Source organism: Saccoglossus kowalevskii, chromosome 19 (genome assembly GCF_978046115.1).
Source record: "Saccoglossus kowalevskii chromosome 19, keSacKowa6.1, whole genome shotgun sequence".
In the NCBI taxonomy this organism is placed as follows: Eukaryota; Metazoa; Hemichordata; class Enteropneusta; family Harrimaniidae; genus Saccoglossus; species Saccoglossus kowalevskii.
Genome location: NC_140659.1, coordinates 19,317,769 through 19,454,786, shown reverse-complemented (window position 1 = coordinate 19,454,786; position 137,018 = coordinate 19,317,769). Strand labels below are relative to the sequence as shown.

At 36.2% G+C, this 137,018-nt stretch overlaps 5 protein-coding genes across 8 annotated transcripts; 3 read left to right on the top strand and 2 right to left on the bottom strand.

Moving 5' to 3' along the window:
• Positions 1 to 6,093: 6,093 nt before the first annotated feature.
• Positions 6,094 to 45,007, top strand: LOC102808193 (Golgi-associated plant pathogenesis-related protein 1-like). Its single transcript, XM_006821989.3, has 4 exons — positions 6,094 to 6,435; positions 39,519 to 39,746; positions 40,499 to 40,582; positions 42,452 to 45,007. The coding sequence occupies exons 1-4, from the start codon at positions 6,402 to 6,404 to the stop codon at positions 42,619 to 42,621; spliced, it is 516 nt and encodes a 171-aa protein (XP_006822052.1). The 5' UTR covers positions 6,094 to 6,401; the 3' UTR covers positions 42,622 to 45,007.
• A 5,114-nt stretch (positions 45,008 to 50,121) lies between these two features.
• On the top strand, positions 50,122 to 67,530 carry LOC102808541 (cytochrome c oxidase assembly protein COX18, mitochondrial-like). Its single transcript, XM_078013008.2, has 6 exons — positions 50,122 to 50,378; positions 51,932 to 52,390; positions 53,733 to 53,883; positions 54,505 to 54,632; positions 56,167 to 56,274; positions 66,456 to 67,530. The coding sequence occupies exons 1-6, from the start codon at positions 50,292 to 50,294 to the stop codon at positions 66,633 to 66,635; spliced, it is 1,113 nt and encodes a 370-aa protein (XP_077869134.1). The 5' UTR covers positions 50,122 to 50,291; the 3' UTR covers positions 66,636 to 67,530.
• Positions 67,531 to 68,618: 1,088 nt separating this feature from the next.
• LOC100377693 (microsomal triglyceride transfer protein large subunit-like) lies at positions 68,619 to 92,177 on the bottom strand. The gene is made up of 16 exons (XM_085493912.1): positions 91,867 to 92,177; positions 85,723 to 85,907; positions 84,960 to 85,181; positions 84,492 to 84,757; positions 83,519 to 83,672; positions 82,632 to 82,792; positions 82,164 to 82,332; positions 81,577 to 81,684; positions 80,066 to 80,284; positions 79,031 to 79,245; positions 78,831 to 78,931; positions 77,695 to 77,816; positions 77,228 to 77,452; positions 75,780 to 75,904; positions 74,590 to 74,760; positions 68,619 to 70,477 (listed from the first exon to the last, which is right to left on the bottom strand). Exons 1-16 carry the CDS (start codon positions 91,907 to 91,909, stop codon positions 70,324 to 70,326), a joined length of 2,640 nt encoding a protein of 879 aa, XP_085350038.1. The 5' UTR covers positions 91,910 to 92,177; the 3' UTR covers positions 68,619 to 70,323.
• A 186-nt stretch (positions 92,178 to 92,363) lies between these two features.
• Positions 92,364 to 105,657, top strand: LOC100377539 (tRNA methyltransferase 10 homolog A-like). Of its 4 annotated transcripts, none has more exons than XM_078013009.2 (7): positions 92,409 to 92,531; positions 97,053 to 97,233; positions 97,933 to 98,095; positions 99,943 to 100,089; positions 100,677 to 100,823; positions 102,875 to 102,980; positions 104,554 to 105,657. In XM_078013009.2, the coding sequence occupies exons 1-7, from the start codon at positions 92,495 to 92,497 to the stop codon at positions 104,844 to 104,846; spliced, it is 1,074 nt and encodes a 357-aa protein (XP_077869135.1). In that variant the 5' UTR covers positions 92,409 to 92,494; the 3' UTR covers positions 104,847 to 105,657. The 4 variants fall into 4 exon arrangements, 3 of the variants coding, with proteins under 3 accessions (XP_077869135.1, XP_085350025.1, XP_085350026.1); XM_085493899.1 differs by having other exon boundaries at positions 92,411 to 92,589; positions 97,008 to 97,233; XM_085493900.1 differs by having other exon boundaries at positions 92,413 to 92,589.
• Positions 105,658 to 105,959: 302 nt separating this feature from the next.
• LOC100377392 (uncharacterized) lies at positions 105,960 to 135,040 on the bottom strand. The gene is made up of 8 exons (XM_085493898.1): positions 134,936 to 135,040; positions 134,414 to 134,499; positions 125,629 to 125,867; positions 117,810 to 118,061; positions 111,566 to 111,810; positions 111,163 to 111,244; positions 110,428 to 110,706; positions 105,960 to 109,777 (listed from the first exon to the last, which is right to left on the bottom strand). The coding sequence occupies exons 3-8, from the start codon at positions 125,855 to 125,857 to the stop codon at positions 109,536 to 109,538; spliced, it is 1,329 nt and encodes a 442-aa protein (XP_085350024.1). The 5' UTR covers positions 125,858 to 125,867; positions 134,414 to 134,499; positions 134,936 to 135,040; the 3' UTR covers positions 105,960 to 109,535.
• Between the last annotated feature and the right edge of the window lie 1,978 nt (positions 135,041 to 137,018).

Genomic DNA, 137,018 nt, shown 5'->3' with positions numbered 1-137,018 from the left:
ACCGATGCCAGCTGACTGTGCTTCTGAGCATGCGTAGTAGATTCAAATAACAGACGTTTTGTAGGTGTGTTTTGAAGGAGAAAAGTTTCTCGGCCTTTCACTTGAAACGTATGCCTACCATGCATCTTTATTCCTGACATGTTCTTTGAATATCACACAGACAATAATTATTATTATTATCATGCAGTATCGCGATACCTAAGCCTTGCAATTAAAATTAAAATCGAAAATCGCGGTTGAGAGGTGGTTTCATTCAAGGCATATACTATATGTAGCAGTTGCTAAACTGAACATTTATGGGAAAAGTATAGTCCCGAATAAGAAAAATGCGAAATGAGAAGTAGGTTTCCCGTTCCAGATAATTTGGGTAGGAAACACCATGCCCAACTACTAGTGCTTCTGCCAGCTATGGTGAATTCACCGTGTCTCTATTGTTGGCCGTGCTGTGCCTTATTTGTCATCTGGACAAACCAAACACCGAGACAATGAATCGTGTGGTACAATGCAACGTGCTTGGACTTGGAACTTCCTTGACCTCGTTATGATTCTTACGTTATCGCGTTCGTCGTTACTGTGCAGTGTAAATTTATCTTAACAATCTACAAGTGGCAGTATTTACTTGTATTTACCTACGTTGTTTGGGCATTAACCATGGTTATTTGATTTTAATTATTAATGTAATTATTTCTTTAATCATTTATGGTCAATAATTACGATTTGCATAGACATAACCGAAGTTGTCGGTGAATTAGTAAGCAGGTTTGCTAAGTTTTTACCCCAATACTTCGGAGACGACTTTCTGTATAAAACATCAACACTCATGTCTAGAACTGAACGAGTATTATTATGTACATCGTCCGCCAGCACGTTGTTATTCCGTTCGAACATTCCTCCCTCCACAACACAGTGCGGCAATTCTATTCATAACCGTGTATGTCACGTGGTTACGCGATAGAAAGTTTACTGACCAATAGAAAGCTATTGTTACAATGACTGCCAAAAAGCGCTTGGGGCTTTGCATTTCTGCTGTCTTCATCTTCGGCTTCATTTCTGTCGATATATGTTGCAGTGACACCATGAGCTCTTCTACTCTTCTATAATAATTACCCCAGACCATTCGTCCCGGTGTTATCGCTATCGCCACACGAGACTCCAGCTTGTCTCCTATACAATTTGACTGCGCACATCCAGAAAGAAGATGTAGCTGTGATTGGTGGAATACTAATGAGTTGAGTGTCAATCAAACGCCCACGCTATCTTTAGTAAACAAAGTCACGTGACACGCGCCATTTTAGTTTTGGCAGGCGATTTCAAGGCAGCACGCTTAACTCTTTCGTTCACAGGTTGGGATATATTAGAATGACTGACAATTTCACGCCACTGTTTTACATTATTGGCGGATTTTTCTGCGCTATCAATCTTTCTCTTACAAACTAGACATAGATGAGACGACAGAGTCGCTCCTTTCACAACGTCGCACTGGATCAAATTGGAAAGACGATTTCCATAAGTTATCCCTCCTGCTTTTCCTGGCTTGAATAAATTCACACACGACTTTAACTGTCCACAAACTCGAAGACTACACGAACACAGTCTACAATAGTCGTCCGCAACAATATGTATGTATTTCTTCGGTGTACTGATGCACGAATGCACCGTGACACGGTGTTTCTCGGGTGTCGCCATCGCTGAGAATGCCGCCGGCGCAATTTTTCACCCAACTCGCGATTCTGTTTTGCAACATTTTATCAATATTCCCTTTGACAAAATCGCCGACAAAAGCACCGCTTTGCTGATCTTTTGTTCTATAATTTTTAATGCAAACACCGACCCTAGTAGTAATTAGTAACGTCGCCTAGTACATATGAACGGTCGTCATTGCAAATCGAACATCCTTTTGAAATTTGGACGTCGGGCAGGCGATTTCAAGGCACCGCACTTAAATATTAGCAACATATTTTTCTGAGCGGTTGTTTATTCTCTTTCAAACGAGACATAAATGTGACGACATAGTCGATCCCTTATCCACCGCTAAGAATGCCGCAATGTTTCGTTCGTTTTGCAACATGCCACAAATCGTCGAAAAAAACACCACTTCGACGGAAGCTTGCGTAATAAGGGGGTTAAAACAAGAAAACAAATGCCATGTTTAATACATATCGACCTGTTTTACTTGCGAAAGATAACGGAACATGAACTCGTTTCGTGCGACTTCGGAACCCGAAGGAACACACCAACAACGTTGAATTTACCCGCTATCTTCCAAATATGGTATATTAATTTATTCAGTTGTTTATTTAGAGTGACGTCCGCGGTCGAATGCGATTGGCTATCGATGTCAGTGCAAAGGTCATATGAATATTAAAATTAAGTGGGCGGAAGGAAAATTGTATAGGAGACAAGCTGGAGTCTCGTGTGGCGATAGCGATAACACCGGGACGAATGGTCTGGGGTATATAATAATCAACAGTGGCGACAATACTATTACCACGCTCGGTGGTCGCAAATCTTGTAAAGCAGAATTTGATAACATAATGATTTACTATTTCCAGCGCGACTAAAAACAAACACATCAGACTCGGAACTAGGTAGCTTGAATGGATTTGGTCCAAATATTGTATTGCCTCACCATCCAAGCCAACACAGCTTCCACTGTGCGAGCGAATCCGGGAATATAGTTGAGGAATTGAAAATCGAAACTTATTTTCATGCATTGTCTATATTGTAATCATAATGTGTAGTGTATTGTGACCGACACATGCATGCACGGTAAGGTGAATTCGCAAAAGTTATATAGTGTTCTTCCTTACCTATATGTCACACACTAGGTTCTGACTACTCTGATAACATGCGATGACCGACGGGGAAGACGTTGACAGAATGATGACAGTCAAAACGTTGTCAATGAATACTCGAGTTCGTCGTTGTCCTGCCACAAGTACTAAGAAACTAGCCTGGAATACAGCTATTGAGAATTCCCTTTAGACACGTAGACAGTACAGAATTCTATGTCATCACTCTTTGGCTGTCGGTAAACTTCAGCACATTGCAATGGGAACTCGCATGCGCAGTAATAAGTACCAGTGTGCTCCCCGTGGTGTCAGCTGTATACGAATTATATTATTTATTAAAGTAAAGCATGGTATGGATTTGTTCAATCAAAGACAGTAGAAAGAGATCTTTTCTATTGGGTTCAATTGTCCGTAGACTCCCTGTATTGAGTTTGAAGCATAATAATGACATTCCAGAGGTATACATTATAATGTATAATGGAGACTCGGAGTTTAAATATGTGCATTTCTATTTAGTAATCTTTATTTCAAATTATTACAACTATTATTATTTTTGAATTGTGTGACCCTAACAGCTTAACACAGTACCCGTGATAAGTAGGCACTATTGAGATAATATATATATATATTGTATATTGTTACTATTATAATATTTTTGCGAGTATTAATCTAATACATGGTAGATTAATAAGGTTACTGGTGTATTATCCACAGATCTTAATAGGTTATTAATAAGGTTGATGTGATTTGAGCTGAATCGAGCCGGCATGCAAGATAGTTAGGCATGCTGGATTGATACATAGTTTGTGGGCATGTATCGGGTTGTTGAAGATTTGATATCATAGTTTAAGTGAATTATTTGTACGAAAAACGTTGCTATAATAATTAGCTTCGCTGGCTGCTACTAGCGCATTCAGTCAGGTCAAAGTATTTAAAGTACCTGTCAGCTATTGTGCAGTTATTGATTGTTAAACCGGGAGGGAATTGAGTCCCAAGCGAAGATAACAACACACACTAAAAACGCAAAGGCTCATGGGTAGACACTTGTTTGTAAACAATGACACGCTATGGCCATCTGACGCATGCGCAGGTGACCACTCCACGCTTTAAAAGCAGAGCATCGATTGTTTTAGTTGCTGATTGTCGAGTTAAGACTTTCTTTTCGCATTGTATTATTATTATGATACTGTTTAACCATTGTCATCACCTTGTCTGTATGTGTGTGTGTGTGTGTGTTTTCCTTCACCCTGTGGTGTGTTATTTTTCGCTGTACACTGACTAATCCGCACCGCGGACCCTGCCCAAAGGATTTAAATTGTGACACCGGCTCTCGTTGGCAAACTTGAACAGGCCCGGTGAGAGAAGTGCTACATAGACAAAGGCTAGACAAATTTATTTGTGGGGCGATGTACAACCATATAGTGTAGTGTCTTCCAGCTGTTGTTTTATTTACATATTTAGTACTGGCAGGCACGAGTACATTATTCGTGAACGCGATGTTCCAACAGAAATAAACATATTCAAGACCACTTCTAAGCAAAGGTCAACAAACTATTGTATTCTTCTATTGTTTATCTGCAGTCATTGAACGACACTTTCATGGTATCACAATGGAACTATAAACCCCATGGTATCACAATGGAACTATAAACCCCATGGTATCACAATGGAACTATAAACCCCATTGTATCACAATGGAACTATAAACCCCATGGTATCACAATGATTTACTCGTTATCTTGGAATTCAAATGAGTCTAAATACTGAGATTTCTGTTAAATTGATGCAATATTGCAATACGTATGTTCCCATGCTCCTGCGATTCGGTGCATGTCACGGTGGGATGTTATTAGTAACACTTTGAACTTAGCTGCGGAATCTAGAGTAAAATTCAAGTTAAAATAATAAATTGAATTGTTTTTGCAAAACTGGCCTGATTTAGTAATATTCAGTGTTCAAAAAACTAGTATAACTGAATCTCGTTTATTATTAAAGCAGATTTGAACCTTAATAATTTCAATAAGGTGCAAATTACGTACTTGGTTATTTCTAAGGGGTACATTTAAAATGGAAATGTGCAACATGCACAGTCGTAAATATGTTTTTTTTTTATTCACCCCGTGTCAATGGACCTCATGGCATTTTAGAATTATAGAAAGTGATATATATATACTTATTCAAAAACTAAATTCAGTGCCATTAGAAAAGTATGGTTCGTGTGTTTACAAGTCTGTGATTAATCGTTGCACTTGGCCAAGTGCTTGTTAAATTATAATGGATATCAGTTGAACAGCTCAGGTTTAAATGTCACAAAATTAACATGATTTAACATGAAAATTTGAAAAATAGCTGCAAGATAAAACATTAATCTACCATGGAAACTATTTTACTAAACCGATTACATCAATGATTAGATTAAAACACAAAAAATATTTCTTTTTCCATGCAGCAAAAAATTGGCTTCACATAGAAATCTCGCTATGAAGTTATCTAAAAGGCCTCAAAAACTAGAGACTGTTATGTGAGGGCTTCCGTCTTACGAAGAGGGTTTATAACGTGCAGCTTTAGGAAGGTGTTATGCGACACGTGTGTATGTATCATAGTTAACTGGCATGGCATACGTGTGATTTTTTTTCATTTGTGTGACAAGATACTTTTTCACAGCAAATGTCAAAAAAACACACAATGATGCAAATATTTCAAAAATATATGGCAAATATATACCACGAGAGTACTAATAACTCGATATTAACTATCACTTGAACGATTGTAAAGTAAAATGTAATTCAAATGGTCAACATAACATCCAACGTTGGTGGCACTAACACAAAACACGGGCATTAGTATTAACGGGCGTCGTTGATCATCTCAGAACCGCATCTGTACATGGAAGAATATATGACAAAATTAAAGCGGGACAGTCATCACTTGCGCACGCGCGGGAATTGAGTCCCAAGCGATGATAACACACGCTAAGAACGCAAAGGCTCATGGGTAGACGCTTGTTTGTAAACAATGACACGCCACCTGACGCATGCGTAGGTGACGACTTCCCCGCTTTAAACTTGAAACGACATGATTTTAAAACTGATCATCAATACTGGCGTGTATTTATTTGCCAGTCCTATTTTATCGTGGTTTGTTGCTGTCTACAGTTAATGTCTTGACGCTACTTGAATTATTTGACGTCTAGCTGTGCTGCCACCAACGTACATTTTACAATTCATGCAGCTAACATAAAGACAAGATTGTAACAGTATCCCGACAGAGAGGGGGTATCCCATTCGTAATCACACGCATCATTTGTTTTTTCACCGAGCAGCCTGTCTTCGAATGACATCTATTTGGCCTTTGAATTCCAAAACATCGCGCGTTACATTTACCATATCACTGCATACACGAGCACTATCATTGGCGCTTAGCACAGAGAACCTCTACGTACAACGCGACTACACGATAATATATCAAGTCATTTTGATCTGCCTGGTCGTCGCTTTACTCTGTCAACTGTGGATACTACTAAGCTGAAGACCGTCTTATAAGATAAAAAGGTGGCTGCGCACTTCCGATTAGTCGACTAATTGACCTAACTGAACCTCGACATTGACCATGGGACACAAATCGAGTAAACACGTTGACGAAGGTATGTTGTTTTTTATATGCCATTTAATTTAAACATAGACGATATGCCTGAGTTCGATTACGTACGCAAGCCACACTGCTTGTGATTGTCTATTTGATTACAAACGACAGTCCTATACGATCACTGGGATAATCCGTCGCTCACTTCTGATACTTCCCCCGTATTCACGGACAAGTCAATTACATATTGTACTGCCATCGGGGACGTAACCGATTGCATTTCACGACGATCACAAAACCATTTAGGAAATACCTCTTTACGGTAGCACCAACATTATTTTGTGCGATCAAATGTGTTTGTTTTCACCCGTTTCCGACATATGACGTATCTTAGTGAGACAATGAATGGATTTATAAAATAGCATACCTATATATAGCCACAAGCTATTCGTTTGTGTTTGTGTGTATGCAGGGGGGGGGGGTATTAGAACACGTGGGCTGTATATATATGATAAACGAGGTACAGATTGTTTCACGCTCGCTGATACGAGCACGGGATATTCATGGGTCACCATTGCGAACATAGTTGTCAGTGTTTTGCATCAGAGAATCAGAGTACAGAGAATTGAAAACATTTAAGGCATTTTATGCGATGGATTTGTTATTCTGAACAAACTCACGCGTTATAATGCGTGCAAATATTTTACACAGTACATTACACTACACTACACTACACTACACTACGCTACACTACACTACACTACACTACACTACACTACACTACACTACACTACACTACACTACACTACACTACACGGCATACGACACTACACTACACTACACTACACGGCATACGACACATTACAGCACAACACAAATCAACGCATAATAATACATCACAGTAGCGCAGCAAAACACAACACAGCAACTGCACTGCGCAGCGCGATACAAAGCAACACAACCCACCCCAAAACAACACACCGCACCACACCACAACACAGCACAACACAACAAAAACACACAATGAAACGCTACACGACACAACATTACATAATGCAAATACAACAGTCCACGCAAATCAACAAGTGAACGTCTAAATTCGTCCATTACTCGTCTGAGCACATAATAAGCACGTGTTCCAATCATAGCATATTTGCTAGACTTTCGGGTGTGTCTCACGTATTTCATTTCAGGCTAGCAGTCCCCGATAATGTCACTTGTCATGTATCAATTTAACGACACAGCATATAACCACTTACGATATAATAATAACGACGGCGGTGCATAAACATTGCACGCACGTGGCGCGGTAATGATGGCTGTGTAATTGGTTTCCTCCACACGTCAAGATGATTAACAACGCTATCAAAACTAACTAGTGTACGTCATAGTTTTATCGCCACATCGATGTATTTACCTCGTGGCTGTGGATCAGCTTTAATACCCTTCATTTACGTGTGTGCGTACCTGGTGCTGACACTTACGTACATTACAAAGCGCAACAGTCGTTGTACAGCGCGTGTTCAAATTTGACGTAAATAAATAATTTGACACGCGTTGTATATTTCGCTATGAGTCCAATTTGGAACACGACGCGCTGTTCAGATTGATTGAATACCATTATGTGTTCCGATCAAATAATAACAATATTAATTCAAATATATTTAAGGCGAGTACGCCGATGTTGCACAGTATGCATATACGGAATGAAATGTGAAATATCGAGTGACATACATAAATTCGCAGTGCCTATACGACGTATAGGTATGTTCGGTGATGTTCTGCAACTGACATGTTATTTCTAAAAATGGATCATTATAATGTCTGTTGGGGGGGGGGTGATACTGAATAAGTATTTGGGACTCGGTCACTAAACTTGCTCCCCGCGCTAGGTTCGAAATATTTAACCGGGGTTTCACAGGGGGTACTGCCGCAGTGGACACTTCGCGGGCTGACAGAAGCACGATCACAGCGATAATACTAAACTCGAACACTTTATTATCGCAGAATTCCTGAAGGAACGGGACACTAACATAATGTAACACAATGTCCAGTAGCACGTACAAAACTATGTAGATTTACAATGCAAAGTTCCACGACAAAACTTATAACAGACAGCTCACAGTTAAACAACAACACAACTAGAGAATTCTACTGTTTTTTGGATAGAGGGGTCTTCTATTGAGAGTAAAAGCCCGCGACGAGTCCTGATTGGTCAAACGGCGATCACTCTCGCATCATGAATAAATGGAACAGTAAATCGAAATAATCGATATACTATGTAAAGATACAATAAATGATAACGATAGAAATGATATAATAATGATTGCAAATATTCTCGATGTATTATCGATAATCTCAACGACAATATCATCGAATCTATCAAAGTCTAAAATTTGAAAACAAACATAATTTCGACGACGGCATGCTAAGTTAACGCTGTCACTCGTTTACTCGTATGTCAAATAGTGAAAGGTTAGTTTGGGCTCCGTTAAATTTTACTCCCTATACGTCCCAACGCGTCGTTGCTGTAGTTTGTTTTTGTGTTGTTTCCATCAATAAAAAGTACTGGAAATTATTGCCTAACTCAACCATGATGTGCGTAAATAAAATGGGATAGCGTCGAGTCACAATAGTGTATTCATGATAATATAATTCACGAAAACCGCGGTTTCCAAAATATTTGTTCTATATTTTATTAGCCAGCGATTTATTTGAAACTATGTACGACATGAAAAGCACAACTTGGATAAATAGAGAACTGACAGCTGCAAAGCGTATCAGGAACTTAAACAGCGTTCAGAAAGAAAACGCATTCTTCGATTCTGAGCCACCTATGTTAGTTTTGTCTATAAATAAATCCACTGGGCCGTATCGTTGTTCACAGTGGGATACTGTAATAGGATTTTTGTTATGTGAACAATTATTGTATCGTGTTACCACGCAGTACAATCGACTATTTGCAAGTGACCGTGTTACGTGGTATGTTTGTCCGGGTACATCACAACACCGCCATTTTGTTCCGCCTCGTTCGTGGCCTGTTACTTAAAGAGTTTCCCGGATGTTTATTGATACCTCCTGTAATTGGCAGCGAAATGTTTGATATGAAACGTCGAGCATTAATCGGCAGTAATGGGCAGTAATCGCCACAACGGCGTGCTAACAATATGTATTCCATACTTATAACAACATATACGCACGTGATTCATATGTATTAACTGTACCTGAACATAGTATAAGGGGTTGATTCTCGTGTTATTAAACGTTACGTAAGGTACTCGGGATCATCACGTTCACAAACCTTTCAACCAAACAAAGACACACACAGATGGAATCGTTTCAACCTCGTCCCAGCTTCCTCGTGGAGACTGACTTTATTCCTTTTTCAAATCCTAATCTACTACACGAAAATCTAAGATCTTGAGGCGTGGCCTCCACACATTCCACTCACGTAGCCAATATATACTTTATTAATTGTTCACTATATTGAAAGACTACTCAAATGTAAAACACCGTCAGAATAAACTCGTGGGGTGTCAGGGTTATCATGTGCGGTAAAACAGTCCGTTGGCAAAGTTTCCGTTCAGTACTTTGGATATAGGCCCAAATGATAACACATTATTAGCGAGTGTGAATGATCTCGCCCAGCCTTTCATCAAGTCATAATCAGTGAGTTTAGTCGCAATTGCCAAAATATGAACCGATATCTAAACACATAAAAAAACATAATCACGACAATTGCAAGAAAAAGACAACATTCTGCAAACAAATACAGAAAGACTACAAAACATTGCAGGTGAAACTACTAAATGAACTAGATCCAGAGAGTGTTCCACAAAAACCTTCTGCAACTCCATCAACAAGATGACGGAATAGAAAGAAAATTCACAAGATAACACGTTTCCAACATAACAACAAAATAACATCATGAGTTTTAATCAACGAATTAGGAACAATCGAAAGCACCGAGTTAGAAAACGAAATTACTAGAGCCATAAGTAAACCAAAGAACAAAAGGTCTTGTTGACCAGGCGGATTCCCAGCAGAAATACTAAAAGGGCAGCTTATTGGTGTCATTCAAAGACACCCTACAAGATGAACACTAACCAGATAGTTGGAATGTTAGTTTACTAAGACGAATTCATAAACAAGGAGACCACTACAATACAAGTAACTATAGAGGCATATCAGTTAGCAATACAATAAGGAAACTTTTCAACTCCATATTAAACAACAGACTGATGCAGCATCTAGAAGACAACACGATTATCCATCCACATCAAGAGATTTCCGTAAGAAACACAGAACAAGAGATCACATTCTTACACTCAACTATGATTACAAAATACCAGTCTCACGAGTAAAATATTACTGTTGTTTTGTTGATCTGAGATAATACATAGAATACTTACAGGTCTTTTATATAAACTGTAACAAAACAACGTGAATGAAAATGTGTACATCAAAGATAAGAAATGTATCAAAACAATAAAATTATTCTAATATTAGGAAATCAAACAACATCTGCATTTGAACGACAAAAACAGGTAAATCAAGGATGTCGAGTTCTACCTTCTTCAACATTCACTTTTTGTTTTAATAAATTACACTGATCCACCAATACCAAATAACAAAGAAATGCCGAGTCTGATTCATGATTCATATGCCAGGAAATAGGGTGTTAAAGTAAGTATTGAGAAGAAAAAATCCATAACATTTTTCAAAAATGGATACTACACAGAAAAACTAAACATCAAATATGGTGGTGATACCATAGAGAAAACAACAAGTTGCAGATACCCTAGAGTTACAATCAAGAGTAACGAGAGAACCCGAGAAACAATAATTTCATATCATTAAAAAAGATCTTCGAATCAACATATCCAATCCTATCTTACATAGCACAGGAAAGTTATAGGGTGAATGTACTAGTAAAAACTGGGACAGCACACATACTGAAAAAAATAACCTTTGTTTCTGTAGATAATTACTGAATGTACAAGTAAGTAATACTACCAGAAACATTGGTGTACGAATGGACACCCGACGTCTTCCACTACTATGTCTTATATCATTTGAAACATACTCCTATTACATACTACAAATATAATGCTTTAAAAGAAATGACAAATAACAAACTTGAATATGTTTGATCATTGGCTTACATGGCTGTGTAATGATTCAGCAATGTTACAAATGAGTGTACCATAAAGCATTGTCAAAATGGAACACAGATAAGTAATCAAAAATAAAAATATTTAAACACACCATCCAACAAGAAACCTAACTTAAGCACTTGAATGACAGACAGGTGGTAAGCAATAAAAGTAATTTAGACTTAGTCGCCATAAATTACACATTGAAACTGGGCGACACATTATACCCAAAACTGTAATCAGTGAAAAAAATGCCGTTCATGCACCTTATACATAGATGAATTATACATAGACGACCATATTAGCCTATATCTAATGTAAAATATCAGCGGGATAACAACCGATTATTGTACTTCGATATGTCTCAGTTTATTTATTATGGTATCATATTTGCACCCGAAAATACAGTGGAATCTGCGAGACTGTGAAACCCTACTGTCTAATAGTATATTGACAGTCTGTATGGTTATTTGGGCAGGTCTACATTTATGCATGAAGCAACAGATCAGCTACTGCCAGGTATACTCGTTGTTACATTACAGCAACATCAATTCAAGCGGGAGGGTCGTCACCTGCGCACGCGCGAGAATTGAGTCCCAAGCGACGATAACAACACACGCTAAAAACGCAAAGGCTCATGGGTAACGCTTGTTTGTAAACAATGACACGCTATGGCCACCTGACGCATGCGCAGGTGACGACACCCCCGCTTTAACATTTATCAAATCTGAAAATAAAAAAACAATTGTGCAAGATCAGCGTTTATATGCATTAATTTGATTAACTGTACAGGGGATTTGAACCCACGTTGCACACAGTTAGCCTTCTGAAAGGGTAGTTGATATGGCCATGTTATTAGTTTGTTCTTTCCCAGTAAAATATCTTTGTTTACGGTCTTACAGCCGGGTTGAGCAAAAACAATGGCTCGGACGTAACTTTTTTTTTTAATTTTTTTGAAATTCCGGAAAGCGTAGTCCACACGTTTTGTACATGCAATGACGTGGGACCTTGGTCACTTCTCCTGCAGACTTTGCGTATCAGTCGCAATATACACCAAACATACACACCATGCTGTGTCTTTTATTGGATGTCGAATGATATACTATGTACATTGCACTAGTCAATTTCACTTCTGGCGAATGTCTTATTAGTCTCTTAGTCAGTCCTCAAGAAGTATACTCGTAATACCTATCTTGTGTTGCATTTTTTTACCTGGCGAGTGAGTGATCGACGTTACAACACAAGCAATTGCTAATCATGAAACAAGCGAGGCAATTCGCCTGGCAATAAAAAAATCGTGTTTTCGTATATTTAAATAGCGCAGATGAATTGACGCCGGGCGGAAGCGTCTGTGCTTTAGTCAACAGTTTCGCTTTCACTGGCAGTCATTATTGATTGCGGTTTAATTCTGTGCGTCCCGGGGGAGTATAATCTAATTATATATTCATCTTTTTTCAACATATATCGTCTACACATGACCTGCCCTGTCAGCCTTCGACTTATCACTAAATCATTTTATATCGGCTGATGGAATCGATCATCTTGCGGATTTAATTACACTTATGTTATATATTATCTATGGCTGTGCTATTAGTGTTGTGTACACTGTGAGCAGAATTAACTTGCAAGGCGTAGCATAGTTGACTCATACTCAAGCCAGATGAGGACGAGACGTGCTGTGAGTACCTCGACCTTCACAATAGTCTGTTGACCCGACTACCGCCCACACTAGTTTGAAAACGCGATGTGTTTAAACTTGAAATCGATAATAGCAATGAACGTCACCGTCAAATTTGTCATGCTCATGCGCATATAAGGACCTTGTCAGAGGTCATTAACTTTTGACCAGGCAGTGACGCAGACCGGTGTAAATTTCATATTTTGCCTATGAGCTTATTAGTTACACGTGATCAGTTACAGCGCTTAATAAATGTGCAATGATAAACTATCGTCTGCTATTAAACTGAGTATGACGAAGGATACTTATTGTTCTCATTGAAGAGATGTGCGTTTTGAAATAGCAAGCTGTTAATAACACAACCTACGAGTTTAAGCGTACATTGCGATAATTAATTAATTTATTTATTTATTTATTTATTTATTTATTTATTTATTTATTTATTTATTTATTTATTTATTTATTTATTTATTTATTTATTTATTTAATAATTTATTAAATAATTTATTTAATAATTTATTTATTTGCTTATTCATTCATAACTTTTGAATAATGTGAACAACTTATGATTAATTCCTATGATCTGAGCATAATACTGTACGAAACCCAAGAACCCAAGAGAACTGCGTGGTAGTGATTTGAGTTGATTCCAGCTGTTTATAAAATAATATTGACACAACCATACATAATCCAGGTGAAAGCTAAGTTTTGTTTTGGTCTATAAGATAATATATTAGTATGTTTGCCTAGTATCTAAATCGAAGATAATACTTGACAATTTGTTTGTATACAATTGGAAGTCATGATACAAACTGCATTGATATCACATAATATATTAAGAATCGTGCATTGCAATTATGAAATATGATGGTCACTATCATTATGACAGTTTTACTCTGTGGATCGTATTATATGGATTTCTATATATTGGTACGCAGCCAACGAAAATATCACATATAAGAACGATCCGATGTATATAACACAACGTAAGTATACAGTGTACATACACACTAAGATATACACACGATATACCATGTGTGACCCAGAAAAACATTGCCACTAATGCGAATGACCTGCAAAAACATTTTGTTAATTCCAGCCAACTGGTAAACAAAAATTACAAACATGTGACTAGTGATCAGTGCTTTGCTCAACTTAGGATCGCGGTACCGGAGATTCCTTCGCCGTGGTGTACTGTTTACATACCGAATGTCATATTTTTTGCTAATTAGCCAGTGTAACAAAAGATCTGGCACATACATTTTGTTAATCAATGATTACAAAAAAAACAATTGTAATTACCAATCCTCATATTTGGGTGGACCTCTATCAGTTTTGTTTGTTTCATGACCTTCCATTACATTAATAGCTTTAACATTTGTGAATATTGTTATAGTTGTTAATATATAATATTATCGACATTTTCTTGAAAAATGTTTGACTAATTGCTTTGATATTCATAGTGAATCAATTTTGTTAGGTCCGTTGTCGACTTTGTCGAGCTGTCGGCGTCCATCGTTTTTCGGCGTCCGTCGGAATCCGTCGTCCGTCGGCATTCATCGTCGTCCGTGTCCATTTTTAGCTCCGCTGTCGACTTTGTCGAGCGGAGCTTATCATATGTGTGATTGTCCGTCGTCGTCCGTCGTCCGTCGTCGTCGTCCGTCGTCCGTGTCAATGTTTTACTTTTTCGACTTCTTCTTGAAAACTACAAGCCTGAATGCTTTGATACTTGGTGTATATGTACCTTGGGTAGACCTCTCTTAGATTTGTTCATTTCATGTTGATATCTTCAATTTTCTAATTTTGGTGAATATTTTTGTCATTTTTGGTAAAAAGTGATATTTTCGACTCCTTGTTGAAAACCGCAAGTCCAATTGCTTTGATACTACATATATAGGTACTACATGTGGACCTCTCTCAGATTTGTTCATTTTGTAATGATATCTTTAATTCTCTAATTTTGGTGAATATTTTTGTCATTTTTGGTAAAAAATGATATTTTCGACTTCTTGTTAAAAACCGCAAGTTCGATTGCTTTGATATTACATATATAGGTACTACATGTGGACTTCTCTCAGATTTGTTCATTTTGTGATGATATCTTCAATTCTCTAATTTTGGTGAATATTTTTGTAATTTTTGGTAAAAAGTGATATTTTCGACTTCTTGTTAAAAACCAATAGTTCAATTGCTTTGATATTACATATATAGATACTACATGTAGATCTTTCTCAGATTTGTTCATTTTGTGATGATATCTTCAGTTCTCTAATTTTGGTGAATATTTTTGTCATTTTTGGTAAAAAGTGATATTTTCGACTTCTTGTTGAAAACTGTAAGTCCGATTGCTTTGATATTACATATATAAGTACTACATGTGGACCTCTCTCAGATTTGTTCATTTTGTGATGATATCTTCAATTCTCTAATTAATTTATTTTGGTGAATATTTTTGTTATTTTTGGTAAAAAGTGATATTTTCGACTTCTTGTTAAAAACTGTAAGTCCGATTGCTTTGACACTATTCATATTGTTCATTTTCTAATGATGTCTTCAGTTCTTTAATTGAAATGTGCATTGCTAACAGCGGAGCTATCTCAGCCGATAGGCTGCTTGTTTATATTTTCGACTTCTTGAAAACTACAATTCTTATTGCTTTGATACTTGGTGTATATGTACCTTGGGCAGACCTCTCCCAGATTTGTTCATTTCATGATGATATCTTCAATTTTCTAATTTTGATGAATGTTTTTGTAATTTTTGGTGAAAAGTGATATTTTCGACTTCTTGTTAAAAACCGCAAGTGCAATTGCTTTGATACTACATATATAGGTACTACATTTCGACCTCTCAGATTTGTTTATTTCGTGATGATATCTTCATTTCTGTAATTTTTGGTAAAAAGTGATTTTTCCGACTTGTGTTAAAAAACGCAAGTCTGATTACTTTGATACTATACATATAAGTACCTCAGGTAGACCTCTCTCAGATTTGTTCATTTTCTAATAATATCTTCAGTTTTTTCAATTGAAACGTGCATTGCTAACAGCGGAGCTATCCCAGACGAGAGGCTGCTTGTTTCATTTAGAGATGATTTTTCATTTTGTGAAAAGAATTATATTCTCGACTTTCTCTTGAAAACAACCAGTCTCTTTGCTATGATGATTGATATGATTGTACCGTAGAAGGACCAATATCAGATATGTCCATTTGGTGATAATACCTTCAGGTTTTAAAAAATATTTTTGTTAAAACATGATATTAAGTTATTTTGAAACCTACCAATAATACCTGATATCCAGTCAATAAAGTTAAGTATGAAAATCAACAAATTGGAGAGCGAGACTGTCTTGTCTAGTATTTCTTTTATTTATTTTTTCATTTTCTTTTCTATTACGCATGCTCTGAAAGTGTATCTTCTAATTTAGGTCAAGTTTTATTGTTAGTATTTATAGTACGTATGCTTTAAAAGTTGAAATGCATGTATTAAACCGATCGTCCGGCTGTCGGGTTTTTCAGTAAGATATTCTTATGTCGTCATTCAGCACTTACATTGTATCTTTTAATCTGTTCATTTCATGATCGCGGGTTTTCTATAACACTGTCATTTTTTTTCATTTCTGCGAGCTACAATGTTTATTTCATTATTTTTTATTACAGTTTTTTCTTCGCCTTAGAAACGGATGTGGTTTTCGAACATGCATTCATGCGTGTCTGTTTCACACTATTTATTTATAACTATTATCGCATCTTCGTTAATGGGAATATTTAAACATATTACCAGGGGGGTATTAGCATTTCACCTCAGAGCTATTCTCTTGATGCATAAATAAACGATGTTCAACATAGTCCTAAATGACAAAATTTGCATATACCTTGCATCATTAATATCGTCGCATCGAGTCCTGGGAAACAAGAACAACTAAGGGATAAATGCAATAACTTACAATATTATAAATGCCATAATATGACGCATCGCTAATTTTTAATAAATATTCAATATAAAGAGTTCTTTGAATAACGTATGATTGATTATGACAGTTTCATCGGTAATTTAGAAATATTTTTAATACTTTGATAAAAAAATGGGTAACTAACTAAATTTTCAAGAAAACGTACTTTGCGTTGATTATGTTAATATACATAATATGGGTTGGGATGTATAATACGACACTGAAAATATAACAAACAGTGTGGACGGTTTTTGATAATAAAACACAAATTTTCAAAACTAAATTTTAAAAATATTTTAGATATGTTCTTGCCATAGGGAACAAAGGTAAACAACAGACAACCAAACAACATGTTATTTTAACTCTATTTTCCCTGAACGTAGTATGGTGACCCCATATTTTGTTTTGTTTTTTTTCCTCGTAACATGAAATAAAGGAATAACATTATTTTCACTTTCCTGTAGCGTTCCACCTACCAAAAATGACAATCAACAAATAACTGCACAATACATAAATATAAAAACCGTATACATCAAACGATAATTTGCCTTGATTTTGATCGGTGCTTCAGAAGCGTGTAGGCGATGAACTGCACGTGTTTACTTGAATTGAGTTCCAGTCAAAATCTCTCATTTTTGTTTTATATTACGCGCCAAGATTATGGAGAAATTACTAATGGCATAAGTCACACATTTTGTCGAATGAGGTACCTTCGCTATACAGTATAACTGTCAGTGCTGATGTGAACGAGAAGCATGTCGGGAAGAAAAAGTGTTCGCGTCATCATCATGCGTATCTGTGAAATTTGAAAGAGCAACTAATATTGTTCAAGCTCGTATTTTTATAGATTTTACTTTTTATTCTTTTCGTCTATTTTTCGAGTTTAAATAATATGGGCTCACTGGACCCTCCATCCCTTGTCTATTTCTTACACTAGATACCAGCCGATAACCCCCCCCCCCTCTCCGCTCATCGGTACTGTGTACAGTTGATTATAGTTCCTGGGCTCCCTGTGGCCAGCCATGCCAGATACTATTTGTGGATCTATTGTTTTCTGCCTGGAAATTTTGCAGTACTGTATCCAATTCCAGCTCATACTTGATTTTACGATGTCTGCTGCAAAAGACCGCGCGAAGTGAGAGAATTATGATGTCATGCGTAAGGACCGTATTACGGCGTCGCAAAATTTTCATTGCCGTATTTCATTTTACGACTCACAGCACAACATGATGAATGCACCACATAACAAGACGAATGGACACTATAACACAGTGTACGCACAAGACAATATGACAAACGCACCACCCAACAAGACCAAAGGACATCACAAGAAGGTGAAATCACAGCATAAAATGGCGGATAGTATGCATTTTTACGATATGATTTAGACTTACATACAGTCTCTTGTTTATTTTGTTGATGTTTATATATCCTATATATAAAGTATGTTTTTGAAATTCAGTCCCTCACCCCTTGGCTATTATCGCCGATTTTTCGTCGCCGAAGTGTTTTACATCGTCAATTTTGCATCCCAAACGTCTGTAATAAATAACCTATTTAACCGCTTTACTGAATTAATGATATTATCAAAAAATCATCGAAGATTTTGCGAAAATCAGTCGATTTTGGACGCATTTTCGCTTGGAAACGCAAGGGCGATAAGACTCATTTTCAAGGACGCAGGTTGTTTGGATCGGACTGTTTCTTTTGTTTCGAGTTCGTTGTAAATCAAGAAACATAACAACGTTGTTTTAGTGAATATTTGCTGTTTCAATACAAGATTTTGATATGCCAATTTTAACATTTCCTACTGGAGCGTCCCCATTATAAATGGTTCTCTACTCTTCAAAAAATGACAATGGTACTAGCCCAGAATAGACTTCCTGTTCAACGCGTCTTCGATTGTAGCGTTTTAGGATAGTGGGATAGATGGAAATACAAGTTACATCACTCATGAAGATTGATGATTCGATTGCTGGCCGGGATAGATGTATTTAGAGTTCATTTCTATGCAATATGTCTACATTTGCGATTCTCAATTTCGATGTGTAAAATCATATCGCTGCTATGGACGCCGACGGCTGATGTTTTTGTTCTGCGGCTTTCTTGGCATGGACGCCGTCCCTCAACACGGTGGCATGGGCAATTGATTTTTGGATTTCTTTTCTTTTAATATTCTGACTATGCCCAGTCTAGTTTGGACAAAAAAGCGTCAGGATCGTTGTTTGCGATTAAGAAAAGTATTTCGCAATTTGACGGTATTGATGTAAATATTGCATTTAAAATCTTTGATGGTAAAATCCTACCAATTTTAATGTACGCTAGCGAAGTCTGGGGCTTTCACAATGGCAATCAAGTTGAAATTATACAAAACAAATTCTGTCGATTTATATTGAAAGTCTATCATAATGCACCAAATTTGGCTATAAGGGGGTAGTTAGGTAGGTTTACTATTAAAACGTTTAGACTTATTAGGATTCGCATTTTATCATTACCCCGACACAGACTGGTATATTTATGTTACATGTTTCAGTACCATGAAGCAGAAAGGGGTAAAAGTGTTGGGCCCTGAATTTAAAAATGTTACTTCTTTCTTATGGCCTGGGTGAGACATGGTACAACCAAGGGGTGGGGAACTCTGAATACTTTGTTAAGCTCTTCAAACAGCGATGCTTGGACATTGATATTCAAAATTGGGAAAGTGGACTCGACAGGGAAGCATTGTGTCGCCTAAGAATTTCTGCCCATTGTCTACGTATTGAAACTGATAGAAAATTCTATAATACACGCACAGAAAGAGTTTGTATTTTATGTAATACCAATTGTGTAGAGGACGAGTACCATTTTTGCATTATCTGTCCGTTTTACCAAGAGTTGAGATCTAAATACATCCCAAGTTATTATTATATACTTCCCTCACCCGAAAAATTTATATCACTATTACAATTACAAAATGCAGTAATCTTGCGTAACATTTCTAAATTTATTTTTCTCGCCACAAAAAACGTAATACAATTATTTTGGTCTGACAGTTCATGTTCTTTTCATATTTTCTTGTTCTTTTTCAGTCACTGTAAAATGACATTGTCCTCAGTAACATGTTATGTAATTACAATGAGTATACCTTGAGGCCGGAGGCCTACAGTATTATGAATAAATTATATAAAAAAAATATTCTGACGTTTACTTGGTTGTAATTTTTTATATACTAGTCAGACACTGACAACAAGTAAGTAAACAGGTCGAGATATAGTTTACATTACAATCTCATGCTTCCGAACAATCTGATATTTATGCTGGAAAACAAAGTATACAAGTCCTGTCTACGGTATACTGCAAAGTGGAAATTATATATATATATTTAGCCATTGTTGATTTTTGTACACAATTCCAAGAACACAAAACAAAACAACTGACAACAATCGACAAAACAAAAAACAAACAAAAACTGCCGAGTACACTACACAGTCACTGTAGTCACACCAGTAGGAAAAAGATACTGTGGAACTCATGGCAAATGTAAATACAGAATAAATGTCAGTGAATGCAATATTTATATGTAAAAAAATGCAGTTTGTAGCCTCTATGAACAAGTTCACAGTTGTTGTGAGCTGAACTTTAAATATCATTAGGATTTCCACATGAGGTTACACAGATCGAAAAAATGCAATATTAAGACAAGGAAAATGCTTTTGTCAAGACTATATACTAAATTCCCTTATTTTGGGGTATTTTTGTGAGTGTACATGTATGCATTAAAACTTTAAACGTAATCATACTACAAATGTAAAGTAAACAAAATTATCGAGTGATTTTGGATTTGGTGGGAAAGTAGCCGAAATGCTGTGACATTGTCTAATTGGTGGTGGGAATTGCCAAGCCAGTTTATAAAATAGTGAACAGTGAAATATTTTCATAAATATTACTGACCGCGAAAGACGCCCACCGCAAAGTGTCTTGTTTACTAAAATAAAATATAGAGTTCATGCAGAGAAAAAACAAAATAAAAACACAAGATAACGATCAGATATATTCTCATTATTTTACACTCATTTCAGGCTAACAACAAGTCGTTTGTGGGTTTTTTAAAGAATATTTAGAAACTCAACATAGCGGTTGGAATCCATCCGACAAACGACAGAAACTTTGAATGTGACATCGCATTGATTTGAGAGCCCTCCGATCAGTTTCCTACATAGGGTGTATCGAATCTATACAGCTGCATTTATAAATGTTTATAAAAATTTACAGTGACAGCAACCACAGGTAACCCCAAATTAAATGTGTTTATAATTAATACGATTTTATCGAGTGCGGTGTTGTAAATGTCAATTTCGTAATTGATAGATGCACTACATAACATGATAAATGCACTACACAACATGGTAAATGGACTACATAACACGACAAATGCACTACATAACATGGTAAATGCACCACATAACATGATAAATGCACTACACAACAAGGTAAATGCACTACATAACACGACAAATGCACTACATAACATGGTAAATGTACTACATAACGTGGTAAATGCACTACATAACGTGGTAAATGCACTACATAACATGGTAAATACACTACATAACATGGTAAATGCACTACATAACATGGTAAATGCACTACACAACATGGTAAATGCACTACATAACATGATAAATGAACTACATAACATGGTAAATGCACTACATAACATGGTAAATGCACTACATAACACGGCAAATGCACTACATAACATGGTAAATGCACTACATAATATGGTAAATGCATTACATAACAAGGTAAATGCACTACATAACATGGTAAATGCACTACATAACATGATAAATGCACTACACAACAAGGTAAATGCACTACATAACATGGTAAATGCGCTACATAACATGATAAATGCACTACACAACATGGTAAATGCACTACATAACATGATAAATGAACTACATAACATGGTAAATGCACTAAATAACATGGTAAATGCACTACATAACACGGCAAATGCACTAAATAACATGGTAAATGCACTACATAATATGGTAAATGCACTACATAACAAGGTAAATGCACTACATAACATGGTAAATGCACTACATAACATGATAAATGCACTACACAACAAGGTAAATGCACTACATAACATGGTAAATGCGCTACATAACATGATAAATGCACTACATAACATGGTAAATGCACCACATAACATGGTAAATGCACTACATAACATGATAAATGCACTACATAATATGATAAATGCATTACATAACATGGTAAATGCGCTACATAACATGGTAAATGCACTACATAACAGGTAAATGCACTACACAACATAGTAAATGCACTACATAACATGATAAATGCACTACATAACATGATAAATGCACCACACAACAAGGTAAATGCACTACATAACATGATAAATGCACTACACAACATGGTAAATGCACTACATAACATGATAAATGAACTACATAACATGGTAAATGCACTACATAACATGGTAAATGCACTACATAACACGGCAAATGCACTACATAACATAGTAAATGCACTACATAACATGATAAATGCACTACATAACATGATAAATGCACCACACAAAAAGGTAAATGCACTACATAACATGATAAATGCACTACACAACATGGTAAATGCACTACATAACATGATAAATGAACTACATAACATGGTAAATGCACTACATAACATGGTAAATGCACTACATAACACGGCAAATGCACTACATAACATGGTAAATGCACTACATAATATGGTAAATGCACTACATAACAAGGTAAATGCACTACATAACATGGTAAATGCACTACATAACATGATAAATGCACTACACAACAAAGTAAATGCACTACATAACATGGTAAATGCGCTACATAACATGATAAATGCACTACATAACATGGTAAATGCACTACATAACATGGTAAATGCACTACACAACATGGTAAATGCACTACATAACATGATAAATGCACTACACAACATGGTAAATGCACTACACAACATGGTAAATGCACTACATAACACGGTAAATGCACTACTCAACATCGTAAATGCACTACATAACAGGTAAATGCACTACACAACATAGTAAATGCACTACATAACATGATAAATGCACTACATAACATGATAAATGCACTACACAACAAGGTAAATGCACTACATAACATGATAAATGCACTACATAACATGGTAAATGCACTACATAACATGATAAATGCACTACACAACAACGTAAATGCACTACACAACATCGTAAATGCACTACATAACATGATAAATGCACTACATAACATGGTAAATGCGCTACATAACATGATAAATGCACTACACAACATGGTACATGCACTACACAACATCGTAAATGCACCACATAACATGATAAATGCACCACATAACATGGTAAATGCACCACATAATATGATAAATGCACCACATAACATGGTAAATGCACTACATAATATGATATTGTACGACTTAAGATAGCTGTGGCTTTCCATAATATACAGATATAAATCTTCCTAAGCAGTGGCATAACGTATCCGGTCATGTGGCGATGCAGTTTGCATCTTAATAAATCTTTATAACTCTCACATGTACATAAAATTATAGATTTCCGAAAACCAAGATCCACTTAGAACAAACGTCTGTACCAAGAATTATTAAACGTAACATTTTTTTATTTGTAAACGATGCATTGACAAGTTCCTTGTGATCTAATGAGAAACTTTCAAAGAAATAATGACTACATGCCGTTACACCTGAAGCGTAATCGTTCATGGTACCTTTATTGTGAGATATGCCACATTTGTCTTTGGTTATTTGGTATCACATGCAAAGTGTGAGATTACAATGTGACTAATTGCCGAATGTAACTTGAACCGTAGTATGTAGTCGTGATCAACAGTTCGTGTGCAATCACAGTCACTCTCCTAACAGAGTGACTGTGGTGCAAGGATTGCAATTCCCGTAGTCGAGACACTCTGCTCAAATACATGCAAACAATTGAAACCAGACACTATAACCAGAGTCATTAATGTGCCTAGTTTATGTGCAATAGAAACTGCATTGCTGTGGTATGTTATCTCGAAATAAGTTTTTTTTTCAGTACTGTCCCTTCGCCTGTGGGATAATAATTGTGGACATATGCAGAATCGTTATCGTTTTAAGTAGTTGCCCCCAAATAAATCAAACGACATGCGTCTGTGCTTGCACGTAACCAGTGTATATTGTGCTAACCTCAGCAACACGTCAATGAAACAAACACGACATGTGATAATGTTTTGTTTCAATCCACTGGATGTCAGGTATACGACAACGGTCATGATAACAACTACGAGGTGCGTTGTTTCTCACTCGCACATGACTTACACTTCACTGGAAATACGAGTAGATGAAACTAAAGGGCACATATGAAATGAAAAAAAGGTTGCTGTATTGAGACTGAATATCATCACCATTCAAGTAGATATGAACTGCTCTCATCTGGTTGCAATAGTCTGGTTGTATACCCCAATCACTGAAAACATTACGATGATTGCTGTCGTGCAATAGACCCCTGCCATTTTACGCACCACATTCATTATATCTGACACCACTTAACATTATAGGACAATTTACCTCACATACAATCATTATCCTGTTTCAGAACGTTGATCGCCATTTCAATATAAATTTGAGTGTCTGCCACTCTGGTAATCATTTATGTAACGAAAGCAAACGAGTGTGCGCCATATTGATCTTTTAACGCAATACTGTCAGTTTAGTCATTCATGTAAGTAGAAATAGTAATGCAATCAGTTCCAACCAAAATAGGATTAACGCTAGAAATAGATCTTGCAATTACACAACTACATATAAAAATAGATCTTGCAATCACACGACTACATAAATCGATGTACATTCATTTGGATGGGATTTACACCGTTGTTATTTTGTAGGTACACGTCAATAAAATGTATTTTCTTTTCTTAATAGTCAATCAGAATGTATTTCGATTGTAGATTGCGAGTTTTAGTTGACGGGCCTCCAGTTTATGTCTGCGAAGCTTCATATTTTAATTGAATTCTAAGAATTGTCCCTAACATATTCACATGGTCAAAAATATTCCGAAGTCAATAAATCAAAACTTAAAATAATACTAAACACTCGAAAAACGCCAATATCAATGACAGCTACAGATTTTATCGAGAACTGGTGACATTTCTTGTACGCAAGGCACAACGAATTTACTGTAATCAAAGAGAAGTAGAAATGCGAACTTGAAAACAATAAACGGAATTGTGAAATACGTCACACAGATCAAATATCCCAAAACATTGTGTTATATCATTGATTGCAGCAAATAAATAAAATTGGATTTGGAGAGTGGCTTCTGAGTGACCGCATAATTTACAGATTCGGGTTCCAATTATTTAACTCATAATACTTAAACCTTTCGCACAGCCATTTCCAAGTTAAAATGAATAAGGTGATTAATGTTGCAAATTCAATAAATTAACCGTTAATTGTCACAAAATTATTTATTATGAAAAATTCGGGGAGAATTCGGATATTAATAGTGATTTGAAATTCGACAATAATTCTTTAAAAGGTTTGAATTTGTCACATACCTCGGGAATTTCATAATTAAAAATTCTATCTAAAACATTGTGAATCGAAATCACATCATTATGTACCAAATGCATATGATGCTAGAAATACATACGAGTCAATCCTGAATCATATTTTTATCTTGCGGAAAAAACGTTGTCTGATAAAAAAAATCTGCTATATTGAACATTAAACACATTCTTTAAAAATCTGAATACTCACTTACAATGTATAGATGGTCATGCGCAATTCGAATCACTGACGTCACAAAAAAATTTCAAAATTAGTATAATCATGATCAGAACGACCTACCCTTTATGAATAATGTAAATTTTAGACAAAACTCTTTATTGATATTTGACTTAAAACATGACAATTTAGCGAGGAGAGAATTTTATTCCTATTTCACACTCATATATAACACAAGTTCAGTTCTTAAATTAAAATCTATGTTCATCTAAATATAAACATAATATAATATATAAATCTTTTTACATATACAACAGTTAGTCGTAAACAAAAGACGACAACATTGATTATCTGAAGTATAACTTGAGGTGGGAATTACGAAACACACAAACAATACAATTTACAGAGCCCAGTCCAATTAATATCGTAACAAGTCAAAATGATATGTATATATAAAACTAAAATTGAACAAAACAGTGTTGCTTATTGTCAACCTTTCTGAACATGTTTGCATCTGGTAATGTTATCAAGCACACTAAGCTCGGCATGTAGCATTACTTTGATCATTTGCATTGGCTAAATGTTGTACATAACTACCTTTTGGCTCGTCTACTAACCTTTGATACCGTGTTTTGTACTCAACAATACCCTTTTACTGGAAAAGTACTGTTTTTCAGAACGATATTATTTTCACATGGTGCAAGTAGAGAGTACAACTTAAGCCTAACTATTTAAAAACCAGATCGATGAGCTGTGGGGACGCATGGTCACTCTAACTAAACACGTGATTTATTGTTGAATGCAACGTGTAATTCACTGTGATATGTACATGAATCAAGAGCGTTTTTACCGGTCATTGGTTAATTAAGTGACGTAACGCACGAACGGTATGAAATAACAAAACCCGCAATGTGGCCGCAGAAAAACCACCTAAAATTTGCAATATTACTTCGTTAAAGTATGACAACTGAGACGCTACCGGAGGTGTGTGGCCTGTTTGGATAAACGTTTACTAGAACCTCGATCACTAACAGGCTGACATCGTGGCAGTTCTTTAACTAGCAGATGGACAATTCATAAATTGCGTGAGTAAAAACTACAAGCTTACTGGTATGAAAGCAATGGAGTTTGAAATGGGCTTGATTCGGAAATGAGCTCGCACTTGTATCGATTAGAAAACGCTGTAATTGTAATTTATTCGAAAAGGGAAATACAAGCAGAGTGACATGTATTCTACTTAGTAACAGTAATTACACCTAGCAAAAACGAGTCCAAGTAGCGTATAATTCTAAGATTAAGTTAGAATATACCAAAAAGAAGTCAATCCATAAATTGTTAGTAAGCATGTGTACGGACAAATCTAAAACTGAAATCGTTAAATTGTTAAGCCCATCTCAAAAGGATTTGTAATAAAAATAACATTCTTCATCGAAAGAAAACTACTAAGTGTCCGGGATTTTTCTTTAATGTAATGAGTGAAGTCCGCCATGTAAGTGCCATCATACATATATAACGTGTACTATATATAATTAAAGCAGCAATCACTTCAGTCACAAATACTTATTTCTCCATTTGCGTTCTATCATCGCAACCGAAAAATAAATAGGATATATTGAAATTGCAGTTCTATTCAAATATGTAGGTCGTGATTGAAGAATGTCTTTGGTGCTCCAATTATGCTCAATAAATCGTCTCAGTTAACGACTGACTAACAACGAGCACTGACGCAGGTGCCAATAATGGCGTTGCTATTGCGAGTATATATCGGTTGAACCACCGTGGATTATAAACCATGTCGAGACAGAGACATAAATTGTCTGATTCCCGTGTAATGCATTCTGAATCCGGAGCGCATCATGAATATGAACGTTGGGAAAGCAAAAATAGTCGTTCTCAGTCTGTGCTGACGAAAGTAAAAAAAAGAAACAGTATATACATGTAGTTAGTCGGTGATCGTTTATTATAGGCGGGTTACGATGGATGAATGAAGCGAGGGGCGTCGAATATATCGCGTGTAGATAGATAATCTCGATATCGTATCATGTTGAGAAAAAAGAATTGGACGATAAAGGTGATTACCGTGTTGATATTGTGTTTGATACTTACTGTGCCAACGGAGTTCATGACGCACATGCTCAGTTTATTATGTCGCACCTTGCATTCAAACAAACAACGAACATGCCTTAACCCCCCCCCCTCCGAATGAGTGCAATTATTGCCGAGTTCCTTTTCTTAATAGTATACGTGACTAGTTTTACTAACTTCATTTACTTCTGAATATACTTCAGTGTACGTTCTGAACTGAATATGCCTTTTCGATTAAAATTCAATGGTTTAGCATGTTTTATTCTGAGCCTTTGGAGGGTATATGAATAAATGGTACTTTGTTCTTTAAAGCGGGGTAGTCGTCTTCACCTGTGCATGACTCAGATGTCCATAGCGTGTCATTGTTTACAAACAAGCGTCTACCCATGAGCCTTTGCGTTTTTAGCGTGTGTTGTTATCGTCGCCTGGGACTCAATTCCCGAGCGTGCGCAGGTAACGACTCTCCCGTTTAACATGCATAGCTCATCGCCACTAAATAAATAGCTACTTTAGCCGTCAAATCCCTCATATTAGATGTCTTTATCCATTATTGAGCCATCCTTCAGGTAATACGTACAATAAGTACACCACATCAGACAGATATAAGAAAAAAACATCTTATTTTGGGGTAAATAACCCCATAATCTATTCATCTGTGTAATTTATAATTTAATCACGATTTTTAGAAGACGAATGTCACCAGCAGCATTCTATCTTGATAGAAATGTGATGCTATCCCGAAGTGAGATGCATTAACAATTTAGTCAAATGTATTTTCCGACTTGTATATGTCCTTCACCTACTTTAAAGCGGGAGGGTCGCCACCTGCGCACGCGCGAGAATTGAGTCCCAAGCGACGATAACAACACACGCTAAAACGCAAAGACTCACGGGTAGACGCTTGTTTGTAAACAATGACACGCTATGGCCATCTGACGCATGCGCAGGTGACGACTCCCCCGCTTTAACACCGGGCGTACGTATAACAAGTACATAGCCAATTTGGTCAGCAAACTACCTCATCCTATGTCTTCGGACTGCTCCAGAGAGCAATTCGCCATATTGAACATACGCAGTCTCATAACACTCAAATAATAGTGTCATGTCATTCAACTAACACTATCTAACTCCTCTCCCCGCACATGGAATATAGCGGAACAGCTGCATGAGATAAATTATGTGGTGATATATTACATTGCTAATTAGCTGTAGTTGTGTCATGTTAGTGTGAAATGTCTGGAATGTTTAGCGGTTTCCAGATCTAATTACCTTTCGTTTAATGTCAATACATCTTGTCAATAATGCATATTGCTGATCGTGACAATAGCTAAAAATTTTAAGTATATACTCCATCAAATTAATTTTATTCTACTTAGTACTAGTCACACCTGTGGGTGTTATGAGATTCGGTGCATGCACACACGTTATACTACGAGGATCGATTGCATGCATATGTAATATGTTTCACTCGGCTGGTAATCATGTATGACGGACCAATTAGATAGGAAATCTGTGTGATCTCACTTCATCAATTTCCGTGGCAATTTAAATGTAAGGGCAAGGCCAGTGTTCAACAATAGCAATGTTTCAAAAGTTTTACTGTGTTCGATTATATAATTAGAACATGTTCCATCAAAGACAATTGAGTCGAAGCGCATATACAAGGCGGGATTTGATACGTCAACAAACAAGCTTATCTCTGATTGGGCGTACTGTTAGGTGTTAGGGTTGGGTAGCCAATCAGACACAAGCTTATAAGTAGCTTGGAACTTACTCAACAAAGATAGAGATGTGGGAATGGCACCTGCTGATTCACTAGTAAATCTGTATTAACATGACATACCCCCAATAATGAGGCCAACAACTAGCATCGATCAAATAGGTGTCCATGCAATACGTACGCATATGCACGTCGTCACGCACTCACACTCATGGACCATCAGTCAACTTCAACCTTTGAACTCGGTCACGTGCGATCAACTCCTGAGTGAGGTAAGTTTATTGAGAAGCATTGAGGACAAATAAATCCAGCTCGAGAATTGAAGAAGTAAAGTGACAACACGCATACATAGCTAGGCAAGCACATATTCTAATGGTTCATGGTTTTGTTTTTCTAGATTCCCAGCTACGGGAGTCACGGTGTGGTTGTACAATATCATTGACGCAAGCTAACGACGGGTCATACTGTTTTGTACAGCTTTGATGTTTGGCTACAATAATTAACACACATATTCAGGCTACATTCTTTCAACCAGGGTATTAACCTACATTCCGTAGACGGCTTCAAATCGTTGTACAAGGACAGTCCTCAATTCGAGCAGAGCTGCGGTCACCATTTGCTGAACCGAAATCCAAAATGTTTTTCCCTCTTATTGATATATGTATCGGTGTTTTATTCCTGCCATAACAACGTAACTAGTGATAAAATTTCTGCGAGAAAAAAAGGTGTACATATATCATATCTCCATCTATTCGAAAGTTATGACTGTATGTTTACTCGTCCATATAATGGTTTAATCCATCATCGCCAGACTTGTATAATTCAGTTACTGACACTTTCATCGACTAGCTCGTTGCATGATAATATTTTTTTTTTTCAAATTATAATGTTCAAGTTAAACAAGCCAGTAAAGTATCACGTTTCTTATTTCCGTGTTCGGTTGACATTAATGATGCGTCATGTCAGGACGTACAGAAATGTATAGAATTCGAGTAATTTTCCGGCTAGTATGTCCTATTTTATTATTTATGTACGGTGACATCCAGACTGTGGGCATGCATATAAAACGACATGCAAGTCAATGATATGTTATTATTGTCATGAGTTGCAGTGTCTTCGCAAGTGGCGTAGTAAGAATTATCCTTCAAATACCCATTCAAATAACACATACCACCAACATATGTTCTATAAACTATGTGTATTTTAGCATCAGTGCTGATTCGCTCTATTTATTAAAGGGCGTAGTCGTCTTGCCACGCATGCGCGAAATATATGGGTCTCATATAACATATAAACAAAGATGGCGACTTTGACTGTTTCGCAGATCAACGAGTACAAACTGAGACGTTACCAAGCATTAATCAGGTATTTTTTTAGGTGATTGGAAGGTATCGAAAGAGTCACCTGCGGTAATTAGTGCAGGTCGCGCCGAGGTCAAACCTCATACTTGTGATTTCCATTAGAAAAGCGCATTGGATTATGGGAAAAACAATGTTTATCAACACAAATGTCGCACATGTGCAGCGCGACGACCACCACCCTTTAATGTGCATGTGGTGAACTAACGAACTCAACATTGAAATGAAAAGAAAATATGTTGAAATTGTACACTCTGTTTTGGATGTGGTGACAGAGGCCGCCCACTAATGTGTGCGTTCCTCATTGCAGCCAACACCTCGAGCGCGTGGTACAAAACACTAGTAGTGCCACGATGCGGCTACAGCTATCTTACAGTTGTGTAAGTTTATTGTAGCGTCAGCGGGGTACAGCTGCGGTGAGCTATCAAGAGTGTTTGTCAATGCGACGTTTATATTGATCAGCGATTGATATTACTAGGGACTATCTATGCATATATCTGGGCGGTGAGTAATCGCTGCATATGTCGGGGTCATTGGAGGTCGTATAAATAACAAAACGCATTAGGCTGAGTAGACACGCTCGTTTGTAATATTTGTATTTGATTGCAAGGCGATATCATTATCTCCGCAGTCGTGTGAATTCCCTTTTATTTGAATCGTATTGTATTTCGTGACAAACTTCAAGACTGTACTAGAGATATCTTAGCACGTTATACTTTACTTGTTTGCCTTACTTCTTACCCACGTTCATGTATTGTTTGATACATCGAACAATTGACAGAATAATTGCAGTTCCCGTTTGAGATATATTGTTCATTTCATACTTGTATTTTAATAACCATTAGGTGTAGGTATTGTAACAGTTGGTGAGCATTTGCCTAATCGTGAATTTTGCGAAACTGTAATCATTAAACATTAAAGAAATGTCACCTTATATTGTCATTGTATGTATCCGCACCTGTAGTCAGTGAATTTCCATACACTTCACGTGAGACGAGACCGCTAATCAATTTCCGGTTGCTCGTTAACTATTGTTGAGTTCCGGTAAATTCAACAAGAGACTATTTGTGAATTTATTTGGGATGATTGTGTCTGATATGACCGATATATGTAAGGTTTATATGCTGTCATACCATGGAGGTAGCATCTCATTTCTACCTCCATGGTCATACATAGTGCTGTATTTCTACCGTAATTCGTATTGACCATAGTTTGCCGATGAATAACTGTGTTACACGTGACTAGAAAAAAATTGCCACAATTCACGATAGGGGTATAAAAATAATCGAATAAAGACCCATATTCTAATGAGTATTTTGTGTCTGAAAACCTGCAGACGAAAAAATGCTTTGAGACTTTTTAAGTTGAGAAAAATGTTTAACCGCACATTGCTTACGCATGACCACGTAAACACAATCGCAAGGAAATACTGTACAGAAAGACAGTGACGTCAAAAGGCCCAAATAAGCACAGGCTACAATTGTTTTGATGGCAGGATTGACATATGACGTCAGATGACTGAGCAAAGGCTTCACATTTTCATAGATGGATTCGCATTACAATTTTACCGCAGAAGCAAAGGCGATAACATAGCTGCTAAAGCGCCTCCTGCTGTCATCAACGTCAGTAAATGTGCGAGTAAATCGAATGATCCGCTGCATTTCCTACGGGGCAACAACCCTTGCTAAACAACAGACAATATATATGTTTACGCTGCAGAAAGTAACCTCGACAGCAATACAAAAATCGAGTCGTACTTACGAGACGGGTATGAAAGTTTAATACACCAAGCTTAAAGTTAATACCATTTTTCTCATGGAGTCTAAATCAAGATGCGTCATTAAAATATACGACAGTTAGAATTGCGAGATATTTGAAATTAATATTTTATTTTTTATTATATCATAGAACTTATTTTGTTATAATTCATATTTTGTCATCCGAAAAATTTAGATTTATTACATCTGTCCCATTAAATCGTGCCCTCCAGTGGCAAAGCAATTTTATGACGTAAATGGGCAACACATAGGCCGTTCAACGCCTTCATATCGTTTTGATCTGCGGTCACCCTTCAATAAGATTATGTTTATGAGTGATTTTAATATATGCTAGATGATGATTAGCTACACAGCTAGACGCAGAGGGCGCTGCCTTCACCAATATGGGCCACGTTGACTAGAGGGCGCAATTTACAGGAATGGTGCTTTCGAAATATCAGTATTGTAACTTGTTATCGATATCTTTGAATCTCGCGATTTATGTAAATATATAGCTAACAGTTTTAAAAAAACGACGAAATGTTGCTATGTGACTATCACGCAGTAATCCCGTGAGCGTATATTTGGGTTGATTCAATGGTTCAATATGGCCGGCTATTGTCAAGAACTCGCTCATGAATTGTTGTCGTGAAACACGTGTGACGTCATCGTCCTTGTAACGAATCAGCCAATGACAATGAATATTCAGACAGAAAATATTCTGCAAGAACGAGCAGGTTGTCTAGTTATATCATTTGGCAAGTCAAAGATAATGTGAGTAATGGACTAAAATGATATTTGAAATAGGAAAACATTCGTCTATGGAAAGATGAATTGAAACAGTTGAACTGGGTTATAATAGTGTATATGAATTCTGATTTGATTTTATTACGAAGCAATATCAACAATTTGTTTTAAATACAACCCTAAACAAAAGATATTATTCTACTGACATTGTATATTTTCGGATTTGTGTTTATTGTGTACAACCCACGAAAACGGCAAGCAGAGTCATTACTAGTTCAGCACCTGGCGGGATCTAATATTTAGACATTGAACTATACCCAACCACTGTGGTTTACCTTTAAATGGCGGTGATCGTCGCGCCGCGCATGCGTGAGATGTGGATTTCATATAAACAAAGATGAAGACTTTGACTGTTGCGACGAGTACACAATGAGATGTTACCAAGCTTTAATTATGTAATTTTTTAGGCGATTGGTATCGAAAAAGTCTAGGTCAAACCTCATACTTGTGATTTTCATTAGAAGAGCGCATTGGATGTAGAAAAATCAATGTTTATCAACACAAATGTCGCACATGCGAGGCGCAACGACCACCGCCCTTTAACCTAACGAGCGTGGTGTTGGGGATAACTAATTGATCTGGCCTGGATAACCTAACCACGGTTTTAGTAACCGTGACCTAACCAAGAAGTTTACTTAATTTTAGGGCAGTCAGGTATAATCGGTGATGCGATGATTGTCTTGTTATTTATATATTCCGTAGAACGTGCAAATTTGCCGTACCAGCTGCAAACAGTTCTTTTCATTCAGCATAATTGGTGAAATTTAACATCAACGATGACTTTAGTCGACACTGCAAGGAAATGAATCGGCAGAGTAGTCGCGTTTGAAGAAAAAAAATGTACGGTTCAACAACTATGTCACTGTACCTTCACTTTACATCACATGCACGTCTCAGTGTGTCGCCGAATCCCCCGAAGTGATCACACATTTTCTAATAAGCGTCAGTAAGTTAAACAACTCACCAATCCATTGTGAAAACTGTCTCAAATCACGTCACGCCGACAATGAGGTTTTAAAGTAGCGAGTTACGTTCAATCAAACCACTCGGATATATATATGATGGACAAAAGTTAATATAACACGAACATGTGCTCATTTCTTGTGAATGTGTTCACCGTGTATTGTCTGATTTTGACAACACGTCCACGTCATTTAAGTCTTGTTAGTTGGTAAGCCACGAAGCAGACAAATGTTTCAGTTCAGACACGAGTGAATGATTCAGACGCGACTAATAATCAGAATATTTTAAAATTACTATGACTGGCAATTATTCATCAGAAGTAATACCATAATGCCTGCTGGGAATTATATGACTGATCGAGTAGAACTGCGTATGATTAAGTAAATATAATGTAATCATATTGTTATTAAGTTGGTTAATACAGTATATGTTTCACTATTATGTACTGCAATAATCTCGTTTGCAGTGGGGGCTTGCATTGGGTATACGAATACATTGAATTCTGGGAAAAAAGTACAAAATAATGACAGGGAAGTATATTGTAACGGAGAGCGCGTCTGCTTACGGTTGCGGGGCGCATTTGCCATGTATACGATCTATAAAACACAACTGTCGAAATTAGAAATGTATAACTGAGCAATATATTAGATCTACCGTCGATTAACAAAGCTTAGACAAGAACGTATATGTTGTAATATTATCACTTCAAGGCTGGGCAAGTCAGACACTGAAATCCTGCGTGCTAGTCTCACTTGCCAGGCTCAAATCGTCTTACCAAGCAGCTTAGTGTGAATAATTGTACATCGGGTAAATTACAGTACTAGTCACAGTCAGCTGGCGCATACGTAATAATAAAATAAATACGATATTTACTATATGGGGGCCGCCATCTTGAATGCGGCATAAAACTAAATAAGAGACAAGTTGCGAAACGCGTTTTTCAGATTCCTAAAAATCTGGACAAAAATACCAATCTTTCACAAAAATGCGATCTGTTGGGGATATATAAAGCCAACCGATAACAAAATTCGGCCGAATTCGGCGTTTTTGTGTGGAAAAATCCCTTGCATACGAACACCTAATTACACGAATAATATAGAACACTTTCATGGGGTATTTTAAACCGAAATTGTCATCTGACTGTAAGGCCGTCGCTGATTGGCTGCTGAGCTAGAATGACAGTTTTTGGTTATTTATTTTATTATCACGTATGCGCCAGCTGACTGTGGTACTAGTATGTTGTACAGTACACTACACTATGGAAATCCATGACTGCCTTAATATCATGTAGTATATTATGTGCACCACTTAATTCTATGTACGATGTGTATATAATATTATGTTAAGTGTGTATACCTTTATATTATGTAAACATTAGCTATATACAATGTGAACATACCTTTATACGATGTGAACATACCTTTACACTACGTGAACATACCTTTATACGACGTGAACATACCTTTATACGATGTGAACATACCTTTATATGATGTGAACATACCTTTATACGATGTGAACATACCTTCATACGATGTGAACATACCTTTATACGATGAGAACATACCTTTATACGATGTGAGCATACCTTTATACGATGTGAACATACTGGGAGCTGGGATTAGACCGTCGTGAGACAGGTTAGTTTTACCGTACTGATGAGAAAATTCACCCGGCCCGGACACGGCGAGGATTGACAGATTTAGAGCATGTGAACATACCTTTATATGATGTGAACATACCTTTATACGACGTGGACATACCTTTATACGATGAGATCATACATTTATACGACGTGAACATACCTTTATATTATGTGAACATACCTTTATACGATGTGAACATACCTTTATACGATGTGAACATACCTTTATACGACGTGAACATACCTTTATACGATGAGAACATACCTTTATACGATGTGAGCATACTTTTATACGATGTGAACATACCTTTATACGACGTGAACATACCTTTATACGATGAGAACATACCTTTATACGATGTGAACATACCTTTATACGATGTTAACATACCTATATACGATGTGAACATACTTTTATACGATGTGAACATACCTTTATATAATGTGAACATACCTTTATACGATGTGAACATACCTTTATACGATGTGAACATACCTTTATACGACGTGAACATACCTTTATACGATGAGAACATACCTTTATACGATGTGAGCATACTTTTATACGATGTGAACATACCTTTATACGATGTGAACATACCTTTATACGACGTGAACATACCTTTATACGATGAGAACATACCTTTATACGACGTGAACATACCTTTATACGATGTGAACATACCTTTATACGATGTGAACATACCTTTATACGACGTGAACATACCTTTATACGATGTGAACATACCTTTATATGATGTGAACATACCTTTATACGACGAGAACATACCTTTATACGATGTGAACATACCGTTATACGATGTCAACATACCCTTATACGATGTAAACATACCTTTATACGATGTGGACATACCTTTATACGATGAGAACATACCTTTATAGTATGTGAACATACCTTTATACGATGTGAATATACCTTTATACTATGTGAATATACCTTTATGCGATGTGAACATACTTGTATACGATGAGAACATACATGTACTTTTATATAATGTGAACATACCTTTATACGATGTGAATATACCTTTAAACGATGAGAACATACCTTTATATTATGTTAACATACCTTTATACGATGAGAACATACCTTTATATAATATTAACATACTTTTATACGATGTTAATATACTTTTATACGACGTGAACATACCTTTATATGATGTGAGCATACCTTTATACGATGTGAACATACCTTTATACGACGTGAACATACCTTCATACGACGTGAATATACCTTTATACGATGAGAACATACCTTTATATAATATGAACATACTTTTATACGATGTGAATATACCTTTATACGACGTGAACATACCTTTATACGATGTGAACATACCTTTATACGACGTGAACATACTGTTATACGATGTTAACATACCTATATATAATGTGAATATACCTTTATACGATGTGAGCATACCTTTATACGATGTGAGCATACCTTTATACGATGTGAGCATACCTTTATATGATGTGAACATACCTTTATACGATGTGAGCATACCTTTATACGACGAGAACATACCTTTATACGATGTGAACATACCTTTATACGATGTGAACATACCTATATATAATGTGAATATACATTTATACGATGAGAACATACCCTTATACGATGTTAACATACCTTTATACGATGTTAACATACCGTTATACGATGTTATCGAGTTACTGTCATCGATGTGACAGCGATAAACAAAACCATCAACCGTTAAAGCGCGGTGGTCGTCGCGCAGCGCGTGTTCGAATTTCATGTAAATAAACAATGTATTTTACACGCGTTGTATACGTCGCTATGAGTCCCATATCGAACAGGACGCGGTGCGACGAGCACTGCCCTTTAAGGATTATTTATTCGCGCCAGTAGCGTCAGCACGGAGGAGGATAAGAGGGGTCACCCTTCGGAAAAAAATCAAGCTGAAACCCTTTGTGTCAGCAAAATTCGCCCCAGACCCCATACAGAGTCGCGCCTTCGGCGCAAGGTTGGTGAGCAGATCTCGCCACTCGTGCAAAACTTCGTGTCGCCGCCTCTGCACGCTGATAATGAAACATTGACTTGAGCTGAGCTGAGGCTTTTGTTAAATAATTATCTTGGAAACCGTCATGGTTGGAAATATTGCATATTTGTTTTTGTTTGTTTTTTGTCTTTGTGAGATTTGTTAGAGCTGGTTCCTTTATTTAATATCGGGGAACCAATACACAGTGGAAATGTAATGGAAACAACATTATGCATTTCTCTTTAGTAATTGCAATTTATTTACCCATACATTCTCATCTAACATAATGATGTAACCCTAGGTATATGCCAAATGCCGTGTGACCGCATTTCAGGTTTCTTCTGATACCAAACTTCGACTATTCAATGTCGTACAAATTTACACTTATATTAAGTAAACGACTGTAACGGGTGCATGTAGGCCTTTATTTGTTTTACCAGGACGGACGATGGATGTTTGTTTGTTTTAATGATCTCCAAGTATACCTGCCAATAATTCACAACTTTACTTCACTGTCCGTCTCCCATTGCATGGTGGACAGTGTGGAGAATGTCGTGATATACTAGTAGAGTGATTGTGGTGATATGAACTGTTAAAATGATCACGAGCTTCGGAAGTACTGGACGTACGAAAAAAAACTTGAATAAAATGTTATAAGATGGCGTTTAGTACCAACATAATCCATGACAAAAGGCAACTGAAAAAGTTAATAAACAACGTAAAAAATCTTCTGTTCCGGTGTGCGTTTGTTCCTTGAACAAAAACAAGAAACCTTGACAGAATAAAAGCAACGCCGTTCAAAGATAGCGCCGTGGTCGCAGTCAGCTGATAGATAAGTGATAATAAAATAAATGCGATTATATATTACCGATATTTATTATATGGTGCAGCCATCTTGAAAACAAAAAACTATGAAAAACATTTAGGTTACAGCCGTTTGCATCACAGAGTCTATTTGTCTCTTGAGGGCGCGACGTATAGCGGAAAGTGCGTTACGCGCACGCGTGGGAATTGAGTCCTAAGCGATGATAACAACACACGCCAAAACGCAAATGCTCATGTGTAGACGCTTGTTTGTAAACAATGACACGCTATGGTCATCTGACGCATGCGCAGGCGACGACTCCCCCGCTTTAACAAGTTGTCTGTTGCGTGGTAGTTCTTCTCGTATTTCATTTGTTTTATTTTATTTACAGTCACAGACCCAGTGGAAAAATTTCGAAGGGATGCCTTGAAAACACAAAACGCCTACAGAGAACTCCATGGAGCGCCGCCACTGAGATTTTCTAACAAACTTGATGAGCATGCGCAGGAATGGGCGAATCATATCGCAGAAATGGGGATGGCAAAACAGAGGAAGGAGATCCCCTACGGAGAAAATGTAGCATGGATGTGGAGCGAAAGCGGACAAGACGAATTTACAGGTATTAGTAAACCAACGCCATTTTAAGATGTTAATATTAAAGGGCGGTGGTCGTCGCGCCACGCATGCGCGAGATATGAGACTCATATGAACAAAGATGGCGACTTTGGCTGTTGCGAAGACTAAAGAGTAGAAACTAAGACGTTACCAAGCTTTAACTAGATAATTTCGTTGGTGAATGGAGGGTATCGAAGGAGTTACCAGTGGTGATTATTTCACGTTGCGCCCAGGTCAAAATTCGTGTTCGTAATTTCTATTAAAAAATCGCATTGGATTGTTTGTAGTGTTTACCCACACTAATCTAGATAAGTATGGGTGTCTTTGGGTGGGGAATATACAATTAAATTGGGATGCGCCGGAGGTTAGGGGCTGGGTTAGAGTTAGAGTTAGGACTAGGGGTTGGGTGCAGAGAAACTCTTTCCGTCGACTTCCTCAAAGTTCATATCGTATTACGTACGATCTTGTATCTCGACTAATCATTCACCCATGTCCTATTGATCTTTCATCACGTGATTTTGTAAATGGTAAAAATAGCACTGCATTATAATGTGTTAAACTCGGCTCAGTCTGATTCTTGTTAAAGCCGTGATCATGTGTCTTATATATTTTCTGATTGGTTAAATTAAAATTCATTGTATTTAATGCCCGAGAGTACGCACTCTTTGCACCATTTAAATATATATTACCTTTCATCATTTGGTTCGGAAACTATATTTGACTGACAGTAGTTTATAATCTTATTTCATTCTGTAGGCAAAGCTGCCGTGGATAAGTTTTACAGCGACGTCACAAAATATGATTTCCAGAAAGGAGCAAGTATAGACGGTCAAAGTGCAAGTAAGTAAGGAACGCACGAGGTCTCGTACTCGCTAGCTGTCTCGCGAGGCCTGCTGACACTTTTTAGGGTTGTCTCGAGATGGATGATGCGTACGTGTTGTAGCAAAGTTCAGTTATTTTCGTACAAAATTCGTATTGATTCGTTTCGAATCCGAGAAGAAAACACTGGGGGAATTTAGTCGGATGTACTGTAAAATGCAGTGCTCTTGCGAGTGGTGTGTCACGTAGACGCAATGTATTGTGGGATAATATTTATATACGGCAACAAATGTCTGAACATCTTTTCGACTAAATTGAAGGCTTAACACTGATTTGTATCAAGGTGCGAGCGTGTTTCCACTATTGTGCTCAGTTTGATCCAGAAAAAAATTCAGGATACTTACCCGTCTGGGTTGAAAATATTGGTTAAACGACTTATTATGATCCGGCTGACCGGGAATCTGAGGCGATGTCTTGTTTAACGATGTGCATACTGTTAGTGCTCGTCTTGATGGAGATAAAATTGGTGAATTTATGTGTTTGTACGAGCATAATAGCATCAAACGTTTTTTATAAACATCTTTTAGTATGCCGTATTGATGTGTCAATTGTCAACTTCGTTCCCAACTCCACATATTAACGATGATTTAGAAGCTGGTCGTATTGGTATATTTGGGAACTTTTTACTAAATATGCAATCATCGACGGACGTGTTTGTGGTATGTAAGGCGGATGGTGAAACTTACAAATTCGTGTACAAATCACATGTGTACATTGTGTCCAGTCCAACGACTTAATGATAGTTGACGAAAATCAACAAATCAATTAACAATTCCACTAATCATGTATGTCGATGATTTACTAAATCTACAAGGTAAATATTACAGACTGAATAATATACTAGTATGTAAGCAGTGTGTAATGTATTTGTTTAGATAAGATTATTTCGTAACATTTTAGGATATACGAGTAGTGTTATAATGCAACAACAAAAATAAAATCGGTAGCACATTATAATCCTTTGTGTTACTGTTGTCTCCCTTTACGGGAAAGTCATTTCATATAAAATCTGTAATTAAAAGGAAGGCGTCATTTTAAACAAATCATTTCAATTACTTTGATCAATCATATGTGTGCCATGGTTGTGAAATCCCAAAGGATATGAAAAACATAATTAAATTGTAATTATTTTTACTTGGCAATGTGAAACAAACTTGTTGGAGAATATGAGAGAGTGATTTTACGTATTGTGTACTACAAGCTCGGCATTATCAATTGGCCAAAACGTCTCGCTGTTATTCAAATTTGGGTCCCGTGTAGCTGGACGTCGGACAGAGTCAGCAACTCATGTAGTCTATATATATACTGTTAATATAAAATTGTCTGAGAACCAGAAATATTTCATGCACTCTCGGCGCAACAAAGGCATTCCGTTCTTCTCTATAAATATTTTCAAATTTCAATGGCAGTTGTCAATGAATCAAACCATCCAATCGATGAGCACAATGAGCAACGACGCCATTTGAAAAAGTTATGTTATTCAATCAGCCAATAGAAACTCTTCGTTAAAGTTTGAATTGTGAATATTCATTAAAAAAGTATTCACATTCTTCTATATAAATGTGATTTCTACTGACAACATTTGTAAAAACAAATTCACTATCGTATAATAGAAGTTCAGTTTCATATTGTCCCACAAATACAACAGAGAGATAGAATAATAGATAATCACCAATCAGGTGCAGTTCTCGATATTTTGTAACGAGAGCGAGAGTACGAATGTAAAAACACAATACTAGTATGCAAATTTTGGGCAACAGCGACCAGACTGTATACAATTTCGTAATATCCACCTTTCATCAGTGCACATGTACTTTTTTTGACTTTCAGAAAATTTTACACAGCTTGTGTGGAAGAGTTCAACTGAAGTTGGAATCGGTTACGCAATCAACCCCAAGGATCCCAAAGATATGTACGCTGTGTTCAATTACTATCCTGCGGGGAACATCCCAGGAGACTTCAAAGCCAATGTCAAACAACCAAGGCAGAAGAAGAAATGATGCGTGCCTTAAGGAACACAATGTACATTCTAATGTTGTTACGTATTTGCATACTACTCTCATGTCTTCCTTGAACGTGCCATGTCTCGTTAAACTGTTAACGGAAAGTCGTCGTTACCTGTCGTAAATATTGAACAATAATGTGAGTCATCCTGGAGCGAAGGAAATAGAATTGCAACACGGGCTTAATGATATATATTTATATACAACGGTCACATGACTACAAATTTAGGGGGATTCTTGCTAAATTACCAACCGACTTAATTGTTATATATATGAAAATAATATTAGAGTTCATTTAATCGGGGCAATCGAGGCGAATTGGACGATTGATGTTCACAAATAATATACTTCTTTACAGATGGTGTTCTGTACTTTCGGATCGTTATTTTGATCTTTTTTTCGAGTCTTGTTGTATGTTATTCTTTGAGTCAGTGTAATGTTTGAAATGGTTATCCAGCACGGAAAATTGTAAAAACAAATGTTCGCAGCGAATGAATTGTCTGAATGTATTTTGCATTCATGTTTCAGTCGCGCGTCTACCTAACAAAAATATATATTCTGAAAACTATGTCATTATTGTGTTAATGAATGTGTTTATAACATAACCGTGAAACAAATCTTACGTAACCTAAACTTTGACCCAGCACCCAATGTACATGTACGACGAATCCTAGAAGATGTCAATACTACTATAAAGACTTTCCGTTTTGTGAAATTCGACATTGTTTTGAAAATAGGGGCCTGAAAACAACTAATTTTAACAAGAACATTCGAAAATATATTAAGAATAATTCATAACGAAATGTATCCCATAAGCACGCCAATAATAATATTTATAATATATCGATTACACAAGAATATTGCAGAAACAAAAATATTTCGCTATATTCTCTCTATATTTTTGTATTTTAATTGTCTTGAATTATGACTGAAAAAGCTGAATGAAACTACAAACTATGTAGTGTGTTCAACAACTTATGTATGAACAATAAATTTAATAGAATGATTTTACTTCGTAAAAAGTTTTTTTTTGGATTTTTCCACATAAAGACGAACGAATTTCATAATGTCGACAACGGAAAGTCTTTATAATCGTAGTGTCATGTGTACATGGCGTATGTGTTCTTATTCAGTGTGATAAGCGCGCCATGTGTTCATAAGTTGACAGTTATCGTCTCATTTTAACAATATATGTGGAGTAATTTGTAAGCTGGTATCGCTGAGTCGACGTGTAATAGATCTGACAACCTGTCAGTGGCGGATTCAGCAAAATGTATTGGGGGGGCAAGCTTCGCTTAAGATATACGGAGCGAAAATCGCAGAGAAGCTATGCGTAATCCAGATTATATGAATCGTCATGCGTTTGGGGGAGGTATGCCCCCCCCTCCCCTCCCCCCCCCCCTCTCTGGATCCGCCACTGCAACCTGTACAACGATGTAGATAATAATGTATGTTCACTATATGTTTGACTTTTCATTTATCCCGGGGCTCACCTTTGATTTCTCCGACATTATGTTTTAGCTGACTATTGATTTATTGTTTTGTTTGTTTTTTGTAAATAATTTATATTATTTATTTTATTCTTATTAGTTCTTTAAGTTGATTTTTTACTCTGAAAATTTAAAAACTAGCGATGTTTTCACATGACTTTACGTCATGAGTGATTGATTCAATTCGGACAAAAAATTAGTAAACAAAAATATAGTAATGATGATATAGTTGTGTTGGTTTTGGCGTTCTTATCATCGAGTGTGAAGAACTTTTCAGTCAATAAACACATTTGGAATTCAAAACAAATCACTCAACAATCGGTACAACGTTACGAGGATTGGGTTAAAACTTTTTTGTTCAGTTTCGCGCATTTGGGATACTTTCTAAGTTTACGTCAATTCTACTTTGAAGAAATCGATCTAACTGCGACCAACCATTGCTGGGCGCATGATGAGTGGTCATCGTACTCCCGGTTCGCTCAGAAATTAAAGCGCGGTGGTCGTCGCGCAGCGCGTGTTCGAATTTCATGTAAATAAACAATGTATTTTACACGCGTTGTATACGTCGCTATGAGTCCCATGTTGAACAGGACGCGGCACGACGACTATCGCGCTTTAATAGTTAATAGCCGCTATTCATAACATTTTTCTAAGAAGTATCTACATAGTGTGTTCAGTCAAGTAATATATTGATTATCGCGTTAGAGTACTATGTATGTTTCCGAGTTTAATAGTTTGTTTTAATGACAAAAAATAGTTCAGTATGCAGTCACTATGGACACGTGCACAGACGTCACACGGTGGGATTGTGTACATAAAACGAGAAAATGAAATGTAGAAGCGACGTCATGTTCACAAATAAAAGTACAACCAATACAATGATTGATACACTATTGATCGTAGTTGACTATGCATTTTTTTCTGGTGAACGCTCATTTTTAAAGCAGCTGTATTTTGGGCATTGTTATGAAGGCCGAAATCGAACTAACTCCCGACGTATAAATCATGAATAAATACTGGACTACGAGGTATAATACAATTGCATATGACATTTAATACAGCAATACGAAATTGATACACAGAATTGTTACATCAAAATACAAGTTTTACAATACAGAATGGGTGTATATCATCAACAACATAACGTACTACTGCAAAATGCATATATTGAATATGATAAATTAACTGGAAGGCTACACGCAAAATGCTGGAGCGTAACAAATTTTATAATATATTACGATTATGATATATACGATTCAACCGTTAATGTACTAAATACTCATCTGAAAAGTCAATAGTCCCAAATTACCAAGGCCCCAGATACAATTATGAATAGTCGACACGAGAAGAATACGGTATAACACTATTTCGTCCAAGGCAACACGTGGCGTTTCACTGTAAGAGTACGCGGATATGCGTGACGAAGACAAACTCCTTATAACGACACAATTGCGATACACAGCGGTTAATCCTAAGCACACAATAATCCCGACAGTGACGACACAGTAATTAATCCAAATATGGCAATCTCGCAAGCAGTAGTTGCAACACTCATCCCCGTATACCCTCAGGCAGTATGTTGCATTCCGTAACAGTCCCATATCTGCAACCGTAATATACTCGCGTAATTATTCAAACCCGGTTTCCATTAAATTGTTGTAGACAGACGTAGTAAAATCTAACGAACCACCATTTATGCAAACTCGGCATACACAATATTCACATACCGAAAATTCAGTTAGATTAGCAACGTACCTCAATACACGTGTTCACGTGGACGACATTATAGTAATCACTTGTTGCACTTGCACGCGGTAATCACAACAAAGGCAATTACATTACCTCAGTTATAAAACTCTCACCAGAACCTATGCAATACCCTTGTCAGGAGTCAGTCTCGTCGACCCGTCGAGTACTTGGTTGACTGGCTTGCTATTTCACCAACTTGCCTGTAGTCAGCCTCGTCGACCAGTCGAATGCACACCTCTCGTTTACCCTTCCAACCTGCCACACTTCTCAAACATAACAATTGCATAACAGTTTGTTCATGAAATTCGTTTCTCAAATTGTCAATATTTGCATTGTATGCAACCTCGATCACAAACATAGAAAAACAATTATATAGATTCAGTTTTATCCTGACAAAAAATATGCCTATCATCTAAGTGTTTGTGTATATATCATGCAGATTGCAGTATTGTCATAGCAACCCAAGTTAATAATGTTATGACAGTTATACTATAAGTACCCATCTTATAACCACATATAATTATTTTCATCACATGTAATCGAGATAAGAGCTTTTTGCGAAAAAAAATTAACAATGGCTTATCGACATTTTCGTTGAATATGTGTGTCTGTATGATGGCGCCCTCAGGCGTGTGATATAGGTATGTTCAATTGATCCCATTCAAGCATCGTCAAATACATGTACTGTCCAATACTGTCAAATGCGGCACTGTACGTTTTTCGACACATCCCAGTGTCTAGCTTTTCATCACGTGTAATTCACCATAACTTGCGAGTTAGTATAGGATAAATCTGAATTCGTAATTTCCAGCTTGCTATTAAGAACAGACAATATATTTTGACAATGCTAAAAAACGAATGATATACAGAAAGGTCGCTAGTGTCGTTATATCTTTGGTGTGGTCGTTTTTTTAATCTTAACGAACATGTGAATGTTGTGACTGATATTTCAAGGCTGATTTTTGAAATATATTTTGAGTATGTCACGGGAAAAATAAATTTCATTTCAAATGTTAAAGGGACTCATAGCGACGTATACAACGCGTGTAAAACACATTGTTTATTTACGTGAAATTCGAACACGCGCTGCGCGACGACCACCGCGCTTTAATGTTATAATCCTCGCGAAACGGTACACTTTTCAACTTCCATGTACGAGAACGATATGTTGATTAATAAAATTGGTATGAGAAGAGGCAGCTATGATGTGACCCCATTCCTAAGTGTAATGACCACAGATAATATGTACCATCGTGATATTATAATCTCCCCAGAGTACTGTAGCGTGTGAATGTACCGGTATATACTGCATTAGTCAATGCCTGTGAAATCAATGATGTATTAATCGAGCACGTGTGACCGCGTGAGTAGACTTCCAGATATTCCCCCCAGAGTGGACGGGAAATAAAAGTGTTTTTCGTATGACAACTGAAAGGGTATCCAGGCCCCGTATTGTTTTAATCTAGTGATTCCCAAGACGTGCAGTGTACAACCGAACTTACTACAGCCTCGTTCTTAGCCTGACAAGGTCGCGTGAGTTGCGCCCTCCGCGGTTCTCCAGTTACCGTTCGGTCGATTAGGGCGCCACACACGCCTGCATTTCAGGCTACCTCGTTTTGTGGTGCGTTGAGGGTCGGCAAGGGGTATTTTCGTAAGCTGTAATCAATTGTTTTTATTTTCGTAATAATGTAATTTAAATAAATAAAAAACGTAAATTCGTAGACATGGGCAAGGTGTCAAATGTAATCAGCTATTTTATTCGTCCGTAATTTTTACAAAAATATTAATTTTTGTAAGCGTATAAAACATTTTCCAAATTAAATTTGTAATTTCCAATTTTGATTCTTAAATTCAAATTATCAAATATATTATAAAAACGTAAAATGTAATTAGGAATTTGTTTTATCTGTAAAGTGTAAAAACCTATTTTTTACTATAAACGTTCTGTTTCATTTTATTTCTTTTAAAAACGTAAAATGCCGTAATTATTTCCTGTAACCTGTACCAGCTACCCCCCCCCCCCCGCGTTGGTATACATGTACATGTAAATTGCAAGGCGTGAATAGGTTAATGCACGCGATTTTTTTAAACACACACATGAAATAAATCTCTCAAATAGCGCCCCCACAGGCGTAACAAGGTTAACGCACGCGTTTTTTGCACACACACACGAAAAAAAATCATTCAAAACAGCGCCCCCACAGGCGTAAATAAGTTAATGCACGCGGTTTTTTTCTTTTTACACACGAAATTTTCATTCGACTTCACACACGCCATTTTTAAAAACACACACGTCATTTTTAAAAACACACACGTCATTTTTAAACACACACGTCATTTTTAAACACACACGTCATTTTTAAACACACGCCATTTTTAAAAACACACACGTCATTTTTTTAACACGCACGTCGTTTTTTCACACACGTTATGTTTTTAAACACACATTATTTGTAAAATACACATGTCCTTTTAAACACACACGTTTTTTTTAAATACACATAATTGTAAAACACACACGTCATTTTAAGACACACATCATTTTTAATTCACACGTCATTTTTAAAACACACGTTTTTTAAAACACCCACGCCATTTAATATACACACATTATTTTTTAAAGCACATACCATTAAAACGCACAGTCACGCCGGTTTTTTTTAAATGCACACATCATTTTAAAACACACACGCCACGGCCTCCAATACGTACGTAATTTTGAATTATTAGTACGTTTTCTTCTAGTATACACAAAATAATAAATTTACATTCCGCGCCTCGTAACAGTAACTCGATGATTTATCTTATAGTCTAGAGTCTGACCTGTACAATATACTAGTACTGTAGTTTACCCGATGTACAGTAGTACAATTATTCACACTAAGCTACTTGGTAAGACGATTTGAGCCTGGCAAGTGAGACTACCTTGCAGGATTTCAGTGTCCGACTTGCCCACCCTTGAAGTGATAATATTACAACATATACGTTCTTGTCTAAGCTTTGTTAATCGACGGTAGATCTAATATATTGCTCAGTTATACATTTCCAATTTCGACAGTTGTGTTTTAGAAATCGTATACATGGCAAATGCGCAAAGACCTGAATTCAAGTGTTTCTTTTCTGAAGAAATCCGGGTGTTTATAAACAAACTTCTGTAAACAAAGCTATGCAACTAAGTTAGTACGGATAAAAATAATAATGAGCTGAAAATGAGGTGAGTACACGGCTATGGGTACCGTATAAATTATTCAGTGGGTTATGAAGACGTGATCCTTAAATTCAAAACAACGTCCTTAGCAACCATTCCCAAACAGTGTTTGTTTGTTTTCTCGTAAACATAAACATAGACTGACATGTAGGCGTGAGTTTGGTTTGGAGCACCGCGGAGGGCGCACGCCACCTTGTCAGGCTAACATACACGTGGTTTTAAAAAATGATAAAAAAACACACAATACAAGGGAATATTTCACTTGACAGCCCCGAATATATAACAACCACAATATGCAGCTTTTAACACCGTTACTGCTTACAGATACATTTATTTGTCTACGAAATCGAGATGCTCCGAGTAAGCAACACATTTGAAATCTGTCCTGGCCAGTGTCCGTCTCTCTGTTGAAAACAGGAGCATTATACAATATTATCAGAATTAGAGGTTTTTATGACGTCATGTTTCATATTATCACACGATAATTAAACCTCTGTTTGCAAGAAAAATCATTTCAACAAAAAAAACCTAAACCATATTTATTAAATTCTGGTGACTGTGATTTCTAAGAATAATGAATTCTCAGCATTGTCATATTGGATTCGAAGAATGCTGTAAGTGCGATAATGTGTAACTTTGATATTTTTGTTAAGTTGTTTTGTTTATTTAAGTATCATAACAAATTAACCTACTGTAAAATGACTAATTTTCACTGGGTTTAAATTTCACTGATTTACCATTTCGGGCATATTCAGTGGGTTTTAAATTCACGGTTTCGTCATTTAGATAATGTGTTCTATGCTAAATTTTACATATTCACTGTGTTTTAATTTAGCGCATTTTTCCAGTCAGCGAAATAAGCTAAATTAAAACCCAGTGAATAATTACCCCCTTTACAGTATATCTAAATCGGATCCTTACCAAATTGGCGCTGCGGGGGATGCCAGTAGTTGTTTGATAGACGATAGCGACCTCTAGAGGTGGCGACCAGCAGGATGTGCTCCAGCCTGGAGAAAAGAAGTCGGAAACAAACAGGAGTCAAAATGGCTGCCTCCATGTAAAAGATCTGTTGGTCGTGATCGGAAAACCCAAACCACGTTATTACCCCCATAAATTGTTGGATAATGGATTGATACGTAGTTTGATGTAGCCTTAAACTCAAACCATATTCGTACATTGTATTCAAAGACTTTCACTTTTTCCAAGTGTGAATTGATCGCATGATTGGCGTCATGTTCGCGAACCTGGTAAGCTCAAGGGTGAGCGTTCTCCGAACGAGAAAACATTTGCTGAAGTTTACTGCCGAGGTAGGATACTTTTTCTAAAAGTATTTTATCATTGTTTACGATGACAATATTTTCATTCCAATGGACAAATCTATTAGCAATGGCTGACAGCAATGAGAAAATTCTGACTGCATACCGGTAATTAAGAATTCATGAAGTTATAATAATATTTATTTAACACTAAGACAAACTACACTACAGTATATAGCAAATTGAACGTCCCCTACTTTCAAGGTTATAGCCGAAAAATAGGAAGTCCCTGTCTAAACTTCTTTTTTGAAATGAAAGATAGCAGTCCAAAGACTTCAATCAATTTCGTTATTACTATTTATGGTTATTTTATAATTTACTAATAATTTTCAATCAAAATTGGACAGCTTTGTAGAAATTTTGCATATCAAATGAAATTGTGTACCTGTTTAAAATCTGGAGTGCTTGTCTAAAATGACAGGTAGACAGTTGGCTGGCTAAAAACATCCCTGACAGGTATATTAATTAGTAATTAGGAAACCAAGATGACCTCCCTTGTCAATAAAACTATATTTTCGGAAAGCTTATTGTATGAATTTTAAAATTTTGTTAGTATTTTTTTATGGACACTGTAGTTTGAAATATGCACAAAAATGTGCTTTTTTGGTCAAAAGTGATTTAAAAAAAATTAGCTTCTAGACCATGCTTCTGTTTCCTGTCAAAATTGGTTTATGGGTATAGCTCTTTACTATGAAGAAAGTGCCGTCTTGAAAACTGTCTACCAGTTGTCAATTTTGCAGGGCAGCAGCTTAAATTTCACTACTTCAATTTTATGCATAAATTAACACCCAGGCAGCTGGCTAGTTGTCTGTATGATTGTTGTAACACTGTTCAATCAAAAACAATGCCCGACGGCGTTTTGAAGATAAACACATGGTCAATCATTTGTGAAAATCTGAAAACAAAAGGTCAAAGCGTCCAGGAGCTATTTTTTTTTTAAAGTTCTGGGATGTGCACTAAAAAGAAGCTGAGATAATTGCTAATTTGCATAACAATTCACTCAGTAAGAAGTTTGCTAATGCTCATAATTAAAATGGCTGTAACAGTTCCAAATTTAAATGTATTATCATTTTGTTAAAAGTTAAATATAGTGCATAATATGGAGATCCTGTCATTTCTTTTTTTAACCATGTTTCTTTTTTAATTATTTATGTACAGCCTTGCTAAATCTTGCTAAGCATTCAAAAGAGATAATGTTTGCACCTGTTATCTATATTTTAAAATCGTTTTTTCAGTATGTTCCACTATTCACAATTTCACAAAATTTTAACAGTCTATAGCCAAGACTGTTTGAATAATAAAAAGCCAAAAAAAAAATTTCACTCCCAAGTGCCCACGAACCTGCATCTCTACCTTAAAACCATCATTTTATGTATGATATGATATTGTTTGTGACGTCTATTCTGTTCAGACATCTTTGAGCATAGCATTTGCACATGTATATGACAGAATAACAGCTGAGGTGTTTTCTGTCAATCAAAACACAACTGCACTTAGTTCTTATGATAAATACAAACAATATTTTTTTTTATTATTATACACAGAGAATAAACAGCTGCAGAAGTCTTACATTTTGTGCTAACAGTTCAACAAGGTTGTGTGCCATCAAAGTAAAGCCATCATGGTGTAAAGTGAATTCCTGTTTGCCATGTAGCGCGACTTTGCCATATGCATTTGAACAAAGAAGATATGAATCAGGACTGCCCGACAGTTCACAAATGATATACGTTCCCACAGTGGATGAAATAATGTATGAATGGATTGAATATATACATAATGCCACTCATTTTCCTTGGTGGTTGGCGATTATTGCTTCGACCATCGCCATGCGAACAGTGCTGCATCTTCCGCTTGGCATCATGATGCAAAGGATTTTAGCCAGGATGGAGATAACGCAGCCAAAAATAAACGGACAAGTAGAAATTGTCAAACAACAGCTGGAGATTATGGCTAAAAATGAAGGATGGCAGGAAAGTTACAAAGCAGAACGTTACCAAAATGAGGTATTTTCTCCCAAAATTACATGAGTAATTAAAACTAAATTAATTACCGTAGTCATACAGTGAACGACATAAAGCTGGGGTCATTAAATTTTTTTTATTAATGTACATTTTTATGAATCAAAATGTATGTTAAATTTTGAATTGACCAATTCAGTAGTTCAACATTACCGGGTAGCAATCAGCAAGCGCTACGTTTTAACCTTTTCACCACCAGTTCCCTCTTTTCATCACAAATTCACAAAATAGTTCTGTTTATAGTCTGCACTTTCCTTCAGATTGATTTGGACAAAAATAGCAAAATTTCTTGAGTAAAAACTGAAAATTTACTAAAATTTTGTCTGTTGGCTCCAAGATTAGGGTTCATTTCCAGAAATATTGAAGAATACAGGGAAAAAGTGCAGAAAAATTTGGATGAGAAAGTCTGGTGGTGAAAAGGAATGAGTGGGCGGTCACAGTTTCCCTGCCATGTGAAGGCATGCACATGCATTATGGGCATAGACAATGTGGACCTCTTGAGCCAATCACAATTAAATAATTGAATTTGTATGAGAGTTGATAATCAGTATTTACAGTAATTTATTTATAGATCCATTATAAGCTAAGGTACAGCTTTATGCTTCATTGTATCAAATTTAGAACCAATCCTCAGGGGCGGACATCCGGGCATTTTCACCGCCTGGCAACCCTCGCGGTGAAAACAAAGGCCAAAAACTCGCAGAAAACGATACTTTGGGATGGTTGTTGAGACTCCCCTGAACAGTGTAACAAGATTAGGATCGCTTCAAAGTTGAGTTTGTGTAGTTTTCTCAAATTTTCACCGGCTCAACCGGCGTTCCACAGCAGTGTGCACAGAGCTCATAGAAATGCATATACAGTGTGCGCGTCTTAGCAACGTGGAACGTTTTGTGACCTAGCTCCGCCCCCGAGGATACACTTCAACACATTAGATTCCACACGACTTTGACTTAATACAGTGCATCCATTAAATTCATCACCATAGACAGCAATGTGTTAAGAATGTAGATTTCAGATTCGATTTTTTCAAATTGTTTCTGAAATGTTGATAAATCCCTCTAGTCAATAGGTAATTATGTCCATTAGTTCCAATATGATCAAACGAAATTTTGAAATAATACATGAAAGGATGTATAATGTTGTACCAAAATGGTGGCGGGAAAAAATTTCGAAAGAGGTTTGCTAAAAAAATCTAAATGAAAATGTTGTAATCCAGTAAATTTGTCTTCTCACCCTCACATCTTTCTGTAGCATGCATTTCAATCACAATATAGCCATTATAACACATGACAGGTAGTTTTAAATATTCATAGTGTTTTTATTTTAGGTAAAAGACATTGTAAGACATTATCACAAGTCTGAGAAGTGTAACCCATGGCGTTCACTTATACCTGTCTCAGTACATGTTATAACATGGATGGAAATGACACAAGCTTTAGGTCAGATGTCTGGCGGGTCGCCAACTGTTTTTGGAACACGTAAGTTTACATAAATTGTTGTTTCCTGCGTATTTGGTTTTGAATGTAATAAATTCTGATTTTGGTAACCATACTTTCTCTTATTCGTATTAATTGAAAAGATTTTCTTATGCAAATTACTATGAAAATTAGTTACGGCAATACAAAATGTAAGATGATATGTGGTGAAGATATCATGAGAAGAGAACTCTCACGATATGCAAACTTTCAAAAGCGAACACATTCTGTGTAGTTCTAACCAATGGCATCACAGAAATGAAAGCATGTTTGATTACGTGAACAGCAATGAGCGAGATAATTGCTGCATTCAAAAATACAGAACACATGTACTAAACAATTTACTAATAAGCTCTGTCACTACCAAAATTGTATGAAATGAACACGAATCTGTCTCAGACTCATTAATTTTAATTGAGATTCTAGATATGTAGGGTTATTTGCGATTTTTCAATTCAAGTGTAATCTTCATCGCATATTACACGCGTATCTATCCTAGTCTTATATACCGGTATCTTTGCTATGATCATTCCATCAATGAAGTTTATTTTAAGTTTGAATCACTGTATTTGGTGACAATTGTTATGCATAAGTACCAAACACTTTCTTTGTTCTCTGTTACAGAAATGGATGTGGATTTTATACCAGAATTTCTTAACCAAGGTGCTCTATGGTTCAGTAACATGACTGTACCAGATCCCTACCTGATATTACCCACAATGCTGTGCATTAGTAATCTTGCCCTAATTGAGGTAATTTAGACTTTTGATTGGATGGTTCAATAACATGACTGTACCTGATATTACCCACAATGCTGTGCATTAGTAATCTTGCCCTAGTTGAGGTAATTAAGACTTGTGATTGGATGGTTCAATAACGTGACTGTACCCGATTCCTACCTAATATTACCCACAATGCTGTGCATTAGTAATCTTGCCCTAATTGAGGTAATTTAGACTTTTGATTATATGATTTAGCATGCACTACATGTATGTAACATGACTTAGTGAAAAAATGGCAGTGATTTTGCCAGGTGCCAATTTTTAAAGTCTTCTTCAATATGTTACCCATAGCAACATATGCAATGTTTGTAAAATACCCAAACAATATAAACAAATATTTGTGTCCCTAATCTAAAATGGTAGTTCGCAGCGTTTCATCAGACTCAAGTGAATTACCTCCATTAATGATACACCTGTATGTATCACCGCACTTTCCTCTGTGTGAAAGCCACATAGGTGAAAAGTGTGATGTCAATCTGTGTTCACGAATATCTGTGTAGTGTACTTGCTTGCCGAATCCCATATTTGTGATTATTAGAATGATTTGGAAGGAAATGCTTACACTGCAGTGGATTTGATGACATCATTCATTGTGTGTCAGTACAAGAGATATGTCATCATTCTTTGTGTGTCAGTGCAAGAGATATGTCATCATTCTTTGTGTGTCAGTTCAAGAGATATGTCATCATTCTTTGTGTGTCAGTGCAAGAGATATGTCATCATTTTTTGTGTGTCAGTACAAATGCTGTCATCATTCATTGTGTGTCAGTGCAAGAGATATGTCATCATTCTTTGTGTGTCAGTGCAAGAGATATGTCATCATTCTTTGTGTGTCAGTGCAAGAGATATGTTATTCTTTGTGTGTCAGTGCAAGAGATATGTCATCATTCTTTGTGTGTCAGTGCAAGAGATATGTTATTCTTTGTGTGTCAGTGCAAGAGATATGTCATCATTCTTTGTGTGTCAGTGCAAGAGATGTCATCTTTTTTGTGTCTCAGTACAAATGATGTCATCATTCTTTGTGTGTCAGTGCAAGAAATATGTCATCATTCGTTGTGTGTCAGTGCAAGAAATATGTCATCATTCGTTGTGTGTCAGTGCAAGAGATATGTTATCATTTTTTGAGTGTCAGTGCTAGTAATGTCATCATTTTTTCAGTGCTAATTTTCCATTTAATGGACTGTAGCCATCACAACAGTGTGTGTTCAATGCAGGTCCCATACTACGCATATATATAGCAATTAAGCATACATGGGTCAAAAGTTTTGTTTATTGACAAACAAATTAAATGCATGCAGCCATAACAAACCACGACTGCTGCATACTTTAAATTATTGCATGTCTTAAGTTTGAATAAAAATAACTGAATAGAAACCTCTAGCAATATCCATTGATCTGCAATCCCAAAGTTAGGCAAATGATTCCTTGCTCTTAAAAAAAAATTTACTAATAATGCAGCAATATACAATTCTTTTTTTTTTATAATAACTATTTTTGTCTGCAGATGTGGAATTTACGAAGAGGACCAGAAACGAAAACCCAACAACGAGTAAAATTTATTCTACGTGGTGTTTCCATATCAATGTTGCCATTAGCGTCCATACTGCCAGCTGTAAGTACGGACACATTATGTTACATTGATATCCAGGACTCGTATTTAGTTTCGCTTATTCACATCTAAATGTAACATAATGACAATAATAGTACATATATTGTTTTTTAGTCTATGTCAAATTCTTACAAAATAAACATTGATTTACTGGGTGAAACAGAACACTTGACATATGAAAATGCAGTATTAGCTATCATGGCTTATAACTATCTAATCCAAGCAAAGTACAAACTGTCTGGGTACTGTTTACATGTGCATATCCAGCTGTCTGGGTACTGTTTACATGTGCATATCCAGCTGTCTAGGTGCTATTTACATGTGCATATCCAGCTGTCTAGGTACTGTTTACATGTGCATATCCAGCTGTCTAGGTGCTGTTTACATGTGCATATCCAGCTGTCTAGGTGCTGTTTACATGTGCATATCCAGCTGTCTAGGTGCTGTTTACATGTGCATATTCAGCTGTCTAGGTGTTGTTTACATGTGCATATCCGACTGTCTAGGTGCTGTTTACATGCGCATATCCAGCTGTCTGGGTGCTGTTTACATGTGCATATCCAGCTGTCTAGGTGCTGTTTACATGTGCATATCCAGCTGTCTAGGTGCTGTTTACATGTGCATATCCAGCTGTCTAGGTGCTATTTACATGTGCATATCCAGCTGTCTAGGTACTGTTTACATGTGCATATCCAGCTGTCTAGGTGCTGTTTACATGTGCATATCCAGCTGTCTAGGTGCTGTTTACATGTGCATATCCAGCTGTCTAGGTGCTATTTACATGTGCATATCCAGCTGTCTAGGTACTGTTTACATGTGCATATCCAGCTGTCTAGGTGCTGTTTACATGTGCATATCCAGCTGTCTAGGTGCTGTTTACATGTGCATATTCAGCTGTCTAGGTGCTGTTTACATGTGCATATCCGACTGTCTAGGTGCTGTTTACATGCGCATATCCAGCTGTCTGTGTACTGTTTACATGTGCTTATCCAGTTGTCTGGGTGCTGTTTACATGTGCATATTCAGATGTCTAGGTGCTGTTTACATGTGCATATCCAGCTGTCTAGGTGCTGTTTACATGTGCATATTTAGCTGTCTAGGTGCTGTTTACATGTGCATATCCGACTGTCTAGGTGCTGTTTACATGCGCATATCCAGCTGTCTAGGTGCTGTTTACATGTGCATAGCCAGCTGTCTAGATGCTGTTTACATGTGCATATCCAGCTGTCTAGGTGCTGTTTACATGTGCATATCCGACTGTCTAGGTGCTGTTTACATGCGCATATCCAGCTGTCTAGGTGCTGTTTGCATGCACATACCCAGCTGTCTAGGTACTGTTTACATATGCATATCCAGCTGTCTAGGTGCTGTTTACATGCACATACCCAACTGTCTAGGTACTGCTTACATGTACACCCAGCTGTCTAGGTGCTGTTTACATGTGCATATCCAGCTGGCATATTCAGCTGTCTAGGTGTTCTTTACATGTGCATAGCCAGCTGTATAGGTTCTGTTTACATGTGTATAGCCAACTGTCTAGGTACTGTTTACATGTGTATATCCAGCTGTCTAGGTGCTGTTTACATGCACATACCCAACTGTCTAGGTACTGCTTACATGTACACCCAGCTGTCTAGGTGCTGTTTACATGTGCATATCCAGCTGGCATATTCAGCTGTCTAGGTGTTCTTTACATGTGCATAGCCAGCTGTATAGGTACTGTTTACATGTGCATAGTCAGCTGTCTAGGTGATGTTTACATGCGCATGTCTAGGTGTCTAGGTACTGTTTACATGTGCATATCCAGCTGCCTAGGTGCTGTTTACATGTGCATATCCAGCTGTCTAGGTGCTATTTACATGTGCATATCCAGCTGTCTAGGTGTTGTTTACATGTGTATAGCCAACTGTCTAGGTACTGTTTACATGTGCATAGTCAGCTGTCTAGGTGATGTTTACATGCGCATGTCTAGGTGTCTAGGTACTGTTTACATGTGCATATCCAGCTGCCTAGGTGCTGTTTACATGTGCATATCCAGCTGTCTAGGTGCTATTTACATGTGCATATCCAGCTGTCTAGGTGTTGTTTACATGTGTATAGCCAACTGTCTAGGTACTGATTACATGTGCATATCCAGCTGCCTAGGTGCTGTTTACATGTGCATATCCAGCTGTCTAGGTGCTATTTACATGTGCATATCCAGCTGTCTAGGTGTTGTTTACATGTGCATAGCCAGCTGTATAGGTGCTGTTTACATGTGCATAGCCAGCTGTATAGGTGCTGTTTACATGTGCATATCCTTATGTCTAGGTACTGTTTACATGTGCATAGCCAACTGTCTAGGTGCTGTTTACATGCACATACGCAGCTGTCTAGGTATTGTTTACATGTGTACATACAGCTGTCTAGGTGCTGTTTACATGCACATACCCAGCTGTCTAGGTACTGTTTACATGCACATACCCAGCTGTCTAGGTACTGCTTACATGTGCATAGCCAACTGTCTAGGTGCTGTTTACATGTGCATATCCAGCTGTCTAGGTGCTGTTTACGTGCACATACCTCGCTGTCTAGGTTCTGTTTACATGTGCATATCCAGCTGTCTAGGTGCTGTTTACGTGCACATACCTCGCTGTCTAGGTTCTGTTTACATGTGCATATCCAGCTGTCTAGGTTCTGTTTACATGTACATATCCTGCTGTATAGGTGCTGTTTACATGTGCACATCCAGCTGTCTAGGTGCTGTTTACATGTGCATATCCAGCTGTCTAGGTACTGTTTACATGTGCATATCCAGCTGTCTAGGTACTGTTTACATGTGCATATCCAGCTGTCTAGGTGCTGTTTACATGTGCATATACAGCTGTCTAGGTGCTGTTTACATGCACATACCCAGCTGTCTAGGTATTGTTTACATGTGTACATCCAGCTGTCTAGGTGCTGTTTACATGCACATACCCAGCTGTCTAGGTACTGTTTACATGTACACCCAGCTGTCTAGGTACTGTTTACGTGCACATACCCAGCTGTCTAGGTACTGTTTACATGTGCATATCCAGCTGTCTAGGTGCTGTTTACATGTGCATATCCAGCTGTCTAGGTGCTGTTTACATGTGTATATCCAGCAGCTGCCTAGGTGCTGTTTACGTGTGTATATCCAGCTGTCTAGGTGCTGTTTACATGTGTATATCCAGCTGTCTAGGTGCTGTTTACATGTGTATATCCAGCTGTCTAGGTGCTGTTTACATGTGTATATCCAGCTGTCTAGGTGCTGTTTACATGTGTATATTCAGCTGTCTAGGTGCTGTTTACATGTGTATATCCAGCTGTCTAGGTGCTGTTTACATGTGTATATCCAGCTGTCTAGGTGATGTTTACATGTGCATAGCCAACTGTCTAGGTGCTGTTTACATGTGCATAGCCAACTGTCTAGGTACTGTTTACATGTGTATATCCAGCTGTCTAGGTGCTGTTTACACGTGCATAATCAGCTGTCTAGGTGATGTTTACATGCGCATGTCTAGGTGCTGTTTACATGTGTATAGCCAACTGTCTAGGTGCTATTTACATGTGCATATCCAGCTGTATAGGTGCTGTTTACATGTGCATAGCCAGCTGTATAGGTGCTGTTTACATGTGCATAGCCAGCTGTATAGGTGCTGTTTACATGTGCATATCCTTATGTCTAGGTACTGTTTACATGTGCATAGCCAACTGTCTAGGTGCTGTTTACATGCACATACCCAGCTGTCTAGGTATTGTTTACATGTGTACATCCAGCTGTCTAGGTGCTGTTTACATGCACATACCCAGCTGTCTAGGTGCTGTTTGCATGCACATACCCAGCTGTCTAGGTACTGTTTACATATGCATATCCAGCTGTCTAGGTGCTGTTTACATGCACATACCCAACTGTCTAGGTACTGCTTACATGTACACCCAGCTGTCTAGGTGCTGTTTACATGTGCATATCCAGCTGGCATATTCAGCTGTCTAGGTGTTCTTTACATGTGCATAGCCAGCTGTATAGGTTCTGTTTACATGTGTATAGCCAACTGTCTAGGTACTGTTTACATGTGTATATCCAGCTGTCTAGGTGCTGTTTACATGCACATACCCAACTGTCTAGGTACTGCTTACATGTACACCCAGCTGTCTAGGTGCTGTTTACATGTGCATATCCAGCTGTCTAGGTGTTGTTTACATGTGCATAGCCAGCTGTATAGGTGCTGTTTACATGTGCATAGCCAGCTGTATAGGTGCTGTTTACATGTGCATATCCTTATGTCTAGGTACTGTTTACATGTGCATAGCCAACTGTCTAGGTGCTGTTTACATGCACATACCCAGCTGTCTAGGTATTGTTTACATGTGTACATACAGCTGTCTAGGTGCTGTTTACATGCACATACCCAGCTGTCTAGGTACTGTTTACATGCACATACCCAGCTGTCTAGGTACTGCTTACATGTGCATAGCCAACTGTCTAGGTGCTGTTTACATGTGCATATCCAGCTGTCTAGGTGCTGTTTACGTGCACATACCTCGCTGTCTAGGTTCTGTTTACATGTGCATATCCAGCTGTCTAGGTGCTGTTTACGTGCACATACCTCGCTGTCTAGGTTCTCTTTACATGTGCATATCCAGCTGTCTAGGTTCTGTTTACATGTACATATCCTGCTGTATAGGTGCTGTTTACATGTGCACATCCAGCTGTCTAGGTGCTGTTTACATGTGCATATCCAGCTGTCTAGGTACTGTTTACATGTGCATATCCAGCTGTCTAGGTACTGTTTACATGTGCATATCCAACTGTCTAGGTGCTGTTTACATGTGCATATTCAGCTGTCTAGGTGCTGTTTACATGCACATACCCAGCTGTCTAGGTATTGTTTACATGTGTACATCCAGCTGTCTAGGTGCTGTTTACATGCACATACCCAGCTGTCTAGGTACTGTTTACATGTACACCCAGCTGTCTAGGTACTGTTTACGTGCACATACCCAGCTGTCTAGGTACTGTTTACATGTGCATATCCAGCTATCTAGGTGCTGTTTACATGTGCATATCCAGCTGTCTAGGTGCTGTTTACATGTGTATATCCAGCAGCTGCCTAGGTGCTGTTTACGTGTGTATATCCAGCTGTCTAGGTGCTGTTTACATGTGTATATCCAGCTGTCTAGGTGCTGTTTACATGTGTATATCCAGCTGTCTAGGTGCTGTTTACATGTGTATATCCAGCTGTCTAGGTGCTGTTTACATGTGTATATCCAGCTGTCTAGGTGCTGTTTACATGTGTATATCCAGCTGTCTAGGTGCTGTTTACATGTGTATATCCAGCTGTCTAGGTGCTGTTTACATGTGTATATCCAGCTGTCTAGGTGCTGTTTACATGTGCATAGCCAACTGTCTAGGTACTGTTTACATGTGTATATCCAGCTGTCTAGGTGCTGTTTACATGTGTATATCCAGCTGTCTAGGTGCTGTTTACATGTGTATATCCAGCTGTCTAGGTGCTGTTTACATGTGTATATCCAGCTGTCTAGGTGCTGTTTACATGTGCATAGCCAACTGTCTAGGTACTGTTTACATGTGTATATTCAGCTGTCTAGGTACTGTTTACATGTGCATATCCAGCTGTCTAGGTGCTGTTTACATGTGCATATTCAGCTGTCTAGGTGCTGTTTACATGCACATACCCAGCTGTCTAGGTATTGTTTACATGTGTACATCCAGCTGTCTAGGTGCTGTTTACATGCACATACCCAGCTGTCTAGGTACTGTTTACATGTACACCCAGCTGTCTAGGTACTGTTTACGTGCACATACCCAGCTGTCTAGGTACTGTTTACATGTGCATATCCAGCTATCTAGGTGCTGTTTACATGTGCATATCCAGCTGTCTAGGTGCTGTTTACATGTGTATATCCAGCAGCTGCCTAGGTGCTGTTTACGTGTGTATATCCAGCTGTCTAGGTGCTGTTTACATGTGTATATCCAGCTGTCTAGGTGCTGTTTACATGTGTATATCCAGCTGTCTAGGTGCTGTTTACATGTGTATATCCAGCTGTCTAGGTGCTGTTTACATGTGTATATCCAGCTGTCTAGGTGCTGTTTACATGTGTATATCCAGCTGTCTAGGTGCTGTTTACATGTGTATATCCAGCTGTCTAGGTGCTGTTTACATGTGTATATCCAGCTGTCTAGGTGCTGTTTACATGTGCATAGCCAACTGTCTAGGTACTGTTGACATGTGTATAGCCAACTGTCTAGGTGCTATTTACATGTGCATATCCAGCTGTATAGGTGCTGTTTACATGTGCATAGCCAGCTGTATAGGTGCTGTTTACATGTGCATAGCCAGCTGTATAGGTGCCGTTTACATGTGCATATCCAGCTGTCTAGGTACTGTTTACATGTGCATAGCCAACTGTCTAGGTGCTGTTTACATGCACATACCCAGCTGTCTAGGTATTGTTTACATGTGTACATCCAGCTGTCTAGGTGCTGTTTACATGCACATACCCAGCTGTCTAGGTACTTTTTACATGCACATACCCAGCTGTCTAGGTACTGCTTACATGTGCACACCCAGCTGTCTAGGTGTTGTTTACATGTGCATAGCCAACTGTCTAGGTGCTGTTTACATGTGCATATCCAGCTGTCTAGGTACTGTTTACATGTGCATATCCAGCTGTCTAGGTACTGTTTACATGTGCATATCCAGCTGTCTAGGTGCTGTTTACATGTGCATATTCAGCTGTCTAGGTGCTGTTTACATGCACATACCCAGCTGTCTAGGTATTGTTTACATGTGTACATCCAGCTGTCTAGGTGCTGTTTACATGCACATACCCAGCTGTCTAGGTACTGTTTACATGTACACCCAGCTGTCTAGGTACTGTTTACGTGCACATACCCAGCTGTCTAGGTACTGTTTACATGTGTATATCCAGCTGTCTAGGTGCTGTTTACATGTGTATATCCAGCTGTCTAGGTGCTGTTTACATGTGTATATCCAGCTGTCTAGGTGCTGTTTACATGTGTATATCCAGCTGTCTAGGTGCTGTTTACATGTGTATATCCAGCTGTCTAGGTGCTGTTTACATGTGTATAGCCAACTGTCTAGGTACTGTTTACATGTGTATATCCAGCTGTCTAGGTGCTGTTTACATGTGCATAGTCAGCTGTCTAGGTGATGTTTACATGCGCATGTCTAGGTGCTGTTTACATGTGTATAGCCAACTGTCTAGGTGTTGTTTACATGTGCATAGCCAGCTGTATAGGTGCTGTTTACATGTGCATATCCTTATGTCTAGGTACTGTTTACATGTGCATAGCCAACTGTCTAGGTGCTGTTTACATGCACATACCCAGCTGTCTAGGTATTGTTTACATGTGTACATCCAGCTGTCTATGTGCTGTTTACATGCACATACCCAGCTGTCTAGGTACTGTTTACATGCACATACCCAGCTGTCTAGGTACTGCTTACATGTGCACACCCAGCTGTCTAGGTGTTGTTTACATGTGCATAGCCAACTGTCTAGGTGTTGTTTACATGTGCATAGCCAACTGTCTAGGTGCTGTTTTCATGTGCATATCCAGCTGTCTAGGTGCTGTTTATGTGCACATACCCAGCTGTCTAGGTGCTGTTTACATGTACATATCCAGCTGTCTAGGTGCTGTTTACATGTGCACATCCAGCTGTCTAGGTGCTGTTTACATGTGCACATCCAGCTGTCTAGGTGCTGTTTACATGTGCATAGCCAGCTGTATAGGTGTTGTTTACATGTGCACATCCAGCTGTCTAGGTGCTGTTTACATGTGTATAGCCAGCTGTATAGGTGTTGTTTACATGTGCACATCCAGCTGTCTAGGTGCTGTTTACATGTGTATAGCCAGCTGTCTAGGTGCTGTTTACATGTGTATAGCCAGCTGTCTAGGTATTGTTTACATGTGTACATCCAGCTGTCTAGGTGCTGTTTACATGCACATACCCAGCTGTCTAGGTACTGTTTACATGTACACCCAGCTGTCTAGGTACTGTTTACGTGCACATACCCAGCTGTCTAGGTACTGTTTACATGTGCATATCCAGCTATCTAGGTGCTGTTTACATGTGCATATCCAGCTGTCTAGGTGCTGCTTACACGTGTATATCCAGCAGCTGCCTAGGTGCTGTTTACGTGTGTATATCCAGCTGTCTAGGTGCTGTTTACATGTGCATATCCAGCAGCTGCCTAGGTGCTGTTTACGTGTGTATATCCAGCTGTCTAGGTGCTGTTTACATGTGCATATCCAGCAGCTGCCTAGGTGCTGTTTACGTGTGTATATCCTACTGTCTAGGTACTGTTTACATGTGCATGTCTAGGTGCTGTTTACTTGTGCATATCCAGCTGTCTAGGTGCTGTTTATGTGCACATACCCAGCTGTCTAGGTGCTGTTTATGTGCACATACCCAGCTGTCTAGGTGCTGTTTACATGTACATATCCTGCTGTATAGGTGCTGTTTACATGTGCACATCCAGCTGTGTAGCTGCTGTTTACACATGCACATCCAGCTGTCTAGGTGTTGTTTACATGTGCACATCCAGCTGTCTAAGTGCTGTTTACATGTGTATAGCCAGCTGTATAGGTGTTGTTTACATGTGCACATCCAGCTGTCTAGGTGCTGTTTACATGTGTATAGCCAGCTGTCTAGGTGCTGTTTACATGTGTATAGCCAGCTGTCTAGGTATTGTTTACATGTGTACATCCAGCTGTCTAGGTGCTGTTTACATGCACATACCCAGCTGTCTAGGTACTGTTTACATGTACACCCAGCTGTCTAGGTACTGTTTACGTGCACATACCCAGCTGTCTAGGTACTGTTTACATGTGCATATCCAGCTATCTAGGTGCTGTTTACATGTGCATATCCAGCTGTCTAGGTGCTGTTTACATGTGTATATCCAGCAGCTGCCTAGGTGCTGTTTACGTGTGTATATCCAGCTGTCTAGGTGCTGTTTACATGTGTATATCCAGCTGTCTAGGTGCTGTTTACATGTGTATATCCAGCTGTCTAGGTGCTGTTTACATGTGTATATCCAGCTGTCTAGGTGCTGTTTACATGTGTATATCCAGCTGTCTAGGTGCTGTTTACATGTGTATATCCAGCTGTCTAGGTGCTGTTTACATGTGTATATCCAGCTGTCTAGGTGCTGTTTACATGTGTATATCCAGCTGTCTAGGTGCTGTTTACATGTGCATAGCCAACTGTCTAGGTACTGTTTACATGTGTATATCCAGCTGTCTAGGTGCTGTTTACACGTGCATAATCAGCTGTCTAGGTGATGTTTACATGTGTATAGCCAACTGTCTAGGTGCTATTTACATGTGCATATCCAGCTGTATAGGTGCTGTTTACATGCGCATATCCAACTGTCTAGGTGCTGTTTACATGTGCATATCCAGCTGTCTAGGTGCTGTTTACATGTGTATATCCAGCAGCTGCCTAGGTGCTGTTTACGTGTGTATATCCAGCTGTCTAGGTGCTGTTTACATGTGCATATCCAGCAGCTGCCTAGGTGCTGTTTACGTGTGTATATCCAGCTGTCTAGGTGCTGTTTACATGTGCATATCCAGCAGCTGCCTAGGTGCTGTTTACGTGTGTATATCCTACTGTCTAGGTACTGTTTACATGTGCATGTCTAGGTGCTGTTTACGTGTGTATATCCAGCTGTCTAGGTACTGTTTACATGTGCATGTCTAGGTGCTGTTTACGTGTGTATATCCAGCTGTCTAGGTGCTGTTTACATGTGCATATCCAGCAGCTGCATAGGTGCTGTTTACGTGTGTATATCCAGCTGTCTAGGTGCTGTTTACATGTGCATATCCAGCAGCTGCCTAGGTGCTGTTTACGTGTGTATATCCTACTGTCTAGGTGCTGTTTACATGTGCATGTCTAGGTGCTGTTTACGTGTGTATATCCAGCTATCTAGGTATTGTTCACGTGTGTATATCCAGCTGTCTAGGTGGTGTTCACATGTGCATATCCAGCATCTAAATATGTGATAGAAGATGACAAGGTTCATTTAGGGAATAAAAAACAACTCGCTGCTCATATTATAAATCACCACTATCAGAATTAGACATTACATGGTACTGATCAACTAATGAGAATGCATTATTTTTTTCACAGTCCATACAGTTATATTGGTTGACATCTAGTCTCTGCGGCATTGCCCAGTTCTTCCTGCTCCAATCACGCAAGGTTCGACGACTAGTTGATATCCCAAAGTCACCAAGTGAAATGACACATCCTCTCAAAGAAATGAAACAAACATTTAAAATTAGATATTCAACCAAAAAGTGGTTTTGAATAATATTATTGATATGTAATTTTTAGTTAATTTACTTTGAACTTGATAGAAAATGTTGCAGATTTGAAGCTCTATAGATGTACTTTCTTTTAATTATCCATTTTACTTTCACTAAACTTGTTTAGTGAGGTTAAACCTTTATTATGTGAATTTTGATAAAAAGGCATGAACATTCACTTTTCTTTTTCTGCAATTAGACTGAGCTTTATATTTGAAGTTGCGTTAACTGCTAAATTGAGCCATGAACTAAAATTAGCAGTTAGTGCTCATGACTTGTAAGTTTAGAACTTTCAGCTCCAAATTTTTTTTATCAGTACCTACTTATCGGTACCTAAAATTTCATAATGGAGAGCGGTTTCAAATCCTTCTTCAAAACATGTTCAACACAACTAGTCTAGGAGGTACGAAATGTTCTATGCTCGAACTTCGAATGGACGCAGTGGCAACGAATGTTAAGTTTTTCATGTAAATTTAGAAAGAAGCGGACTTGAATGAGCAGATACAGAAAACAGGTGTTCATCGCAAATAATTCTATGGAGAATGCTTTACATCGAATATTGATTGATTCACTGTATGTAACAATGCAGCCCCAGCATTCATGTAGGCACTGATTGTGCCTCTGAAAACAGAAACAGCCACACCCACTGTGTAAGCCAGTGGGCTTTTGGGAGAGCCCACAGGTGGCCATAGGCTTGCCTGCGGAGGAGATTATTTCCATATAAAACCATGTTCTCCCATTTTCATGTAACCATGCCGACAAGTCAGCTTGCATTGGACTGTACATCTTACACTATTTAAGTGAACTAAACACTTATAGGTATTGACTTGTTTTCTCTCTGCAAATCATGTAATAAAATGCATATTTTGTAAAAACTAGCAGCCTGTCTGCTGAAATAGCTCCGCTGTTATCAATGCACTTTCAATTAAAGAACAGAAGATATCATTAGAAAATGAACAATATGTAATCGGACTTGCTGTTTTTAACAAAAATTCGAAAATATAACTTTTTATCAAAAATATTCATCATAATTGAAGAACTAAATCATCTCGAATTCTGAGAGGTCTACCTGTAGTACGTATATATTTATAATATCAAAGCAAACAGACTTGCAATTTTTAACAAGAAGTCGAAAATATCACTTTTTACTAAAACTGACAAAAATTTTCAGCAAAATTAGAGAATTGAAGATATCACGAAATGAACAAATCTGAGAGAGGTCTACCTGTAGTACCTATATATATATTATCAAAACAATCAGACTTGTGGTTTTCAACAAGGAGTCGAAAATATCACTTTTTACCAAAAATGACAAAAATATTCATCTAAATTAGAGAATTGAGAATATCATCATGAAATGAACAAATCTGAGAGATGTCCACCTGAGTTTCCTTTATGTATAACAAAGCAATTGGTTTCCGGTTTTAAAAAGAAGTAAAAAATATCACTTTTTACCAAAAATATTCACCAAAATCAGATATCATTCACGACATGAAAAAATCTAAGTGAGGTCTACCCAAGGTACATGTACATATTTTTCAAGTCGAAAAAGTTGATGCAGACGATGGCGGATGCAGGACACCGACAGACAATCACTCGTAGGATAAGCTCTGCTTGACAAAGTCAACAACGGAGCTAAGAATGACAAAAATATTCACTAAAAATTAAAGATATCACAAATTGTACAAATCTGACAGGGGTAAACCCCAATGCATGTGCACTATTAATATCAGCACTGTTGACTAAATTGTGACATAGTAGAGATCACTTAGGCTTTTAATAGTTTTTGGAAATTATTGGCTAATTTGCTTAATTTTTGGCAGATTGACTTCTCATGAACAAATTGCCAACAAAAATTCAGCAGTTTTTGAGAAGAAGTCACCCACAACCAACCATCCAGACTTTGGACGCCGAATACAGCATCACCTACGACCCATTGAGCTAAAAAGTGCATTAAGAAATGTTATTAAAGCTCAGCCTCCAATGCATGCATAAATTAATTTATTTGACAATACAGCAATGACATATCACTCAGATATATGGATGATACAACAAACACACAATATATAAAGTTGGAAGAGTAGGAACCACAATATAAAGTGAGCATAGAGTGAGTTTCATCATTTTATTTAGTCATGATTTATATTTAGCATAGCTTTGATCAGTAAAACATTTCCTGAATACAAAAATGTAAATCAATCAGAAGTAATGTTACAGAAGACTTAAAGGGTCATATGCTGTAATATGCGATTCAAAGGGACATGTGCTGTGATATGGAACATGAGGGACATTTTTCAAGATGGGAGACACCTGAATTAAAGTAACGATGTGATATGAAATCACTTAAGCGGACATATGCTGTGACAGGACCCATTAATTTAAAAAGACATGCTAATTACTGGGTAATATTCTATGATCTTCTTATAAATGCTGCAGTTGTTTCAGAACAGTAAACCTTAAGGAGAACATTTTTCAGGCTGTTTTTATGTATGTAAATTGTTCAAGGTTTGTTTGAGACAGGATTAATTATGTAAACATTGCATGTTTCTTATGGCTTTTATGAAATGAAACTACAGATACCAGTAATACAGATATACTTGTATGTATAATTATGATTGTTTTCTGCGGTATTTATATATCATCTGTGGCTTCTGCAAACTTAGGTGTACTTCAGTCTTTGATCAGTTATTGATTTCAGTAAGTTATGCCAAGTTTGTTGATCAATACTAAAAATTTAATGACAATGAAAGAAAATGGGAACAGCACTGAACCAAAACAGATTAAAAACAATAGTGCAAAAAGAAATAGAACTTCTATTGAGTTAAAAACTATGCTTAAACTACGAAACACAAAAGAGAAAATCATAGAATGTTTGTTTACATTTTGAATACTGTATTAAGTAATCACTGGTCTTTAATTTCGCCAATAAGTAAAACCTGCCAAGTCCCATGCGAGTTTATAGAACGTAAATAGAACCTATTGTTTCTCTGCTAAGTTGATGAACTTAAAACCCAATGAAATTTATCAAAATAGTGAAATTAAAATCCAGTGAAAATAAATTGTTTTACAGTATTCATTGACCTATCTGGGGAAATGGATAAGAATAACACGTTACTCATTAATTTCAAAGTGTTAATTTCATCTAGTGAATGAGCACCTATTAAAAGCAGGGGAGACATCCCCTGCGCATGCGCCAGATGGCCATAGCGTGTCATTGTTTACAAACAAGCGTTTACCAATTGCGTTTTTAGCATGTGTTGTTATCATCGATTGGGACTCAATTCCCGTGCGTGCGCAGGTGACGACTCTCCCGCTTTAGTGTCAAGCAATGAATAATATTACATGAGCAAAAGTCTAACTACAAAAGTTTCTCTTGAATTTTGCATTAAATAGTTTTCAAATTAATGTAATTTTGTTCTAAAGTGATACAGTCTTTATGTGTGTGTGGGTGTGCGTGTGTGTGTGTGCGTGCATTCAAATGTTGTGTTATTTGTTGTGTATTTTACTTTGCCTGTGTTGTTTACATCACATGGGACCCACATTAAACACATGACAATGACTGTAGCGCTTTGAATGTCTCTTAGAAATCTTCCTCTTCGAACAGCAGCAGGGGACACATGATGAAGTTGTTTGAGTTAAAACGTTATGTTTTTCATATTAGTGTTATTCATTCATTTTTTTTATATCACTCAATCTTCATCCTCTCCAAACATCATATCACACATGATGGAGTTTTCCGGGTGTAAAAGATAAGTTTTTTCTGGAATATATACATCTTTAGAGGATTCCCTGACAAATGGCTTCTCAGAGGACGGAGTTTTCTCTTCTTTCTTTATTTTGTGCCTGAAATAAATCAACAAATCTTCCAGTTATAATTCTCACAACAGTTGCTTTGCTAGAATTAAACAATACTTGATGACATTTTCACTGTGCTAATTTACATATCAGTTTGCGACTCATGTACCACTGTGCTAATTTACATATCAGTTTGCGACTCATGTACCACTGTGCTAATTTACATATCAGTTTGCGACTCGTGTATCACTGTGCTAATTTACATATCAGTTTGCGACTCATGTACCACTGTGCTAATTTACATATCAGTTTGCGACTCATGTACCACTGTGCTAATTTACATATCAGTTTGCGACTCATGTACCACTGTGCTAATTTACATATCAGTTTGCGACTCATGTACCACTGTGCTAATTTACATATCAGTTTGCGACTCATGTACCACTGTGCTAATTTACATATCAGTTTGCGACTCATGTACCACTGTGCTAATTTACATATCAGTTTGCGACTCATGTACCACTGTGCTAATTTACATATCAGTTTGTGACTCGTGTACCACTGTGCTAATTTACATATCAGTTTGCGACTCATGTACCACTGTGCTAATTCACATATCAGTTTGCGACTCGTGTACCACTGTGCTAATTTACATATCAGTTTGTGACTTATGTACAACTGTGCTAATTTACATATCAGTTTGTGACTCGTGTACCACTGTGCTAATTTACATATCAGTTTGCGACTCATGTACCACTGTGCTAATTTACATATCAGTATGCGACTCGTGTACCACTGTGCTAATTTACATATCAGTTTGTGACTCATGTACCACTGTGCTAATGTACATATCAGTTTGCGACTCGTGTACCACTGTGCTAATTTACATATCAGTTTGCGACTCATGTACCACTGTGCTAATTTACATATCAGTTTGCGACTCGTGTATCACTGTGCTAATTTACATATCAGTTTGCGACTCATGTACCACACTGTGCTAATTTACATATCAGTTTACGACTCATGTACAACTGTGCTAATTTACATATCAGTTTACGACTCATGTACCACTGTGCTAATTTACATATCAGTTTGCGACTCATGTACAACTGTGCTAATTTACATATCAGTTTGCGACTCATGTACCACTGTGCTAATTTACATATCAGTTTACGACTCATGTACAACTGTGCTAATTTACATATCAGTTTACGACTCATGTACCACTGTGCTAATTTACATATCAGTTTGCGACTCATGTACAACTGTGCTAATTTACATATCAGTTTGCGACTCATGTACCGCTGAGCTAATTTACATATCAGTTTGCGACTCATGTACCGCTGAGCTAATTTACATATCAGTTTGCGACTCATGTACAACTGTGCTAAATTACATATCAGTTTGCGACTCGTGTACCACTGTGCTAATTTACATATCAGTTTGCGACTCGTGTACCACTGTGCTAATTTACATATCAGTTTGCGACTCGTGTACCACTGTGCTAATTTACATATCAGTTTGCGACTCGTGTACCACTGTGCTAATTTACATATCAGTTTGTGACTCGTGTACCACTGTGCTAATTTACATATCAGTTTGCGACTCGTGTACCACTGTGCTAATTTACATATCAGTTTGCGACTCGTGTACCACTGTGCTAATTTACATATCAGTTTGCGACTCGTGTACCACTGTGCTAATTTACATATCAGTTTGCGACTCATGTACCACTGTGCTAATTTACATATCAGTTTGCGACTCATGTACCACTGTGCTAATTTACATATCAGTTTGCGACTCATGTACCACTGTGCTAATTTACATATCAGTTTGTGACTCGTGTACCACTGTGCTAATTTACATATCAGTTTGCGACTCATGTACCACTGTGCTAATTTACATATCAGTTTGCGACTCGTGTACCACTGTGCTAATTTACATATCAGTTTGCGACTCATGTACCACTGTGCTAATTTACATATCAGTTTGCGACTCATGTACCACTGTGCTAATTTACATATCAGTTTGCGACTCATGTACCACTGTGCTAATTTACATATCAGTTTGCGACTCATGTACCACTGTGCTAATTTACATATCAGTTTGCGACTCATGTACCACTGTGCTAATTTACATATCAGTTTGCGACTCATGTACCACTGTGCTAATTTACATATCAGTTTGTGACTCGTGTACCACTGTGCTAATTTACATATCAGTTTGCGACTCATGTACCACTGTGCTAATTTACATATCAGTTTGCGACTCGTGTACTACTGTGCTAATTTACATATCAGTTTGTGACTTATGTACAACTGTGCTAATTTACATATCAGTTTGTGACTCGTGTACCACTGTGCTAATTTACATATCAGTTTGCGACTCATGTACCACTGTGCTAATTTACATATCAGTTTGCGACTCGTGTACCACTGTGCTAATTTACATATCAGTTTGCGACTCGTGTATCACTGTGCTAATTTACATATCAGTTTGCGACTCATGTACCACACTGTGCTAATTTACATATCAGTTTACGACTCATGTACAACTGTGCTAATTTACATATCAGTTTATGACTCATGTACCACTGTGCTAATTTACATATCAGTTTGCGACTCATGTACAACTGTGCTAATTTACATATCAGTTTGCGACTCATGTACCACTGTGCTAATTTACATATCAGTTTACGACTCATGTACAACTGTGCTAATTTACATATCAGTTTACGACTCATGTACCACGTGCTAATTTACATATCAGTTTGCGACTCATGTACAACTGTGCTAATTTACATATCAGTTTGCGACTCATGTACCGCTGAGCTAATTTACATATCAGTTTGCGACTCATGTACCGCTGAGCTAATTTACATATCAGTTTGCGACTCATGTACAACTGTGCTAATTTACATATCAGTTTGCGACTCGTGTACCACTGTGCTAATTTACATATCAGTTTGCGACTCGTGTACCACTGTGCTAATTTACATATCAGTTTGCGACTCGTGTACCACTGTGCTAATTTACATATCAGTTTGCGACTCGTGTACCACTGTGCTAATTTACATATCAGTTTGGGACTCGTGTACCACTGTGCTAATTTACATATCAGTTTGCGACTCATGTACCACTGTGCTAATTTACATATCAGTTTGCGACTCGTGTATCACTGTGCTAATTTACATATCAGTTTGCGACTCATGTACCACACTGTGCTAATTTACATATCAGTTTACGACTCATGTACAACTGTGCTAATTTACATATCAGTTTACGACTCATGTACCACTGTGCTAATTTACATATCAGTTTGCGACTCATGTACAACTGTGCTAATTTACATATCAGTTTGCGACTCATGTACCACTGTGCTAATTTACATATCAGTTTATGACTCATGTACAACTGTGCTAATTTACATATCAGTTTACGACTCATGTACCACTGTGCTAATTTACATATCAGTTTGCGACTCATGTACAACTGTGCTAATTTACATATCAGTTTGCGACTCATGTACCACTGAGCTAATTTACATATCAGTTTGCGACTCATGTACAACTGTGCTAATTTACATATCAGTTTGCGACTCGTGTACCACTGTGCTAATTTACATATCAGTTTGCGACTCGTGTACCACTGTGCTAATTTACATATCAGTTTGCGACTCGTGTACCACTGTGCTAATTTACATATCAGTTTGCGACTCGTGTACCACTGTGCTAATTTACATATCAGTTTGCGACTCGTGTACCACTGTGCTAATTTACATATCAGTTTGCGACTCGTGTACCACTGTGCTAATTTACATATCAGTTTGCGACTCATGTACCACTGTGCTAATTTACATATCAGTTTGCGACTCATGTACCACTGTGCTAATTTACATATCAGTTTGCGACTCATGTACCACTGTGCTAATTTACATATCAGTTTGCGACTCATGTACAACTGTGCTAATTTACATATCAGTTTGCGACTTATGTACCACTGTGCTAATTTACATGCCAAAGTAGAAGACAGACAATTTCATCATAAGGGATGATCAGATGTCATTTGAGGTGACGTAAATAATCACAATTTTGGACAAACTTTATTTTATGGTATTATCATAATGTATAATATCGCGAGTTAACAAGTTAATGAACTCACCTGAATTCAAAAGCTGGTTGGCTCATCTGTAGACATACCATGACTGGCTGATCAGAGAAATCTACTGATGTTGTGAAATGCATGATGGCCTCTGCGTCTGCCACATAATTTAGACTAGCTTGCCCAAAGCCAGCATCAACAGATGTAGACCCTTTAATGACCATAGCGCCCCTGTCACAAGAAACATACATAATATTACCAAACAATTACAATTAATATCACTTATATATTTATTTTTAAATAAAGTCAGGAAACATTTTTTTTGTTTTCAAGGCATAGCATATATACCAGTGTATCAAATTTAGAAATACCTCCAAAAATACATACAAATGGACATAATTACATTTTATTTAATTATGGAATGCCACAACATTTAGTACGTGCCAGATTCAGTACTCAATTTTTTAAGAGTTGTTGCCATACCAACTGATTTTATCAGTTCTAATGCTGATCACAATAATCAGGAGGAGAGGTGCATTTGCATATACCAAGTGCGAAGGCAACCTCAAAGGACGATGGTCGTTGCACAGGGCATGTTTAACGACCAAGGAATTAAACACATGTTAAAGGTGGACCATTGACCACTGCCCTTTAAGTATTATATTACACACTTGAAATATACGCCCCCCCCCCCTCAGTAAATTGTTAACTTACACATAAACACACCAAAAATTCCAGAGAAAACCAGATTCTGTTTTCATTGTTCTGCTCTATAATAAGAACTTTTTTAGGAACTCACTCCAAAACATGCCGAATGACGGAATATTAAGTCATCATACGTACAAGTTTTCAAAAAATTAAAACTGAACAAGAAAATAGGTATAAAACATACAGAAAGAATAATATTAATTTTTCACTTCTACAAAACTTCGCAATTTTCCCTGACTCACGAAAATTACATCGCGATGCAAATTTACAGTAAATTTACGGTATATTGCAGGAAAAAAAACTATTAGGCAGCAGACAAAAATTAAACAACATATTTAAGTTGTAACGGCAAGATTATTCGTAACAGGAATGGCAATGATGGCAGACAATTGACCTTATTAAACCTTTCCTTTTATCAAAGATACAGAATCATTTATAGCTTCTTAGATGAATTGCGCCCTCTTCTGGCAAAACATTAACATACTAAAGTTGGCCAGAATCCAATGACTTTTTTTTTAATAGATTAAAGCGGCAATACTCACCCATTTGACACAAGTGATAGGGAGTTCTTATCCCATAGGCTGACCTCAACTGACCCAGATAAATCCAATGATAGACTACTTCTCAACTGATTGTCCACATTTATACCACTTTGTAATGCAATTCTCTGTAGAAAAGGAAAATTCTATGAGATATGCAAATCACTTATAGTCTAACTCGCAGCCTCGGTGAATTCAATGACAAATTGTAAATTCCTAACCATGAATTTAATCAGCATATACATGTATACACATCTATATTTACAAGAAGATTCTAAATTTGAAAGTGAGTGTTTTAAAAAACAAAATACATTAAAACAGCCAACAATGAAACAAAGGTATGTAATTTATTTACCTTAAGTGACTCACACATAGGCATATTTACCAGTTTATTTATCTTAGATGAACCAATGATTCAGTTTTTGTATAAGTGATCCACACAGGTGTATATTCAATTTATTTACCTTATGTGACTCACACATAGGCATATTTACCAGTTTATTTATCTTAGATGAACCAATGATTCAGTTTTTGTGTCATAAGTGATCCACACAGGTGTATATTCAATTTATTTACCTTATGTGACTCACACATAGGCATATTTACCAGTTTATTTATCTTAGATGAACCAATGATTCAGTTTTTGTATCATAAGTGATCCACACAGGTGTATATTCAATTTATTTACCTTAAGTGACTCACACATAGACATATTTTCCAGTTTATTTATCTTAGATGAACCAATGATTCAGTTTTTGTATCATAAGTGATCCACACAGGTGTATATTCAATTTATTTACCTTATGTGACTCACACATAGGCATATTTTCCAGTTTATTTATCTTAGATGAACCAATGATTCAGTTTTTGTATCATAAGTGATCCACACAGGTGTATATTCAATTTATTTACCTTATGTGACTCACACATAGGCATATTTTCCAGTTTATTTATCTTAGATGAACCAATGATTCAGTTTTTGTATCATAAGTGATCCACACAGGTGTATATTCAATTTATTTACCTTATGTGACTCACACATAGGCATATTTTCCAGTTTATTTATCTTAGATGAACCAATGATTCAGTTTTTGTATCATAAGTGATCCACACAGGTGTATATTCAATTTATTTACCTTATGTGACTCACACATAGGCATATTTTCCAGTTTATTTATCTTAGATGAACCAATGATTCAGTTTTTGTATCATAAGTGATCCACACAGGTGTATATTCAATTTATTTACCTTAAGTGATCCATACAGAGGTATATATTAAGTTTATTCACCTTAAGTGATCCACAGCGATATATATTCAGTTTATTCACCTTAAGTGAATCTTACAGGTGTATATTTAGTTCATTTACCAGTAAGACATCCACCCAGAGGTGTATATTCAGTTTATTTACCAGTAAGACATCCACCCAGAGGTGTATATTCAGTTTATTTACCTGAGAATGGTCATGTAAAAGAATAGTACCGGCCAATGCAGTGATGATATTATCTGCAGTCATACTCCACATCATTCCCATCATTTCACTGTATCCATTAAAGAAGTGAAATGGCCTAACCATAACATCCATGATATTCAATCCTAGCCCAGATGCTGCATCATTGTCATCAGCTTCCTCAGCTTCTCCTAAGAAACTATCTAACCCAGTTGCAAAGATACCAACCTGAAACGAAACACAGCAGTAAATTTTTAAAAGGACGGAGGTCGTCGTATCATGTCTTGTTGGGTATGAAAAGAATAGCTATGTTTGCAACGACCACCGTCCTTTAAAAAAAATTTTTAGCTAACACTAAAATTTCGGAACAGACTGATGTTCGTGGAAAAATTAGTTGCAATACATACTGTAAAGATACATAATAATATGTATAAAATACATAACTAATCCCATGATCGTAACAAACTCACCGAGACAATAGTTGCCGTGTCATTGTCGGTATCCATCAATACATCCATATAACTTTGTCTCAAAATTCCAGATTTACTCATCAGCATATCCAACGCATAGGTAGATAAAACATCTCCAGTGTCTGGGAGGAAACAGCATCATGATTAAACACTACCAAATTGGGAAAATTATTGATTATGTTTTTATAATTATTGGGCTTTTAGCGAGTCTTGCAACATTATTCGCTTATATCCCAATCATTGTATTATGAGGTTATTACTAGGATACCTCAAAATATGCACGAAGACAACACAATAGAAGTATCAACCGACACACAGCGAAGGTTGATCCGACGGTGTACTGTCAGAGTGCAAACTTTGAGGTATCCTCGTAATTACCTTATTATTATTATACATCTTTTCCTTCCAAGGATATATCATGGGAATGCCAATCCAAAATTTTTAGAACATAACCAGTGAACTTCTTTGTGTGGAGTCCAGTCAGTTCCTGGTGGCAGCCATGTTTGTTTTTATTATTAGAAAACGCTTATGCGCGTAATCATTTCATATTTGGAATTCGCATTTCCTTTATGGTAGGATGAAAATACCCCGTAAAATATGGCAAAATTACGGCGCACTGTAACTTACGGCGTTAGGGCAACAGATGTATAATAATAGTTGTTAATATGATCTTGGCAAAAAGATTGATGAAATTTAAGCAAATTTTCATTTTAAATAAGGCAAATGAAGCTCAACAAACAAAAAATGGCATTATGTAGTCCACATGAGTTATCATGAAATATCAAATAAATATATAAGGTTTGAACATAAACAGTCTGAGGATGCCAGAGACAGCTGCAGAACTGCACTCATTAAAACAGAATGGCCATCAGTCAGCCATTTTCAATCTGATCAGAAAAACGAAATGATGAGCATAAAAGTCCAATGCTATCAATGTATGTTCCACGTTTCAACAAAATCTATCCCATACATGACTAAGATATGAATTGGGAATTGCAGAAACACTTGATTTTGATGAATTAACATTAAAATGACTGCCATTCGACCATTTTTTAACCGAACACATGTCAAAGATACATAGCTCAGGAACAGCACTTAATAAAAACAATGTCCACCAGTAAATATTCCAGACCTACCTGCCATAGTGTTACTAAAACTGATTGACATTCCACTTCTTGCCAGCATATCATAATTGAAAATTCTTGGATCCTTCATGATATCATCTTCTAAACTTCGTCTGTAACAAAACGGTTAAAATCAAAATATGAATTTTTCATTTTTACTGTTTAATATATATTGTATGGTTGCATCACAACAATCAGAATCTTGCACTTACCTAAGTTTGACATTATTTTTAAGAACATCTTTTATTTTTCGCTGCATGAAAGCGGTAAGTTCCAAATTATCTTGATCAGTAAGCGATAGTACAAGATTGGTGATTTCTTGTTGAGATGGGTTGTTGTTAAGTATGAGACCGGCAGCATTGCTACGGGCAGCACTTTCATACTTTCGATGATTTTGGTGATAAATTTCATTCAATGATTGTCGCACCTGAAAATAATTAAGCCATTAATTAAAGTAAAAACTTAAACGGACAGTCGCGTCACAACTGAGCATTTTACTATTTAATTATTGTTCTTCTGTTCCTTGAATTTCATAAACTACACTTATAAACTTTTGCAGTAATTTCACAATGACTTAATTTCACTGCGACACTCAACCCAAAAAATCCAATGTAGTTTTCACAGCTACAAAATGTTCTGCTTTTTCATTTCTCACAAAAAGATCGCATATGAAATGAACACACTTTACATATTTAAATTATCCAGGATTTATAAGATAAAGGTATGCAACAGATGTGATATGCAAATGAGTTCGAATATACACTCTTCAAATACAAACGAGTCAGTGAATATTTGTTTTATCTTAAACTGCCTTTTTGTTTCTAGTGTCTTTGCATATTTGCATATTCGCAGAGTGTACATTACATGTTTTTTTCCTTCTTGACTTTTGCTTTTTTAACAATTTTTTTTTTATATTTCGTTTATTTTTCCAGAAGCAAGTTTAATAAATCCTAAACAGCCCCTTTTATATTGACGCAATCCATACTGAAAATAAATATAATAATAGTAATTATTTTTTCGGTAATTTTTTTTGGTAATATTTTGGTACAACATTTTTCATGTTTTTTATGTATTTTTCTATGATTTTCTTTTTATAATTTGAATCAAATGCACATAATTCCTTTTTTGGGCTTCTAGTCTTGATAACAGTTTTGGAATAAGTAGGAAAAAATTATGTGGATTATCAAGTTTGTGAATGTTGACAGAAGATGACTTTGATGCTTAAGAAGTTGAATATGTAGTCTTACCTCTGGGGCTGTTAAAACAGAACCATCGAACATTTTCAGCGACTCCAGAGCCGCAACATGAACTTTGCTACTTTTACCATGTACAGCATAATTAGCAATCAACGGTACATGATCCGATAATTTAGAATTAGACATTGCTCTTAGAAAGATTACTTTGTCGGTATCCTCCTCATACTTATCAAGAGCTTCCTTGAACCAGTCACTGGTGTCCTGTACAATCTGTAAGCAGTTCAGAATATAGAATGTGCGCCCTCTATGGTGATGCAATAAATTCTTTTGTTTTAATGACATTGTGAGAATGAACACTGTAAAATCATTAATTACTCACTGGGTTTTAATTTTACTGATAAGTGAGATCCGCTAAATTAAATCCATGTGGCAAATTCATATAATTCATGAATACTTAAAAATTGTAAATTATACACCAGAAAAAAATTAATGCTCATATATGTATTTCTTAAATCAAAAATATTTAACTAAATTTATCAAAGAACTGAGAGTTTGGATTGTAAATTGTGCCCTCTATGGTGGTTTGTTTTAATTATATTTTAAAAATATCAATCACTGAAATGAATAGCTGCTACAATATTCTTCAAACTTTCATTAAATTAGAGAAACAAGAGTTTGAAATGTGAAGTAAAATTTCAAAATTGCATTTCTGCACAGCTTTTTTTCTCCGTAGCATGGAATAAAACATTCATTATTGATACAAATCTTAATATTGTTAAAACTGTTCAAACAATTAAAGGGCAGTGGTCAACGTGCCGCGTTCTGTTCGATATGGGACTCATAGCGACGTATACAACATGTGTAAAATACGTTGTTTATTTACATGAAATTCGAACACGCGCTGCGCGACGACCACCACGCTTTATCATTCAATCAAGTGAGTTTCTAGCATAATAATAGATTTCTATTATATATAATGGGAGTTTCTCTCCCATAATGCATTGCACATGTGCAGAAACATGCTCAGTAGGGCAAAATTTGAATTCAGCTCAAAATTTGACATTTGGCATTTCAAGGACGACAACAGGTGATTTTCCGTTCAACTGTCAGATCTCGCGAGTTGCATGAAAGACGCGCGTTAAAAGTCTGCCGCAAAAATCAAATGATTTGATTTTGAACTCGAATTTCTTTTATTTCGTAGCTCACATAAAGCGGCCGATCTTTGACAGAGGAATATTGCTTTTGAATATCCTTACTTCATCAAAATTGACCATCATCAAATGTGTACAGCACATTATTAAGCATGGAAATATCCCCAAAATACTTTTGCATTTGTCAAATCCCATGCGATGTTTGACGCCACTACGATGCTATGACCTTTGTTTGTCCTGTTTTTATGTTCGAAGGCCACTATGATTAACACCCCAGTGAAATGTTAACCACTACAAAATTTGGTGATTTTCCCTGGCCTCATGAAAATGCGTCTGTCGCTAATTTAAAGCACCTTAGAGTTCACATATATAATAACATGTTTATCCTAATATTCAAATGAGAATCCTTACCTGTGAATCACACTTTCCAAGAAGACACAAAGTATGAACTAAAGCACCCAATGATAAGGCCACTGATTCACGAATCTTTTCATTCTCCACATCATTTTTGGAAATTTTCTATGAAATAATAAAAAGTAATAAAACTATAAAAACAATATCTACTTTCTCAAATATTCTGGAAAATGAATTACAATTGGTAATGTCAATGTTGATCAAAACATTTTTTTTATGTTATTTATTTAACGGTAATAGGATAGGAAGGCAAAACTTCACAGATCTTGAATGAAGGTAAGTTGCAAAAAAAAATACTGTGATTTTTTTTTAGTTGCAATGAAGACAGAAACAGCACACAAGTACCAATATTATTATGTTTTCTATCACTGGACACTAGAGATGCCATGAGCCTTTAAAGCGGGTAGAATGTAATATTGAGCAGCCAGTCACCGAAATCAAACTCCCTGATGATGGGCAGTCAAACTAATCAGTAATCCACACATCAGGTTATTCATACAGGAGTGAATCATGTGTTAATACGAGTAAAAAACTAACTACATGCACACATGATAGAGCTAGCACCCTCACAGGTAGATACTTACTAACAAATTTTCCAGGATGTCATGACTTGGGTGACTCAGGTAAGAAACTGACACCAAATAGCGATCTATTAAATCCAACATGTCAGCATTATTAAAATCCAAGATTTCAACCATTGCTTCATGAGCTGCATTGGTCTGAGTTACGGCCACAATGTCAATTAGCTGAGGTCTGGTAAAAGAATATAAATATAAACGTTTCTCGCATAAATTATATGACACAACAAAGATAGGAAATAAAATGAAGTCACAGAAACTCAAAGTTCTGAATGTGCAAACTTGTATTTACTTTTTGTTCTGTTGATTTTAATTTTTAATCGAAATAAGCCATTTCTGTGATCATTTTGAGTTTTCTCTAGAAACAAATCATGTGATACCTGCTGTCCAATCACAAGACTGCATTTTGGTTACATAGTTTATAATATCCAATGGCATGATTTCAGTTTGGTCATGTGCGTTTTTGCAACTTACACAATTTCCTGATTGTTGTCATCCATCAAAATGCTCAATATTTCTTCTTTTCCACAATTTCGAAACTTTTCCAAGACTGTCAAGTAAGCTGAAGATAATTCCACTTTGGCGAGATAATCTGACTTTAGGTGTTCTCGATTCTCAGCAACAATCTCTGCTGCCTGCATAAGAGAATTCATTTATTTATATAATGGGATAAAACAGTTCCAAATATTAGTATTTATATACTGGATGATTTTATTCATAGATTGCGTAAATGGATGCTTTACTGATAAACCACTGGCAGTAATTATTAAGGTAGAAGCTTACTCATGAATGCAAATACTCAGAATTTATTCATTTTCAGAGAAATTATACTTCCAGGAATCCAGGCATTATAAGGATATTGACTTAAAAAAAGTTGGAGGTCACCAGCTAAATTTTCAAGAAAATGTTGATTGTATTTTAGTGGATAGTATTCATTTTGACAGTATGGCAGAGATATTGTGCAATATCTCAAATTGTAGCTCGGTGACATAAGACTGATAAAACCATATTTTGTTCATGATGCGGTACTTATTGGAGTTCTTAATTATTTCAAAAATCTGGGTTTCAAAAAATGTCAAAAAATGCAATTTTTTTTTCAACTTTGTGCTTTATGATATTGTTCTAAAAATAACAATTTTTGAAAAATATTAGGACAAGTATTTCAAAATCTGTCACTGTAACACAAAAACAAAAATGATATTGCCTGGTGCCATGAGACAATAGCTTCATGATTTTACATAATACACCAATAAACACTGTCATGCGATTTATGACCAACTTTCTCAAAAATAATGAGTAGGCTTAATGACTATTTTTCCTCAAAAAACATAACAAATTAAAAATGATTACACAATACTTACTGGTCTGCATTCCTTCGTACAATGTTGTTGAACAAAGTCAGTTATTGGTGAAACACTAAGATAATTATTTCCCAAGTTTGCAATGGCTTCATCCAAACTGTTACCATCAACAGTGAACTGTTCACCCTCTGAGTTGAGGTATGAGAGAGACTGTCTGTGAAAACACAAGACATGATTGGCTGTGGTTATAAAGTCACATCTTTGCATATTCAACATTTCTATATTTGGAAAAGTTGTATAGATTGGAAAGCTTTGATTGGCTGTTCTTAAAGGTCAGCTTATCTAATGCATATTCATCATCTCCATATATAGAAATGACATAGAAATTGCTCTGATTGGCTGTGGTTATAAAGTCACACCTAATGCATAATCATCATTTCCATATTTGGAAAAGTTGTATGTATTAAAAAGCTTTGATTGGCTGTTCTTAAAGGTCAGCTTATCTAATGCATATTCATCATCTCCATATATAGAAATGACATAGAAATTGCTCTGATTGGCTGTGGTTATAAAGTCACACCTAATGCATAATCATCATTTCCATATTTGGAAAAGTTGTATGTATTAAAAAGCTTTGATTGGCTGTTCTTAAAGGTCAGCTTATCTAATGCATATTCATCATCTCCATATATAGAAATGACATTGAAATTGCTCTGATTGGCTGTTGGTCATGATACCCAATTCATATCTGATTGGCAATGAGCATACAAGACAAATAGCATTACGGAAATTTGTTGTGTGTACTGTACTCAATTTGTATTGCGAATAAAACTTGTTCAATGTTTTGCCATAGACACTGCAATATAGTAGGTATTAATTTTTCGTACCTTGTAATTCACATATCATTTTTGATCATTGTCAGTGAAGATGAAAATCAGAGAAAAAAAACAAAAACAAGTAAAAATCATTTCATTTTTCTTTGAAAAAATGAAGCGATTACTTGCAGGTTAAATAAAGTAATAAGTTGACTTACCGAGATAATACGGCTGATGACAATGCCTTCCTCATAGTAACTCTGCTGACATGTGATTCCACGGATGTAGCTGATTTAATAATTGATTTATCATCTGATAGCACATATGTCGTTGTGATTGCCGAATCTCTGATCAGTCCTAATATTACTCTTGGACTGGTGAACTCTCCCGAATCTGGTTTTATACACGATGTATAGTCTTTGGATTTGATGACGTTATTGCCTGTATTAATGTAGTGTACTAAGCAATCGCCAGACGCATCAACCTGGTGAATAATTGAGTATTGAGTAAATTTGCTCAGTGATCTGAAATGATTTGCTACAGAGAATAACATGATTTCATAAAATAAAAAAAAAAAATAAATCAGCCTTTAAAACTGCTAACTGCAAGCAATTGTATTTTTCGGGCTTCTTGAAAGATCTTAAACATTCTTGTTATTGAACCCTCAATGATCATTGGTATCTTACCTCGCGTCCACCATTCTTATTTACTTGAAAGAGACTGGCAATTCCACGTTTAATGTTAACAGACGGCGTTGGATCCTCGGTGGATGCAAACAGCTGTACTATTTTGGAATCTTTAAAATGTACATAAATGGGATCTTTTGTAACCTGGTTGCACGGTGCACCACTAAACACATTATCGGCATCGTTTCTCGGCACTGCGCTGGTGAGTTTACACTCCAGAATCTGCCAACAAAGAATAAGATAGAGCATTGAGTCCTTACTAAAAATATATAAATTTTACTTGTACTTATTAGAGGGCGCCACGTTACCGATATAAGTTATTTGGCTGGTTATCAGTGTCCCTGGGAAACGGCAAGTAGGTGACATTTTAAAACATTCCAATTGTTATCCTTGGAAAACAAGTCTGTAATACCTACTGCAATAATACCATGCTGATCCAGTCTGCCTGCTTAAACTTCATATTTCAAATGGTTCTGGTATTTATCCCGGTTTCCATGCAGAGTGAAAACATTCGTGCAAAGTTTGAGAGTGAGAGGAAACCCCAGTTCCATATATTGAATGACCACAAGCATATGCGCTGATGTCAGGTACGGTAACCAAAAGAACAAGAAACGTGAACGTGATGGACCAATCTGGCCTCATGTGGCTTGGTGCGCCATGACACTTTGGGTAGGAACCAGCAAAATTATTTCTTTAAAAAAAACAGCACCCTCAACTATATTTTACTTTTACTGGTTAGAGGGCATTATTCAACAAATCTCACCTCCAACTTTCCTAGAATATTCTGTTCATTTTTCCACACCAAAGTCACTTGAACATTTGAATCTAATTTGAATCCGGTACTAGATTTTATTGATAACTGTCCTTCATTTGTCGGTTCATTTAATAAAACATCTGTAGAATAACTATATCTGTACGGCGTTCCAGTTTCGTACGTCAGTGCAAACACTGTAGAAGAAAAAAATAAAAACATTGTAAAACTGAATTACCTGACATTACCTGATGCATTTATGAAAATTGATAGTGAGACATTACTTTGAGTATTTGACAACCTTTCAATACTAGTAAGAAAAAGCTTTAAAAACTCCTGAGGAAATATTAAAATTAATTACAGATTTAAGATTAGCTTATTTTAACAAGAAGCTTATCGGTTGATATAGCTCTACTCTTTGAGATGCACAATGTGAAATCAATTTGATCCATGGTATTGAAAGTGATTATAGTTAATCCTGAAAATGTATTATTATGCAAATAAGGTCATTAATATGCACAGGTTTCAAAAAACAAATTATGTAAATAGGGTAATTAATATGCATGGTATTCAATTTTCATAACTGTATACTGTAATAATAAGTCATGTACTTTAAGTAATCATTTACAATATATATGATCCTCATAGAGCAAATTAGTTCAAACAATTTGACAAAATAATTGACTTGGAAATAACAAATGTCACTCATCCCTGATCACAAAAATAGTTTTAAAATGGTGTAATGCAGGTATTGCATTTATTTTGGTAAACCACTATACTTCATATATTCACATTCCCAACCACCATTTTTTTGGTGAGAAAAACAGTTTGGTGAACATATTTTTATATCTGGATTTTGTGAGCAACAGCAAAAATTATAGCCATTATAATCATGGAAACCTAAAAATATGGTTAAATAGTTGCCTTTGATCAAGGTTTGGGAATAAGATGTCTTCCTCAAGTATTGAAAAAAGTTTTCCACGCTGGGATGAAATGATAATACATGTATGATGTTAGTTTAACCTCTGACCCATTGGTAGATTCAGCTTCAAGAAACCTACAAACATTTTAGGACATATTAATAAATCAAAAATATTTATCAACACAGATATTATCTTGAAATGGCAAAATCTGACCCACACCTATCTACCTATACTACATATAAAAGTCTAACTTGAAAACAAAGGATGTCAATCAACGAAATTCTATGGTTTGTCAACACATATTTTATTTTGACCCTATTGGTCTTGAAACTAGGGCAGTAATTGATCAATGTCATCATCATGTCAAAGGTCATACCTGGTCATAGTTCAGTCACTGAGAGATACTACATGTATACAGGCGATAAGAATAATACTACTATGAAAACAATTTCCACCTGTGAAAACTAGAACTGGATTTTAAACTTTTGAGTCAGATATTTTTCCCGCCCAAAATTTAGTGCGAATATTATCACATTTTGTAACATTCTCACTAATCTCATCATCATTTTGGATTATACAGACAAGTTCAGATATTGCTTTTAATTTTTGATCAAAAGATTTATCAATTTTTATCATTTTATGTTGGAAGGAGCAGACTGTATGAAAAATAATTTTGTAGATGGTGCCAAAAGTTGACAATGACATAAAGGGTTAACCTCCTGAACATTTGTACAGAAAAGTATACCATATTTGCTCTATTAGAAGCATGTCATCTCTACTGAAATCAAATCTAATCCAAAACTGGATTGTATACTGAATCATTAAAATAACTATATAGACATATGTCCCAACAATAAAGCAAATATGGTACTTAGGTACTCATTTTCGCTTAAAATAAACAAAGAAATTACAGTTAAAATACATAAAAATGTGCTAAAAATTGCATCAAAATGGGAATTTGAAAAACAATGGCACTAAAATGAAAAGAAATTCTATAAAGATATACTGCTGAAGGTTGGTGGTCATCGTTCCACATCCTCTTTTTCATGGGACTCACAGCAGTGTATGCAACGTGCGTAAAATATATTGTTTACATAAATTTAACATGTGTTGCGCAACAAACACCGACCTTTAACTGTTTAATTTCTCTGCTAAAAAGTTATGGTGTTCCTTAAGACTCATAAAAATAGCACGAAAACATCATAAATAAATCGTGTTGCACAATGTAGTAGCATACATGTACTTATGACAACTGTGCAGTAGAATGTTTATTCAGAGCTGGGAACATTTTGAACCGAAAAGAAACTGAAATTACACATTGCAAAAAATGCATAATGTTTGTTCTCATTTTCCCCCTTCTTGCTGATTTAAGTTGTGAAACAATGTATTATTTATAAACACAAACACGAAAAATTACAACAATTTTGCTGTTAAAAATGTTCACAATCGTACACATCATTTGTCGATGTAGCTCTTTCCATTCATTTTAGCTATCCATGGAAGATCTTAGCAGGTAATGTGTTACCATGGCGATATTCACGAATAGTTTATTGCTACAAAATTTGTTAATTGTCCCGATTCACAAATATTTGTCTCTTGCGAGTTTTACAGTACAACCGGGCTAGCACTCAGCAAAATGTGAACAATGACTGACGATTGAAATCATGTAAATCTGTGATTAAGACTGCAAAGTTTCAACTATATCGGTATTATCTTGTTTACACACCCTCTCCCTCTGAAAATATGTGCGCACATGTTGAACAAATCAATGATGCCTGGAGATATGATAAAATAGCACAACCATGACAACCTCACCCTGACTTTTATATTTAATAAAACTATTATTACTTATTATAAGAGGCAATATCTTTAATTTGCTGCTCTATTGGGAGGTTTAAATGGTTTCAAATTTACAAGTTCAAATTTTGTTTAAACAAGCAACATGCACATGTAAGTTGTATGGAACCCATATTCAACATAACATGTCGCGACGACCTTTAACTTATTCATCATGTTGCCCCCACCCCCCCACCCACAAAAAATATAACAACGTGTAGCATTGTAGCTAATTTGCATAATAATAGAATATGTATTGTTAATCAATGCTCTTTCGAATTAGGCTCTAGTTTATCTAATATCCTAGTACCGGTAGTGGGTCCCTATTTTATAATGCTCTGTGGTGAACTACATATGTATAACTTATTGGTGTCAAAGTGGCCTCCTAAGGATAATACAGGATTAACTTGTTAAAGCGTGAAACTACTAAACTTGAAATTAGACAAGTTATTCGAATCATTAAATCATTGATTTTACAATTACATTTATGGAATACTTTACATGTAATTAGACCAGCCCATGTGAAATGTGGTTTAGACCAAAGTCACAAACTAATAATAACTACCTGGTACATCAAGTCTCAGAAGTAATGGGGTAGCAAGTTAGAAAACTGGCTCACTAACCTGCTGACAACTTTGGTTTTGACAAAGCTGATTTGTCCTTCACAGACAATTTTGCATATTTTTCAGTCCTGTAAAACCTCATAAACTTATTTAAAATACTTTTTTATTAGATATTACTAGCATTTGATGGTGACAGAATGAAGGGAAATACTCAAATTGTACGTCATCTGCTTTAGTCAAAAACAAAAAAGTGGTTGGCGAATTAGTGAGCAAGTGAGCTACAAGTAACTTGCTGCCCCAAGACTCAAATATTATAAATTTGATAAAGAGGTTAACGATGACAAGGCATTACATCATGCGATGACTAGAGGGCATGGTATCTTGATTATTGTGTAACAATAGCGCTCTGTACTTGTAATACATACATTGTAAAAGTACATGTACCTTTGGTCTTATTAAATAGAAATTAAATTATAACCATCGGTTCCTTTGATGGTTTATATCAATACTTCACATGGGATTGTTTTTATCTGTTAAGAGTTTACACATGTGATTGTCATAGCAATGTGCTGACACACGTGCATAAGTACATATTGTAAAATTACTGATTGGATGATCCGATCAATCTAGTAAAATAGAAATGATGCAACAGAAAGGTGTTCAGCACGTGATTTGAAGATGACAAAATCACAAAATTCCATGTCGAGCATTACCAATTAAATTCTTGATGTGTTTCCTATACAACTGTTTTAGCATAATAATGGTTGGTGATATCATGCAAAGTTTTATAATGTATGTCCTAAATGTAGGTACAAATGTACAAGGCTAGACGTGTTTAGCACAGAATTTAAAACAGTATTGAATGATGGGATTTATTGTACAAACAACAATAATTGCTCCAAATTTAGCCCTTTTTGTCAATTTACTCAAACACAAAAACTCTCAAAAAAAATTATTGCCAATAATACAATGTCCATGTCATGTGACCTAGGCTGTAGAAATATTCCTTAATTTGTACAGTGCACTCAGCAAGTTTTCAATTGTTTTCTATAATAATAATAATAATAATGAATTTATTGCATCCTTAGAAATAATTTCAATAATCTATTGAAATACAAGACATCATTCAATATTTAATCATTTAACAATTTTTTTAATCTCAACTTTGTTATGGCGATCAGTGATTTGTTGTGACTCTCAAAGAAACTGAAGCATATACTGGCTCCATTAACAAAGCCTGTACAAAATGTGTTCAATGCTACAGCAGTTATAAATATGTCTGTCAAACCCATTCCTTTCATTTATGAAACAGTTATGAATGTCAATGGATGTTGAATTCAACCGACCAATCAACGAATGCAGTCGGCACAAAAAAAAACAAAAAAATGTTCATAAGTCCTTTCATGCACCAACTCTGCTGCAGGGAACAGAATTGAAAGAAACTAAAATTTTGTTAAAGTTGTTCTGAGATCATTTTTGTAGCTTTATTGAGGGTATTATTTATGTAATATATTGTTACATCGTACCATTGTTACATATGACAGGGCAGATCAAAACTAGAGAGGAAGTACTTAGAAAAGTATAACTATTAAAAATTACAAAACTGAATCTTATTATTAATATATGTAACTTGTATAATAAACAAATAAAGATACATATACTCTCAACAACAAAGGCATTCCCTTCATCTTTATAAAATTCACAATTCGAGCTGAACTGAGAGGTTTCTATTGGTTGATTGAATATCATTGTGACATTTTCAAAAGACGTTGATTGGCTGGTTCTGATTCAATTACCATTGAAATTTATAAATATTTTTATAAAGATTAATAGAATGTCTTTGTTGCGCCAAGAGTAACAGTTAGTAATTAATTAAATTTTCCAAATTAATAATTATATTAAACCAAGTAAATAAACCTTTAGTTCAGAGGTCAAAATTAAGGTCAGAGGTCAAAATTTGCCTGTCACGTACAGGCAAATGAACCAAGTGCCTGTCCCTGTGGACAAGTGAATAAAGATATTGAATTTTTACTAACTGACCGAAGTCCCAAGTTGCTCATGTTCAGACAATTTTTTCAGCGTTTCTAAGACTTATGAAATAATAATAAGCCAAGAATTAAAATTTTATTTTGAATAATAGGTATTAATCTAGTTAGGGACAAGTACATCATTAATTGGGACAGGTACTTTTATTCTCCAACCAGACAATTAGACAAGCAACTTTTCAATTTCAGCCTCTGTAGTAGGCAAATTTATGAATCTAAAACAGTAGCTAGCGATTATCTTATTAATATTATATTTTGAATGAATGCACAGTTCATGTAGATTCATGCAAGTATTATTCATGCATTATTGAATTATTAATTTACATGGACTCTAAAACACAGAATTTTTTTTTTAACCAAAACAGATTAACAATGCTATTTTTAATTTTATGATTGAGATTAAGTGCTGACCTTAGAAGAGATGGATAATACACCCCATTTATTTTTATGGTTTGTCCCTTGACATGGGTACTATGAATGAAAATAATGTCCTTCACAAGACAATGGTCATGGAAGGTACTGCTGAAAACTCCCTGCTGTCAGAGAGTTACACTGTAGATTCATTTCGAACAGTTAAACTTTAAAAAGCATACAGAATTAAGAAATTTTCAAATTTATGCTATGAATTCAAAAATATACCGATAGTCATGCCGTCGGTTTTCGTAGTACATGTACTTGTAGTACTTGCTGTACAAATCCTCATAACAAAAGAACAATCAGCTGTACCCATTGTTAATCGGTCTGCAAAACAACTTCGGAAAACCCCAGAAATAGAAACGTCAAACTTACCACTGGAAATGCTAACAAGAAAACTCACTGCAAAGATCTTCATATTATCGACTGTTCTGTACTCAGTATAAATTAAACTGTTACGTGTCCCGTACTTATTTATGGTGAAATGATCAAAGTTTCTCTTGGCGATCAAAGTTCATAAATCAGTATCAGGGTGGTTTTTGATCGCTGAGTTGCCAAGTTCTGATAGGCTGTAGATAACCGATGCCACGCAAGTAGGACTTCAATGTAAATTGCGAGCACTGAAAATTTGGCAACGGAGATGCGAATCGACGCCAGTGATGAGTTGGCAAGCAGTGGATGATGTAAACAAGTTTGACATTGTGAACAGTAATCAACTTTGCATGTAGCCATTGTTTGCTAATACACCGGAAGTGCTCTTATAACAAAGTTGATAACATTTCAGCAGTCAACTTCTCCACGTTTTTTTCGAATCATACCTCGTTGAGATACTTGTTTGTATTTTAAATGGCGTGAATACAGTTTTATAATACCTGCAAACAAAAAAGTTATTACACTTCATATTTCGATGTACAACAGCGCCACCAACTACAACTTACTTCTGACTACGAGATTTGGCGCGAGACTTGAAAACCTACAAAATGGCTGCCTTCACGAATCCTCTATGAATATAGAAACAAATCAAAGTTCGGAAAACAACAGTTAGTTTTTGAGCATGTTTTTATTTTTTTATTTATTGAGATTATCCACATTTATGAGGTAAATGCATTCATTATAGATTTATACCATTTAATAAGTGACCCGAACAAGCTTTTAGCGCGCTGTCATCCGCCATGTGTGTTACTCGCCCTGCGTACAGTGCTGTGTGTAAGGGGACGCGTTTGGTTGATAGATGTCCCCACCACAGGGTGGTCAGTCAGTTCGCCCCAATGCACATTCGCCCCAGACCAGTTCGCCCCAAAGTCAGTTCGCCCCAAAGTCGGTTCGCCCCAAGTTTACTGGTGTTCGTTTTCGCGGTTATGCGTGCAAGGAAATGTGGTTTTGAAATATTTTAAAAATTATACTTAAGTAAAAACCACATCGAAGGAGGCTGATCGCCGCGATTGTAGCATATCGCCCGAAGAGTCGAACCGGTGTCGTGCCATATGCGTCGTGATAGCGATACTTTGCCTTTTTTTTGCCATGCGCTGTGATTGCGATTTTTTGCCCCTTTTTCGATTGACTTATCTCCCCTGGCTTGCCTTACAAACATGAATGAACCAACCAATCAATCAGTGTTGTGTGGTTTCGGCGTTCCAGTTTTAACGCACGGATTAAAAATACGGTGTCGCCATCTTGAACGTTCCATTCAAAAGGGGGTGGTGTGTGTCACAAGGACTGTGGTCACGCTAAAGGGATCACGAGACTTGTTATAATTATATATACAACCATAGACCCTCTTAGAGGGTCTATGATACAACGTAGTTATATTAACATTGTACACGTATTATATTTGTTTAGTTTTCAGAAGTGAAGAATTGTTATCAAGGGTTTATGAATGCAAGAACACAGTATTCATTTTGAAAAAATAAAACGTAGTAGTATTCTGTGTGTTTGTTCTCTGCCATTGTTGGCTCTACATTGCGTGATAGTAGTACACCATGCACACACCATCAAAAAGGTGTGACCGCGACACCTTTTCAGTAACGAATAACACCTATTAAACTGGGCGTCTAGAAAACCCAGTAACGTGGAGCTTTGTGACATGAAGTTGTGGTACAGCAACAACCAATTTATTTGTAGTCCATTGTATATGTGTTTTACATTCATTTTGTGACGTACTCCGTTATTCAAGTCCAGGGGAAATGTTGAAAATCATATTTGATTCTCAAAAATAAACATTACTCTGCAGTTTGTGCGCATACCTAGTACATGTATATCGCGAAACAATTGACCACACCCACTATTAGACCATTAACGGTACATGACTCGTACCGCCCATGATCGGCTTTGTATGAGTACATGAGAAGGGCCGCCCGTTAATCGATCTGACAGCTTGCACAATCACCCATTAGATAAGACGCACGCCGCTCATCGATCTATTGTTTTGTATCAACACCTCCAGTATCTATTAGGTAAGTGTTAAGTATAAGAGTGGTTAGCGCATATTAAATATGCAAATTTGCAATTTCCAATATATAATCCAAATATCCAATCAGCGTGATTTGAAGGGTATAAAGTCTAACAATTTCTAGGGTACTGCAACCACTCTGATTGATTTATCATCAAGTGAACATACGGCATACCTCTCTCAGCAGCTACGCTCTGACTAGACGATATTTACCTACCACGGTATTGTGACCCACCCATAGTCATACTATTGTACCCAGCACGTTATCCTATCCATCGACAGCAAATTCTATTTCCATTTTCGATTATATTTTGTATTGTCAACCGCTGATCGACAGACTAAGATTCTATTTCGATAATCAAGATTCATTGTTAATCTCAAACTCTATTTCGTTTATCAACTAAGAACTAAATTCAATTTAGTCAATCTCAAATTCTATTTCGATTCTATTACCACTGTTTAGCAAACATTTGTATACGATACCGAACAGTACTGCACAATTTCATTTGTATCTAGTTTGTATTTTCACAGGAATATATATCATCATGAATACCAGACACCAGGAAAGCCGCCGTATCGCAGTAGTAAGATGTCCATTAATTAATCATTCCTTTCGATATCTTTACAGGTGTTCGCGTATGTTGAGAGACAGTGGATATTGTCATCCGTGATGCCGCCCTCCACATGGTCTTGTTACTTACAGAGCGTGAGGACAAATAATGATGTGGTGGGTTGGCATTCACGCCTTAATAAGAAAGGGAAGAAAGCCAACCTGCCATTTTGCTACCATCATCAACGTGCATGTTCGATTGAAGATCGATTCGACCTTTCGATAAACTATTCAAAGCTCGTCCAGTTTACGGATCTCATCGAAGCCTGAACGGAAAGATTGCTGGCTGCTTTGACCTGTGAATGCCAATTATAAAATCTATCGGGTCGGAGAGTGTCGTACGGACTAATAGGTCAAACGAGTCTGCGATCATAGCACACGGCACAGCACGGGTTCGGGCGATATGCTACAATCATGAATCGCGGCGATCAGCGTCCTTCGATGTGGCTTTACTTTAGTATAATTTTTAAAATATTTCAAAACCACATTTCCTTGCACGCATAACCGCGAAAACGAACACCAGTAAATTTGGGGCGAACCGACTTTGGGGCGAACTGACTGTGGGGCGAACTGGTCTGGGGCGAATGTGCATTGGGGCGAACTGACTGTGAATCCACCACAGCCCTGCGTACCTCCATAGACAAAGTCCGGGAGCGCACCGTAATTGGTGCGCAAGTTAAAAATAACTTTTAATAAGTAGTTTCCCAGCCGAAATCGGTTGAAATGGCGATAGTTATCCGTAACAAGCATTACAAAGTTATCTGAAACTGAAATGTCTTTAAATAACAACTAGTAAAGACGGACAAATTGTAAACCGGAGGAATTATCCACCAAACGCCGCCATTTTTAATTTCATTCACGCGAGAGAATGCGTTTGTTTTTAGGGCAAAGTAGCCGATTTCATCCACAATTGGACTCCGAACTGGGAGTTCTGGATATTTCTGGTAATCGATCATCATTTTTGGTACCTGGGCATGTTATTTCATTAAAAAAAGTTATATTTTTCAAAGTCCCGGACTTTGTCTATAGAAGTTCGCAGGGCTGTGGTGGGGACATCTATCAACCAAACGCGTCCCTGTACACACAGCACTGTACGCAGAGCGAGTGTGTTACTAGCAGTAATCGATACACAGTCACTTGGGGGCTGAAAATATAAATATACGTATAGCGGATGATTTTTTTTAATTAGTATTCATTGATTTTCAGCCCCCAAGTGACTGTGAATCGACGTAACTACACGACAAGCAAATACAAATTTTGATAGGTCGGACACGAAACAACGGCTATTCGCGACAACTCAGTTATCTCTATTCTTCCATTACCATAGCGCAAGTCGCTGCAGGGTTGTCCATAAAACCCGGAACCGGAATCTGTACTTGGTTAAGGGCTCGATCATTTGAAATCATGGGGGGTGGCTGGAAGATTTATTTTAAAAAAACATTGCAAGCTAGACACACAGAGAGAAAAATTGCATGCAAGATGTTGCAGGGAAAACATGTTAGCACATTCAAGAAAAATAAGAATGTTCAGACAAGACACAGCGAAAAATTGCACTGGTCATGTTCTCTTAACCACCACCCCACACCCCTCATAATTTCAAATGGTCGATCCCCAAATTGCAGTCTTATAGGCGTGCATGCACAGTGACTGCTTGACAAGAATGGTCACTCGCATTAGAAGATAAAATAAGTGTTGTTATTATCAAATATACATGTATGTGTCCCAGTCAATATGTAGCTGGCTGAACTGAATTCAAGATGATGCCATGCACAATTCGTGTGTCGCCGCTGATAAAAATTACTCAAAACAATATTCAAAAGTGAACTATTTTCATCCTGTTGCCAAAAATTGATTGCCTTACCATTGAACAACATTCTAAAGATGCTTTATCATGAATGAGTTGTCTCGCTTCGTATAACAAACAAAATGGGCGCCGCCCATTGACCAAAAATGGACAGTATATATTTATATTATATATTTCTTTCATACTCTTTTTATACATACACATCTATCTATAGAGCTCGCTTCACTGCAGTTGATCTCATCAATTAATATCTCTGTCCTTTATTTAATTTATAATGCATGGACAAATTGAATAATAGTTTAAAGACCCTGTGGTTAGTGCCTCATAGACACTTGTATATCACTTGCGTGTGGAAGATCACGAGTAAACAACATGCGTACATAGGTAAATTTCCAGCTGAAAATGACTGTGAATTTGATAAATTTGATGAATTTGAATAAATAAATGCAAATGTTTACATATGCTTTATTGGAGATGTGCTTCTAATGGAGTAAATATATAAACTATAAGACATGCCTAAAAAGGTGATTCAAAATGTGCCAAATTCCATGAAAATGAAGACTTGCACTACATTTAGCACCAGTTCTGGCAAGTTTCTTGATTGGTAGTTCTGGGTTGCCATAGTAATTTATCCGTAACATATAACTTGAAAGGTATGCTGTAACGAATGGGCTTTTATTCAATGACTGAAATGCTAGGATCGAATGTTGATTCGTCATCCACGAAAAAGATGGCTGATTTATCTGAAGGGTCTGAACGTGACACAGATATAACTACCAAGCAGCTAATATCAGACGAATCAGAGGTGGTACTATCTAAAAGGCAAAGAAAGAAGATAATAAAACATCAGAAATGGCTGGAGAGGAAAGATGAAATGAGGTATGTGGGTGAGTCGGGTCGGTTTGAGGTAAAACAATAACAATTATAAGTGTAGCTAAAATAAAGACTACCCCGTAATACAAGCATCTGAAAGTGAGTAAAAATGCTGCAGTCATGCAGTGCTTGTTCATTTTGTATTTTACATGCATTATATACCACATATGGGACAACTCATCTGCATATTAGCCACACCAGACCAAAAAAGACCTAAATAATCAATTTGCTACTTGTATTTTCAAAATAGGCATTGATGGTAGGTGCAGGAAGACAAATATTTTTCTGTTGATGATTCTTCCATCTGGTGTAATTATCTTTTTAAGAATAATTACTTATTTTGTTTAGCATAACGATTCACAACTGTAACAAAAAATTGTTGCTTTATGAATTTTAAAAATCCATGGTGGAATATTATTGGGGGGGGGGGGGGGGTTCCTAGTCTTACAGGTGTTTCTTCTGCTGTTTGTAATCAGATTCCTCTTGTACATTTGGAAGGGGAACATATTCTCAGTGCCACTCTCCCTTATCTGTTTTTCTCACATAAAATAGTAAAAATGGTTGTTGCCCACCCCCTTTTAATAGGCCCTCACTGTAAAAGATGTGTAGTTTTATCATGGGTCACCATTTTTTGTCTACAGTTGAGTTGTACATTATGATCAAACTGGACAGCTCAATATTACTCCACAAATCATATCTCTACAGAAAAAATCGAAAACAGAGACGAAAAGAAGAGAAAATGAGAAAGAATGAAAAACGGGAAGCAACCGGAGAACCTCCTCTCAAAATCTATAAAATGTGCAGCGAACAAGCTAGCAAAGTGAAAGTAGCAATTGACTGTGACTATGATGATTTAATGACTGAAAAGGTAAATCTGTAAATCATATTTTTGTTTTTATTTGTTATCACAGTGAAGATGCCAAAGTTCAAACCTGTGAACTTTCATCAGTGACTAAAAGTGAAGTCATCAAACCTTTTTTGTGTTGTCACCGCCAAAACATCTTGTATCAGGTATATTTAAATACAGAATAGATGATATTATAAGTATTGTTTATCTATATTTCTGCTGTGCCTCTACTGCACCATCATCATACAGATATGCATATATTGTGTTGCTGTGCATCTATTGCAGCACCATCAAACAGATATGCATCTATTGTGTTGCTGTGCATCTACTGCACCATCATAAATTTGTATCAACTGTACTTCTATGCATCTACTGCACCATCATAAATATGTATCAACTGTACTGCTATGCATCTACTGCACCATCATCATACAGATATGCATCTATTGTGTTGCTGTGCATCTACTGCACCATCATAAATACGTATCTACTGTACTATCATCATACAGATATGCATCTCCTGTGCTGCTGTGCATCTACTGCACCATCATAAATAAATATCTACTGTACTGCTATGCATCTACTGCACCATCATCATACAGATATGCATCTGTTGTGTTGCTGTGCATCTGCTGCACCATCATAAATATGTATCAACTGTACTGCTATGCATCTACTGCTCCATCATCATACAGATATGCATCTATTGTGTTGCTGTGCATCTACTGCACCATCATAAATTTGTATCAACTGTACTTCTATGCATCTACTGCACCATCATAAATATGTATCAACTGTACTGCTATGCATCTACTGCACCATCATCATACAGATATGCATCTATTGTGTTGCTGTGCATCTACTGCACCATCATAAATACGTATCTACTGTACTATCATCATACAGATATGCATCTCCTGTGCTGCTGTGCATCTACTGCACCATCATAAATAAATATCTACTGTACTGCTATGCATCTACTGCACCATCATCATACAGATATGCATCTGTTGTGTTGCTGTGCATCTGCTGCACCATCATAAATATGTATCAACTGTACTGCTATGCATCTACTGCTCCATCATCATACAGATATGCATCTATTGTGTTGCTGTGCATCTACTGCACCATCATAAATACGTATCAACTGTACTATCATCATACAGATATGCATCTCCTGTGCTGCTGTGCATCTACTGCACCATCATAAATAAATATCTACTGTACTGCTGTGCATCTACTGCACCATCATAAATACGTATCTACTGTACTATCATCATACAGATATGCATCTCCTGTGCTGCTGTGCATCTACTGCACCATCATAAATAAATATCTACTGTACTGCTGTGCATCTACTGCACCATCATCATACAGATATGCATCTGTTGTGTTGCTGTGCATCTGCTGCACCATCATAAATATGTATCTACTGTACCGCTGTGCATCTACTGCACCGCTGTGCATCTACTGCACCATCATAAATATATATCTACTGCACCGCTGTGCATCTACTGCACCATCATAAATTTGTATCAACTGTACTTCTATGCATCTACTGCACCATCATAAATATGTATCAACTGTACTGCTATGCATCTACTACACCATCATCATACAGAAATGCATCTATTGTGTTGCTATGCATCTACTGCACAATCATAAATATATATCTACTGTACTGCTGTGCATCTACTGCACCATCATAAATATGTATCTACTGTACTGCTGTGCATCTACTGCACCATCATGAATATGTATCTACTGTACTGCTGTGCATCTACTGCACCATCATCATACAGATATGTATCTCCTGTGCTGCTGTGTATCTACTGCACCATCATAATCGTACTTTACTACTCTTGCAGGACATTCGTCAATTTGTGAAACAAATCCAGAGGTCTTATTCTGAAAACCGAAGATCACCAACCCCTTTGCAGTTTTATCTATGCAGTCTTGGTGGAAAAACTTTAGGGAAAATTGAAGAATGTGTACAAGGATACAAAAACTGGGATGTAAGTTTTCACATACTTTATCAACTGCAATATGGGTTGTTATGATATACCAGTCAAATAAAATTGAGTAAGTTAAGTACATTGGCTTTTGTGAAATCGGGACCTAAATTCAACTTTTTTCGCAAAATAAACATGAATAATTGTTGGTGACCATGACTTCAGTCAATCATAGAATCTGATTCTATTTTCAACAAAAATTTAGGAGCTGTGTAATATTATATATTGAACTATGTAATATTTTTATTTTTGTATTTATTTTCGTGGTTATCCAATGGACAGTTTTCAAATTTGGTTATGTCGTGACAAATGTGGTTATGCAAGACAACTGGCAGACAACCAATTACGACTCCTGGAAATATTGTTCTTATGATCGCTGTTTAAATTATCAAATTGCAAATCTTTTTAGTGGCAAACATTTAATGGTTTTCAATATTTTGATTGAATAGTTAGAGAAATGTGGGTAGATAAGCATGTGTAAACAAATATAAAGTCTTGTTTACTAACTCATACATCTGAAAAAGCACAAGGTGACATCTAAATTATAAATACTGAGGTAATTGAAAAAAAAATCGTATTTGTTTTTATAGGTTTATTTAAAACCTGAAAAAGTCGGTGAAGTTTTTGAAAATGACAGAATAGTATATTTGACATCTGACTCACCTAATGTGCTAGAAACTCTTGAAGCTGATAAAGCGTACATCATTGGGGGATTGGTTGACCATAATCATCATAAGGTAAGCTTTGCTTAATCTTTCCACCACCTGTTCTCTCTTTTCATCACAAATTCACAAAATTAGTCCCGTTTATAGTCTGCACTTTCCTTCAGAAAATTGGGACAAACATAGCCAATTCTTTTCAGTAAAAACTGAAAATTGACTCAAATTTTGTCTGTTGGCTCCAAAATTCGAGTTAATTTCCCGCAATTTTGAAGAATATGAGAAAAAAGTACAGACAAATTTGGGCAAGAAAATCTGGTGGTGAAAAGGTTATATTTAGTGAATCAGTCTCAATTGCAGCTCTCAATCAGGTTGATGACTTCGGACTAACTTTCGTGAGTGTGATGAGAATCTCTTTTAGACAGTGACTTTCTTTCTCAGATTTTAGTATATGACATCAACTGACAAATGGGAGGTTAACTTCAGTAACCTTTTTTTCAAAACTTTGGAAATTAATTAAATGAATAAATGTATTTTTTAATTTTTCATGATTAATAAGTTGTACTCGTCAAATGGTTTAATAAATTGATGTTACAAAATTATATCAGTATTATTATAAAGCAATTGATTGAATAGATGGGAATTGGATCCTTCTCTACATCCTAACATTTTCTTGCATCAGTGGTATTTGTCAAAACAATCGATTCTTATTTATTCCTGAATTTCAGTCGGACATGTTACAAATCTTTTTGCTTATATACATTACTTACTAAGCAACAGGCGAGGGTAGGTAGGACAAAAATATAAAAAGTCAAAATAACAATAAACAGGCAACCCCAAAAGAAGTCAGCGACAGATTTGAAACAGTTTTTAATAGAAAGCTGAATGAGTGTAGGTGGGTACAAAAGGAGCAGCTAGAAAAACTATGAAAACATTTCGGCTATAGCCAAAGATAATTTGTTATTATAATTTTTTTTGCTTAGGCAGAATACGATGCATATTTTCAGAGACTGATACAAGATACTGATACAAATCAAGAGAAAATCAAATATATACTTTTTTAAGATTTGAGCCGATATATTCAGTGCAGACCTTAATTAATTATGTTATATAACCATAGACCCTCCAGTAGAAACATACATGTTATAATAATTATAATATGAACTGTGAAAACATGTAACATTAAATTTATCACTCAAGTAAGTCCACATGAAAACATGTTACCCAAACTAATACCGTACATTACATTGTGCGAGTCATTGACCCATTGAATTGATAGACTGGTTTGACCATGTAGTTGAAGAATGTCATCTCAAAGGTCAGTGACCTCTTCATGCACAAAAATTCTTTCATAAGAGATGGAGATAGGCGGACTGTATAAAAATCATTCTGTAGATGGTGACAAAAGTTGACAATGGAACTCAGAGTTAATTACGTTTAACAGATGATTATAATATAGCTTTAAAGTTCATTACCACTTTGCATGAAAACCTCTCATATACCAATGTAAGCATTATAAGGGATTGTGTAAAGTTTATGAGAACAATAGAGCTTCATGTAAACATGAATGTTTATTTTGTTTGTATTGCATTGCATTGCACCAACTGAATATTATGTCATGACCTTTATTAGCCTCTCGGGGATTGATTGTTACTATTTTGTCATAATGTGTAATAGCGCCCTCAGTGTTGGATATGAAGAAATCTGTGCAGTTGGCTATATGCAAGCTTAGCACAGTATGAATGGCTCAGTTGTTTTATCTTTGGCTGAAAACTATGTAGCATGATAAATCGTTTTACAGATGTTGTACATTTACTAATTCAGTTTCAAACTGCATTTATTTCATTCTGCCACCCTATCCCTTCAGGTGTGGACACTGCTAATTAGTGAAATATGCAGAAATTCTTGATATTTTGCTTAGCAAAAAAAGTTCCATCAAATAAATGACACAGAGCAAATAACTGAACATGTTCCAATATAAACAATGACTTTATAATATCGTCAAACCCTATTTTGTCAGTCTTTTTGGATGGGTAGCATTATGCAAAACCAAACGAGTTTTCCCACATACTTGTTTTCTAATGTCTATGGTCTTTCTAAGCTGCTTGCATGTTGAATGTTTCATTCAGGGATTGTGTTACCAGAGAGCAGTGAAAGCAGGATTCAATCACGCCCAGTTACCAATTTCTGAGTACATACAGCTGCAATCCAGGAAAGTTTTAACCATCAATCATGGTAAGTTAACACTAGAGGGCGCTTTTCAGTGTTGCGTTTTTGTCCACTGAGTTTTATCCCTAGATTCATGTCGAAGCATGTCTGCTAATTTCAATGCCTCCACTGCCCTGTCTAAAATGTCTGAGAGAACCATAGTTATTAATAATGTCATTTCTCTCTCATTTTTTCAAAACCACGAGCCAGCATGCTTTTACAAGCAAGGGTCATAGTAGATCTGTTTTCTACAGTATCTATGATTCAATGCTTTCAATGAATACAATAGGAACAAAGATTGTCATCGACTTTCACAAAATCTTTCTTCACGAATGCCTCAAAATCACAAAACTAAGTGAAAATTAAGCAGTTTACTGTAAAATACTTTTTATTCGCTTGGAATTAATTTTCGCTATTTTCGCTGAAGGAATGATTCAGTAAAAATAAAATCCAGCGAAGATACCTGTTTTCCTATACTTTACATTCAACTTGTCAAAAATTTAGTGAAAATAAATTCCATTCAAATCATACAAGTCTTTTCAGTGAAAATTAATTCCAGCTAAAATAAAGTATTTTACAGTACCTCACCTCTAGATTTTTCTATATTACCTTTTTTGCTTTATTAGAAATCTTCAATAGAAGCGAATATGAACTAACATTGGATTGATTCTATTTTATTAAAAGCGTCTTAATTTGATCTAGACACGCACGTGTCGTTTACATGTAAGCGTATGTGGTACTAGCAATACAAATATAGTACTCTTAACCTGTGGATCAGATTGGTTTCCAACTGTGGATCTACTACTGGGTATATCAACTGACATGCTGTGTGTTTACGTGTGTGGATTGGTTACTGCTATTCATTGTAGTCAGCAGAGCCAGTTCTAGTCAAAGCTTCAGGGACACACCACTGTTGGTAGTGTGTTTAACACCATATTTGCTCTATTAGTAGCACATGTGCTTATGTAAATTACAGAGGTGTATTTGTGACACAGATCCTGTGCTTTCTTGCATGGATTGTAAGTTTATTGTGTCACCATCATAAAATTGTTGTTAGTTTTTAATCTGATTGTTAAATTGTATTCCATCCATCAAGCAGCCCTTGCTGTGTTAACTTCTAACCATAGTAGTCACCGTTCCTGCTGCATACTGCAGCCCTCACAGTGTCTACATTTAACTTTTTATGCAGCCTTCGCTGCCTAACCATACTGCACCCTTCGCTGTGTCAACATCTGTCCAAAGTTGTTGCAGCCCTCGCTGCCTAACCATACTGCAGCCCTCACTGTGTTTACTTTCAACCATAGTAGTCACCATTCCTGCTGTTTCTACTTTAACACCTTTATGCAGCCCTTGCTGCCTAACCATACTGCAGCCTCGCTGTGTCAACATCTATCCTGTTTATTTATAATTAAATAATTTCATCTTTTGTAATTATTCGTGTTATAAACAATATTTTACTGATTTTTTTTTTATGTGATTTTATTGGAGATGTGCTTTTATTGGAGAGCAAATACAGTATTTGAATGTCCATATATATTTTATATGGATTCATAGTCACACATGCCTCTTAACTTTGATGTTTCACTTTATTCATTTTCAGTTTTTGAAATTCTTGTGAGGTATGTGCAGTCTAATGATTGGAAAGAAGCATTTATAAAAACCATCCCTCAGAGAAAAGGTGTGAGCGAAGCCATTGATGCTAATCCGTGCACCGTTACGTCAATTAACAATGACAGTCTGGCCAAGGAGGGAACATCTATCGACAGTGAGCCGGATGACATCAATCAGGGTACGTTGATCGCAAGTATTGGTTGTGAATTAAAATCTGAAGCAAGTACTGTAACTACTGTAGAAGTCCCTGTTGAGGAAAAAAGTGCAAACACTAAACTTTGACGAAGTAAAGTAAAATAGGTTTTAATTAGGAAAAGGACTGCATTTGCATATCTTTGCATATTTTTGCATATAGGGTACTCTTTTAATATCCCCTATATTCATAGTACAACTGTACAAACTAGAATAACCAATCCAACAACTCGTATTACTCGTATCCACTCAACCAACTTTCATTACAGCTGATCTGATTGGTTCTAGTTTGTTAGGTATCTTATCATATTTCTTTTATTTTAACATGTTGATGTAGTGGCAGATTATCAGAATTGTACTCGTAGATCGAGACTGAACACAATACTTTATCTCTTCTCAGTACCTCAAATAAAAGTTTACACTTGCCTATTGTTATAAAGGCTATTGGTGGAGACTTTCAACAAACGATTTATTAACTCTGTGGCATGCATTTCATCATGGAAAAATGTTGTTTAAGAGGCATGTATGGGTACCTCAAAAACGTATCTGAGGGCAAGTTGTGCGGGCACACAGAAGCCACAACACGTGTTGATCTGCGTGTACGTTCTGAGAGCACGTAGATAATGATAGATTTTCAATGTTCATCGGCGTATTTCTACAAAGGATCTGTTTCTTCTGACCAAATGTAGCCTCTTTATAGCTTTATATAATAGTCAAGTGAGGATATACAAGGAATTGGTAGTACGCTCAGACTTGACTTGCGTGGCATCTGCTGCCCTCAGATCGTGCAAACAAATCAACAAGCACCCAACAGTGTTGCAGCTTCTCTGTGCTTGCACAACTCCCGCACTCTCAATAACATTTTGCATCAAATAAAGAACTCCAAACTTTCAAAATGTCATTTGTGTTGTATTTCATTGACTGAAACACAAAATCCAGAATAGTATATTCCACTTCCATAACGGCAGCTTATCATTCCTGCGCTCTCACTACATCTTTTCTGCAAAACATGGTGCATTTTGTGCTGTAGAACATCAAACATTTCAATCATAGAAGTTCAAAAACCACAAGTATGTACGGTAACATTGCCAAATTGAATAGACACTAATAAAACACTAAGAATTTGTAATTCTGATAAAAATCTCCATTTGAAAATTGTACAAATATCAAAATGAAATAAATAAATAAATACAAATCACCAAATATATGAAATGTTTGACTTTATTATTTCTTTCAACAACAAAAAATAGACAAGATTTGTACATTTCCTGTGTTGATTTCAAACACACAAACCCTTCTGTGGATCAATGAACTGCACAGCAAAAATAGTGTAAAGAGAAATAATGGCACACATTTTCAGAAGAAAAAAAAAAAGTATTTCTGTTCCCTGCACTCAATCTGTTGAGGCTTATTTCAAACTGCTAAATGTTTTTTCTATATTTGGGGCAAGTGGACATTAAATGCCACACAAGGAATTTTTTTTTTAATAAACCAGCAGTTGTCTTTTAGCTACGACTGTGAAAGGGTCAAATCGGGAATACTACCAAAACTTTCACACAGTAATTGGTATAACTGAATGGAGCATTACAATGATACTGATACATGGATTTATTTGTACATATCGGTACTTGCTTTTAAACTTTTGAATGCCACATTTATCCTATTCTTATTTTGTACAACTTTTTAATATATATTTTTATTTTTATAATTTCTGTCTTAATTTAGGACCATAATTTCTCATTGGCTAGTTTTAATCAAAATCTTTGAGAAATATGGACAAAATTGACGTTATTTCATGAGTTGAGACAAATGCCTTTGGCGTTCAAAATGTTAAGCAGCCATTAAATAAAAAAAAATGGTAAAAACACAACATTTTATTTTTTATATAAGATATCTGAGAAGATCTATAATATAAATTGATGGATCGGATTTATCTTTTCAAAAGTTTAATCCAAAAGGAGTAAGTACAATTAAAGGAATAGCTGCAATGAATTTCAGTGAGACTCATTAGTGGAACAGCCACTGTTCTGAGTGTTAAAAGAAATTTGTTCAAATTGTATTGGCACTATGTCAACCATCAAAAATCTGGTTTACTTAACCCTTTGAGCGTCTAAATTTTACTTGACTGAATTTGAGTGCAGCATTTTACCTGTTTTTATGCATTTTTCCAAACAAGTTTTGATAATTTTGAACCAAATGGACTTACTTTTCTATTGGCTAAAAGTCAGGATCAACATTTTGGAAAAATTACAAAAAAAGTTTAAATTTGTGAATTGTGTTGAAAGTTGACTTTGGCGCTCAAAGGTTTAACACTAATTACACTCTTGGATAGTTGCATAGATTAAGTGCTGAGTGGTATAATGAATAATGCTGTAATAGGTTTATATCACACTTCACACAATAATAGAATAAATTCATATGAGTAAGAGGTTATTTACACAATCAATTTCAAGATATGTAAATTTGTTCTCTCTGAGGAAATTACTAATGACTATTTTTAAGTATTTACAAAAAAAAAAGATGAGACTGCATGTGCTGACTTCACCATCATTCAACAAACAAGTGACCAGTCATATCGTATTTGCTTAGTAGCGTAAATGACAGAGGTGGCTCTGTGATCAAAATAAGTTGTAGTATAATTACCCAGGGTACATTAAATGTTATTTTTGGTTCATGTAAGCTTATGTTGGAAGATGGTGCATATACGGTTATAGTGTTAGTTTTTGTCATCGCCATTGTTAAATACTGAAAGTGTTGAAGCAAGAGTACCAATGGTAAGGAACTTTTTTTTTCAACCATGGTTGTTTTCTGATTCATTAGCTTGGGATTACATAGCAAACGTGTTTCTGAACCTGGAACTGGAATTTCAAATCGCCATGTAAAAAAAAAAGTGGTCTGTTTCTCCACAACGGCTCTATGGAATTATGGGTAAGCTTAGTCTTTTTCCCAATGGAATCATGGGACTCGATTGTTACCGGTACTTGCACTATAAATCTGTTTTTAATACTGTGAGTACATTTTTTGTGTGAGATGAGGCTCACACTGAGATGTCCCTTTAACTGAGATGTCCCTTTAACTAAGATGTCACTTACAATACAAACGCTGCTATTGGTCTCCCTAATGATTGGTCAATGTCTATTGATTCATAGTTGTCAGAAGCAAAATTATGCATTAACCATAAGGTGCACGAATTTGAAAATAATTGTAAAACTTTTAAATAAATGTTTTTATCTGCAACACATTAGCACCTTCACCCTTATTTTCCAATTCAGTTAAAAGAAGCAAACAAAAATTCAAGTGGTGGGCATTTTGTAGAAAACTGACATTCGGGTGTATTTATACTTGTTTTAAATCAACTAAAAAAAACAGTGCCCTCAATGTCAGCTTTAGGTTAAAGTCAAGAAATCCAACATTTGATTTGAAAAAAAAAAATCAAAAATTTTAATTGTTTGTATAGAAATATTTACAAAGTTTTATTAATTTTGTTTTCGTCTAGTTTTATCCGAAACACACTATGCGCACATCTGTCCTGTGTTGCATACAAATAGCAGTGCTTTGAATATTTTCCACACCTTTATATATTCAATGTTTATAATTCAGAATACTTATTCCAAGTACTGATAAACCACCCAGCTATTACCCTCACATGTTAGAATGGAATAACCTAATGGGGGGAAAAAAAGCTACAGATAACCCAAAGCAAAATGATGTGGGAGAGAGAGTAGAAATATATGTTTTCAGCCCAGCATAGCTGGTTAAAAAAGAATTGTGGACGGAATAACACAAGTTTAATGGAACAATAATTTTAATATTGTACCAGTATCATCTGATCTAATATTTTGTCTAACAAAACTTAACAGTGATTTAGTGACTGACTTGTACAGTGGTATTAACTGTCACTTGTGGTGGTGTTATCACTCAACAAAAATCGGCGAAATGAAGTATTTTGGTTTTGAAAGTTGATCTACAAATTCATTCCAGTTGTCTTATCAGTCACCCTCATGTCAACACTGTTTTGGTGAGGTCACTGACTTGGAGACATCAACATTTATTGGATAACATTTACAATGATTTGGAGATAATTTTTATGAGATCAACGATGATGCGACTGATTTTGTGGCATCATCACAGTTGTCATGACAGCAATGATTTTGTAGCACCATTAATTTGATGACAGCAATGATTTTGTTATGTCACTGATTCAGTGGCATCATCATTGATCTGATGACCAAAATTGTGACATCACTGATTCAGTGGCATCATCATTGATCTGATGACCAAATTTGTGACATCACTGATTCAGTGGCATAATTATTGATCTGATGACCAAAATTGTGACATCACTGATTCAGTGGCATAATCATTGATCTGATGACTAAAATTGTGACATCACTGATTCAGTGGCATCATCATTGATCTAATGACCAAAATTGTGACATCACTGATTCAGTGGCATCATCATTGATCTGATGCCCGAAATTGTGATACCACTGATTCAGTGGCATCATCATTGATCTGATGACCAAAATTTTGACATCACTGATTCAGTGGCATCATCATTGATCTGATGACCGAAATTGTGATATCACTGATTCAGTGGCATCATCATTGATCTGATGACCAAAATGTTGACATCACTGATTCAGTGGCATCATCATTGATCTGATGACCAAAATTGTGACATCACTGATTCAGTGGCATCATCATTGATCTGATGACCAAAATTGTGACATCACTGATTCACTATCATCACTGGTCTGATCCCACACCAACAATGTTTTAGTTAACTTGCGAGTCTTCTGGGCACCATTGTGTCGCTTTGTTGTCTGACAACACTGATTTCAGTGACTGTCTTTGTGCTAGGATATCCTGATCTCCTACAGACATTGAACTGTAACGTAGACGAGGTTCGGCATTCAGACCAGCTTGCCTGGATCTTGGTGTACGTGTTGGTGGACGTGGTGAGTGGCTTATTCTGAAAATATCAGGTTTGGTCTCTTTCTTTTTCAATGACGGATGCTCTGAAAGAAAAAAAACAAACAATTTTCATGAAATGGAAGTTAATCACAACCACTGGTCAGTCTGACTGGGAATGATACAAAACTCTGGTGGTAAAGACCGAAAATGGGGACTTCATGTCTGTGCATCTTTCCACGCCTATATCTCAGACATGTCTTAAACTTCACAACCACATACAGATATGTATTAATTTCATGATCCCATTCAAGATGGTCAAATGACGGCAATTTTAGTGCTAATATTGCATCAAAATTTCTGCCATTAATTGGATTTGATCTTGGTCAAGCTTGAACAGATTTCGTTTTCGCATACATTGAAGACATTTGTTATTTTGTTCCACAAATTGGATTCAAAATGGTGGCTACTTTTTTTACCACTTTGAGTGCCAATTTTTTGTCGCCATTCAAAAAATTAAAAGCCATATCATTTTTTTTTCTATTTTACCAACATTTTTATAAAGACCTGTAGTCAATAGGAAATTGTGTACATTTGGTTCAAAAGAAAAATACTCAAAAACAAGCAAAATGTGACCCTAAAATCTGGGCAAGAAAAAATGTTGGCACTCAACGGAACATAAATTCCGCATGTTGTAAAAGTCAAACAAGTCTGATAATCTGTTATAATGGTGTCAAGGATCACTGTAAACTCTCACCTTTGTCTTCGTATATAGTGTCTTTATGTCCATTTTGTGCCGGGGGTTGCCATTCATATCGTGAATATCTTCCGCTAGCCGCTGTGTTCAATCTCTTCTCATTCTGACCGCCGTTCAAGTAGGGTAATTCCGTCCTTTCTTCTGGTTCTTTTAAGATGTTTGCCTGTTGTGTTCTCGGTCGTTCTTGGACCTCCACATATTCCGGGTTATTTTGTCTCTGCCAGTAGTCTTGTTCATTGGCCAGCGCTGACTGAATCATGTCCATGACCAAATCTTTTTCTGTGTCAAATATTAATTTAATTAGTCTTGAATATTCATAAAACCATAAATTTGTTGACTATTTTCTTAATAATTGTCAAGTAAGATTCAAAAATAGTAAAATATGCAAATTAGACGCTGTGATCTCATTGAGAATGACATAACCACGCAACTTCATTTTTCCCCTCAAATTGTGTTCAATTCTCTCACCTAAGGGTCCCATCATCATGTTCACTGGTTCACTGATCTATGTAATCATGGTAATTCAAACAGTGGACACCATGACGGTAAAGAACGGAACCTTATTTTATGGGCAAAAACAAGTCTGGTGGCTTTTTCGCTCTCAACGAGATCTCGGCAACAATTTACGTCCAAGTTCGACTTGAATATTTGAGATCATTTGTTGCAAGTATTTCAAAATATATTATTTTATAAAAAAAAAAATTTTTGCTGTAGAGAGTATTTATTACTACTAACCTCTTTGACCCGCTGAGACTAACCATGCCTGCACTGCAGGGATTGAATCAGTTTGTAATATCTGACACAGCATTTCTAGCACCTGTAACAGAAAATAATAATAATTATATTGTATCTACTCGGATGTAAAAAATGCCTTCCATCGTAATTTAAATGTAGTAATTTGAAAGTGTAGTGCAAACTTGTGTACTTAAATTAATGTTTCATGTTGAGTAAAAACATGGCTGGTAACATGCGATATTATTGGTCAAAACAAGTTTGAAAATAAGCACACAAACTGACTGTACAACACTATTGATTGACAGCTTGCTTCTGTTTTTGTGACCGACTGCAGCTTGCGAGATACCGACTGCAGCTTGCAGGATACCAACTAGTACTCTAATGTGATTTGTTCTTAGCTCACCAATGCTTCGTTGTCTGCTTCTGCAGCAATATGGTGAAATAGTTCTTTTTTTCGCTGCTGTTGACGAGAATATCCTCGTGACATGGCACGTGATGGTGGTGGAATCAATCGTCCAGTATCAGCCGAATATACTGCAGTTCTCTTTTGATCCTTGGCTTGAAATTTCTTTAGTTCGTCATTCCATCCTAAACCAGCTTTTTCAGTCATGAACTTGAGTTCATCTTTCCATGAATCAGTGACAGGAACTGCAAAAAAGAAAATTGAGTCAATATGAAATTGTTTAAAATCTTATAGTTGATGGCGCTCTCTAAGCCAAAATGACAAGCAACTGAATCACAAAGATTTGCTGTGACCCAACTACTGTAAAATACTTTATTTTAGCTGGAATAAATTTTCGCTGAAAAGAATTTTTGGGTGCTTTGTACATGTAAGTTTATGATTTTTGATGAGTTGAATGTAAAATACAGGAAAAAAGGTACATTAGCTGGATTTGTTTTTAACTGAATCATCCTTTTATAAAAAAGTATTTTACAGTATTTGTGCCAGTTCACTGGGCATTGTTGACACAACAGAGAATATTATATTGGAATATATATATATATTACTAAAGAATTTGTAATCTGGTAAAATTAAATTTACAATTTACACCAAAATAAGTGTAAAAACAATGGAAAACATTTTTGTTTGTGATTCATGTCGCCTGTACAGTCAAATATGATTTTATTCTTGATGATTGTCCTCCCCAGTAGTTACCAAACTGACTCAACTTGATTTAGGGAGGTTCCATTTTGACTCTCGATACCTACAAAATCAGACCTGTTAGAAGGCACACTGGTGGTAACATGTCAAAATTTTTTTAATCTTGTGCAAAATGTACTCTAAAATGTTGACATTTTGTCACTGTTGTTACATTGCTGTCATTGTGTTACAGGTTGTACGTTTCATGTTGTACCCGCTAAAACTGAAAGACTTATCTATTCTATGATTTCCCCATGTATGAGGGCATTATTTTCTATACTGTGGCAATACACTGGTACTACAAGTACAACCTCTAATGACTAAAACGTCTCTGACTTAAATGGATGAGAGGGAAGGCATTTATATCGTCAATATTTAATCTGTGGGCGTCAATCAATAAAAAAAAATAATGGTTTTAAGTGATTATAAATGATGAACGAGTACACTGCGAACAGAGTTGTCCATTCCAATGTCTGTTATTTTGATGTTGTAGAAGTGCTTGCTCATAAGATCAATACCTGTATAAGAATTCACGCCAATTAGTTACTAGTCTTTTTCTTTTGTTAATTTCAATGTTTGCAAGGACATGGATTCTAACATTGAGTCATCTAGTTTTCTGATTTTTCATTCTACCAACCGTGGTCAAATGATTGACAGCTGACAGTGTGTTATTACTGCGCTCTCCTTTCAAGTAAAGTTGAATATTTAATATTGTGTTAATTTGATTACTTAATTCTAGTGACAGTAACTGACTAGCATGTAGGAATATTGTACATGTATATACTAAATCATTGTAACTGAATTGTCATTGTTGTGTTTCACTTTGAATTTGTTTATTTGTTGATGAAATGGACATATTTCCAATAGCTAAACATCTCGATTACAAATGGGGAAAATAATATGCTGGTTTATTTTGAGAGATGTGACAAATGTTGATTTGACAACGATTAAAACCATTAATTTTCACTGGCATTTAGTTTCACTATTTCGATGTCTTGAACAATTTCGCGGGGTTTTAAGTTCACAAATTCTATTCTTATTTTACATGTTCAGATGGATTTAATTTAGCAGATATTACATTTCATCGAAAAAAAAATAATTAATATTCTGTGAATAATTACTGCCTGTACAGTATTACCATATTAGGTAAAACCGCAGCCAAAATATTGTTTTCTGAATCATTAAAATATGACTCGTGGAAACATATCTGTATTGACATATAAGTACATGTGCTTATAATAGAGCAAATACGGTATAATGTAAAATACTTTATTTTCGCTTGGAATTAATTTTCGCTATTTTCGCTGATGGAAATAATTCAGTGAAAATAAAATCCAGCGATTATACCTTTTTTCCTATATTTGACATTCAACTTGTCAAAAATCAGTGAAAATAAATTCCATACAAAACACCCAAAATGTCTTTTCAGCGAAAATTAATTCCAGCTCAAATAAAGTATTTCACAGTAAAAAGCCTGTGCAGAAACCATTGACAGGAAATGATTGTCATTGTCTGGGTTGTGTACATTCTGGATATATTTTCCCCATTGACGTTGACATCCTTGAAGGTTTTTCGTGCCATATTTAACTTTGGAAATGACATAAATCACATTTGAGGACTAACTGCCATGGTAAGTGAACTAACTGGAAAGACGAAACAAAATTGACTCGTCTAACGTTGATTGCAAGCATAGACAAGCTAATCTAATGAATAATATTCTTTGTTAGACTTTACGTGTGAATTTGATAAAATAGGTTGCTATGACATCGACTACGAATTTATTCTTCTCCATGTACTTGTGTAGTTACGAGACAATGAAGCTGCCCAGCCAGCCACGCTACTACAGAGATCTTGATGTTGCTATCACGCGATAACATGTACCAATACTATTGCACGTTAATTTTTAAAATTACAATTCTACGGTTTATTTACTTAAATTCAATATCCAAGATAATCCAAAAAATAGTGCTGCATTTAAACGTGACTTATCCCCAATTTAAGGCATTAAGGATAAAAAAAACAAAAAACTTTTTTTATAATATGACATCAAACTTAACGATGGATACCTTTCAGCTCAAGTACAATAAATTTTTGAGTTTGGTCTTTGGACTCATCGAAGCGTGGTAGTGTTCACAGTTATGAGTAATACCATATCTATTGTTTGTTGATGCCAACACGCTACAGGAATGTCAATTTTAATTATATGTAATGTACATCGATAAAGTAATGAACTAGTCATATGTCCTACCCTTTATTCACTTCCCCTTTGTGAGAGTTAAAACCTTAGCTACAGTCAACATTGTGCATAGTACCGCATTGTCTGTCTACAATATCTGCTCACTTTAACAACTGTAGTGAAACACTAATTTGCAGTTGATTCTTTTGAGCTTTGTTCCCGTTTCTTTGTTCGCTTGTTTGGATCCGATCTGCGAAAGTGTGTGTTGTTCGTAAATGTTTTGCCAAACAGGGTTCCTAGCTTTCTTTATTACCATTATATGTTGGGGGGGGGGAGTCTCAGGTCATGGTACTGTAACACTAATAGCTGTGTTTTTCATGCAGAAACTGTTGCCAGAGTACAGACCTTGAAATTGTACAGAAAAAAGTGACAATTTGACACCAAGAAAAGTAGTATTGACACACTTGTACTTCTTTGTACATTAACACTAACTTTTAAAACTTCTTACAGAATAATACTAGTAACAAAGATCACTGAGGTCAATTTCAAATTTTAACATTCCTCGCTGCTAAAGTACCATTAATTGTATGGATCAAAACATTGATCACCGTATATATGTTGGGCTTTATGATCCACACTATGTTAAGAGCTAAGAACCATCTGACTCTTCGTTTTGGGAGCGTGAAGGGTAACTACAAGGTGAAGTGACAATCATACTTCAAATTGTCTTCTTTTTTTTCATTGTATAATTTGACAGTCTAAAATGAAGTGATTGTAATTCTGTTCTTGTAACTAGGCCAACTTCAAGTCATTCATCGAATTAGGCTAGCACAGTACGCATTGAAATATACAACCCATCACCCAGGACAGTGCAGTGCCCAAACGCAATAAATGGTTACAATTACTTGGAGACTTGTTGTTATAGTTGTTATGCTCCTCCAATTGAATCGTGAAATAATGGCATGTATCGTTAATAATATAATACTCATTTATTTTCCGCACTTTCAATTTTCTCCATCTGATGATTTGATGTTGCTTGTGACAACAAAAGTTATTGTGACCTGTCATCTTAACGATCCCAGAAAAAAAATGTTCACTGTTACGAAATTAAGTAGTTTCACTGACCCACAAACTTCTCAAACTTTTGTTTCTCACGAAATCAAAGCACAGTAATATGTTATTTAGAAATGTCTTGCAAAAAATTGTTCCGATAATGTAATCACCATTTTGTGCACCCGTTTCGGGTATTTTTTTTTCTTTATTTTCAGCACATCTATAAAATTCAGTATATATTATGCTTCTAATCAGGCGAATATGGTATGCCAATATTGAGCTTATAAGTATATGCAACTAAGGCAATGTGTTTTCAGACTGTTGATTTTATTACCAGAGCCAAGTACATTGACAGTGTAGGTGACAGTTTCTATGGTGATTGACTGCGACTGTAAAATTAATTCTGGTCCACTTATCCTATATAGATTCTAATTCTCTATGTTTATGTACATACAACTTCAGTTTTCAACACAGTAAACATTTAAACAATAGTTATTGTCATAAAGGAGCAATAGTGGGCACCTTACAGATTAGCATAAATCCTGAAGTACGTGAGAAGGATGGACGTGTTTTGACTGTAAATGTTAGGTCGTTTGAGGTCATCGCTTCATTCTCGTCATCCATACCAGACATATTGTAACTTGTGAATAGATTTTAATGAAAGCTTACAAGGTTTTTATTTGTACAATGTATTTCTTAAGTCCCAACCATGCTTCCATTAAATGCATACCCACTTGTGGTGGTGTGTTACCATAGTAATAGTCAGGGCTGACATTAAGAATTTTATCAATTTTGTTAAATGATGTTTTATTGTAAATATCATGTCGTTTAATTCTTTAGTGCGCCTAATAGTGTGGTCATTTACTTAATAGCGTAGTTCTAAATTCAAATAAAGTGAAGTGCCCTTTTTTGTTGTTCGTCTGAATATGCGGCAGTGTTACCATGGTTACTTGGTAATTGCATTTTTTCCCTCTAGTTTGAAATTTAGTACCAACAGAATACAATTTTAACATCTCCATACCACCCTGAGATTTGAATAAAGCAAAGTGCCTTTTTTTGTTGTTCATCAGAATATGAAGCAGTGTTGCCATGGTTACTTGGTAACTGTATTTTTTTTCTCTAGTTTGAAATTTAGTTAATAGAATGCAATTTTAAAATCTAAAGATTTTGCATGTGATGTCACCCCCCCCCCACCCTGAGGTGTTTTACATGTTGCTTTAATGAGGGTCTCCAGCTGTGATGAATCCTCAAAGTGCATATGGCATTTGTTACTGTATTACTAGCGAATTCACGCAAATAACAGGTGTGTCTATGGTCAGCATGCGTGTAGTCGTGCAATTTTTGGTTTAATGAATTAATGGCTATTATAAGCCCATTTCTGATATTAATCAGACATGAACCAAATATTGCATTTATTGTATGCAGAATTATTATAATATGACTTATTGTTATACAGCTGTCACTGTAACGCCATAACTCACAGCGTGCCGTAATTTTGCAGTATTGTACTGGGTATTTTCATCCCACCATATTAGGAAATACAAATTCCACATATGGAGCGTTTACGCGCGTGATCATCCACTAATAATAAAAACAAACATGACAGTCCAGTCCAAGGTTTGACCGGACTCCACACAAAGAAGTTCACTCAATATGTTCTAAATTTTTTGGATTTCTGTATTCCCATGTATCCTTGGTAGGAAAAGATGTACAATAATAAGATTATTACGAGGATTACGCAAAATATGCATTCAGACAGTACGCCGTCGCATCGGTGCGTCAGCCGATACTCCTGCTGTACTGTCTTTGTGCATACTTTTTGGTATCCTCGTAATAACCTCATATTATTACTATAGACATACCTATGCCATTTATATGCACATTCACTACTATGGTATGTTATTATATTTCTACCAAAATAAAATTAACCATTCCATAAAAAGTTGTATCTGCATTTGTGCATACTTTGCGATATTGTTGTGATTAACCTTGTATTATATAGAGATACCGGTACATGTTTAATCTCTCACAAAATACCAATGTTAACTTTTGGGTATGTCGCCTTTCACAAAATATATCTTTCCTTTTCTTTGTGATCAAGGGAGAAATTTTTTTCATTTCATCCAAAATTAACATAAAAAGTACTGAATATACATAGCTGCCAGTAGTATGGGACCCATATATCTAATACACGGATTGCCACATTGACCACAGTCCGTTGCAATCTTTGGCAAATAAATGAACCGTCTGTGATGTGTGTTCGTGTGCGAAACTTACCCATGCCATACTTTGTGGCTTTTTCTTTGAATCCCCATGGATAGTTAGCCAATCCAGTGATCAAATCCAGTGGATATTTACTGGTGTTTATCATCGGATTAAGGTTATGTACGTTATAAGACACAGAATGCACAGGCATACGACCGGCGTACGAGTATAACTGTTTTGATTCTTGCGTGTTTGGTCTCGTGTAACGTGGGTTACTGATGAATCCTTCGTCATGTACGGCACATATTGGTATGTCAAGTAAACCTGTAAGCGAGAAAATAAAGATGACCTTAGTTTAAGTTTGAAATCATTCGTTCGTGATGGTACTGTGCGTGAAACCTGCCTGAATATTATTATCTTGAGTTGTTAATGAGGCATTAGCCAAGTCTTTAGAGAGGGGACCAGATCCCCATGAGATTTTAATACCATCTCATCTGACAGAGCACTTAAGTTTCACACTTTAGCTGTCCTTTTGGCGCAAAGGATTATGAACTAAGAATAGTTAACTAGTTATCAAGAAAAAAGCCTGATGAATGCGTGTTTTTTTTTTTGCATCGCTTATTTGCTGTTTCAAAAATGTTGTATAAGTTGTTGTTTTGTTTTTTTGACAAGTTCAGTGCAGTGTCATGATCTTCACGGTATGGCTTGAGGCTGTGTAAATTAATGCATAGTGTTTTCAAGAGAGACCCATAGGGTATGTGTTGCCATGCATGACTAGAATGAGATACAAATATATGCAGGAATCCAAGGACTTTAGTTTAATCTTCTGCAGTCGGTTGGCTCACTGACATTTTCACACGCAATTTAGAAGTCATGGCATTGCATATTTTGCCAAGCAAAGTGCCTGTCTACTGTCGTTATTTGCATTTGCTGCTAATTTATACTTGCGTGTATTTTCAAAATGGCATAATTTGATCAAATACAACTAAGCTCTGATTATTTTGTGTTGACAGCGTCTTGTCATTTTTACGCATGAATAAGAAAGTACAGGACAAGAATTGTTACAAGTTTACGACATAATTTTACATCTTAATTAGCTAAACAGGGCTTGTAAAAGGTAAAACAGTGTCAACCACAGTAGTTCTTTTACCCATAACTAACTTGTTTAATCCTTTGTGGTCAAAGTTTAATTCTGGTACCTTTCACAAAATAGTTCCATTTATAGTCTGCGAAAAATGTTGATAAAAAAAAAAAAGAAGCAATGTCACATTGTGTCTGATTAAATTCAGTAAAAATTACAGAAATTTACTCAAATTAAGCGGGGAGAATTTTTTCTTGTATTCTTCAATATTTCTGGAAATGTACACTAATTTTGGAGCCAACAGACAAAATTTTAGTCTTTTTTTACTCAAAAAATTTGGCTGTTTTTGTCCAAATCTTCTGAAAGAAAATGCAGACTATAAACGGAACTATTTTATGCATTTGTGATGAAAAAGGGAAACTGGTGATGAAAAGGTTAACCTGTATATTGTATATTATATTGTAAATAAGAATGTTAGAAATCTGATTAATCAGATTTCTAACAATGTTGAATAACTTATCAAGTAGAAATTATCGGTAATTTGTTTTAATTCACTGATGTGTTCATCTTCCATGTCTTTGAATTGTAATCTCATATTTCCCACCATTTCATTCAATTATCATTGAGCGCATATGTTTTATTATTATACTTCTGTCACCGTAACACCATATGTTACAGTGTGTCGTAATTTTGCGTATTTTCATCCTACCATATTAGGAAACGCGAATTCCAAATATGGAACGTTTACGTACATAAGCGTCTTCTAATAATAACCCCAGGGTTTGACCGAACCCTACACAAAAATGTTCGTTAAATTTGTTCTAAACGTTTTGGATTGGCATGCCCATGAAGGTTATTACGAGGATACTGCAAAGTATGCACTAAGACAGTACAGCGGGAGTATCGACTGACGCTTGCATATTATTTACACTATTACATATTTCATTTGTTAAATACAGAAAGATACAGCAGGAGAAATGAGATTTCAAAGATAAAGCAAAAGTGATTTTATAAAATTAAAAGTATTAGTACTTTGATACTGTGCACCAAAAATCACGAAAATTAAGTATCTCTGAGAAAAAATATGTTTAAGTAGAAACTTTCCTGAAATTATAAAGCCCTCGCAATTGACATCAAATTGAGTCGAAAGATTGATACCGGTAGTATACTGGCAACCAATGAAAACAACTCTGTTTTCAACAACTTCCTGTGATGTTGCATGTTAACAGGTGGAGTATTTGTGTGAGTTAGAGAGACACTGTCTGAATTCAATGAACCTATAATCATTAATATGCTACTGAAGGTGAAACAGTTTGACCTCTGTTATAGATTTTCAATGTTTGAACAAACCAGGTTAACGTTGCATAACAGTTTGATGTAACCTGCCGACAATAGTTCTTGTTGCTATGAGGTTTGTTGTTGGCAACAAAGCAAGCCATATGACAGCTCCCCAGACTATATTACTAAGTGGTATTTGAGTTGTTACTATACAGGTTGAACCCCCTTGTCAATCAATATTGATTTTATTTCATTTATTACCTTGCTTTTAATTAACCGCTTCAGCTTTTCTATGTAGCTTAAAGGGGTTGCAAATGTGTGTCAAATTTGAATTACAGTAGTACCAGCACTATTGGTATTAAATAAAAAGCAATTTGTAAGTTTGCACGCAATTGTTGGCAATGTCATTTGTCCTTTATGCTTTACCCAATTTTATTCCGAGTTGGCAAAAAAAGCAAAACGTTGGGTTTGTATTTGAAATTTGCACGTCAATTTGTTTTTTGATGCACTCCATTATGGACAACTGGTGGCCATTTTGTTCCTGCAAACCCAATTCAACATCAGTCTTGGTGAAGATCACACACACAGTGTAGATTACTGTAGGTTTTACAATTCAATTCAAAATGGCCGACTGACAGCCACTTGTTTATTTTAAAGTGTCTACACCTAATTCACATCATGATCAAAGACAGGAACTATTACCAGGGTACATTCATAATAACTTATTCAATAACAAATAGGTAGCAATACACAGGTGACTGCGTTTAGTTAGTTAGTTAGTTAGTTAGTTAGTTAGTTAGTTAGTTAGTTAGTTAGTTAGTTAGTTACATGTAGTTATTTTTTTTTTTAAATATCATCATGGCTCCCTAATATTTCTATTTTCGTATACCAAACTGTTGAGAATATACATATAGAAATGCTTCTTTGCACCTTGACTCGTGTGATAACAAATGAGAACTCAGAGATGAACCCTTTTAGTTAAAATGATTCATTTTATGAGCTATCAGTTTTGAACATAAAAACACATTTTTGATGAGATTTTTGTTGTAAAAGGGAAATGATGTACCAATCAGTTTTATGATCGTTTCAAGGACGGGTCATGATATAACGAGAGAGGAAATTAATTGCTCTTGCGGTATTTCTCGGTTACAGTGATTGTAGTAATTAAGCAAATTGCTTTGATTTAATTCACCTGTGGGATCTGGAAATTGTTTCATTGTTAGAAAATGTATACACATTCAAAGTTTTTAAAAAAAAATTCTTTACAGGATTAATTTCCCACTTTATCATCAACAGATATTGGGTAATTCATAATTGATCTTTTTTAAGTGAGAGCCACAACTTGTTTTTGACACTCAAATAGTATTCCATTCTTTTCTATTCTCTCATTCAATATTTCCATGGTAACATAGATCAGGAAAATAGTGGTCATGATGACAAGAGAGAATGGAACACTGCGTGATAGACAAAAACGAAACTGTTATCACTCGCTTTTTATGAAATCTTAGTATTGGGGAGGGAGTTTTATTTCATTGGGTTGGGGCAGATGCTGACCCCCAAAAAAGCATATCTCCAGGAAAAATTACAAAAAAAATTATGAAAAATAAAATCTACCACACTGAGTGAACAAAATTGCCTTCAGTTTTAGATATACATTGTATCAGCAGTTTGTGCATTATAGCTTGTACATGGACGTAAATGTTGGTTGCTGAGTAACAAGTGTATTAATATGACTTGCTGGCTCATTAACCAGTTTACTGCCAAAGTTAAATGTTGTCACATTGCACAACATAGTCCAGATTTACAAATATAGTTAATATCAGATATGTTAATCAAAATTTCAAATTATTTAAAAATGGTAAATTCACTCACTCATAGTTGTGCAAAATTGATAATAATTATTTTAAAATGCAGTACATGGGGGGGGGGGGTGCTTCAAATTATCAGGAAAAATCACATGCCTGTGAAATTGATGTATTATTTCCATAGAGTACTTTCATTGACACTGTTCGTGAAACAGTAATTTTTCTCGCACAATTTCTTACATTAACGAGATCTCTTTCTTTAAAGTGTGATATTACTCCCGGTAAGTGTCCTTTCTATTCTTGTATCTGAGGAAGCGATGAATGACTGCTGACATTTGTTTTTTTAAATATCGCATATTCACAATTATTAGGTATGACTCAATAGAACACTAAAATGTTTTCGAAATCAAAAAAATATAGGAACTCAATGTCTCGCATAAATTTTACCCTTTATATTAAATTTAGACAAAATTGCTTCCAAGGAGCTGTAACTTTAAGAAGCTATGATTTATATAATATGACTTTTTATGATTATATGCAAATAAAGATTTAGTATTGCTATGGCAACCCCACACATACTTGCTCTATTTCAAAATATAGTGCATAAAATATTTGATTTATTTAAATCTGTTTTTAAAATGTTTTCCCAATTTTTGGAATGAATTATGATACAATATAGTTTTCAACTAAATCATGTTAGGTGAATTTGTATATAGCAATTGACTATTAGCCTAAGAGGGTGTACTTAGTTGCATGTGAATGGAAATCTCCTTGGAAAGGCAGCTCGATATCCTTACTTTAAAAGGTGATCGTTGTGGCGCAGTGGGTTTTATATGGGTCCCATAGCAACGTATACGACGCATGTCAAATACATTGTTTATTTATTTGAAATTTGAAAACGTGATGCACTGTGACCGCTGCCCTTTAATGCATGGACACTCATAGCGCCAACTGTCCATGACGCAGGGTGTAACGTTTGTGTGGCATTGAATGCGATAACCTGCAATCCATACCTTTGTAAACCTGTTAATTTAATAACTTTCCTTAACCTTTCGCAGCTTACCCTGCAGTTTCAGTTTAACTGCCAGGCTATGTCATTTCATCTCTTCTAACACTTTATATTGCCGTTTTCAGCCGACTGACAAATCTGAAAAGATCGTTGTTCAAACAGATGGCAACAAATTGAAAATATGTCATGGTGATTAAAATTACCAGACTGGTTGCCATGACATCATTCATCCCCAGAAAAGCATTCTACCTACATTACAAAACAGTTTAGACATGCATGTAGAGAGTATATACTTGTTGTTGAATTCACAGCTTTCTGTATTCTGTACTTGCCTGCAATGGTGTCTTTTCATGATTATATTTGTTTGCTGTCATGACAACCATATTATAATACATTCATAACATACAGTTTCTGATCTTGTCAAAATATTATATATTACTATGGCAACCATGTTTTTTTCTTCCCTCTAGATTACTTTGATATCTTGCCAGATTAATATACTTTCAGCGTAGTTTGAACTTATTGATGATAATCTTTACAACGACCATCATGACTTTGCTGTTCAAATTTTAGAATGATAATTTCTGGTATTTTTCATATACTTTAGGATATTTATTTGGATTATTATATTTTTGCTAAACAGTCCATTTTATTCAATTTATCAGACAGGATTCAGCTCTGTCTGTTTAATCTGGCTCTAGTGACAATAAGAAAACTTAGTGATCAGCACAGGCCATCATGTGTGATAAGGGTTCCATAGCAATATATTCAACACGTAGAAAAGACTTTTTTTTGTTTTCACTATATTCAAACATGCACTGCACGATAACCACTGTCCTTCAATTTTAATGACACAATTTTACTTCATTCTTTTGTATTTTCTTTTATTATTGAAATTTGTTTCATTATTTTGGATCAAGTGCACGTAATTTACCACTTGCTATAAGTCTTGTGTAAAAAATATGTAAAATTTATCTTGTGAAAGGTGGCAAGACAAAGGTTGATTATGGCTTTCAAAGGTTTGATTAAATATTTCAGAATTATTTTTCAGTATTCATTCATCTCACATAGGTGGATTGATAAAAAAAATCACAATTTGTGTGAAGAATGCAGTGAGACTGAACAAAAAGGCGAAATTATGTATATTTTCTAAAGTTAACAAAAAATTGTAACTGTTAAACCAAAACATTGACGCGACCAATTATTTTTAAAATGGATGAACATGCATGGGCGTTAATGGGTTATCTTACCGAAATGGTATAAAATATAGGTATTTTCATCATACAAGTTGTATTTTCTATTTCATATGTTAGTATGTGATGCAAGCAGACCGGGGTACACCTGTAATCTGTTGTATTTATATAACCCAGACTGCTGAGTGACAGGTGAGAGGAACTCTACGCATTCTCAGTCGCCTCATTAAGTCATTGTGCCTGCAGTTGTACACTAACTGCTTTATTTATACAAATATTGATAAAAGCTGAAGTCATAAAATACATTAATCTAATAATATATTCCAATTATATTCACATATTTTTGTGTCATTAATTTCAAAGAAAAATTATTTCAGTTTTGAACATTTATTTAATTATTTAAATAGTTTATTTAACAAAACAAAAAACAAAATTTAATAATAAAATGTTGCTTTATTTCATTTCATTTCATTCTGTTGATAGACACCAATTCACCTCAATCTTTGACCTGCTTAATACAGTCAATATTCACTAGATTTACTTGCATGACCTTTGACCCTTTAAGTATATTAAATACTTCATGCTTCAGTATATTGTATGTACCTGTATTGTTTTTTTAAAAGATTTTAATATCCACCTTGTTGAAGTTTATCACCATATTATCCAAGATTGTGTGTTTTTTCGATACATAATTATATTCACTGAATTTATGAATATTATGTAATTTGACTGTATTTCATTACACAATTATCATTTCATTCTATTTTGATCGTGTCGTTTGGGCAAAAAAAAATCTTATTTGAATACTGTACTGTCATACTATTTATTCAAATTTTCGATTTGACATCCGAGAGTCTAAATCTTTCATTTGCATATATTGATAGATTGAATTTTACTTTGGTGTGTTTAAACCAGATACCCATATCTAATTTCTAGTAATTTGTTTGCTTTATTTTCTGAGTGATTGCTAAAATATTGCTTGGTAAAATTATTATCTGCCAATAACAGAAAATCTTACAAATAGGGCTTTGGTAACTTTATTCATTGCAGATGTTACAAGCCATATGATTGGATGACGGTATAGCAAGAAGTTAAAGAATTTGGTCAAATCTTTCTTGGGTTTTGTGTATGGATATAAATAAATATTTTTTTTTTTGTGAAGCTACTTACAGATTGTGTCTGATTGGCTACCCAGCCCTAATACCTAATGATCGGACCAATCAGAGAGCAGCTTATTTGTTGACAGACCTTGTTGACGAATCAAATTATGGCTTGTATATATGCGTCAGAATTGTTAATTCAAGAATGTTTTCAGGAGTATTTGCTGACAAATTCATAAAATCAAAATCTGTTTAGCTGAGTGTGTATTATAAATACACAACAGTAATGTTGAATAAAATGACAAACACATTTTAATAAACCAAAATTTAGTAAAGATGGCAAGAGTAATACAGAAGAAATGAGTAAAGAGTAATAGTGAGAAAGTGAAGATCAAGAGTGGAAAAAAGTACTTTGGTGACTGTACCTTTGATATGTCTGACTCGAACAGGATGTGGATTATGTCTCGCAAAGAAAGCACTCTGACTAAGCTGACCGAATCGTGCACTAGCTTGCGTCGCTGGTCGATGTCCTGCAAAGTCCTGCTTTGTGACGGGAACTAGCGCCCCACGTGGGTTGTGTTCAGGGATGGTTCCCATGGTACCCCTGACAAGCAGAGGTTGGTTTCCTGAAGGTCTGTATGTTTCCACAGGCATTGTAAATAACCTACAAGTAAACAAAACAGTTGAGTATCATCAAATTACCCATGCTGCATTGCACTATTAAATTTGCTACAATCTACCAGCCACTTAATAAAGCTGCACTTTCAGATATATTATTAACTGCCCAGATCCTGGATTTCTCATTACCATGGTAACCATAAACAATATATTTATTTTGGTTTGCAATCAATAACTATAGATTTGCATGTCTCCTATTTAACTGAATTTCACAAAGATTTTTCCAAAAATCCATAAAATGATTATGCAATTTTTTTTAACCAGGGAAAATAAAATGTAAATATCTCTATGCATATGTTAATTATACAGCTACCAAAATATATTTCATTTTGCAATGTTTCAGCATTCATTACTGTAAAACAGATCTTTTCAGCCAATGTGTTGTTTAATGTATAATTTATATAATGTATAATTTCACTAATGTAAGATGTAGGAAATTTAAGATAAAAAATGTTTTCACAATTAGATTGTTGGCACTTAAGCTAAATTGAGATTCTGTTAAATTGAGCTGAGTCATATTCGCTAACATATTTAATCTCGTTCTCACACTATTCTGGTAGTCAGATGCACTAGGTTTTAATTTCAACAACTTCCTTGCAAAGTGATAATTTCTGTATTTATTTATAAGTATGCAGCTGATTTTACCCTCAGATGACCTAATGAATGAGTTCACCTCACACAGTTAATGGGATTTGGAAGCACAGTGTTGATTTCCCCTGTATGTGTGCATTTATGAGTGACGTATGACATGTTGTAATTCCTGATGTTTTGACAGTGCATTTGGATCGCAGGAAATACAGTATTGTGTCTATTTTTAGATTGTATTAAAGTGGGTCCCATGTGTTGCTTTGATTTCAAGGAAACCAATTAGTAATTCAGGAACAACATTTACAAAACTAAACCTCTTGCTTCTTTATGTAGAAATATTTGCATTGTACACAAAATACGGGATAATTTGTCTATTTTTATTTTTTGCACTGGTTTAAAATTTTAATAATTTGTAACACACAAAATGGTAACAACAATAAGCAGCAGAACATGTTTTTCAGGAGCCTGGTCTAAGAATATTTAGCATGTTATTAAATTTATAAAACATTTACCGTGGAAGACCCTCATCAATGTTACATTCAAAACAACAAAAGATGTTATCATTGGCCAGAGAAGAACTTTTGTAAGGCCAATTACCCACAAATCTCTGCGTCTCTCTCAATCATGGCCGGTTTATGTGTTGTGATTGGTCATGTTATTCTCAATCTTCATTTGACATTTATAAATGTTATATATAAGGAAAAGTTTCATGCCTTACTGAAATTCATTTTCATGAGTTGCTATAATAATTATAATTGAAATTCTTGATTTTTGTTTCATGATTCACAAATATTCAAAGTGACATATATACTAGTAGTCAATGGAACGTGTGAGTCAACTTTAACAATGTTTTTAACGTCACATATGTTGACCTATTTCGAACAAGATGCCATAACTAGTGCTTCAAATTTTTTCCCAAAATAAAATATGGATACAGTGGTATGAAGGCATAAATGACAGTTGAAAATAACTTGACCAATTACAATGCATTAGATATGCATACTGCTTGCATACTGTAAAATACTTTATTTTCGCTTGGAATTTTCGCTGAAGGAATGATACAGTGAATATGAAATCCAGCGAATATACTTTTTTTTGCTTATTTTACATTCAACTCATCAGAAATCAGTGAAAATTAATTTCTATACAAAACACCCAAAAAGTTTTTTTAGCGAAAATTAATTCCAGCTAACAAAGTATTTTACAGTATTATTTCTTTCGTTACAAGGTAGTTTATCGGTCAATGATTGAAGTGAACCTGCAAAGACTCATGGGTAATGAAAATTACCAAATGGCTCCCATAGCTAATGAAAGCTTTTTTTTTTATATGAATTTATAAGCGCGAAAGTATTACGCGTGATTGTTTTAAAAATATTTTATACATTTTTATAAAAGCCATTTATGTCTTCATGAAAAGGAGTGTAGCTTATTTTGTCCGCTATCAACTTGATAGCGATACGATTAATCTCCGCAAGACACTATTATTCTGTTGACTTTGCTGATGTGTTTATCCAAACATTCAAATCAAAGCAAGTATGTATTCAAGTTCACAATGAGTTCACACTACTCGAACAAATCCTCAGAAAATATTTTTTGCTTGAAATTATCTAGTTTTATACAGCTGCCAAAAGTCAATATTTTACTTGTTACTATAGTGATATTTGTCACTATGCATTGTCGCTGTACTGCCGCTGTGGTACTATTTGACGTCAATTGTAGATAACGATCACATCCAGTAAAGAACCATAATCAGCATCGTCCAAATCACATGTTTTCGCAGCTTTGGCTTTGGCTTCATTGGCTGCCAAAAATGTATAATCAGAATAATCAAGATTTGATGAATTGAAATTTTATATTCATAGTTTAAAGTATACTAGTATCATATTCAGTCATCATACAGAGCACATTCTAATTTAGTATAATACTTTAAAATACTTTATTTTCACTTGGAATTAATTTTCGCTATTTTCACTGAAGGAATGATTCAGTGAAAATAAAATCCAACGAATAAATCTGTTTTCCTATATTTTACATTCAACTTGTCAAAAATCAGTGTAAATAAATGCTGTACAAAACACCCAAAAAGTCTTTTCAGCAAAAATTAATTCTAGCTAGTTGCATAGAACCCATATCGAACAAATCGTGGCTACAATGGCGCTTTAAAAATTGAAGAATACCCTTGTAAAACAGAGTGTAATTTTTTGTAAATACAGACGGAATTTGAATCATAAGTTTTATTGTGTGTAGTCAGAAAAGACCTCAAGTCTCTCCATCTGTCCCGCCTCCAAAACAAATATCTCTGATCCTTGACTACAACACTATGTGATTCATTGTACTTTGGTTATTAAATCACTACTTGTTTGCCCTTGTGCCCAAAAGACCTGTAACGGTGGCTGTCATTTTGAAAATGTGTTTAATCATTGGTCTTAGACGCGCAGCTATGTAGACACATTGAGACGATGATATATGTTGCTACACTCATGAACCAGCTTAGTGAAGTCAATGCAAAGCTACTTTAATACAAGATTGTGTCTGATTGGATACCAAACCCCAACCCTGAACAAGCTGTCCAATCAGAGAGCAGCTTGTTGACTTGTTTGTTTTTTCAACTTATAAAATTGTGCCTTGTATGTATTATCCGATACAATTATGTTCGTGAGCTGTATTGCCTCCCCCCCTCTCCAAACACGTAACAAGACAAAAAATTACCACACCACCCTGACAAAAAAAAATGTTGGAATCAGAGTGATGGCTGCTCTGTATATAGACACATTGAGATGATGATATATGTTGCTACCACATGAAGTACGGTATATGAACAGCCGTATGACTAGGGTATATAAATTCAATATGCACAAAAAGGAATACAGATATTGACTCGCAATTACTAAATAAAAACGAATGTTTGTGAAAGTAGTGTGCATGTGCCTGTTTAAAGGGCGGCAGTCATCGCACCGCTCATAGCGACGTATACAACACGAGTAAAATACCCCCCCCCCCCACTCAGGATCCATAGGGGGCCGCATGCGCGTTCCCATTTTCTCGGGAAAGAGGGTACTTTTTGACGATCTGTCTCGGGAACATTTTCCCGGGAAAATCGTAGAAAAGGGGGTATTTTTTGCTTGTTTTCCCGAGATTCTCAAAATAGGGGGTGTATTTCAAAACACTTCCCGAGATATACAAAAAAGGGGGGTTTAAAAGGAGTTCTAGACTGAAAAGTTCCCTAGATAGAGGGTGAAATTCATCGGAAAAGCCCGTGAAAGGGGGGGTTAAATTTTCTTCTTTTCCCTAGACAGGGGGGGTGGGTCAAAAAAAATGAGGGAACAAGCATAGGCCCCCCTTAAATATAGGGAGTGGGGGGGGGCGGGTAAAATATATTGTTTATTTACAATGAAATTCAAACACGCGCTGCGCGACGACCACCGCTCTTTAATCCACCCTGGTTTCTTACATAGCTATTGTCAGCACAAATAAAGAATGACATCTGTCACAACTCATTGTTGGTACACTTATTATAAACAACTTCTTTGAGGTTACACTGATACATTGAGTTTATTGCGAGCAAGAAACATTGCTATGTTTTAATTTCAGCAGGAAATTTATCAGTGGTGGATCCAGAGGGGGGGGGGCATGAGGGCCACCCCCCCCCCAAACGCATGGCGATTCGTATCATCTGGATTACGCATAGCTTCTCTGCGATTTACGGTCTGTATATCTTAAGCGTAGCTTGGACCCCCCAAATACATTTTGCTGGATCCGCCACTGAAATTTGTTATAAAGGTGTTCATTGTAACAAGGTTACAGTGCATTATGCAAACTTTTTATATTACTGTGTGATGTTAAAGAGGGGTTTTCTGATAACCCCTCTCTCATAAACATTCAAACTGGGTTGTGAAAGTAGATGACGTCTTTACCGCAAGATTAATTGAATGTGTTTATTTGAACCAATACACTGTACCAATTAATTACGTCTACGCCCATTTAAATCAGGTCTTCCATGGGTGGGTTATACCAAAGTATATAGGGGTTGTAGCTAGAATCAACAGGTGGTGTACGAGTTTTTACATTGAGGACTACTTTCCTTGAAATTGAAATAGGACATGAGTTGAAACTATCTGATTCTATTCCCAACAGTCTCTTCTGTTTTGTTCAAGTTTATTTGGCATACACAGTCAATGTTTGTGGGATACAACCATTCTTTGTGATTTTTTTTCTGGATGACTTGTTATGAATGACCTTGGTTGCCATGGTTGCGCTCGGCAATGCCCATGGGGGAAACCTCCATTATAGGGAAGGCTTTTGGAAGTATTCAGTCTTGTGTACTTTACTGTGCTTTAACTAAAAATATATCAATGAAACACTGACTTGGATAAACAGAAACATTTATGGATGGTAATAGTATGTGGTTATTAGTTGAATAGTTGTGTTTTTGAAATTGACGTTTGCTTAGGCATGGACATTTTTGTTACCACCAGATGCTCTTCTTCAAAAGAAACATCTGTACATTTCCAGTTGAATTAATTCCTTTGTTGTCTCTTTCGTTTTCATCGTTAGTTGTATGTTTCCATGTTATGTTTGTGTCGTCTTGAACTTTTTGCGTTTGTGCCACAGTGACTTGAAAATGCGTGTCTTTATAATTTATTGTCGACATTGATTTCTCTTTTGTGGGGGATTTTATTACGTAAAACCACTGATGTCCTTGCGACAGTTGTGTGTAAGAATGCCCCATTGATCGGCTTTAGGATACAAATTAGTTGCGATAACAAAGGTAGACACCTCCCGGTGTGGTACTGCGGTGTGCATTTTATGGAGCATAGTCGTGTCCGGGCAATGAATCTACGCACAGTGTGGTGTCGTTTGGTTTCCTGTTCTCCTGTTCGTACAAGGCCCCTTAGATACAGGTGCTCTCACGCTCGCGTCAATCTTGTATCGGGTATTGTATCTACGTGAAAGAGAATTACAACATCGCCATTTTGTTGTACCGAACAACGAACGCAAATATCCGCCTAGGCATGTTCGCCCAAGCGTATCGAGGGTCATGAAAGGTCGTTATGTGAAACATTCTCTGGTTTGAAAATAACAAACAAACACAAATAAACAAAACCGTCGGCGGCTTGATAACCCTCGCTTTATGACGAAACTCGAAATACCGGGTGCAGACAGATCGATTACAAATTGTCAGTTTAATAATGGTTGCTTTCATCGCTCGATTACTGTATTTCTGCTACTTTAAAAGTCTCGACTGTTAATGGCGTAGATACAAAGTTTTTAAGCGGGGAGTGGGTACTTGTTCCTGGGTCACGTCCGTTTGGGAATTCAATATCTCTATCGCGTCACTGGTAGGAGTGTGTTTTACTTTTACGGTGACAGCGATCTGTGATCGACTCCGACCCTTCATTAATGGAATGAGAATAAGTTCATTGTTTGCTACTTCATTGACCTCAGCGCTCGTACCGTTGCTATGAAGAAAGCCGAGCCCAATCGGGCAATGATACACCAACTATTGAATAGTGAAAACACGTGGCGAAAAACAGAACAGTGAACCAGAAAAGTAAACATCGTTTCTTTCGTGTTGCATATTTTCACGATTACTGGAAGATCGATACAGATATAGTTGACCAGTCTCGAATTTAAATTGTTTAATGATTATTTGTCCTCACAGTTACATTAACATATTTCTGATATTATGAATATGTAAAAATATACGTTTGTTAGTCCAATGTTGTGCGTCTCTGTTATTAAAATACATAGTTATTTATAAATTGCTTGAAGTGTTTGTAAATTGAGGTGGTTGTCATGACGATATGTCAGTAATTCATGTGTGAAAAACAATTTAATTAGTGCTAATTTAGTTGTTGATGCGTTGAAATGTTGTATTCGATCAATAAATAAATGTGTAATATACGAGTTATCTTGTATTTGAACGCTGATGAAAACTTGAAATATTGCTGCAAAAAAAAGTGTGGTACAAACTCTACCCAGAACCGGTGTATTACACCGAACTGCGTCCAGAACCGGTGTACTACACCGTACTGCGTCGTGTTCGAGCGCGTCACACACGACGTATACTAGTATGTACTGATATGCAATGCGTGTTATTAAAAAAAAAGCTTCGCCTGGAAAATATTAAAATATTCTAAGGTCTATGGCCCGATATTCAAACATTGCTGCGCGACGACGTTTTGATATTTGCATAATGCGTTCCTCTTACCTGATGACGTTTGGTTAAACATTGCGACGTATATAATACCCGTAATATCCGGCATTATTTCACTTGCCATTAGTTGAGCACTCGCTCGTTATGAAATGCACACCTTGGCTCACTCGGTGTGAAATACGCTACCTAGTTTGTTTTCAACCGAATACAAAATACGCGTCATGCACCACATCTGCGACAGAACCAGCTGAGGAACATGGAAACCCTTACTTCTAAAATGTATTACATTACTAGGGAATCAATCAAAGAAAAACGAAAGCAGTCTTTTTAAATGATGTACCAAGCATACAGAATATTTTCCGCCGTGTCAATTGATAACGTTTTGTGAAACTAACATTTCAGGGCGAGAAAACATCACTCCCTCAATCCATTGCTATTTTGAACTTCGCCGCCGCCGCTGGTGATAATTGACTACCAATAAATGGGGTGTCTAAATTACCACAGCTTTGTGCTTTAATAATCCCCGCAAAGGTACCCGCGACATCAAACGGGAGGATCCATAATTGTCTATTGCTTTGATAATAATGTGGAGGATGTTATTGAAGTAGTTCTACACCACACACGCCCTTATTGATAACACATAGGTTTGAACTCAGACTAAGCGGAACAATCACCGCGCCAAGCAACGTCAAACAAACTCCAAACTTCTATACAATCCGGTCGACTGTTTTGAGTTTCCCAAGTCATCAACTAAGTGATTCCTCTGTGGAACAAACCGCTGAAGGATCCACTTATTTTTTCTTGTGTTCACAGCCAACAAAGTAGTGTGTAATTATGGCGCAGGTAAGTCCAAAGGTCGATTTGTGATCGTGGTTTCAAGTATTTCACCCCCACTTGACAAGGCTACGAGTGTCTAAAGTTTACTGTTAGTCTACTGTGGGCACGATTGATTCTTCTAGATCTGTCTTCGCGTTTTCAGACATATGCCCCCCCCCCCATACGCGTGCATCCAATAAACTGTATGCACGGGTGTTTTGTAACCAGAGTAACAATTTCCCCACAATACGTATATGTATTTTATCGTGATTTTATGTGTTTATGACTCGTACAACGTAAAATTGCCTGTCGGCGTGCGGTGGAATATATCAGCAATCTGGTATTCAAAATCATTTCTGATAACACTCATAAATTTTAATAAACTCCGAATAATAAAGTAAGTGCGGTCACTTAGAGAGAGAGAGGCGCGCGGGTGCATTAGACTATTCATTATTTATTTGCAAACTTGTCCATGTTTTCGAGCAGAGAATATGATAAAATATCAAATCGAGCTTATTTCGTCAAATTACCCCCACCCCACCCCATTCGATTGATGACCGTGATGTTGTGCACCTTGAAGGCGTGATATATTGCGGTGGATGCATGGACTTGGCATTATCGGAATTCGATAATCCGTTGTCAAGAAATTATCACCTATACGAGCTACTGTATCGTAATTGGGGTCGTTTATTACCATTTTCACCGTACCCATGAATATTGGAAGACTGGACGGAGAGGCTTTTTGCTGTCGTTCGTTGTTGAACATTATTTGGATACAAAACACGGCTAGCGAGAAGTGTACACAACTAACAGACGCAATCACGACCGGTCACGTGTCTCGCCTCGTCGCCAATACAGCCACACATACAATGTACAAATGTAATGCATTAAAACTTTTTTTAAAGAAAGGATTATTCCTGATTTTAAATTTCTCGCCTGCGACTTAACAAATATATTTATTTTTTACTTACCAACTTAATGGACTGCTTTGGAAAATATTGATAATTTATGTCTATCTGGTTGTTATTATCACCGAATATTGGAAACGATTAATCACCTGTGAAGTAATAGACATGGAAACGAATATGATATTAGCGACAGGTGTAACGATACGAGGTGGCGGCCATGACAGATACTACAGTACACAACCCGAAGTCCCACTATGTTTCAGTGTGAATACTGGGCTTTCACTTGCCTGATAAATTCTGCTTGGTCTGGTTTTAAAACTGTTGTGCTTTCATAGTGCCGCGGCAACAACACATGCGAAGATAATAGAACGTACACAATTCAAGCGACCCACTGTATATAGCAATGACCGCGTATAACGTGTTTTGCTACAATGTCGTAACAAACTGGCGTGACAAAGCCCGCTAGATCTCGAACTTAAATCGCTTAACTGGCGAAGACATCGGGAAACTGTTTCACCTCTGTGAAAAACATTGCATGTTTAGGTGAAGTTCATTAAAAACAAGACATAGCCATGTCACACATACCTTCTTGCTTAGTTCGCCGATCTCAAAGTACGACACTCTGCAACATGGCTATTGTACTGAATGCAGGTTGTCGAATGATTGGCTCGCGTGTTGCTATGGGACGCTTTGCTCGGCGGTAAATGATTTATTTATGTATGCTTTCATTACCTGCCATTGTTATACAAACAGCTCCCGTCATGCAATGTTCTCGAATAAAGTTTCGTCACTGAAGTTGAGTATGAAATGTCTTATGATAAATATATCGTGGTTACCGTACAATATACGTCCTCGTGCGGCAAATTAACAACTATATGTTGGACAGGGTGGTACGTACGACACCTGTTTATCGGTGGTTACACACACAATTAGACTGGCGCAGTCGGGATGATTAATTTGTTTTTGTAGTTTAAATAAAATATAAAAAAAAATGCAAAATGGAGGTGTTAGCGCGAAATCCCCTGTGACATCTCCATTTCGCGATTTTATTTTATTTTATTTTATTTTATTTAAACTACAAAACTACAAAAACAAATTAATCGCTCCGACTGCGCCAGTCTAACACACAATAAATGTCTGACGTATCGATCAGTGGTCATACACCGTTAGCGGAAAATGTCAACTATAGATCAATAAAATCAGTAGTTACGTAACAGCAATAAACCCTAATTTAACGAGCCGGCGCAATAAATAAGTATCAGGGGAATTGGACAGATGATCGCCGGCTCGATGTGTTTAGACCAGATTCAGCGAGGGCGTTCGTGCAATCATCGCCGAGTCAATATCATAACAACGTACTTATTTAATCAACGGTGCTAGAAAATGCCATGCACTCACACCCGAATACTGGAGCTACTAATATAAAACGTACCGCCATTCAATTTTGAATGCATGGCTGAGACATAGTCCCTCTATCACAGGGACTGTGGCTGGGAGGACGGACTAATTGTATACCGGGTAGTTGACGGCTTTTACACGCTTCCCGAAAACCCACGTTTTCTACTGTTACAAATGTACACAGAGATGATAGACATGTGCGATATTTGTGTATTGGCAATTTAAATGTCCAGCATCGATGACAGTGATGAGACTATGCTATCCTCTATATTTTATTTTATTTCAATTTATTTTCTGGTGTTTTATTTAAGTTTTGATAAACTTGAAACTGTGATAGTTAAAATAACTTATATTAGTTAGTAGACGTGTGACGTAATAAAAACAAAATAATAAAAAATGTGAAAAATAGCAAATTCACGCCGTACAACACATTAAGTGTGATTGAGAATACGAGAAGAGTTGTTTGTCATATGACCAGAAATTGGGTTAGATCAGAGTCGACATTATGCATAAAGTGTGGCCCTCCGAGTTCGTATATCCAGACTTTCAAGGGTAAACAAATTCGCTGCCAATCAGACTGTCCGATTATTATGAAGGGGGCAAGGGTATACTTGGTACAGGTAATACGTTTTTACAAGAAAGAAAAGGAAAGTTCCATTTACAGTAAAAAAAATAGGTTTGTACACTTTACAGATAAAGCATATTCCTAATTATTACATTTTAAATTTTTATAATATATTTGTGTTTAAGATTCAAAATTGGAAATTGCGTACGAATTACAACATTTAATGTTTTATATTCACGCTTAAAAAAATAAAATATCTGATTACATTTTACACCTTGTTCATTTCTACGAATTTACGTTTTTTTTATTTATTTAAATTACACTATTACAAAAATAAAAACAATTGATTACAGCTTACGAATATACCCCTTGCCGACACTATGTTATGATTAAAGCGCGGTGGTCGCTGCGTAGCGCGTGCTCGAATTTAACGTAAACAAGCAATGTATTTTACACGTGTTGTGTACGTCGCTATGAGTTCCATATCGAATAGGACGCGGCGTGACGACTGCCGCCCTTTAAATATTATGCCACATCCAGATGTCTTAATTTAAATGTGCGCTGTCGGGCGAAGGAGCTGAAAATATCACGGTTGTGATGAGAACGTTGGACGCAAGTCCAGTCCTGCATTGGAGATCGTATTGCAAGGAAATCTATACTATACACGTATTCGGTGCACACAGTACGTCAACAATGTACTAGTAC

What these genes read in the sequence shown, in the direction of transcription:
- LOC102808193 (XM_006821989.3), top strand. Translation starts at nt 6,402, where the DNA reads ATGGGACACAAATCGAGTAAACACGTTGACGAAG. An exon ending in GAGTAAACACGTTGACGAAG is followed by an intron (nt 6,436 to 39,518) that starts GTATGTTGTTTT and finishes TTTTATTTACAG; the next exon opens with TCACAGACCCAGTGGAAAAA. An exon ending in CGGACAAGACGAATTTACAG is followed by an intron (nt 39,747 to 40,498) that starts GTATTAGTAAAC and finishes TTCATTCTGTAG; the next exon opens with GCAAAGCTGCCGTGGATAAG.
- LOC102808541 (XM_078013008.2), top strand. Translation starts at nt 50,292, where the DNA reads ATGATTGGCGTCATGTTCGCGAACCTGGTAAGCTCAAGGGTGAGCGTT. An exon ending in GCCAACTGTTTTTGGAACAC is followed by an intron (nt 53,884 to 54,504) that starts GTAAGTTTACAT and finishes TCTCTGTTACAG; the next exon opens with AAATGGATGTGGATTTTATA. An exon ending in GTAATCTTGCCCTAATTGAG is followed by an intron (nt 54,633 to 56,166) that starts GTAATTTAGACT and finishes TTTTGTCTGCAG; the next exon opens with ATGTGGAATTTACGAAGAGG.
- LOC100377693 (XM_085493912.1), bottom strand. Translation starts at nt 91,909, where the DNA reads ATGAAGATCTTTGCAGTGAGTTTTCTTGTTAGCATTTCCAGTG. An exon ending in TCATCAGCCGTATTATCTCG is followed by an intron (nt 83,673 to 84,491) that starts GTAAGTCAACTT and finishes GTGTTTTCACAG; the next exon opens with ACAGTCTCTCTCATACCTCA. An exon ending in TTTTAGTAACACTATGGCAG is followed by an intron (nt 77,817 to 78,830) that starts GTAGGTCTGGAA and finishes GTTTCCTCCCAG; the next exon opens with ACACTGGAGATGTTTTATCT.
- LOC100377539 (XM_078013009.2), top strand. Translation starts at nt 92,495, where the DNA reads ATGAATATAGAAACAAATCAAAGTTCGGAAAACAACA. An exon ending in ATGATTTAATGACTGAAAAG is followed by an intron (nt 98,096 to 99,942) that starts GTAAATCTGTAA and finishes CTACTCTTGCAG; the next exon opens with GACATTCGTCAATTTGTGAA. An exon ending in AGTTTTAACCATCAATCATG is followed by an intron (nt 102,981 to 104,553) that starts GTAAGTTAACAC and finishes ATTCATTTTCAG; the next exon opens with TTTTTGAAATTCTTGTGAGG.
- LOC100377392 (XM_085493898.1), bottom strand. Translation starts at nt 125,857, where the DNA reads ATGCCTGTGGAAACATACAGACCTTCAGGAAACCAACCTCTGCTTGTC. An exon ending in AAGCAGACAACGAAGCATTG is followed by an intron (nt 111,245 to 111,565) that starts GTGAGCTAAGAA and finishes TTTCTGTTACAG; the next exon opens with GTGCTAGAAATGCTGTGTCA. An exon ending in CACTATATACGAAGACAAAG is followed by an intron (nt 109,778 to 110,427) that starts GTGAGAGTTTAC and finishes TTTTTCTTTCAG; the next exon opens with AGCATCCGTCATTGAAAAAG.